The following is a 113,798-nucleotide window of genomic DNA, read 5'->3' on the forward strand; positions in this document are numbered from 1 at the left end:
GCCTCCAGCCAGTTTTTAACCCAGGGGAGAGTGTTCCCATCCAAGCCATGAGCAGCCAGTTTCTCCAGGAGGATACTATGGGAGACTGTATCAAAGGCCTTGCTAAAGTCCAGGTAAACAACATCCACAGCCTTTCCTTCATCCAGAATGCCAATATCAGAATGAGAGCAGCCTTAGCTTTAGAATGAATAATTAAATTAAATAATTATATAGACAAGAGGACTAAAGCAAAGGACAGACTTACAAGACCATAATTAAAGTCCTGCCTTTTAGGCAAGTTACAAAAGCACCATTTACATGGGACCTAAAAAGAATAAACAGAATGATGAAAAGACCAGATACTAGACTAGATTACTGCAATGGTCTGATGTAATATGGCAACTGCTAATTCTGCTTGCATGTGAGACACAGAAACGACACTGAACAGGCAGCACATTAATACCACGGCAGGCTGAAGCTGTCTTGGCATATTTTCATGTCGTTCACAAAAAACCTTCACATAATAGCTAAAAGCCATCTTCAAACATTACAGTAGAAGAAACTAAAGAGCTTCCCTCTGCAAAGGGAGAGGAAAAAATTCTGCAAATCAAGGTTTCTAGTCTACAGGGGTTGTTGTCACTCATTGATAGATTGAAAACAGCCACATAAAAAGGTCCTGCTAACTTTTTCCTGCGAGAATTTTGAAATTGAGATTGGCAAAGTGGAATTGTTAATTTTAATATGTATTTTAGAGAGTTATTGGAGTATGAAATCACATTAAAAACCCAACAGAAGCTTCTACCACAAATTAGTCATTTATTGGTACCTAAAATAATCCCAAGATCTCTTGGAAAAATACTTTTATGACAAAAATTGTAGTGGGGGCAGTTAAAATGACTATAGGAAATTTTTTTACATTCACAGTATTCATATTTTTAATAACTGAAGACAAATATATTTATAGGTGAAGAATACCTGTTAGTAAGGTAAATCCCAAAGATGGCCATTCAATTAAGCTTGATTTATGGGGCTTGAGTTTTTAAGTACTGTTCAAATCCGCATTTCCAATGTTTTTAGACTCCTCCTGAAGCTCAACATGTATTTTAAAATAATTATTTATAAAGCATGTTTTGAGAAAGAAGATTTCCTGGGGAAAAAGAATGGAAAAACTCCAAACAGAACACAATATGTAATTTAGAGGCATATATGCTTTGAATTGTATTTGAGCAAGTATGAGGGAGAAAAATAATTTATCTGCACTTGCTCCCTCATTGTAATATCAAGGATTGAAACAATCAACCATATACTTAGCACTGAAAAATTATTATTAGCTTTCCTTCTTTCAAACTGTAGTTTATTCATTTGTTCTTCAGAAACATATTTCCTAAAATTTTAATCCTTTGCAAATCATATACAGTACTTGGAGAAGTTATGAGTCTCAGCAATGCTTATGAAACCAATCCAGTACACAAAAGAAGAATGTAGAAAACCATAAAAGCGAAGTTTAGAAGTGGTTGAAATTTCCAAGGAAAGAAATTTGTCAAAATCATTTCATGAATCAACACTGATTCATATTTTCCAGCTTCTTGGTCTGGGGTTCTACAGAATAGTTCATAGGATCCAATTCAACTCATCCCTGTTTCCTGGCAGGCTTCTGGAGGTGTTGGAGCTGGAAATCTGCTCTCAAACGCAGCGAGTGTAACTGGGACACAGCTCCCAGCTCTCTACGGGAGAGGGATAAACGCACGCAAAGGGACACAGAAAGAAACCAATGCACAGAGTGACTGGAAAGGCTCCCAAAGAGCAGACTTCATTTCAGAAACTCTATGGGTCACTGTCTGAAAAATAAACAACATAAAAACAAGATCAGGGAAGTGTGGAAAGAAATGAAGAAGAACTAGGACGGTTGGTGGCAATTTTGGCTTAAAGAACAAACTCAATTTTTTTCCACACATTCTAATTTGTTTCTGGAATTAAAACAGGGTGCCAGACTGGATAGTCCCTCATTTATGCAATATGATTACTGATGCCAATAATTTTTGCCAACTAGATACAACTGAACTTGCTTCTTTCACGTTTTTGTCCTGTGTTTTCTTTTAAAAGAACATTTCCCACAAAGAGAGAAAACTTTAGTCCAACCTTTCTGCTTGTTAGTCATAAATAGCAGTACAGTTATATGCTAGACATAACTTCATTCTAAAAATCTGTGTCACTAAGATGTGCATACACCAGTGTTCATGGACAAAAGCAAACCAGGTTCCTTGTAAAAGAGTGGTTCCCCTCCCACCCCCCAATAGCTATTTACATTTTTGTTGTTTCTGTTGTGGGGTGGTGTCCAAATAAAAAAATCTTAAATATCTGATTGATGAAAACACCCCAAAGTAGTACCATAACTCAATACTATTCATTTATAGCAATAGAAGGTCTGATACTCTGAAGGACTATACAGAAGAAATGAGATTATTTTTAAATTCTTGTATAGCATCAGTTACTGTCATAGAATAAACATATTTTCTAGATGCAGTAGTTGCTTTGAATCCTGACAAAGCTGTAAGAAATATATGAGCTAATTACCCCAAATGCAAAATATAAGTAAATCCACAAAAGCAATTTCAACAGTCTGACTAGCAAATACATAAAATGAATTTATTAAGATAATATGATTGGCAAGTTTTGTGGAGCTTTTTACATGAGTAAAGCTTATGCTACTCAACATGTTGTTGTCTTTCAAAGGCAAGGCATGGCTGCAAGTGAATGGTAATTTTTAATTGAGAAAAAACAAATAACTACTAATAAAAACAATTCTTTAAAATAAATGCATGCAGATTAAATATGTGAAATGTATGTTTGAAGATGAGGTTATCATTAATATTCTCAAATCACGATATAATATAAAGATAGGAGGTAAAGATTAAATATGTTCACTTTTGGCAATTTTTAGAGAAACAGCAACATATTTTACTTCCTTAAGGGTAAGTCAGAATACTACAATTAATGACATGTTAAACCTACATTTGGTAAATAACAAAATAAATCATCTTTAAAGTAGAACAAATGCAATAAAACACTGTTAAGGACTGAATTCTCCAGAGTATAAAAGTTAGTATTAATATACTAGCATGAAAAAGTAACTGAGGTATTTAATGGAAAGTATGGACATTCCTTGTTTTTATTGAGACAGATGAGAAGGGGGTGGCCTGTGATGTATATATTGCTGTTATTGACAAAAGAAAAGGAGAAGCTTTCCTCTTAGACATTGAAAAAACTACAATGTAACATGTGCACATGCATTTCTGTCAAACACGATAGTACAATATGCAAAATACCAGAGATGTGCACATTCCCATTTCCTACATTGTTATCCTTCTCCATCCCCAAAACGTGCCAAGACAGTTCACATCTGCTCTTCACATTTCTCAAAGCATTTTCCTTTTTCGTTTTCTAAACACAGTTCTAGCAAAAGCTTTCAGGACAGAGCTCATTTTAGCTGTTCCTTGCCCTTCCCTGCTTTTCCTCTAATATGACCATCGTTCCCTCTGACAGAAATACTTCTAACTAATTTGTAGCCTTAACATTTTGGCATTGCATAAACCTGAGTAGTTCAGCAAACTTTCTAGCAGCAGCAACACATTTCACTGCCATTTAGGAGGTTTTGTAAGTATAAGCTCTATAAATAGGTTAGCACCAAAGTTTTACAAGTTGCAGAGCCAAATTTCACACAGTTATCTTTTATTGAATGCTGCTGGAGTACTGCAATCTACAAAAGCACCCTCAGGAGCAAAAGCCATAATCAAATGTGCATACATACATACACAAATTGGCAAAGTGATTCTTGTGCCCCAACCAAAAAAAAAAAAAAAAAGAAATTGTGGACGGTCCCTGCTTTGTATCCACTTCACAGAATTAACTTTTTTGACCTCAAAGGTTTTTCAATGAAGAGGGCAAACATCTGTTTTCAGAGGTCGTAAAAGTCCAGGGGATGCATACTGCAAACTGAAAAGCACTGTCCTGGAAGAATGCACCTACTTAAAACAAAGAAGCTAGAAAAGATTAACCAGGGGGGTTTATTTTGCAGCAGTTTTTTCGGACTGATCTTTCCTGGAGCGCAGGGTGGTGGTAACCCTACTGCAGTTGGGCTGTGGCTGTTCCAGGAGAGGGCTGGGTTTCTGCTCTGGGTTGAAGTGGCTGACAACCCAGGTGTAAAACCTTCAGGTGATCTTAAAGGAGTGCCAGGGTTCTGAGAGAAACAGCACTCTCTGCATCCTTAAAAAAATACTTGATGTAAATCTAGAAGTTATACCCCAAACAAAAAAAAAAAAAAAAAGGCAATTTCACATTTACTGTTTTCACAAGGCCATGAAGTCAGAAGCAGAGTAACAAATTGGTAATATTTAGATTCAGATCTTACTTTCATTTGGAAACAGGTTAGTTCGGTGACATTAAAATTGAAACAAAAAAAGTTGCAGCGTGGCATTCCTTTCCTTCCTTAGTATACTTGAAGAAAAAGATGGCCAGTTATTTAAGTCAATTATAGTTTTCATAATATGCAACACAAAAGCAAGACACACCAACAAGAAAGGACAGTAGAGGATCTATGTCCCTGAATTATATGCATACTGTGACAGGATACAAGTGTAGTAGTTTATATACTAGTGTATATATACACAAGTGTAGTATGTTTATATAAAAATATATTCAACATTTCATGAACTATACTCTGAACTCTCTAGGCCAACTTTGCAACAGAAGCTGTATTTTCTGTATGCATTAATTTTAACTTATTTCCACAGTAGCTTTTAGATATTTGTTTGTGGACTTTTTTTTTTTTTTTACTGCTAAAGAATATTACAAATTAATAATCCATTTCATCTACACTCACTCTTTACTTTCATCTTTATTTTTATTCTTTTGATCTATCATCCAGTTGCCAGGGATGCAAATCTCACTAGTCAGCATTTTATAATTCCATGTTAAGAAATATAATTATTTCAACGTGAGATAGTATTTTAATCACTTCACTTAAGTATTTGCTTGGGAATTAGTCCAGGAGATGAAGTCAACTTAATCCAATTTTACAACTTCCACTTGGAATAGAAAAGATGAAATGTAAATAGTTACTGAAATGTTGCCTTCATTCTGCGCAGGGTGTCCTGAATTTTTCGAGAATGTTTTTCTGTTGGTATCTGATGGAAGTTGGCACAGTTGTCAGCTGCCAAGGCAGAAATGTTTGCATCTTTATAATGAGTTATTCTTTGTCTGAGATAAGACTGCAGCTTGAAATCTGGTGTATATGTATAAGGATTCTCTTGAAATGCATGAACTTGGCTCACAACTTTCGCAATATTTCTTGAAAGAGAAAAAAAGATTAGTTTGTTTTGCTGATGATTAAAAAAAAAAACAAACCAAAAAAATAAACCACAAAAACACAAATACCAAACTGAAAGAAATTCAAAGGCATTGAGCATTCTCTTCTATAGTATATGTCCCTTTAGTTAGATGTCAAAATGACTGAAACTATTCTCATTATCCCATTAGACAATATTCTATTTTAAAAAGTTAGGTGACATACATAAATACATAATTAAAACAATTACCGAAGTTTAGTCCACTTGTGCGCTCCATTTGTCATTGTGAATCCTCCAGTTTCAAGTTGTTGGACATGCATTGCCAAAACATGGGCTGATGGAATTGTTGGAAGTGTTTTGAATCTTTTCCCTTCCATCAAGCACAAACTGTCACTTTTTAAAAACACCTAGTTTGAAAATGCACAGAGAGAAATCTAATGTTAAGTATTGGGGGAGGTTTTACCAAGTTCTCCATGTGTTTAGAACTACGTATTTATTTGTTATGAATTTTAACTTTTGGCACTGAAGTTGAAGACACTATGAATTAATGTGGTGGCAAACATTTTAAAGTACACAAATGAAAAAGTAACTTTAATCAAAAGATAGTTCATACATAATTTTAAGTCACAGCTGAAATTAAATTCTAGAACTTCACTCTACAATTTGCAGTTGTATAGATCAATAGGAGAAAGCTTGTGATAAAATAAACATTTAAGATTTTTCAAGACTACAGCCACAAAACTCCTCCAGAAATAATCAGAAAAAGTGTATCTAACATCCTAGCTTGCTTTGAAATTTCTTTCTTGATTTTTAGTCACACACAGGATACATTTTTGAGAAATACTGAGATGAAAATGAATGTAAACACTTAGCTTAAGAGTCAGAAGTCTTAAATTGTATTATGAAGGAGATTTTAATTCAAAGTAATAATTATGGCTTTCATCCTGCAGAGGCACCCATTTAAGCAGATCTTGCATCTTCTCCAGCCTCAAAGAAGCATTTTTATATTAAAGACTTTATACTATACCTCAACAGCCTTGAGTTCCTCCATTATTTCAGCTACTTTTGCAGGTAAAATTTTCCAGGCCTTACAACAAAACAAAATATAGTTTTGGTTTTCACATTAACGTCCATATTGGAACAACATTATGTTAAGCAAAATAGTTACAGAACAGAGTCCCAAACTTACTGGTAACTGTCGTACAATAAGATTTTCCAAGCCTGCTAGGATTTGCATCGCAGTAGCAAAATTTCTTTGTTCATAGCAGCATTTAGCTGTAAGAAGAAATTTTGATAACAAGCTCACCTGCAGCTGAAAAAAAAAAATTAAGATGTACTATAAATATATAAAAAATATACTAAATATATATATGGTAAATCTACATAATAAAATTAAATGAAGGAAGAAAAGATGTGTTTTCTTTTGGTATTTGTTACCAAAATTGTTGACTGTGCTAACAATTACAGTAAGACAAAGGTGTCTTTTCTGGCACCAAGGTGTCCTTGTTAAAGTCTGACATTTGTTCTCCTCAGGCAATGCATTTCTTAAGTTCTATTAGGTTTTGACACCTGCTAATACAAAACATCCAAGACTCTCCTTGTGACAACAAATCAAATTGTTAACTGTCCACTCACAGGTGTATTTCCGAGTATTTCTTGCATCTTTGCTACATTGCAACTCATATACAATAACAAATAAAGAATTGTTTCATAATTAATACTATGATAAAATAATGACAAACCTTAGCTGTGTGGCACGTTACAATTTCAGCAGCAATCCAGGTGCTAATATTGTCTGCATATCTTAATAATTGTAGAAGGTACTGGTCTTGTATGCACTTCGACAGAAACAGGTTACAGACTTTAAGTGAAACTGTCTCAGTAGAAACAGATCTATGGAGAAAATGAGAAAAAAAGGTAAAAATAATTCATGCTGATTTTGGATTTTCAAATAAAATTCTGATTTGCAAAGATGCCAACTTCTAACTGTTTAAAATAATTTTGCAGTGCTTGCAGTCTTGATTTTATAATCTTTTACAAAGTACACAGCAAGCTATGTTGCTTTTTCTTCATTATAATTACCAGATAATTATATGTGATTACAAGATAAGCATATGCAGTATACATTTCTGTACATAAAGACACCGTCACCACTCGTTACTGAACAAAACAAACCATCCAATCTGACACAAAATAACAGCAAGAAATCCAAACTTATTAATAACAGCAGCCACAGAAGAAATTAAGCCTGACGCCTCGTGGCACCAGTTTCCAAAGCCTGAACCTCAAACCAGTATTTACCAGCTGATTTAGCCTCTGCCATTTAACAGCCTGTAAAAGATGAGCAGCTTCAGGTTTTCATTCGCTATCCTTAAACAAAATAGTTTCTACCGGTAGTGCAATTAACAAGTACTAATTAGAAGCTAATTGAATCCACTGAAGATGTAAGAAGTAGACCACAAGCAAATATACTTAAATCCATGTGTCTAGATGAAAACATTAATTACCATTGAGCAAGTAATGTAAATAGGTCGGTAACCACTCTATTCTTATGTATCTGTGGATACTGATACTTCATCTACCTCACAGTACAAAATGAACATCCTACAGAGAGGTTTTGGAGTCTCCATCCACATTTGGAACCCAACTGCACATGATCCCAGGCAACCTGCTCTAGCTGACCTTGCCCAAGGCAGGGTTGTTGGACTACACAATCTTGAGAGGTCTTTTCCAACCTCATCTCGTCTATGATGGTCACTGAGATTTTATATACATACACACAAGTATCATCAATTTGCTTGTTTCAGAAACTGTTACAATTTTTTTTCTGACAAGAAGAGAAACTCCGAAGCAACCACACTAACACAAGTCTTCAGAAATAGCCTGACCCACTTTAGATTTCAAAGAAATCACATTACAAATGTGATCTACCACATATGTGTATGTGCATAAGTACATATTCATACACGTGTATAAAATTTCCTGAAATTCAAAACTTGATGTAAACAGACTATCTACTCTGTCTTTAAATAGCAAGTATTTAAAATGTTTCTCTCTTCCTGGATGTACTAAAGGTGTAACTCAGTAAATTATTATGCAACAACAGAAAGGCAGCTAAAATAAACAACTTACTTTTGAACAGCCGCACATTTGTCTTTAACACCAAGTGCTCTTGAATTTAGAAAGTGTACTGGATGACATTTATGAAATACTTCCTAAACAAAAAGAGCAAGATATACCTGTTGTTAGATCTAGTAGTTCCTCTAAAATGCTCAGGGATAAAAATGACAGAGGCTCCCCCTGCCTCCCCACCACCTTCAGCAAGTTTATCAGAGGGATCACAGTCTAAGAATACAATTAGCCATTCTAAATTTTTCTGTAGAGATTTCAAGAGAAAACCAGATTATTTTAATTAAAAATCTCATAGTATGAAATAAGCTTGAAACAGGGTTGGAAAATGGATTGTTGGAGAAAGGAGGCTGGGTGTAAAGAAAATAGATATTATTTGTACTTCCAAACAAACATAATCCTTTGTACCTGTTGCAATAATGTCAGCTGACAACAAAGCTGTTGTGCACTGTATTCTATTAAGAGATATGGTCCCACTTCATCTGCTTTAGCAAAAGAGACTGGGAATTCTTCTGTAAAACTGTTATAGGATGGCTTTGGCAAAACTGATGAAATTGTGTGCAGTTGCTCTCTCTGATACTGTGCAGTTGATTCCATACCTTTAGAAAGTTTCCAGTTAAAGTTCTGTAGAAAAAAATATATGTAAAGATAAAACTTCTCTAAAGCAAACATTATGTCTCCCTTTGATTTTACTTTCTGGAATGTTTTTTAGAGAAACACCTCTGTGGATGCAAAACTTAAAGGCTAGCCCAGACACTAATGGGTTCATTCAACATTGCTATTTTAAGCTAATAAAATAAGCAGAGTTGATGAGTCTGAGCAAGAGGCTACCAGACCTCAAGCAACAATCAAAAGTTCTCTGTATTCAAGCTTGCTGCCATAAAATAGTTTATATTCTGAAGTCATGTATTTTATGTTTTACTTTTCACTGTCTCATACTATTTCTTAGAATCTTTTTTCTTAGAATCAAACAGCCCTTTCCAAAGAAAAGCCCACAGTATGCTCCAGCTTCTGGAGTTACCTTCCACTAGCACAGTATATGCATGAATCAGTGAATACAGACAAAAGTTCAGACAAAGTTTTGCTACAAGCTTTGAAGTTCTAGCAGGAAACCCCTCATTCCCCACTGTTTTCCTATATTTATAGACTTAGCAATATATATCTGCCTAATAAAAAGTACTAATGTTTGACAATGGGGAAAATGTTTCCTAGTAATGAGTCACACTCTAGCATCAAGGATGAAGAGTTCAACTCTCAAAATTTTGGTTATTTGATCTATTATTACTGAAACAGCTGACAGGGTGGAATCAAGGCTTAAGATGACTTCCCCAGATATAGCACTGTTGAGGTTTTAGATACTTTCAAAAGAAAATTTAAAATTCAGGTACATCAATTTTACTAAATGAGGATCACAGAATGATATGTGGCTGGAAGGGACTTCTGGACCAACCCCCCTGCCAGAGGAGGGTCACCCAGAGCAGGTTGCACAGGAATGTGTCCAGGAGGGTTTGAATGTCTCCAGAGATCAAGACTCCACCACCTCCCTGGGCAGCCTCTGCCAGGGCTCTGCTACCCTCGAAGTAAAGAAGTTCCTCCTCATGTTTAGGTGGAACTTATGTTCAAGTTTGTGCCCATTGCCACTTGTCCTGTCTACACCCTGTCACCAGGATGTAGACCCTAAGTTGGATACTCCAGTTTTTGTCAGAAAATAATATATGTAAATGTGGTCTATAAACTGCAGTGTGAAGAAAATACATTCCTTTCTGGAAACATCTTCTGACAGCTTTTTACATAGAGAACGTAATGTTTTTCTGTCCTCCTCGCCGTTCTCTTCACATTTGTCCATGCTGGAGCACTGATGAGCACTGCCACTTTTCCTGGCAGAAGTGTCCTCAAGCAATGACAACAAGCGCTCACCGTAGCCATTTAATGGAGCAACCTGCAAATGCAAAGCAGGTTAACAGAATATCCAACTCAATTTCCCATAAATTGTAAGCAAGACACAATATAGTTCTAAGATTCATGTCTGTCCAAAACCAGACATATTGAACATAGCCATCAAAGACAGCATTATTTTTCTTTTACTTTAATTGTAATTAGAACAGTTTTTTCTAATAACAATCTTACATATTAATATAATATAACATAATATAACATAAATTGATTTTTTTTCTTAAAGTTCTTATGAAATTTTGACTTACCTTGGAAGAAATAAATTCTTTTAGGGTACGAAAAAGATGAGCATTTGTTGCAAAGTCTACACTGTAACAGTCTTCAATCCAAGCCTGCAGGATGTAGAAACTGCGGTTACATATTTTGGTAAGTGATGAGGAAGGATCCAGGCTTGCACTGGTGAGAAGAAAAAGGCACTTATTTTACCAAAATTGATATCCAATTCCAATTTAAAAATAAGTGGTGAAAAACTCACAAGTATTATTTGATATTTGCGGGAACAAAGGGCACGGACACTGCCAAGTGATGAAGCGAAGACCTTTAATGTTTCATTTTTACAGCATCTATAGTTTCTCTCTTTTGATCTCGCGCTGTGCTCTCTGCACAGGTAGGTTGCAAGTGGATGTCCACTACATTTAAGTGTCCACGCGCTTAAACTACCAAAACATTACTTTCTATTTTTCTACCTTGCTATCTGTTGTATACCTCGCTATCTATTATTTCTGCTGCCTTGCTAGATTTCACACCACATAGATAACACCATATAAAGACATTGTTTTACTGTTCTCAAGGCTTCCTTCCCATCAGTGCAAGAACACCTGCCGAGCTCTTGCTCAGCAGCGCGTCTCCACAATTCCTCACTCCCCACAGGTATTGACTGTACAATCTTAAATTCTTACATTTCATGTCTCTAGAATCCACGGCTCTATGGAAACAAAGTCGTAGTTGTACTTACAACCTATCACTGACAACTCAGATTCAGAAGAAAAAAGAAGTAAGCACATTGTCAAACATAGCACTTTAGTTTCATTCTTGCTTGCCAAGAGTCTTACAAAAACACCAAAATTCAGTTTAAGTAGTTCTTTTCAGAAACAGCTATTTGCCATTGCGGGGTAGAAGTCAATTGTGCTTTGATCAGATTTTTCACATGAAATTACTTTACCTGGATAAACTGCTGCTGATTCTATCAAGAAGAAACTGCAAAAATTCTTCTTGTGTGCAGAAATAGCGAAATGTGTAGAGAAACTGCTGTACATAACCTTCTAAAAACGCATTTCTGTGAAGCACAAGAAAAACTTCAGACAAGCAAGAACAAAATTTCTTCTTGCATTAAAGTACAGCAATACCAAAAAAAAGTCCTCAAAATATCAAGAATTAACAAGGATTTTAAATTCTCAAGCTCTGTATAAAACCTTGATTGCTTTTTATTTTATTTTTACTCATCAAATATTGTGATTGCCAACACTGAAAACATTTTTTTTTAAAAGAGGTTTCTCTACTTGCAATTTTGTGAGGAACCACTTTGACATTTCTATTATCAAAAGTTACATTCTAAATAGCATGGAAATATATATTTAATTTTCTTTTTTTCTAACATCTCACTTATGTTGTTTTAAAAGACTTTTATTATAACAGCAGCATAAAAAGTAGATACTCTAAGCAGGATCTACTTCCTGTAGTTCTAATTAGAGCACTAGTTGCTTTAACAACAGAATAAACTTATTATATACACATTAAAAATGAGTACATTTTAATTTTTTATCTATATGCACACACTCTCAAGGTCTTAATACAGGTAAATTTTCCTGGTTTCCTGATGGCTTACAGCTAACCATGAAAGTTTGGGTTTGATGAATATGGAAGCTCTGATTCCAAAACAATTTGTTCACTTTGTGCAAAATACTAACTACAAGGATAAGTGACAGTCAGGATAAGTAACTGGGTCTCAGAGACAGGATAAATTGGGATAAGTAGGTGGAAGTTGCTCCCTCTGCAGTGGCACAAGTCTGATGGAGCCACTCAGGTGGTTTCCGTCCTTCATACTATTAAGGTTCAGGTACCTTAAAACAACGCTGCCCTCATTCAAGTTGAAGGTTCAAGGACATCTTTTCCCCTATTTAAGCCCTAAAATAAGCCTGCACCTTGGTCAGTCCCAAGGACTGGGACAATAATCTGTAAAACAGAACCTATACATTTTCACATCCAGACACAATAAGAATTATATGTTCTGAAGAATTGTTATATTGTTGGCAGTAACATAAAGCCTTGATTCCATGACAACTATCAATCAGAGCAAAACCTCAAATAAGTAAAGTATAAAAAAAAGTTTAAAGTTATTACTTTTTGGTTTAGTATCAAATGTTTCAAGTTTTACTCAAATCCAAACTTAGCAGTTTGGCTTATTTGTTAAAGTCTGCCTTTTGGCATTTCTATGTCCATTTCTGTAAACAAGTGTTCATAGAAGTAAGACTAATCTTGATAGAGGAGAATTTATGCAATGTTGAGTAACTAGGAGTTATCACAGAGACTGTTTTTTCCTGAATTAGCAACTGTGCCTCAACCTGCTCCCAATTAAGGATGTGCAAAATATACTATACCTAGAATACAAATAAGCCATTAAACCAAGTGGTGTACCAGCCTGCAGAACTCGTATTCCATTTTGATTATTACATTGGTGTTTCTCTGTGCAATAGTAAAGAAGCAACGATGACTCATCCGTAGGTGCCCCGTCCACAGTGCCAGCTCTCCCATTGTGAATAACTGTTGGCAGCACCCAGGGTTCCACACCCCACTGCTCTGCATACATGATCTGCTCAAAGACACAAAGCCATGAAAAAATAAAATGTAGGAAAATAAAGACGAAAATTCACACAAAATGCAGTCAATGCAACTTAAAGCCAATTCACATTCCATACAATTGCTTTTGATTCCCCCTTTTTAAACAATATTAGTAGAAGTTACCTTTATTTTATTAATTCTTTTAGATCCTACTTAATTTGGCACTTTGACACAAAACTTTTCACGTTTCATATACCGACTTGATCAGCCACTACACTGATGCAGTACTGAAATGACAAACGAAACACAAGCCAAATAAAGTCTGACTTGCCTGAACGTATTTCTTCACCAGCTCAAGAAACTGTACTTTTGATTTCATCTCCTGTAGCTGTCCTCTCAATTTGGGCAACATATATTTAGTTTCAGGACCTTTAGATTTAAAAAACACAGCACAAGAACATCAATGATTCTGATGTACAGAAAAAAAAAAAAAAAATCCTTAAAAAAAATGGGCCAAGGCCAATGGGATGAGGTTCAACAATGCCAAGTGCCAGGTCCTGCACTTGGGTCCATGCAGCGCTACAGGCTGGGGACAGAGTGGCTGGATCTGCCTGACAGAAAAGGACCTGGGGGTGTTGGTCGACCAAAGCCAATGGTATCCTGGCCTGGATCAGGAACAGCGTGGTGATCGTCCCCGTGCTTGGCACTGGTGAGGCCCCAACTTGAGGGCTGGGTCCAGTTTTGGACCCCACACAACAAAAAAGACATCAAGGTGCTGGAGTGGGTCCAGAGGAGGGCAACGGAGCTCGTGAGGGGTCTGGAGAGTAGGTCTGATGAGGAGAGGCTGAGGGAGCTGGGGGGGTTCAGCCTGGAGAAAAGGAGGCTGAGGGGAGACCTTCTGGCTCTCTCCAACTCCCTGAAAGGAGGGTGTAGCCAGGGGGGGTCGGTCTCTGCTCCCAAGTCACAGGCCATGGGACAAGAGGGAACGGCCTCAAGTTGCACCAGGGGAGGTTCAGATTGGAGATGAGGAAAAACGTTTACACAGAAAGGGTTCTTCAGCATTGGAACGGGCTGCCCAGGGAAGGGGTTGAGGCACCATCCCTTGGAGGGATTTAAAAGATGGGTTGATAGTGCTTAGAGACATGGTTTAGTGATGTGGGGGTTTTTTTGGTGTGTGGTGGTGTGGGGGATTTTTGTTTTGTTTTGGGTTTGTTCTTTTTTTTTTTTTTAATCAGTTATGTTGACGGTTGACTAGATGATCTTAAAGTTCCCTTCCAGCCTAGACAATTCTATGAAAATGCACCCATATCATTACTGGAAAGTTGCTGTAATCTTACCTTTGCTGCTTCTTTCTTTCTGCAATAGTTTCTGGTAAAACTTTATGGTCTTTCTGTAATTTTTCGTCTCCATCATTAGCAATTGTTCTAGTTCCTATTTAAAGAGAAAAAGGATTCTAATCAGAATGGTACGTGCAAGGTTCTAGTAGGAAACCGGTTTAAAAGAGAATTATTTTGTATAAAAAAACAACATCCAAACAGAAAAGAACATGATATTAACCAGGAAAAACTACTTTTTACACCTGTGCTTACAGGCAAGTTTCAGCAGGCATCACCTGTCCCCAGAAAAGCACTAGTTATGCCACAGCTCTGCAAGCTAAAAAGTGGAGCTGGTTTGTGTATAGTGAGACCCCACTGAAGTCTGTCTGCATCCGTTTATATAAATTTGCTTTTAGTTATAGTTACACTTATCTGGTTGTTTTCAACACTCAGAAGTCATCTAGAATTAAAAATGATGTGTTCTAAAATCAAGGTGCAGACCCCAGAAATGCTCTGACCTATAAGCAGCTGACCTATATTTGCAGCAAGAACTGAATGCTTGACTGAAAGCAATGGCTTCCAAACAAGTATAATTACATTATATTATGCAACCAGGTCAGAAGCTAGACAGGAGAGCTGCTCAATAAATAAAGGTCATATTAATTTTGAAGTTCAAGTTACATATATTTATGCATTTTATATAATTGAAAAAATACACTAAATTTCTATGAAATATATAACTTAAGCAATGGATAGAAATGAAAGTATATTAGGCTTTTCACCATAATATCAAATTTAATGTAAACATGTATATTTGTTTGCATATCAAAGGTTTCATTATTTTCTCAACCAATGAAAATAGGCCATCCAACTTGGGTTCAGCTTCTGATTTATTATGAAACAAACGTGATGTGTGTTATGTTTTATAAAAGTAGTGGCTTTTGCACTTGAGTCCTAAGTTAACCACCAGTGACCCAGTTACATGAAACAGCATTTCAAATGGAATAAGTTCACCGAACGCAGCAGATCGAACTCCCACAAGCAGAGTGATCAGAAAACACACAGCTCAGAGCTACTGTATCAAACAACAGATTGGTAAATAGGTTAGCTTTAATGGGATGGACTTACTAGAAATTAATTTGAGAAAAACCTGTCACTGTTTTTCAGAAATGCTCAAAAGGCTTAACAACATAGTTCATTAGCAGCAAGTCACAAAAGCCCTGTGGATTTTTAAAAGACTTACCACTAAATAGGCGTCATAGAGAACAGTGAAAGCACAGAAAAGCCATTGTCCACATTCTGAATTGGAAACTGCTTGCTTTTACTTAAAGGTTTGTTTTTGTTTCATCAACTGAAGTGAAACTAAGTTGATAAAGAGAATATGTACACAGAAAGGGTGGCCATTTTCTGACATTTGGAATCTGATGGACAGAAGTGGTTTGTCCCCTGAATAATTTCAGGTGAGTAGCAATCAAGTCAGTAGCAAATTCTCAGCCTATTCTATGACATTTTAGGTAGGTGTAGAATATAAACATTTTTGTTGAAGCTGTATGTTCAATTCTTCTGATCCCTCTGAAGTACATCTGATTTGTCAGGGCACTTTTCTATAGATGATCCTTTACACTAGGGAACAAAGTAATGATAGAGTGACATTGCTTACTTGGGAAAATTGCAAATTTCAATCTGTCCTCAAAGCATAGGTTTTTTACATGCTGAAGGGTCGCTCCACCAAAGGATGCGGAATACTGACAGATGGGAAAGGAAAGGAGAAAATAAATGGGAAAGTGAAAACTGGCCAGAATATGTAAAACTTGCACTAGAAACCTCCTAGTCACAACTTGGGTGCACCAAAGTTTGGTGGAGACTCTCACAAGTAACTTATGAGGTCTGGGAGATAACTGACACCTGGTGTGCGCAAAGGCTGAGGGTGAAGGCTCTGAGCTGCAAGAGAACAGATGCCAGCTTACAGGACTTTAGAAAACAAGCTTTTCTCATTGTGAGGGCAGACTTAGACATTGCCCAGAGACATGGCAGGCTTGGTAACTGCTTTCCCTTGTTGCTCTGCTGCAAGGACTGCTTTGGTTTGCCTGGACGTGCTCTGTATGAGGGTGCAAAATTAGTGGCGCCTGCTCTAAAGGTGATGTGAGACAGGGGACATATACTTGCTTGAAGACTAACTTTTCTAAATTTAGAAAAATGTAGAAAAATTTTGCTAACTTTAAGAACCTTAATGAATTATCTGATAAGCACCTACACAGTAAAGCATTTGACATTTGACACCTTCATCCGTAAATATTTTTTTTTTTATGCTATCTATTTCATATTCCTTCCAAACATAAGAGTATGTCTTACCATTTTTTTCTGAACCATAGTAGCTTGATTAATCTTATCATTCATGTAATAAATGTTTCACTTTTTGCATCTTATTAAAGCACAACTTATCTAAAGACAATTTCCAACATGTTCCAGTAGAAAAATAGAAAAGTTAATTATTTTTATGATGGAATATTTAATTTTGTCATAAATAGATGTTTCTGGCACTCAGAGGTACTCCAATTCCACATGTTTTCAAACCTACTTAAAGGTAAATGAAAAAAAATATACTGAATTGCATTTAGTTTTAGAAGATGGGTAAATAAACATTTGAATCATATGAATATTTTCATTGGAGAGATATGTGTATTAGTGAGATGTATGTGTCTCCAAAACTCTAAGTTGTGTGGCTAGACTCCCCCTCAGGACTCAGTTCCAGTTGCAGACTAGACCTGAATGGACCAAGCAGACCTATCCCTATGAAAGGGTAGTGCCACTAAGTCAGGACAAACATAGTCAAGCTCCAATGTCAAAATATCTTTAAATAGTCACTCTTTGAAGTAGCAAGTCCTAAACACCGCTTTAGCATGCTTTACTGCAGAGCTATAGAATCAGCTCAATTTTACTGCTGATTCTGCCAGAGACCTGAGGCAAAAAGTAGACTGATATAATCCTTGCTAGACAATGAAGACTTGCTTATAGCTAATCAAGGAGCTGGTTTCTGAAATAAAACTGGTTAACAGATGACTTAAACAGGGAGGGATAGGGTGGAGACAAACAGAGACCCTGCAAGAGAGGCAGAACTTCCCTCCAGCAACTCAAATAACCTTCCTGCTCAAAACAGCCACTGACAAGCCTTTAGGCTTTGTACTCCTCCTGGACTGGGTATGAGACATGCATTTTCTCCCCTAGATTTTACAGTGTGAAGTTGACTACTAGAATAATTAACTTTTTTGAATTTCTACTTTGGCAGAAAACTCATGTTAATTTTCACGTTGAGTCTATTTTATTTTCTCACTATTTTGGTTTAGACAGTGCATCAAATGTGTGCAGCCCTTACTCATTGCTTACACATTAAGAGTGTTAACACTTCATAAATGACAATAATTAATACCACATTTATTTTCTAAACAACAGGTATGCAAAGTATAACACGCATAAACACTCATATTATCAACTAAAACTATCTGAGAACACTTTGCTGTACAAATACAGCTGTTGGCTACATCTGAGTTCAACAATACATGAGGACTTATAAATACTAAATCATTATAAATTCCCTATCAACAATACCAGCAACATCCATATTGATCAAAGTGAGACATAAACTGCTTTTTGTCAGTTGCTGGTATGGAGATTAAAATTATGCTGCACACTTTCACAGTTGATTCATACTGTTTGGTTTGATGAATCAGCTAGCAAAAAGACAGTAGAAAGAAGTTGGGTAGAGATGCTCATCATCTACATGTTGATAATTGACTGTCTTCCAGCTAAGAATCATTGTCTCCTGAATGCCACAACAGCAGAAAAAAACATTTCAGTTTCGTATTTTTTCCCTTTCTTATATATATTGACCAGTTAAAACTTGTAACAGCTCATCTTGTTTCAACAATATTGCTAATAGTTTGTTTCAGAAATTGTCATGACTGATGGAATTTGGAAAACCAGCAGAATTTTAGGAAAGTTTTCTTTGCTCAGGTTAAATGTTCAAGATTGCTGCAACTGGAGCATTATGATTCTGTAAGTTTTTATTTTAAATACATTTGGAAGACGCTGGGTTTCACAGAAAGTCGGTGTTTGTAATAATGCCAGCAGAAATATTAAAGTTGTTGATGCAATGGTAGTGAAAGTAATAAAAATAGTCACGAGACCAAAGAGTGGCTGATCAACTGTCCTCTGTTGAATTTGTAGTAACAAGACACCTAAAAAGCATTTTTAATAAAAAATATGAAAGAACATTAGGACAATATTATTAAAAATATTTTTAAGATTATGTACCTGACTATTCTAGTACCCTAAGACTTTTTATATAAACAGTACAACTTTTCTTTTGCAATGCATTCAAAACATTGCTCTGCTGTACAAGAGTACTTAATCTTCAGATAACCTTCTTTGCAGAAAATGGTGGAATACAAACTGAATTTGACTTCATAATCAAAGATGACAGTTCATAATTGTATTCCTTGTTACTTGGACGCAAAGAGATCTCACAAATTAGGAAGACCACATATAAAATACCATAATTTTATTGTCTGCAAATAATTATTTTATTCCTGTTTGTCCACCTGGCCTCATAAACAGTCCAGAACACAGACATTATTTCTGCATTACTGAGACAGAATAAGATTTGAGCCTAATTTTTGTCCAGCTTTTAAGATTTCACACTAATTTTAGATAGCACAAGAAAGTTTAGTTCCCCTATCCTCAGAGTAGTATGCACCTTCTTCAGCTATTGGAATGTGCATTCTCTTGCTCTCTAAATGTATTGTTTACTAATTGCTAAATTGAACAAATTGTGCTTTGTATCAATAGTAATCTTCTGCCAGTGGAATGTACTGGGCACAAATGCAATACAATTATCTACAGAGATACCTCATGACTATTTCACCCCCCAGCCACTTGTATGGTTGGTTGGTTAGCCAGGTTTTTATGCATTATGGCAAATAGCAGCAATGTATAATAGTATGCATTATTTTCATAAGCAAAATCCAAAGCAGACTGTAAGCACCATAAATCTTGCTTCATTTTTGTTGTACGCCTGTTAAATAGGGAAAACAATTGCCAATTACTTAGAGGTAATTAATCCTTTGAATCAAACTAAATTGCTGAGTAGACTGTAAAAATCTCAAAGTAAAAAACAGCCTGTTGAAACAGAAAAATCTAGATGCTTATGAAAACTCCTCACTTGTGAAAATCTGTTCTTCAGTCAAGAATTAGTCTTTCAAGTGAGATTATGCAAGCCAATTTTTCTCTAGCTGGCATGTTTACATAGGATTAAACAGCCCTATAAGATTAGAAACAGGAATTTTTGAGTATATGTAAATTTTTGAGAATGACAGTCCTGAAAACAATTTTAATTTTTTTTAATGCATTTTTTTTTACAAATCAATAGTAGCTGAGGTTTCTCATGCTATTTTCTCCTACAGACTTAAATCTGAACATTAAGAAGCAAAAAAACAAGTAGAATATCATCAATGATTCAGGCTTTAACTTGCTTAATAACAGAAAAATAGTTATGTTTTTTACTGAAAACTGAAGTGAGGTCATAGTGCTTCACAAAAAATGAATGTAAATAGATTCATTGGGAAATAAACTGGCTACCTGGAAACAAAAATGTCTAGACTGTGTTCTCAACTGTTCAGTTCTACTATGTCATGCTCACTTAAAGCAACAAATTCGACATAGTAAGGAAATCCAGAAGAGCAGTGCAACTCCCACTTCATCTTTATTAAACATATACTTGGCAGAATCAATAAGGATACACAAACTAGACAACTAACCATTCTCAGGGACACAAAGATTCCAGGTGTCCCTATACAAATAGGTATTAATAACCAGTATTAATAACCCATTTACTTCAATTTTTCCATTCCCTTCCCATGAATCAGTTCCAACTATATGGATTTCTACAGTTTCATATATTATTATTACTCTGTGACTTTCAACTTGAAGTATTTGCAAAAATATTTACAAACTGAAGCTTGTGAGACACACAAACATAAAAATTAAGCAAATGTGATCAATATGATCTTTAAGGGAATGGAAGACCTTGCAAATCTAAACCAACCCACCTCCCTACCCAAGTTCACTCTATACCCCCAGGATGCTTATAAGGCAGAAGGCTACACTCATTATGATGACCAGCCATCTCCAAGAGAAGATATGAGCAAGTAACTGCCATTCTGATGGCAAATGGTAAGAAACTATCAGGGAATTCACTGTGACCGAGGAAAGGGGCTCAGAGCACATGACAGGAAGGACCTCTTGAGAGCCTGTGACACACGCCAGCCATGGCCATTCTGAGCTCTTTTCTATAAGATTCCCACCGAGGGGCTGGCGCATGCGGCAGAGAGTACTTTTCTGGTCAATTTCAGCAAGAGAAGATGGGTTGCAATTCAGTGGTTATCAATTTCACATCAACGTTCTTTATTTTGGAAAGCTACTCTCACCTTGATTTATTGATAAGACATCACAAATTCTAAGGATTTAAAAACACTTAAGAGTCAGTACTTAAAAGAAGAAAGGGGATTTCAACTCACTATAACACGATAAATATTATCATACTTTTAACCAGCAAGTAAAGAGGTACTTTAATGATTTTAAATCAATGTACTTACCACTTTTTTAGCACCTACATTTTGTGACTCACTGGGTTTCTGCTCTCCAAGTTTCTTCATGTAACCATGAACTTCTGAATCAAAACATTCAGCTCCATAAAATGCACTGCTCCAACCAGGACTACAGCCATGAAATTCAGGTAGACTGGGAGACACAAGGTAGCTGTTTCCAGCTATCTTTATCACGGTCTCTTCCTCTGGCTCTATAGTTTCTTCTGCAAGGCCTGGACCAATACAACAGCCGTTGCCTTGTAAACATTGTCCCTCTTTCTCTATAGGGATAGCATTCCGCAGCCTCAATTCCTTTTTGAAATTATCCAAAGGTGACTCATCAAAATCCATTTCAGCTAATGATGCATTTATCATAGGCTCAGCCTTCCCACCAAAGGCTGCTTCCCCTTCTCCTAAAGAGGGTGTAGGGAGTGGGAAAGAAAGAATGGTCATTTGCTGCCATGCATGCTTTGTTGAACTTAAACACCACACATACAAAATGCAGTTATGAGAATACCCATGTGCTCTAACAATGGTGTTAGATGCTTATTTTGGCTCTGTGCTTCCTTTTTCTCAACTACACATTGTAAAATGATGAAGGTTGAAGACATTTCAGAACTATTAAGCAATAGTTCAGCAATACATTTCTGAAAATTACAAAATACTTTCTGCGCATACACAACACGCATTTAAACAAAGCAAGTACAGAAGCTTTCAAACAAAAGCTAAATGTCAGACCAGTGCATGCTTTAGTAAAAAGCTTAGCTCTTGAGGCTTTTTCCATCCGTAAGTCTTTAAGTCTTTATTCCATACATGGAGGGCAGGAATACTTGATACAGCCAAAGGAGACATACATCTTAAATGTTCTACTCCTGCAGGACTCACTCCCTTGAGCTATGACAGGACCTCGCTGCAGTTATAACGGCCACTACCAACCTTAAGGGACTGAGGCGACAGCCGAAGGTTGGTATGATACTGACAGGAGTTTTTACGCCTGCCAGAAGTCTCCCTTTTCACTTGAGCAATCCTTCAAGGCTTAGATGTGCTACCTTGGAGTCAGACAGACCTAAATTACTGGTGCAAAGAAATCACATACCCCATGGGACAGTCTGGCTCTACATCTGCAATAATTCTGAGCCAAAATGGAAAATTGTAACATAGAATGACAGCAGCCCAAGTGCAAACTTACAAATTTATGTTTTGCCATAAAAGTTAACAACGCAGAAACAGGGGTATGAGCTGTTCTGTAAAGACCACACAGTTTACCTTTGCTCAAACCACAGAAGTAACCATGTTTCAATGCTGAAACTTGGCTGAACTATCTATGAACTAACTATGAAAAGAAATTAAATACGGACACAAGAGCAACCAAATACAAGTTGTCCATAAATACACCAAGCCTAGAAAGGGTAATGGTTTTGTTATTATAACGGGATTTAACAGTCCCAGCTCAGTTTTGAGTTCCGTTACTGACTGACAGAATATTTTGTAAACTTTCAATCACAAAGTGTGCCAGGAAAAACACAAATCCCTCACTGAAGAAGTACATATAAGCAATCCACTAATATAACCTCAATGACTGTCCTGAAATGCTGTCCTGTAACCAAGTTTGTGATCAAAAGGCAAAACTATCCTGATAAAGAAATAATTTGATTCACTATTCATTTTGCTATCTTTCTTTAAAAGGCACTACAGAACAGGGAAGTGGACAAATTCCTAGGAGAGACGTAAAGACTATTATTTTCCACCTGTTTGTGAAAACCCTTTTGATGAATAGTTAAGGATGACCATTTAAATCCAAAAGCAATTAGTTTCTAGATTTCTGTACAATTCTCTTCCTCAGAATTTGTAAACAGTTTTATTGACAATACCATTTTTAAAATTTTAATGCCTTTTTATTTATTTTACTGCCTAGTTTTGTTTTAATTCTGGTAAGTGAAGAAAGAAGGACCAGATCTGTCGCACAGCCATCTTCAGTCCATCCTCAATTTCTTCCGTAACACTCAAGGAGTCATAAACATTTCCTAAAGCTCTTCTCTCTGCCTAGCTAAGCTTGTTGTGTTGTATGGAGCTGACTCAGTATGACTCTCCCCCTTCCCTCTCCCTACTTTAAAGCAGAATATCTACTGGATGAACAAAAGAGAACCACATGTAGCAGGTAGGATTTGGGAAATTTTTCAACAGACATATCTGTGTAAATAAAAGCAAGTAAAAGTGAAGCATCCCAGCTCAATGACATCTGTTCATATGTAAGCTTCATATAAAAGACAGCAGGTCCCCAAGGCTTTGACAATGTTCAGATTGACTGAGAACATTTGTAAGTGTTAGGGTGTTTTCCTGAAGATATACTCAATATGCTAATCTCTCAAAAATTGTGTCTGATAGATTCCTACCATACACAAAGATCTAGAAACATGAAGTCCTTTCTCACCCTCTCTCTGATCACTGCTTGCCAAAAAGCTATCAGATTTCTTCAGAGCTTGGAATACATTCCCATACTTTGAATCATCTGCCTCAGTTATACTGAAAATACAAGAAGATTAGGAAAAATTAATGTTTCATATACTTTTATGTTTACATCAGTAAAATGAGATCTTAGAAATGATTCTACCCTGTATGTGAAATGATAGAATTTATCTACCCCCTGAAATTTGCATGTTCAGTTTCAGTTGTTAAAATAACAAGAAAAAAATGTTCAAATGGATATTCAAGCATGCTGAGTAAGATACAGAGATTTTTCTTTACAGCATTTGACAAAATTGCAACAGAAGTATCAGAACACAGGAACAAAAGGTATAACTCCAGGCATAACTTAGTCTGCAAATTACTGTAATGGATTTTTCACTCATGATTCAACCTCTGGATAACAGTTTGACTCTAAGTCATCCCTAATAAGAATAATCATAATCTTAAATCAAAGAAGGTAACAATTAAGAACTGCTATATTCTTTGTCTAAAGAATATAAAGTAAGAAGTGTGTTAGAGATATCCTCAGGCAGTTCTTGCATGTGATCTAAAAGATAGACCTGCATTTTTATACTGGATAATAAATGATAATTTCCTTTTCACTCTCGCTTTCAAAACCTTTACTTTGTAACAAAAGTGCATATAAAGGATGACCTTTGGAACAGCTCAAGTTTCTATTGCCCTAACATTCAGCTCTGGGGATTTAAGAGCCTAACCTTCAACCAGTTTTCAATGGCTCCTTAAAAATCCCAGCCCAGATGGGAAATAGGCCAGCATGTCAGGTTCTGGTGTCTGGAGCTCATAGTCTATCCTCTCTGAAACTTGCTATAGGGATTACACACCTTTTAACACTGAAGTTTGTCTAGTTGGTATCTACCAAGATTCTTTGTCAAAACTTCCACTTTGTACTTTCAGATAATGAGAGAAAAAAAAATCATACATAACTTCCACATATAAACTGACTACTGTTTACAATAGCCTTCAGTAGGAGCTTTTGTAAGTATGCTACATTTGGAGGCTGCAACAAAACAAGAATGGCCTTTTTTAATTTTTCAGATAGGTATGTCATTGAAGTTGAAATAGTAAAAATGAGAAATACATTAAACTGGTCTTTTCTCATTTAACAGGCTACTTAAAAAAGACTGCCAGCTAAACTAATCTCGTTGTTCTTAGGTGTGAATAGAATAATGGGATGTATAAAGTATTAAACAGAATAAACAAACTGAGCAGTAAGAACAATATATTTCACTTCTGATTAAACAGCCTCTTTTAACAACACTACAAAGCTCTCCAATGGTTGAAATCAATATTGGTCAGAATTAGGTTCCCATTATTAAGCTATCCTAAGATGGAGTTACAGACAGCTTAGCAGAAAATGCTTAGCCATTAAGCACTATTTGCTATGGGGAAAGCCATGAAGTATCTAATAGACCATGAAATTAACAGTTGGCAGGAAACAAGTAAGGATACCTTAAGAGAAGCAGCACATCCTTTCCTGCTTCTAGCAAATAGGAAGAAAAGCATTAAATTGAACTGTAAGAAAGAAAAATCACACCTACCATAAACGTGAAGGTCTTTCTCCATTTACTACCTGATAGAGATTCTCCAGTAATTTTTCATCCCAGTAGAGGTCACAAAACTTCTCACGAATTTTATCAGAGAACATACCAAACTTAATTTCCTTTAAATTTAAAATGAAGTTACCTTGTTTAAAAAAAGAATAAAAGAAACAAAAGGAGAGAGGAAAAAAGACATTAATAACAATATTCTTACACATCAATAATAATAATATACAGGAAAAAAATTTACACACCCATATCAAAAACTTCAACTCCGTTTTCTAGATAGCCATCAAATGCAAACTCCTCTTGTATAAGATGAACCACTTCCCGTAGTAAAGCGTCACTTGTTATGTTCTGCTCAGGAAGGACTTCAGCATCAAAGAGATGAGAATTGTCTGGATTCACTGAGGTACACAGTGTGTGTCCTTGTTCAGTGCAATTACTGTCTACCTTGGTAGCAAACTCTGTTTCTTGGCAGTTGGTTTGAATAACTGGGTCACTTTTATCAAACGTGTTCTGTGTATTAGCAGTCTCACAGTTTTGCACTTTGTGAAGGGAAGCATCATCTTCTGTTTGTGTGCTCACTTTATTACTTGCAATAGTACTTGAAAGTAGCACTGGCAAACTATGAGAGCAATCATAAGCGATTCTTGAACGAATAGGTTTATTTGAAATTTGCTCTGATACAGCTAAATGTACTGGTACAAACGTCAAAACTCTTTTCTCTGAGTCCTGCTTGAGAATGATGTTATTTATATGAAGAAAACTAGGAGATGTAGGACAAGCTAAGGCGCTGGAAGAAACTTCAGATGAAGTGCTCTTTCGCTGTAGAATATGTGAGGAATCAGATGGTGATGGTAGCCTAACTATAGAAGTAAATGCATTGCCCGACTTTTGCTTGTCTGAAGATATCTGGGATGAGTGGTCTGGAACTTGTAAAGCACATACAGGTATTTCAGGCACAGTTTCAACAACATCTGTGTCCACTACGTGACTGTTTTTAGAGTCTTCTATATATCTTGATTTGTTGTGGTCCATATGTTTTTTCTTTCTTGTCTCTTTCTTTAATTGCTCAGAAACTGATGCGCGAACCTCTCTGAAAAGGAACCAAAATTTTTTTTTGAGGACAATTCAAGTACATTTAACAATGAAGTTTAGCTTGTTCCACTTTAGGACATACTAACTTTGCTTTATTTTCATTTTGTTCCAGAATAATAGGCTTAAAGTGAGTCGCAGGAGACGTGAATGCAACAGGTAATGTAGCTTTCTCACAATTCAGAGAAATATGGCGTGGTACTGGTCCTTTAACTGCTACAAGTTTACTTTCACTGGTAACAGGCACAAATCCTAAAAACAAAAACACAGTTAGAAAGATGAACAATACGTAAAGTATAAATGCAAGGTCAGTAACAATCAATTTAGATACAAAAAAATTGCGTACCTGACTAAGAAATTCTTACATGGAGAACTGATCTACAGTTCTAAATACTACATTTAGAATACCAAAACAAAGTAAACATGTCAGAGTTTAACTGCTTACCTAGACTTGACTCTGAAGGGTCCGTTTCATGTCTTTCATTTTTAATTTCAAAAGCAACATGATCTTGAGATGAGAATACTTCTTCCTCAACAGCCTAACAATAACAATTGAAATACAAACTTAATTTATTAGCATTTTTTTTTTCAAAGCACATTACTTCAAAAAAAAATCAAACACCCATACAAACTGAGAATGTTGCAAAGCAACAACCTAGTCATGCCAAGGTGGAGAATTAAAACAAATGACATACAAAACTTGACTAGTAGAACTATTTGGAAACCTTGAAAACCCTCTGTTTCAAATCAGAACATTTAGGGAATCAAAGTTTTGAACAATGTCAGGTCTATGAATTGACTGAATGATGTGTGCATTATATACATACATGTGAAACATAAACAGACCACAACAATTACATATTAATGTCTTCTGTTCTGATAAGAGGAGTGGTAAATGAAAGACACATTATGAAATTAAGTCACTGATTCTTCACCCATACATATTGAGGAGTCCAGGGAACAAAATCTGGTGACTGACCACTCCAACAGCAAAAAGCAGAAAAAAAGCTATTCTTTGACTACTTGAAAATAAATTTTAAAAAATAAAATAAGAAAACAAATCTAACCATACTTGCAGGGAACAAAATCTTACTGGAATACAATTTACAGAATTAATTGAAGAAACATAGAGAATTAAAAACGTGGTACTCTTACCTTAAAGACAGATTTATTCAACAATGCCAAAATATTTTTGCTATTTATACCTTGTTCAAGTAAATAATGATTGCATGTCTAAAAAAAGAATCACAATTTTAAGTCAGTAAATAAGTTTTCAACCAGGTGAATTATTTTTGGACAAGGACAAACGCAAGATAAGCAGTCCATTAGAAGTAATCTAAGATTAAGAAATCTTATGAACCTATTCTGAGTACCTTTACTGGCAACTTCAATATAAATTAGAAACACACCCCTCTGTGTCCCTAGGGAGATAACTTCAAAATCAACTCCAAAAATGATTCATTACGATTTAATTAGACATCAATTTATTACAAAAAAAAATTAATATTTTAATATTCAAATCACTAAAATGAGACTTTGACACAACTAGATTTCACATGGAATTGCTTAAATCTAGTAACCTTAATTGCATCAGCTAGAGAAGGTCTTTCTTCAGGGTTTTTTCTTGCCATATCCAGAAGAAGTTTTTTAAATTTTCTTGGCAATGCTAATTTGTGACTCGGTGGAAGACTATATTTTGCAGCCATCCACAGAACTGCAGCAACAGCATAAATGCAGACCTATTGGTATAATGTAAGAGACAGGAAAGATGTAAACAGATCAAAAAAAGCTTCCTCTTCAAAACCAATTCCAGCAAATAAACGAAAAATTCCCCTCATTCCCCACAAAAAAAAAACCAGTAACAAAACATTACTAGAGCTGCCAAGTACAAAACACATTTGGGCTTTGAAGATGCTGATGAAGATCCCAGGCCAATTAAAAAACTAGCTGTTATATATGCAGGGCCAATAACAGTAGCTAATTTTCTACTGTTGCAGCAAAAGACATAATTTGTCTTACCCTTTGTCTAGGAAAATTATTCAGGAAAAAAGTAGTTTCAGAACCATTGTGAAGAATTCCTTTCTCATACAAAAACTTAGCTTGCCGCAAGCCTAGAGTTCCACCATAAAACCCAGCAAGCTACAATTTACATAAAAGGTCTTTATAATTCAGCAAGTAAATGGCACATAGTAATTATAAGCTAGCCAGTCCGAATCCTGTTTTACGGAGAAGATTACACCTATCAGAAGGCTGAGGTACTGTATATTAATTTTAGCAATTATTGTGCTACCTGTAGCTAGATCAATGGAGGTTGCCATGATGAGGGACCTTGAAAAGTACTTGATTTTCACAAGCTTTCTTGTTTTATTTGAAGAATTATAATTTCAGACAGAGCCAGATTTAGTCTACTTAATGCTTAGTTTATCTATGTTAGCATGTATTACAAATCTTAAAAACTGGCTGGAGGCCGGGCCCAGAGAGTGGTGGGGAATGGAGTTAAATCCAGTTGGTGGCCGGTCACAAGTGGTGTCCCACAGGGCTGGGTACTGGGACCCGTTCTCTTTAACATCTTTATCAATGATCTCGATGAGGGGATCGCATGCACCCTCAGTAAGTTTGCAGGTGACACCAAGCTGGGTGGGAGTGTTGACCTGCTGGAGGGTAGAGAGGCTTTGCAGAAGGATCTGGACAGGCTGGATCAATGGGCCAAGGCCAATGGGATAAGATTCAAACAAGGCCAAGTGCCAGGTCCTGCCCTTGGGTCACACCAACCCCCTGCAGCGCTCCAGGCTGGGGGCAGAGTGGCTGGAGCTGCCTGGCAGAAAAGGACCTGGGGGTGTTGGTCGACTGTCGGCTGAACATGAGCCAGCAGTGTGCCCAGGTGGCCAAGAAGGCCAAAGGTATCCTGGCCTGTGTCAGGAACAGCGTGGGGAGTAGGGCTCAGGAGGTGATCATCCCCCTGTCCTGGGCACTGGTGAGGCTCCACCTTGAGGGCTGGGTCCAGTTTTGGACCCCACACAACAAAAAAGACATCAAGGTGCTGGAGCGGGTCCAGAGAAGGGCAACGGAGCTGGTGAGGGGTCTGGAGAAGAAGTCTGATGAGGAGAGGCTGAGGGAGCTGGGGGGGTTCAGCCTGGAGAAAAGGCGGCTGAGGGGCGACCTTCTCACTCTCTCCAACTCCCTGAAAGGAGGGTGTAGCCAGGTGGGAGTTGGTCTCTTCTCCCAAGTCACAGGACAAGAGGAAATGGCCTCAAGTTGCGATGGGGAGGTTTTATATTTGACATTAGGAAAAATGTTTACACAGAAAGGGTTATCCAGCATCAGAATAGGCTGCCCAGGGAAGTGGTTGAGGCACCATCCCTGGAGGCATTTAAAAGATTAAAAGATTCTTACATACCAGAAAGGTACCATAAATTCTGTTTTCCTTACTCTGAAGATCACTGTGGTAGTTTGCAATTCAGATGCAGTTGCACAATGGATGCATATACTCCCCTGCTATTTAGTAATGTTTTTATCATCTTTGATCTGAGAGGTCTTTATGACTTGTATCTATAGCAAAAAGCTCTAGAAAAACTGTATTGGTTAGAGACATAATCCCTAATGTTCTCATAGAAAAATATGCTGACAGTGGTATTCTTACCCAAACTTCCAAATGAGAATAATGTTTGGGCTTTAGCCTAGACAGTCTAAAATACTGATCTTAGTGTGACCTCCAGAACATGAAAACATGACCTTGAAGTCTGTCTTATTGCTAAAAAACTGAACATAATGAAGCCTTATGGAAAACTACTAATTAATAGATTTTTGGCAGTTACTCTAATAATTTTGGAAGGCAAAATTATTTTTCAGAAGCAACAAATTTTATGGAAGATCAATGCATAAAAAACCTACAGATAACCAATAAATACTGGGAGAAACGAGAAATATTTTATCAGAATCTTCTAAGAGTTTAGTCATATTACCTTCTCAGTATCCACATCCTCTTCTTCAATTTCAGGAGCTAAATAAAATATATCACAAGATTCTAAATGAGAAAAGAAATCAGAAAGAAAAGGTAAGACATTTGCTTTCTTCTTCGTTCCTTGACAAAAGAAGAATAAGCAGAGCACACAATGCTTATGCACAACTTTACCTTCAGATTTTGGAGAGGCAAAGAGCATACTTCCTTGGCAGTCAATCAGCACAGAGTCCAAACATAAGACCACTGTAAAACAAGCCACAAAAGGGCAAGACATGATAAATATCTGTTCTTCTAACTATTTGACACTACTAAAAATAAATTAATCATTCCAAAAATAGGGACCTTAAAGATCACCTAGTCCAACCGTCAACCTAACTCTGACAAAAAAATAAATAAGAAATAAGCGATAAAACAATCACTAAACCATACTCCTGAGGACCATGTCAACCTGTCTTTTGAACACCTCCAGGGATGGTGCCTCAACCACTTCCCTGGGCAGCCCATTCCAATGCTGGATAACCCTTTCCATGAAGAAATTGTTCCTAATATCCAATCTAAACATCCCCTGGCGCAACTTGAGGCCATTTCCCCTTGTCCTGTCTCCTGTGACTTGGTAGATGAGACCAACCCCCGCTTCTCTACACCCCCCCTTCAGATAGTTATATAGAGCGTGAGTAGGTCTCCCCTCAGCCTCCTCTTCTTCAGACTGAACCCCCCCAGCTCCCTCAGCCTCTCCTCATCAGACTTATTCTCCAGACCCCTCACCAGCTCCGTTGCCCTTCTCTGGACCCACTCCAGCACCTCAATGTCTTTTTTGTGGTGTGGGGCCCAAAACTGGATGTCCTGGGTGTCCTTCATGCGCTGCACTCAGGATGATCTGTTCCATGGCCTTCCCAGGCACTGAGGTCAGACTGACAGGCCTGGAGTTCCCCGAATCATCCTTCCCACCCTTCTTGTGGATGGGCGTCACATTTGCTAGACGCCAGTCAGCTGGGACCTCCCCAGCTTGCCAGGACTGCTGGTAAATGATGGAGAGTGGCTCCACAAGCACTTCCACCAGCTCCCTCAGTACCCTCGGGTGAATCCCATCTAGGCCCATAGACTTGTTTGTGCCTCGGTGCTGGAGCAGGTCCCTCACCGCTTCCCTTTGGATTACAGGGGCTTCATTCTGCTCCCTGCCCTCATCTACCAGCTCAGGGGTCTGGGTACTCAGGGGAAACCCTACTCCATTACTGAAGACTGAGGCAAAAAAGGCATTGAGTACCTCAGCCTTCTCCTCATCCTTTGTCACTACATTGCCTCCCATATCCAATAGTGGATGGAGGCTGTCCCGAGTCCTCCTCTTGCTACTAATATATTTATAGAATTTCTTTTTGTTGTTTTTAACATCCAAGGCCAGATTCAGTTCAAGCTGGGCTTTGGCCTTTCTAATCTTTTCCCTACATAACTTTGCTACACCTTTATAATCTTCCGGAGTGGCCTGCCCTTTTTTCCAAAGGCCATAAACTCTCTTTTTTTCCCTGAGCTGTGACCCTATCTCTTTTTTCAGCCAGGCCGGTCTTTTCCCTCGACGGCTCGCTTTACTGCGCAGAGGGACGGCCTGCGCCTGCGCTTTTAAGACTTCTTCCTTGAAAAACGTCCAGCCTTCCTGGACTGCTTTTCCCCTTCAGGGCTGCCTCCCAAGGGACTCTGTCGAGCAGACTCTTGAAAAGACCAAAGTCTGCCCTCCGGAAGTCCATGATGGCAGTCCTGCTGGTTCCTCTTCTTGCCTCCCTAAGAATTGAAAACTTTATCATTTTGTGGTCACTTTGCCCCAGACGGCCTCCAACTGTCACATCTCCCACAAGTCCTCCTCTCTTTACACACACCAGATCCAACAGCGCTCCTTCCCTAGTCGGCTCCCTCACCAGCTGTGTCAGGAAGTTATCCCCGACACACTCCAGGAACCTTCTAGACTGTTCCCTCTCTGCTGTATTGTGTTCCCAGCTGAGATCTGGGAGGTTGAAGTCTCCCACCAGGACAAGCGCAAGTGATCTTGAGACCTCTGCCAGCTGCTTACAGAACATTTCATCTACCTCTGCATCCTGGTTGGGTGGTCTGTAACAGACTCCCACCACAATATCAGCCTTACTGGTCCTCCCCCTGATTCTTACCCATAGGCACTCAACTCTACCATGGCCCTCAATAAGTTCTAGACATTCATAATCCTCCCTAACATACAGGGCCACCCCTCCTCCTCTTCTTCGTTGCCTGTCCCTCTGAAGAGCTTGTATCCATCCATTGCAGCACTCCAGTCATGTGATTCATCCCACCACGTTTCCGTGACAGCAACTACATCGTCGCTTTCCTGCTGCACAATGGCCTCCAGCTCCTCCTGTTTGTTGCCCATGCTGTGTGCATTTGTGTAGATGCACTTTAGCTGGGCTACTTGTCCTGCCACTTTTTTTGGGGACGAGCCCTATTTCCCACCCAACCGTGCTCCGTCCCCTCTGTAGCTGCCACCCTATTACTACTTCTTTAGTCTTTGCTACCATATGTATCACCATCCCCCACTGCCACTGAGAGAAAGGACTGCAAGGCTTTGCTAGCAGTAGTAGTAGGCTTTCCCCCCGCTGTCGCAAGCAGGCCTGGTATCCTGTAAATCAACCCAAATGAGAGAGCAAGAGTCATCACTACTCTCCCATCCCTCAAGCCCTGGCATGCATTATTTAAATGATGCTTTAAATAACACTAATGATTGAACAGACAACACCCAATAAAGAGACAGTAGATGCATAATCACCCAAAGCAATTCTTTCAGAACAAAGATGAGAAAGTAAACCAAAATGGGATCACAATAAATAAAATAAATAAAAATGGGATCAAAATAAATAAGAGGGTTTAGAATACTGAAAGCTTATTCTCTTTATACCCAGGAAGGGTATAAAGAGAAAGGAAGGCCACGAAAGGAACAAAACAAAAAAAGAAATACAACAAGCTAGATGTACTCTAGTCTTCTTGCAAGGTACCAATAAAAGATGGCCAATTTATCTTAAGCATTTAATCTCTCCTGTCTTCCCTCCACTAACCCCACCAAAATACAGGGTTATTATCTAGAGACAGCTGAGACATATGTGGCCAGATCCAGAACTCCCCTAGGTGGGACAGGATATGGAGTCCCGTTTTGCACCAATAGTTATAATCACACACATTCTCATACTGATGAAGTGTTACGGAGATTGGTATTTGCAATGCCATGAAATTTTCCATAGTTAGGAAAGAAATAGATGACTTCTAACTATTTTAAATGATCTGAGGTCTTCAGGATATTAAGGTAATGAAATCATGTTATATAAATTCAATGATGAAAAACTTTTGGTGAGACTGTGTCTGATATCTTCAAAGCACGCTATAATTTAGCATGTTTCAATATAATAAGCCAACTGGCTAGCAATGTAGTCATGCCTTTGTAGTTTACCATCAAATACGCTGGTTTCTTATTAAAACCAGAGTACTAGGAAAATAGTGTCTTACGTTAAATTAAATAAAAAGGTTAAAACATTAAATTTATTAATTATGAAATAAAATATTAAAGGGGCCTAAAACAAATATTAATTCATTATTAAATAATAAACTGAAGAGGTCTAACAGAGAAGAATAAAGGAAGCAGAAAAGGAAATAATCGTTTTGCTTTTGTAGTTACCCATACAAAACACATCTACAGCCATTAAATTGTTCACCATGCTTAATGTAAGAAAAGGCTTGCCTACCACCTTCAATAATATTTAAGCTGGACCTGGATTACATGTCTTGAAAAGCAAAGCTTTCCTGAATGGGAACCTTTACTACTTATTTCTGCAGAAGTAGCTCCCTTTAGAACTTCTCATGCTCACTGGCTTCACTTCTCAAGAGTTAATGCCTCTGGCCCTGAATCTGCACCACAGTTCACACAAACCACATCACGCCAGTTCAGTACCACATCAAGTTCTCACATGGGCTCCCTAGAGCACCTGTGAGCAACATGGAAGCCACATCCTCTGTTAAGAGGAGAGGAAATAAGTGAAGTGACAATGCAGGGTACGAACAACTTTTGTAGCAGGATTGAATTAAAAAAAAAACAAAAGCCCCCCAAAAAACCATGAAGAGGCTAGCTTGGGGCTATGTTTTCTTACCCAGATAATTCGTGCTTAGGATAATGAAAACAGTGTAATCAGGGAAGGATTTGGAGGAAAAGGCTGTCCAAATAAATAATTCAATTTATTCCACATTTCATATATTTATCCACGACTCACCAGCTGCCAACCTTACTCTACCAATAAGTCAAAGGATATTTTAAAAAACACTTTATATGATATCAGCTTCAGCTTTAATAAATTAATAATATTCAAAAGGAATGCTGAGAGAACCTTATGTGTTTATGTGTGTGGACACTGAAGGAGTAACACCAGTGTTACTCATTCCACAATGCACAAATACTCAGAACAGCTAGAGAATCCTCTAGCAGAAATATTCGGGATCTGAAAACAACATTCAAATTCAAGGTAGCTTTATCTGTCAAAAATGGAATTTTAAGTAAGGTGCCTTCCATTTAGTGGCTTGTATCATTATGTTCACTTTTACAGGCTATGTAAAGTTCAGATCACAACTCAGTCTTTAGTATTTTGAAGACTTATGCATTCTGGGTGCATGTAAGTACGGTAACAGAGGCTGGCTATGCATATTAAATTAGAATCTGAGTCATTATGTGCAGTTATTTGAAACTTTCATATACATTAGGAACATGCTATGAGGCTGAAATAATTCTTTTGTTGCAAGGGGTATCAAATATTTAGTTTTAAGGGTAACATTCCTTAAAGTGCTCAGAAATCTCCATTTATGGCCAACTTCCTTGTTAACAGTTCTATATCATAAAACCTAAAAATAACAGAAGCTGAAAACAAAAGAGATGCAGTAAGTTTTCTGTACCTTACTATCCAATTGTTTATATTCAGTCACAGACTTCAAACTCATCCCTGTCCAAACCCTCAGAAGCAGGCTTTTTTAATCAAGGAAAAGGAAAGGCAGGGTGATGGTGGTAGGAACCTTTGCTCTGTTTATCAGAACTGCTGCAGATTTATTATTAGTATAAGCTAAACCAACATTAGAATCATAGAATGGTTAGAGTTGGAAGGGACCTTAAAGATTGTTGAGTTCCACCCCCCCTGCCCTGGGCAGGGACACCTCCCACCAGACCAGGTTGCTCCAAGCCCCATCCAGCCTGGCCTTGAACCCCTCCAGGGATGGGGCAGCCACAGCTTCTCTGGGCAACCTGGGCCAGGCTCTCACCACCCTCACAGGAAAGAATTTCTTTCTAGTATCTAATCTAAATCTCTCCTCTTTCAATTTAAAACCATTACCCCCTGTCCTATCACTACATTTCCTGATAAAGAGTCTCTCCCCATCTCTCCTCTAAGGCCCCCATTAGGTACTGGAAGGCTGCTAAAAGGTCTCCCCAGAGTCTTCTCCAGGCTGAACAACCCGAACTCCCTCAGCATCTGTCTGCATAGAAGAGGTGCTCCAGCCCTCTGATCATTTTCATGCCCCTCCTCTGAACCTGTTCCAACAGGTCCATGTCCTTCCTGTGCTGAGGACTCCAGAGCTGGACACAGCACTCCAGGTGGGGTCTCACCAGAGCAGAGCAGAGGGGTAGAATCCCCTCCCTGGCCCTGTTGGCCACACCTCTTTGATGCAGCCCAGGATGGGGTGGGCTCTCTGGGCTGCCAGCGCGCACTGCCGGCTCATGGTAAGCCTCTCATCCACGAGCACTCCCAAATCCTTCTCCTCAGGGCTGCCCTCCAGTCAATACTCTGCCCAACCTGTATTTGTGCCTGGATGAGGCACAGAATGCCTATGGAAATTTAGGATGATCTTCTCCCAAGTCGCATACAACATATTCCAATTCTGTCAAAGGAGAGCTCCCCATTCGTCTCCCAGAAGTTGACTTCTGATAATCCTTTTATAAACTGAAGCACAGGGAATATGAAGTAGTAATGTCATGACAAGACCCTGTGTGCTTTAAAGTGACAAAGCCCTGTATGTTCAAAAATATGTCAGGAGTCAGTCATTTGTCATAAAGAAATCCAGGCAAGAGAGGAACCTCTACGTTCACATATATATAGAACTTATTTCCTCCTGCTCTCAAGATACTAGCCCCCAGTGCTTTTCTTAAAAGTCACAGTGGTTCCTCCATCCCCAGAACATCTAAACACAGAATTTGTTTCACTGCTTCAAGTAATAAAGATTTGTTTCCCCCGCAAAAGCCATCAAAACTCAGAATAAAGAGAAGAAATTCTTCTATATATGGAAGAAAACTCCCATTTGAGTAAAGATTCTAAGTCACAATTTAAGAGAGTGAAGTTAGAAATATTGCCTATTATTTTTTCTGCATGCAAAATGAAAGTCCAGATGTTTTGCATCAACAGAATAAAGAAAATATTAGTAACGTGAGCATAAATAACCAAATATTTTAAGATAATTAAGACTATACCTGGATAATCTATGCAGGTCTGCAGAGTACATAAACACTCGTGACACAATGCCCAGAGTTCATAGTCTTTCAGAGGTTTACCATACCATGACAACAGGAGTTTTAGAGAGATCCACTGAAAAAAAGAGTGAGTATGCAGGAAGTTATTAAGAATTATCACAAACCAAGAACTTTTACTGATGTAACAAAAAAGTAAATCCTAATATACAATGCACTCACCTAAAAAGCATTAAGAAGGGTATTTATTGCACTTGCCAGTAATGAAACCATAATAGTTCTTATTGAAAAAAAGCATTGCAGTTAGCTGTATAGATTAACCAGTAGTTTCTTAATTGCATAAGAAAAGCCTAATTCAAGTGAGATTTCAGCAAGAATAGAAGTGTTTCAGGAAAAGTGAGCTGTGTGGAAGCTCTTTTTTATCACACTAAGGAAATACTTTTTTACAATATCAAAGATGACACATAATTTCAGGGACACCACCTAGACTTAAAAACATAAAAATCCAAATGATCACCACCAACAAAAAGCCACCCACATCCAAATCCTGATTTACCCTGACAGTTGCATTACAGGGTCTTACCTTGAAGATTTCATCAACATTTCTTGCTCTTCTGTGAAAGACGTTAACAATATTGACAGGATTAATGACAGGTTTATTTGAAGTCCAAGCACATTCTGTTTTTAATCACCGGCTGCTCAATTTGTAGTAACAGCATTTGTTTTCCTGGCTATCAGTTTGATAGCGAGCGTAATACCTTAATGTGACAAAGATACTGCTCCATGGGAACTTACTGCTCTTCAGAGAATCCATGTTTTACATTTTGTGATTTTTTTGGGGGGGAGGTGTGAGGTGTGTGTGTGGGAGGGGTGAGGGTGGTGTGTGTGTGAATAATTGATGGTGCTGCACAGATATCTTCTTGATCAAGCTGTGCTAACGGAAGAGCTTATCACTACTAGTGGCTCTTGACATCAACTAGAATTTACAATCTCCATTCATCTACCAAAGGAACATTAAAGAATTCACCGTAGGCAGAAACCTCCAGGTTAGAACAGACACATCCAACTATTTCAAAAAAACAAGCACAGAACATTTTCACGTGCATATGAAGCCCTAAGATAGTAACTATCTCTAAATGCCAAATTCAGGCCACGTGGAGGAAAAGAACTACCAGAAGCAATTCAGGATGCTTGGGAAAAAAGGAAAACAAAACTGGAAGAGAGGAGACAGAAACAAAAATTAAAACCTCGGAACTGTTCTGCTGTTTTTACAGACACCTTTATATCCCAAACAGTATTAATAAAATCTAAATAGACTAAAGGGTGTCTCTCACACAATGGTAGCACATCATTAAGCTTGACAAATCAGTCTCTGCACTGTCATTTACTGCAGTGAATTTTTCATGATCCTGGGTACGAAACCTGCTTGGATTTTATCATAAAATATGTAATGAACAATCTACTGCATTAACTTTCATCAAGATCAACAAACAGAAGCAGCTTTCCTGCATTCTGTGGAAAGAAGAAAAAGAACTACATTAATTTCTGCAGCTTAAAATTTTGATAATTTAGTTTTTACTAGAAGACATTCTCAAGGAAGGTAATATCTTGGGCTCCTACTGTTTAAATACTCCTTGAAGGTGAACCAGATAAACTATTAATTTTTAACAGGATGTGCCATAAAACACACCTTTTGATTTACTTGTGTTTTATTTTCTGCCTACCTGCAACACGCATAAAAATGAATCTGGTGCTTTCATTCTCCTGCCCTCCATTGTGGCACATTGCACAAATTAGTAACTTCAGCACAGACAGATTTGAAGCCAGGTAATAAGGTTAAGCGTCATTCTCAAATTTTGCCATCACCAGCATCCTGGAGTGCAAAATTCTTTCATCAACGTGTCCCTTCATTATATCTAGAAAAGTAAGCTCTTGAACTGTCCGACTGAGAGACAAGGTCAGATAGTCAATGCATTAGTTTAGAGAACATTCAAGATAGATCTTCATACTGTTGATTGATTATTGTGCCTGATGAGTGCCGCACCCCCCCACGACAGCATCCTGGTCCTCGTGTACCTCAAGTGTCTTTGCTCACAGACACTTTACTATGGAAGAAGCAGTCAAATCTTTACAGTCACCCTGCACAGCTGACACGAGTGGAGAGAAATCAAAAGAGAAATTTCACAGACTGACTAGAACATTAAGAAGGTTTGGGGATTTGCAAATATTTTTGTAATAACTACACACCACTGCCACATGCTTCTCTGGCAAAGAATCCCTCCTTTTGAAGTTTACATCCCTAGAGAGTCTAAAAGCTGCAGGGGAGAAAGATGAACTTCCTCTATCACATACACAAATCACCTCTCGCTTCAGGAGAGGGTGATGAACTGCTAGCATGGGGAAGAAGAATCTCTCACTAAACTGTAGACTGAAGTTAGCAGAACTCATAACTTCTGGGATATCCAAGCTCTCTAGAGGAAGAAAGAAATGACAGAAAGATTTAAGCACAGCAGGAAAGTAGGAATAAACACTAAGAGCAGCAGCAAAAGTTTATCATAAAGAAAGAAGAAAGTGTCAATGACAGATAACAAAATAGAGGATGAAAAGGCACCAGAAACTGAAATTCTGTTTCAGAAGAAAGTAGGATGTAGGAAAATCAAATCTTAGCAGAAGTGAGAATCATTGCCGTCCCCACAGGATGGCCAAATTAACCTGAGTCAGGATAAAAAGGATGCAGTCTGGTTACAGATTGGTGAACTTTGTATTTAAGAGTATACCCTCATTGTTTCTCTCTGGCAAGCATCCTAAAGAAATATTAAACTTCCAGTATTAATATTGCTAGCTAGTATTACATGCTAGATGCCCTCCTGTGATGCTAACATTTGACTGCATCGCTAGTGTCTCTTACTGCAATTAAAATCTTTCCTCACTTTGAAAATTACCAAAAGATTATTTTTATTCCTGAAAAAAACACCCAGGAAGGTCGTTCTAGTGTCCTAATTATTCCAAATACTCATCTTCCCATACCAGAAAGAGAATTCTGGAAAACTTAATCTGAAGACTGAGGGTTCAAACCTGCTGGGGACTTGTCCTTCTAATTTCTTGTAAAAATTAAGCCAGGTAAGGTATCTGCTATAGCCAAGGTGCACGGTAAAACATGTTGCATCACACATTTACATCGGTGATGAAAAACACATGTAGTCTGGTTAAAACGGTTTCCAAAGGAAAACCAATACAATTCTCAACATAAGGTTATGAGGCAACTTTTACTTAAGCCTCAAAGCAGGAATTTAACGCAAAGCACTTTCAAATTCCGCTGAATCTTTTTATGTTTTGGTAAAGTGTAAAACTCCCTTATTTAGGCAGCTGTCTCAGGTTTGGTTGTTTTAACAGGCAAGCCTCGGATTCATGGCTATTTGCTACAACTTCAAAAAGTCCTGCTCAGCCACCAAGGAAAAAAAATAAAAATATCTGAAGTGCTGAAAAACGCATGATTAAAATTTTTAGTAAAACCACCTGTAGCATGTGTTGTTTACTATCTATTTAGACATTTTAGCAAAACACGCTCAAGACAACTGTTCAGCATCCATACAGCATCAAGTACACTTCATTTAAAACATTAACATTATTTTAATACTGATATGAAACATTTAGTCATAAATTATCACCAATGAAATTTTACCAAAGAAAATTATAATCCAATGCCTCTTCCTGAATTTTTTCTTCATGTTCTAAAACAGGCCCTTTCATAAACAGCAATCATGTAACTCAGTTTTTAAAATGAGAAAATGTTTTTCCCAGCACAGAAATTTTGACAGAAAATATGAAAAAGCCCAGGACTGATTATTGCCTACTGTCACCATACTGGTGACATTTTTTTCTGTGCAAAAAAGATTGCATTTTAAACCTCACTTGTTGAAAAAGTGGCGTTTTTTCTTCAGTGCTGCAAAGATTATTTAACAGATCTTTTATGTCATTGGTGGTACCAGAACTGTAAACCCAAACTTTTCAAAGCATTCAGATTATGCCAACATATTTGATTTTGTTAACATAATACTGGCATATTCTAACAGCCAAAGCAAGGAAGATTTAATTTTTTTTCTTAGTAAGTACTATTCTGGGAATTGACAGCTCTTCCTTCCTTCAAGCATTATTTCCCCAGTGTTCAAGTGTCATTCTCTAGCAACATGGCTTTTCACCTCTCTCACACTTGACTGGGTATGAATGACCAACAGAAAAGTGTGTATTTACCAGGTTCCCATTAACCCTTCCCATGTAAAGGCCATAGCATTTGAGTCAGAGAAACCTTTAAAGGCATTAGAGGTGAGACGCACCTGACTGGAATGAAAATGGTTAGAGAAATAAAAGATCCCCACTCAGACTTGAAGTGAAAAATATTTATTTATGGCATGCAAAACTATAAAAATTACTAGGAAAACCCTCACAAGATACATTGCAGTAGCCAGACAAAAGCAAGCAAGTATTTTTAGTAATGCTTAATGCAGTAAAGCACACAACATTAAGAAACAGTGTTGGAGTATTAGAAAAATACTGTCCACTGGAGAAGTATATTGACAGGCAAGAAAAACTGTCTGTTCTCCAGAGCACACAAGATTGATCTTCAACCGGATGGGACTGGTATTGCACTTTCCCTAAGAGCAAGAAATTTTTAAAGAGATGCCAGAGATACTATTCTAAAAGCTCTATTTGCTGCAATCACACTTATCTGATATAGAGAACTAGAGAGAGAGCAGTGCTGTAAATCTTCTGAGGTGGCTTCCATTTAGCCCAGAAGACAGAAATCACATCAGCTGAGGCTTTAACACTTTTTGTGCCTTTGTAATAAATGAACAAAAATCTCAGACTCAAGTTTTATTCTTAAAAAAAAAAACAAGAAAAAGAATCAAGCTTTTTAGGTATTTGGTAGAATTCTGGCACAGAAAAATGAAAGGGAACTTGAAAGTGTACAGACATCAGTTGTAATTTTTTCACATAAACAATAGCTCATTATGGCTTTATTTTTGCAGTTGTCAGGAGGCAAGACACAGACAGAAAATGCTATGTTTCAGAAGCCTAAGGGATAAAATCTGCTTTCCAGAAGAGGAAAAAGAAGCTGAAAACATTTAAAAAACCCAACCACGTCCTCTAAAAAGACTTATGATGGAGTCTGCCATACAATTCAATGACTACTGAAAATGAATGACCCTCCTTCAGAAAACAAACAAAGATTACCAGGCTAGAAGCTCAGTGGTTTATAGAACAGCCAGCCATTTCAGAAACCCAGGTGTTGTTCACACGTTGATATATTTAAACGCTTTTTTCTCCCTACAGCAGTAGGGTGTGTGTGTGGGGGGTGTTTGTTGGTGCCTTTTTTTTTTTGTAAGATCAACTTAGGATTTTAACAAGCAGAAACTGAACATTTGTTAGAATTGATTACTAAAAAAAAAAGTATAGAGCATGAGTCTATCAAACCTTTCTTCTACTGAAAGCACAGCTATAAAACTCTGATTGTCCTGTGAATTCAGTGGGAGCAAGGTAACTTCCCATCTACTAAGAACCTACTTATTTGGAAGAATGAAATTCTGTTCAGGCTGAAAGAACACTTTATTTAAATCGATGATGAAATATTTGAAGAAAATGAAGATTTCAGAATAGCAAAATAACCTGAAAACATATTTTGGTTTAATTTTCCATGTGCCAATGTCAATTGCTGCTAAAGGAAAAGCAAACAAGACATATGTTACAGCTTTTAAATCCTACAAGATTTTTGGGAAACTATCATTCTGAGGGACATTATTTTCTTAAAAGTATCTTCATGTACCCAGACTTAAACTGTTGTCCTGGTAATCCAGTAAGGACAGCATATGGTCTTGTTTCAACAGAATTTTTCCTCCTTAAAGAAGAAGCCCTATCAATAAACTCAATTTTTGTTCTGAAGTGATGGCAGCTTATTCACCACACCTCTCTAGTTAACACAGAGGCTTCAGTAAACCCACTTCCACCTCAAGGCAAGTAACGTAACTGTGGTACCTTTGTTTCTTGAAATGAAAAAAAAATGCCAACAACAAAATCACCCAACCCCCAAAAAAGCTAACAAACCAGCTGTAGTGGTTTTATAGTGGTCTCACAGCCTTATTTTAGCCCTCCTCTCCATGACAAATAAGCATGCAAATAAATTCCTACTCTGTTCAGAAAAAAGATTTGCACGTAAGATGAAAGACAGTTGTTTCTGTTGCTTGAGTACTAAGACATGTCTAGATTTCTGTATACTAACAAGCTTTCTCACAAGAAGTCAGTGACTGAAATTGTTACAATCCTTGCTAGAAATAGAAGCATATCTACCAAATGAAATAGGTTCATGTAAATCCAGAGTAACACATGACACAGCAAAAGCAGAACACCTCGGAACGATTACCAATCTGATTATTACATTGCGCTCTCCTCTGAGTAGTTAAGGCTGCACAGACCCGAGCAGGAAGGGGGGAAAGGGAGGGGCTGCAGGGGAAAAAAAAAAAGAAAAAGAAGATGTGTCTACAACAAATGGATCTTTTCCCAGAGTCTGAAGAATGCACCTGCAGGATTTAAAAACTAAATAAAGGACCCAATATGCATAGAATCTCCCTCAGAGAGCAAAACCATGCCATGTGCTACTTATCCATATTTACTATTCTCCTGCACTATGAATTTAATAAACACACATGCAATTAAGGTGAGAAGAGACTAGAAAGGGAAAAAAAAGCAGTTAGAATATTCAATGTTGCATTAATTTTTTTAGCTATGATGAATTGAAGGCTCTTTACACACTTGACATTCCTAGGTTACTATTCCAGTGGAGGCGTTGGGGCATAGTGAAAAGAGGGATGGATGCAGACTGAAAATAACCCTAAAAGCCAAGGCATGGGAGGGCTGGAAGACTGGCTATCAGGCAATGAGAACAAGGTTGAGTTATCAGTAGACAAGAAAAAGCCCAACATCTTCATCTAAGCATAATTTCTGGAAATTAAATGTGTGAAGTTTGTGCTGCTCATTTTTATCAAGTCACAGCAAGGCTGGAGAAATATCAGTCATCCTACATTTTTAGGCAGCAGCTCTCCTATCCCATGGATTGTTTACACCACTTTTGAATGTGGCACACAAGAAAACCATCTAGTCAGAGACCAAACTTGTCCACCCTGAGAATATGTAACTTGAGTAGAGACCATACTGCAATTACCTATCAACATATTCTAGTAGTCTAATAATCAGCTCTCCTCCTTATTTGCCCAATTATAATTCTTGACACAACATATCCATCATATTGTGCACATATTTGAATTCTATCATGAAATACAACAAACACGGAGGCAGTAATTTAAGAACACAGAATAGATACAGCATATGTACAATTTTCAAAATCGTAAATGCACACATAAGTTAAAACAGTGGAACCTTTTCACCTCCTGAAACAGATGGGATGTTGCCACTGATTTCAATGAGGTCAGGTTTACAGTCAGAAACACTGCAATTTTCTGAAGTACCTGGGAGGCCCACTGCAAGGTAGTGAGCTTTATGCACTGACAGTAACATAAAGAGTTAAAAGTCTACATATGCTTTGGTAGTGTTCTCTTACAAATGTAATCAACTATTAAGTATGCTGTTCTAACATACCAGTGAATAAACTACATTTGTAAAAAACCAAAATTTAAAATGACTGCTGACTTTGCAATAGCATAAATTTCACTGTAGCACTTTACTTTTAAAGAGGGAAAAAAAGGATCACCATGTTTCCAATATTAACTCAAAGTGTGCAGACTAGCAAAATTCAATCTTCCAGGATGCTAAAGAGGGTGAGGGGGGAAGCAATCACACAGTATTTAAGTCATTTCATCTCCACATAAGTGACTACAGCAACTATATAATGAAGACTTTATTTTTACTACCTGCTCATTACTTTTGATTTCTGACCCTCTGCCTCCACAAAGGTTATCTTCATTATTGTTTGTGCTCACTGCACCGTTGCTTAATTCTGGAGAACTAATTAGGTTTGATCCGTATCTGTTCCCACTGGGTTTTGTTGTTAACACTGAAGCAGTCTTGTTGAAATGTAGAATAGAATTTTCATTTGACCCTTGAAAAGTTTCAGAAAAGTCTTCCAATGCCATGTAATTGTCTAGCATTTTTGCTCCAGCAATTGATTGACTTGGGCCCTTTAGCATAACAGCTGTATTTGGCATTTCAGAGGTAGCATCAGAACAGTCGTCTTTGTGATCAGATGAAGCAAAACCTATCTTTTTACCATTAATAAGTGACATACGCTCTTCTAGATTCATGCCAGACACCTGTGTGCATACACACGTAGCTTCTACATGAAGATCATTAACCTGGTGATTCTTTGGTTCTATTTTTGGTGGACTACAAATAGCAAATGAACTAAGATTTCCCTTTGAAAAAGCAACCTCATTATTATTGTCTAGACGTAGTGATTCTTGTGTTAGCAAGTGATTCTGTCTAGCTAGTGGTCCACTGTTGGTTACAGGAGTAAAAAAGTTATTTGTATCTGCAGGTTCAAGTGGTAGCTTTGGAACGGTTTTAATTTTTCTCAAAGAACCTTTCTTAAAAATTCCATCTCTCTCGAGGTCAGTAACACATGATTTTATATCCAAAGCAACACTAGCACAATTGTCAGTATACACTGCGTGTTTGCCTTCTTCCTTGTTCTTTTTAGCTTGAGTTACAAGTTGAGAATGTTGAGTTTTCTCATTATCCAGATCAATTTGCGTATCCTTTAAACCACTTTCTCTGCCAGTCACCATAGTAACTGAAGAAGAGTCCTTATGACAGGTAGCTGTTACATCTTCTACTGCAGATGAATCACCTGCTATGTTGTTTCTCTCATCTGAATATAATCTAGATCCCAAACTTCTCTGACACATTCTTCCCTTCCACATGTTATCACAGACATCTAGATGCAAAAACAGATGCTTAGGTTAAATGTGTATTTAAACCTTCTAATCTTTCCTACTAAACCTTTATACTGCTTTTTCTGCCACTGCAGTTAGCTATCTTCAGTATGTTACACAAATTAATTACTTCTGGACAAGTCACTTTTAATCATAAAGGACAATCTAAATATATTAACCGTGTTCATTAAGGGTTGTATGCCCCCTGTTCCCCATCCCAAACCACCTAATATTTAATAATGACTTTTTTCTATCTAGAAAGGAACCTATAACAGGAAAGTACAGAAACATTAAATTTTAGAAGTCACTAGATACGTCAAGCAATCTAAAATTCTTGACTAAGTACATTTTAAGGTTACCTTGAGAAGCACCAAATGATTCAATTGAAAGAACCCTTCTTCCAACAGCAGACAGGCTTTGACAAATATTACTTGATGAAGCAATCTTCATTTTTTCTTCACATAATGACAAAATACTCTGGAGAAAATTAGTGTTAAATACTTACTTAATAATGAACAGATTTGTGAATTTTGACTAAAGTGAATCATGTTAATCGACATATTACATTTGAATTTATACAATGCTACACTGGAGGTTTTTCTTGCACTGTTCATTATACTGCATGTTTCTATTATGTTGCTGAATTAATTTCTCATTTTTACTATGAGCCATCATGAAATTACTTAATAGCATGAATTAGAGCATTAAGAACAACTGATAAAACTTAATCTTAAATGTTATCCTTTATGAAAAACATACTGAAAATTTAGAAAGTTAGAGCTTGGATTATTTGTAAACAGACAGTGGTTCACTCGAAACCAGTGACATAGGTAGGATGATAAATGTTTTTATTACTGGAATTATATTAAAAGTAAATCCTGGATATTAAAAAAATTTATTTTTACTTATTGTAAAAAATTATTCTCAATTAAAGAAAACAATTATTACCAGATCACAGTAAGAAACAGCACTACATATCTCTAATGAGCATTATTTGATGGCATTAGAACTGTTTCCTCAGGAACTGGTCCTAGGATAAACACTGATGAGAGCTTGTACAGCTCTGAGAAGCTGCTCTTCCTTCTCTAATGCTCAACTGTTCTTCTGCTATTGTGAATGGAAGGAAGAAAATAGCTCTGTTGGCTCCTATATCAGATTGAGGAAGGACAGGAAAAAGTGGAACATTTATCTAGCTGTGCTGGAGTCTAATGAAATGCCTAGGAAAGCCTATGGGTTTTCCCTCCACATAGCTCCCCCCAACTTCCTTCCATCCAAGAAAAGGCCCAATGAAAGAGAAATGGAAAAGAGAGTAGACAGTCCCAAAGCAACTGTCATGTATTACCCTAGACCAGCCTTGACCCACACTGTTTTGGGGGTTATGTAAAGTAGTCAACAATAGCTTTTGGGGACTACAGACCAATTGGAGATGGTAGGAGTCCTATATTATCCTTTGCTTGACTACGCTCAAAAGCAAATAGAAATACAGGAGTTGATCAAGCAGGCTCTATGTCAGGAATGGTCTCCTCCCTGGGTAGTCCTCAACCAGGGAGCCAATATTATTTGCTTTATAAAAATGAATCTATTAATTCTTCTGTTGCTGCTCTCTTTTTGCAAAGTAGTGATTATAGGTGCTATAGCATTTAAAATATACACTATGAGCTCAGGGAAAAAAAAAAAAAACAACCAAAAAACAGCAAAAAGAAAAGTAGACAGCATTATTCTGAAGCAGAACTGAATCCAAGAAGTGTCACATTGAGACAACTGTTATTCTATAACTACAGTCTCAAAGTGTGCACAAACAGTGCATTAAAGCCAAGCTTTCACTCACCAATGTCAAACAACACTGTATTAGGTAACCAACCTTTCAAATTTACATTCTTTGAAAACATTATCTTGAAAAATCCTATTCTAATCCTAAAATTAAAGGTAAAATAAGAGGCTAAATGGAATAAAATACAAAAGATACATTAAGATACCTACTCAAATACCATTAAACATCTTTATATTTAGAGAAAACTAGTTAGTAATAATTCTTTGGACAACACTGCTTTGACCATGCCAAGAAACAGTAGTTTCCAGGGGCACGGCTCCCTCTGTCCCCTTCTTAAATGCAGTGCAATCATCATCTGAGCCACCATACAAATTCCACAGCAAAATGCCTGTGCTCTTGCTTCTAATGACTCTGCCTCTGTAAACTAGATATCAAACAGGAATAAACAGTTAATGAGAAAATTTAGATCCACAAGTGCATTCACCCAATCTTCTGAAAAATCAAATAATCATAAAACATCTACGTCACCTTTTCAGGTTTTATCTCCACTAGAGTAGGAAGAAAGAAGAGTTTCTGCTGAGTTTGGGAAAGTCTCAGCTTTCTTGCAAAATCTGAGCATATTACATACGAAGATCATCTCTCAATTAATTGGCACACACACACAAATACTTTTGTCAATTTTTTTAAAACAGAAAAGTATGTAGGGCAGTTTTACCTCAATGTCTGGTCTATTTTCAGGATTCTCTTCTTGCATTTGTTCCAGTAGTGTATGCAGATCTTGCCCAAATTCTGATTCTGTCTCAGGTTCTACTATATATTCTATTGCTGCTTTCAGCGTTGCACCCAAAGAATAGATGTGTGCCTGCATGAAGTTCAAAAAAAGGCATTAAACATGCTACCAATTCTCCTCTCTAGCCAAAAAGAACACCAGGGATATAGCTTGCACTATTTTTAACTTTTTAGCTTACCGGAAAGGTGGTTTAATTAAAACAGAACAGGAGGAACAGTCCTGCTTTGGGGGATACGCTTGTTGAAAAAAACTCCCAAAACAAGAAAAAAACACTACCCTGTGGGGTCCAGCTAGAACCTTTTTTTCTTCCTCACCAGTAATCAGTATTATAGTTGTTCATCAGTTACAGTTAAATATAAAACTGTACATGTGCAAGTAATATTTAATTTAGAAATCAGGAGATTGAAGTGGCATTCCTCTTAGCAAGGAAAAAATTAGTTTAACAAAAACTTTATATATAGCAGTATTTTTAAGTGCTAACAAGCATAAAGAAAGCGAGCAGAAACAATACAGCACAGTAACACGTGTCTCTGAGGACACTTAAAAATTTTAAGAAATACTCCATGTTTGCCACCTCTGCTTCTCTTAAAGCCCACACCCTTGTGATGAGCTCCAGTAAAAATGGGGGCAAGCAACAACTTTCTTAAATCTAGCGCTAATGCATTAGATTTGCCATACAATACAGCTACCTCTGAATTTTAGATGTTTTCTGCTTCTTAAAAAAAAAAAGAAAAAAATACTTTTTCAGATCTGCTTTAGGAGTAATGGTAATTTATCCATGATGGCTTCTCTTTTTTTTACATTGCATTCAGAGAACACAATTCAGTAACATTTATAATCCAGATAAGTGCAAGTCTGTGTAAACACTCAGTGGCAGGAGCCCTACTGGGCTACCCAAATACACTGGGCACAGACTAGCTTTTTTTTTTTTCTCCTCAGATAAGTGAAACTATACAGGCAAAAGAATATAAAACTAAGAAGCCAGCCTGAGCAAAAAACCCACTGACAAGGTGATGGGAAAACAGTTATTTCATCACACTTCCTGAAGGTACCACTACCCCCACCCATATTAATATCAAATATTAAATACTCCATTTCAGTAAGCTGTGTCATTTGGCATTTCTCAATGGACATAACAGAAAATTGAACAAAGTTAAAAAAACCCAAGGAAACAAAACCAAACTCTTAAAAACATAATACAGCTCTATTTAAAGAACTTTTTGTATAAATGCAGTATTGTATTATGGTATTTTAATACACTCGATGTTAGTAAGTTATTCCCTGTATTTGATACAATCTACAAGTGACACCTCTGTCCACAAACTGACTTTATTAAACAAAGCAAGCTATCATGCCTCTAAGAACTGGAGGAAAAAATCATAATGTACAAGTTATAGATATACACTGGGCAGACCAAGCGATGCCAGAATACCAGGTGAAATAATGCCATGAAATGTGGGGACACCTGGGAATTCAGAAGCTACTTCTGAACGATTAACCAATTTCAGCCTCCCTATACTAATCCTAACATCAGGAATAGGTAGAAAAGTTGCTTTGATAGGAAAATGTGCTTTTAGACTATATCATCCACTATATAATTGACACCAAGCTTCACCGCTGATGATATTTTAAAGATTGCTTATGTGCTTTTACATCACGTGGCAAAAGTAAGCAATGCGTTACATTTGTACAGCAAATCCTGCACTTCTATTTATTCAGCAACGTTCTATTTATAGAAATGCTAGGGTTAACAAAAGCAGCAGCAAAAAAAAATAATTAATCTACTTACTGGGAAAAAGGGGGGTCAGGAAGAGAGAAAAAGCAACTAAGAAAAAGTAACACTCATATTGAATAAAGAAAGATTTTTTTTTTTCCCTGCACAGAAAATAGGGTTGAGATACTTCCTTTTCTCTGACATCCAGGAAAGCCAGTGTTGAAGTTAATTTCGATCACCATAGCTTGTAATGAATTTCTTATGTCAAAACATTTATTGGGAACTTCAGTGTCTTTTCCAACTTGCAACTTTAATGTAAATCCCCTTTTTACCTTTACTCTGTCCCAGCTCCCCAAACACCACCACCATCAACCCCACAAGAAAAAGCAGAAAGAAAATCCAGCTGTTTAACAAATTTCCTGAGCTGGCAGTAAACATGGTTAACAGTCCAACGTAACCTGAAGTCTCCCGTCTGAACCGGAGCAATGAGACCATGAGTGTGTGATTACCCACTAGGTGGGGCATTCCCCACGCTTATGTATCAAATCTGCTGTTTCGACTTACCACATCGCTTCAGTGACATTTCCTTCCTAAGCTTTCTGGGAAAGGAGAGCAGGACACTAAACACAATAAATAAAGCAAATTCCTAAGTATAAAATACCTAATGCTCACTAGAAGGGATTGCTCTCAATGAAAACAATCTCACAATTACGCTAAGATTTTTTTTATTGTGCTATAAGGAAAGTAACAAACAGGAAAGGGCAGTGAATAACTTTTTCTGGAAGACAAGCAAAAATTGATACTGTATTGGCAGTTAGGAATTTTCTTAACGAATTATGAGACTTTTTTTCCAGTGATGAATTTTCCTTAATTTCTGAAAAAAAAAAACCCAAACCAAAACCAATCCACCTGTTTTAAACCTAGCTAAGGAAAATAGTTTCTGAATTATAGGAACTGTTGCATTACAGGATAATAATATTTATAGCTGATAAATAGCATGCATTTCAAGGAAGATCCAAAAGAAAGAAAGAAACCACAACAAAACTCCCTCTTCACAACTCCTAAAGATACTTTTAAGTTAAAGACTAAATGTAACTTGTTAACAAAAATCCAGACTGTGCTGGCAAGACTGCTCTACAGTATCAGCTTTAAAGAGGATGGGGGCAAAGGAAGCAAGTTGCATTAGGAAACTAGCTCTCCAGATCTGCTCTTAGGGGGTACAACTAATCTTAGCCAAAATTTACCAAATGTAACAAGAATCGTAGGTAAAATCATAATTGTATGCATCACTGAGAAGGTCAGTATGGAAATAATGTGTCCTTTAAAAATAAAAATGGCAACACAAAAAAGAGATGTTTGATAAAAGTCACAAGTCTGAAGTCTTCCTTTCAGCAACAGGCTAAGGTAGTTCATGGTTCTCAGTAAAAAATTCGAAGGTTGTAGTCATACCAGTAGCTTCAAATCAAGATATCTTCTAAGACTAGAATGGTTTCCAATACACAAAGGCATAACCAGGCTCAAAAGTGAAAAGAAAAACAGACAAAAATTCAAAAGGTAAAGATACTACATATTTCTAGAACATTCAGGCTAAGTACTGGCAGCACTTGTGAAGTCTGAGGACAGCTTCTGCCATGATGTTAAAATTTTAGATCATGAGTGAAATATATTCAAACAGGCTTCTGTCAGTTCCAGTCAAAAGTTACTTGGCTTGTTGCATACCATTTTAAGACCATTGAACATTACAGGAAGTTAAATCACAGAATAGTAATGATCCACTCTGGATTTTAAAATCTGCAAATCAAAAGATGAGGAGAGGAAGTAAAAGCTCTGAGACTACACACAAAGCGCCACAGAGTCTCTGTTGTACTGCTGCTTGGCAGGGCTAATGAACTAAGCTTCTATAGGAACTAATAATTGCAAACACTACAGAAAAAAAGCTGACAAAAAAGCTTTTGAATAGTGACTGCAAAAGCATTTAGCATATTGCAATTATGAATAACGACCATTTACATTTTGTATTGAGATTTCACTGAGTTCAGAAATGTAGGTCTTTGGCAGAACTGGAAAAGACAGACCACAATAGAACTAATACTTCCTGTAAAATATTTCTGACTAAATGATAAGCTATGGGAATAGTGTAAGACAATTCTTGGGTTTGACATTCATCTGACCCTTATTTTTAGCTTGCAGTTTTTTCTTTTTTTTACTGAGACTGCTGTACACATAGATGTTTCCACCCTTTTACAATTCAAAGCACTTAAAGGTTCCATAAATGAAAGCTTCAGTGTTTTTTTAAAGTTTTATAAACTAATTCAAGCAAATGCTTGAGAAAATTATTGGGAGAAAACATTTAATATTTACTTATTTCTTTTTTCAAAGATGCACTAAACTAAAATGCACTATTTTTATGCAACAAAACCAGCAATACTCTTCAGCAACAAAATGAAAGGGAAGTAGACCTATTATTTTTAATACTTTCCTTCATTAGAAAGGGACTAAACACTTTTCCACATAACTGTAATTACTGGAAGGTGCTACATTAAATATTAGCTTTTTATTCATTTTGCACTTTGGATGTGTAGAAAATTAGTCTGCAGAATGTGCTAAAAGTGCTAAGCCATTGTAGAATAATTGCAAAACATACTCTAGCTTGAACTGGTAGCAAATGCTGAAAAAAACCCAAACATTTTAAACCAATGCCATACCTGCAGTTTGTCCCTTCTAACTACAGTTGCTACTTTGCTTTGCCTGAAAAAAATCTTCCCCAAAAGACTTCTAAAAAAAGTGGGCACAAAAATGTAGCTACAGATCAGATTTTCTCAAATAATCTGCTCACAGATGAAGTTCACAGGCATTTAAACTCTCAAATAGCCTTTAATTTACCTAACAACTAAGTGAAAGTTTCAACCTTTAGGTGAACATCAGGTGATGGGTTTACATCTCAAGGGTTCACAGATACAATCATCTAAAAAGCAGGGCTATTAACAACATAAGGAGCAAGGAACCAAGCAAAAACTCAACGCACTTGGAAAGAGCACATATCACATACACTGTGACTGAATGTGGTCTAGTCCCTACTTTTTACTAGCTTTTTGTTTCTTGGGACCTTTTTTTATATCATTCAGGTTGAATTGAGGAACTCTACTTAGCATATCACTTTAATCTCAGTGGTTTGTAGTTGTAAGCTTCTTGTCTGTAATGGTTCATGTCAACTGTTTTATCTCCATGAATATGTCTAAGCTTTATCCACACGTAACCTTTTGCATCTATGTTTTGCAGCAAGAATGTCCACAGTTTACTGCATAACAAAGAAGCATTTCCTCTCAGAATCGTCTAGGTTGGATAATCTAGTCCAACCATCAACCTAACTCTAACAAAAAAAATAAATAAGAAATAAGCAATAAAAAACCAAACCAAAACAAAACAACCAAAAAAACCACTAAACCATATTCCTGAGGATCATGTCAACCTGTCTTTTGAACACCTCCAGGGATGGTGCCTCAACCACTTCCCTGGGCAGCCCATTCCAATGCTGGATAACCCTTTCCCTGAAGAAATTTTTCCTAATCTCCAATCTAAACCTCCCCTGGAGCAACTTGAGGCCATTTCCCCTTGTCCTGTCTCCTGTGACTTGGGAGACAAGACCAACCCCCGCTTCTCTACACCCCCCTTCAGATAGTTATAGAGCACGAGAAGGTCTCCCCTCAGCCTCCTCTTCTTCAGACTGAACACCCCCAGCTCCCTCAGCCTCTCCTCTTGTTTGAGTCCACCTGCATTCATCTCATTGCTGCCACCCACTTCATTTAGGAGGGCTGGCAAATACGCCGTGGCTGCTGCCATGGAATGCTTCACAGATTTCTAGCATACCTTCTCCCTCAGGGCATTCTCTTCCAGACTAAAGAATATTACTCTAAGTAATTGCTTCTTTTATAAATGCTGTTTCACCATCTGGTCCTGGAAATTTTTGATAACTCCTGATAAAGAAGAGTTGCAATGTAAGAGTCTTCTAAAGGTCCTACAAGATGAAAATGGGTTAAAAAATTAAACAGTTTTTCTGTTACAGCTTTCTTTGAAAACCTCTTTTGTATTTTCTTCACCTGCAATCATTGCAGGCTTTGGGCAGCATCTCTGTGTTCTGACAGATTTGGAAAAAAATTTGATAGTTTTTCAGACTTTTGTAAGCTTTTTGCATATTTTCTGACTTCTAATGATCACCTTTGGCTGCTGTACACAAACCTCTTTTCAGGTTTTTTGAGATCTTCTTTGATAGGAGATACGCGTTTGTTTAAAAAAGAAATTATACAATACATTTACAGCAGTCTCCAGGCCACCTGCAAACAGCCTTATGTTTTGGCTTTCCATGTGGCTACGTAAAACACAGGTGACTGCTGTCCATACACTACATTACTAGCACCTATAGCAGTAATTAACTTGAAAAGCAGTGTTGCCGATCTAGAGCAACACACAAAGAGAAATAAATGAGTGAGAAAACACAAACATTTCAGCTGGACCTCAATATAATTTCAAGAAACCATTACCTGAACTACTGCAGCAAAGACTGAAATATTATCTTGAGCCACTGGAAGCCACCTTTGTAAACATCCGTTTCTCTTCAAGAAGTCAAACAATAATAAATATTCACAGAAGCTTGATCAAATTTAAACCATACTATGTGCATGAAATTACACATATGTTTGCAGGATGAAAACACAAATTAAAACAGGTTTATTACAGTTCCATCCCATTTTCAGGCTCCCTTAATGACGAAGATCAGCACACCAATTGACTCCTCTCCTGCAGGACTGCAGAAATATGATTATGACAAGTAAGGAAAAAATATCACAATAAAACTGCTAGAGACTTCATAAGCTAGTTAGCAAAAGTTAGACACATTTATCTCTAAAGCTTCTTGAACACTATGATTTTTTTTAAACTCCCTTTGAAATTGAGTTTCATATGTCACAAGTCTCCTTATGATTTATCAGCCATTAACCTCCCTACTTTTAAGTTACCTGCCATAGGTAATTCATTTATCACTTGATTTAACATAATTTATTCCCTGTAGGCACAGAAAAAACCTGGGACACAGTGATATACAAGCTCTATCTTCTCTCAACTGTATGAATACAAGATTTTTTTCATTGTATGGCAAATATGATGTTATACATAGTTGCTGATGTTATTTGTTTTAAATAAATATATTCTTTTTATTGTAAACCTAACAGGATGTGCCTACTGGTAATATTTGTTGCTGAACAGTAACCAGTTCACTCTTCTTGAAGTAATAATCTACGTAGGTTTTTTCTATTTTTTTACAAGGAACATATATATGCAAATATAAAAGGAGGCCAAACACTCCTGAACTTAGCCCACTGCTTAATGTCTTGCTAAGACTAGCAAGAGGGATTTGGACAATGCCCTTAACAACATGCTTTAACTTTTGGTCAGTCCTGAACTGGTCAGGCAGTTGGACTAGATCATCATTGTTGGTCCATTCCAACTGAAATAGACTATTCTACTCTAAAACCTGCTCCAGGGGTCACAGAATCACAGAATGATATGGGGTTGGAAGTGACCTCTGAAGATCATCTAATCCAAGCCCTGCTGCCAGAGCAGAGTTACAAAGAGCAGGTTGCACAGGAATGTCTCCAGGTGGGTTTTAGATATCTCCAGAGACAGAGACTCCACCACCTCTCAAAGCAGCCTGTTCCAGGGCTCTGCCACCCCCACAGGAAAGAAGTGGTGCTCCCCAGGGGTCAGTACTGGGTCCAGTCCTCTTCAATATTTTCATCCATGACCTGCATGAAGGGATGGAATGTACCCTCAGCAAGTTTTCTGATGATACAAAACTGGGAGGGGGTGGCTGACATGCCAGAAGGCTGTGCCACCATACAGCGAGACCTGGACAGGCTGGAGAGTTGGGCAGAGAGGAACCTGATGAAATTCAACAAGGACAAGTGTAGGGTGCTGCACCTGGGGAGGAATAACTCCCTGCACGAGTATGGGTTGGGGGCTGACCTGCTGGAGAGCAGCTCTGGGGAAAAAGACCTGGGAGACCTGGTGGACAACAGAGTGACCCTGAACCATCAATGTGCCCTTGTGGCCAATGGCATCCTGGGGTGCATCAGGGTAAGTGTGACCATCAAGTCAAGGGAGGTTATGCTTCCCTTGCCTGATTTCTTGCTCTTAGGGATGCACCGATCCTGAGCTTGGAGAAGGAGCTGGTTTGAACCAGATCTCTTGAGCCCCCCTACCATCCAGGGCCCTAACCCATGAGATTTCTCCAAGCAGTTTCTTGAAGAGGTCAAAGTTAGCTTTCTTGAAGTCCAAGGTTGCAATGCTACTTGCCATTTTGAGTATACTGCCCACGATCCTGAACTCTATCTTTTCATGATCATTATAGCCAAGGCTGCACCCAACCTTAATGTCCTTCACCAGTCACTCTTTGTTTGTCAGAAATAGGTCCAGTAGTACACCTCTCTTTATTGGCTTCTCCACTACCTGAGTCAAAAAGTTATCATTAATACACCAGAGGAACCTCCTGGACTGTACATGCCCAGCTGCGTAGCCTTCCCAGCAGATCTCACAGTGATTGAAGTCCTCCATGAGAACCAAGGCCTGTGACTGCAAGGCTACTTTCAGCTGTCTGTCAAAGGGCTCATCAACTCCCCCATCCTGATCAGGTGGCCTGTAATAAACACCCACAAGAGTGTCTCTCATATGGGCCTGCCCCTTAATTCTCACCCACAAGCTCTCAACTCTCTCTTCATCTGCCCCCAGGGAGAGCCCAATACAATCCAGTTGTTTTCTCACAGAAAGAGCAACTCCACCACCTGGCCTTTCCGGCCTGCCTTTCCTAAAAAGGACAGCATTCCAGTCGTGTGAGTTATCCCACCATGTCTCAGTAATTGCAATGAGGTCATGGCCCTCTGACCATACACAGATCTCCAGTTCTTCCTGTTGTTTCCCTACGCTGCATGCATTGGTGTGGAAGCATTTCAGAGAGAAAGTTGAGCATGTAGTTTCCACCCTTGGTAGGGGTAGGCCTTCTGGCTCTCAAAAATACCAGCCCGCTGTCCCACAAGTGCTGAGCTACTACACCCAGGCACCTTTCTAGCAAGCCCAGTTACATCCCCCATCCCCCTTTGAATCTAGTTTAAAGCTCTCTCAATGAACCCTGTTAACTCATCCTAGAACGCTTTTCCCCCTGCGAGATAAGCTATTCCCATCTGTTACCAGCAGGCCTGGTGTCTTGTAAATCAAGTTGTGATCAAAGAACCTTAAGTCCTGCTGGTAGCACCAGGCTTGGAGCCAGGCATTGGTCTGCTGGCTCCTCCTGTTGAGCCCTTCATCATTCCCCACACCTGGAGGGATAGAGGAGACTTGTGCTCCTGACCCCTTGACCAGTCGTCCCAAGGTCCTGAAACCTTTCTTCATTGCGCGTGGTCTTCTTTTCACTACTTGATCACTGATCATCTAAGAAAGCTTAAGTCACTTGCAATGCAGAAGACATGATCCTTAGCTTCAAAAGCATGTTCTCGATTGTTCTTTGAAGCTTTTTTGAAATGCGATAAATAAGGAGAATGATGCATGAGTGACTAGCATTTTGTCATAATCCTGAAGGCTCTATTGACTAAGTCTCAGGTAGCCTAATAAAATAACTCTACAACCATCTAATTCACAGTGAAAACTGAAGTACTTTCAAAGTTTTACCCAGAGATTAGGCAGTTGTCCAATCTGCCATCTGGTTTTATGGCAATGAGTTCCTGAACCTTTCAAAAATGAGGTGGTATTTATGAATGTTCTCATACACTGGTGAAATAGCTCTATTTTCAGTTCATGCAAATAGTAAAAATTAATTGTTAGTCCTTTTTGCAGGGAGTATAAAGTCTTCAGATCCAACCTAGCAATGAGGGTGTATCTTTTAGTGACCTGAATATCGATGTAAAACAGACATAAAATTAATGAATGAGAAATCTTTCGATATCAAGCAATGACAAGGAATAATTTTGCTGGAGGTCTTCATGCTGCCTTTCAGGGTTCAGGCTAACATATCAAAAGCATTTCTGAAAATTCTAAAGAATAAGTGTTGGAAATAAGTAGAGAAAGCAATAGCAAATTAAGTTCTGATGATGATCACCAAAGAAATGAGTTTGAATGAGTAGCATCAGAAACTGACAGATAATTCTGCTAGGACTAAGGAAGACAACTTTATCCATAGCTGAGAAAGTACACTCTCAGAGAGTTTATGTAGAAGAGACTGGAGATCAAGAACTGAACCAAAACATTTGTGCATCTTTAACATTATAAAGCCTAGAGTTTTATCATACTGCACAAGTATAACAGCACTCAGGCTTCTAAAAGCACTCGGGCTTCAACCACCACAAGAAGGAACTGTTTTAAGACAGAACACCAAGTTTCCTTTTTACTCTACTTTTTACCTCACAAAACCAAAAATCCTTGAATAATCCGATTTGAAAAATGCTTTTCTCCATCAGAAAATAATCTTCCTCAATCTTAAGGAAAATATACATTTTAGCTTTAATAATGCCTTCTTATAGAAACCTAATAGCAAGCAAAGCAAGGAAGAAACCTAAAATACTACATATTTTCATTAATCATGTTACCTCTATAGTCAGTCATTTATTTTCTGAGGACACTTTTCTACCTAAGAGACAGACTATTCCTGATAAAAATAGAAGTCAGTCTGTCAAAAGTTGTGTTTCAGACTTAGATGCAAAACTGCAAAACTGCTGGCAATATCCAGCTAGAGAAGACCAATATGACAACTTTGCAGGCCCAACTTCAGAACTAAGCAGCAAGCTGTAGGTTTTTGAAGTAATCAAATTATGAACTTTAGGATATTCTATAGATTAAAAAAAAAAAAAAGAAAAAAGACTGCTGTAAAAAAAATAATCCCATTGGCCTCATATCCTTCCTTTGGTTAGCTCTTTCTGTAAAGCAAATAAAGGGTGATACTTGCTCAGTACTAAGATTCCTGAATGGAAACTCAATTGGGCCAACAATGTAAAGCAAGAACAGGAGGATTCCATTTCCTTTTCTATAGCACAGTAGAGGCATAGGTAACCAAATAAAAGTAATTTATTTTTGTCACTGAAGAAAAAGACAGCTTTAAATAACACTCAGAAGATAGAATGGTTTAGACTAAATGAGGAGATAAGTCACCATTTGCCGATGACAAGCCTTGCTGCTGTTAGATAGAATTAGTCTCAAGAGGAGGCTATATGAAATTAAAGGAAACAGAGCTCAAGAAAGAAGACACCAGGTGTTTCAAAAGACTTATTTCCCCCATCAGATAAAAACAAAACCAAAGACCCACCTAGGAGAGCATGTAAAAAGTTTTCTTTTTTCCTCCTGCATGAAGAGCTAAAGAAAGAACAGAACAGTAGAAAGAATCTCACAGCATTCAAAGCTACTGCTTGAAAAGACCAGGTAAGTGGCAAAGGCAAGACTTCATTTATACCTTCTACTGTTTTGATTTGGGAGAAAGATGAAGGACCAACAGCTGAGACCTGAGCTGTAGCTCAGTAATGATCATATATTGAGAAATACTGCAGCACCCGACTGTCAGCTCAGTTTTCTTCAGTAGGACCAACACACACACACACACATATATATATCTACCCTGAACCTTTCTTTCTTTAATGATCACCTCTAACAGTAAGTTTCATTTGGCATTTCAACCCATGCATTTATATGCATATATAATATTTATATGTATAGGGTGTATATCAATCCAACTGCCTTGTCACTTTTCATAGGAATAAGCCACATGAATCTCAACTAGTTCTCAAAAACAATGCAATCTATTTTAGCTTGTCTTTTCTATTGGCACTAGTTATACCACTTTGTGTAGAATTGTTTATTTTTAAGGTTGTTGAAACACTTCAATTTTTTTTTAAAACTATAAAATAAATCAACTATAACCCGCTGAGAACTGCACGTTGACAGCTGTCACATTCTAGCAAAGGGACAGGCAGCGTTCAGCCTTTTCTGATTCTCTCCCAGGTGAGAGATCAGCATACCTCACTCCTGCCAGCAAAAACCAAGAACAAGTTCTAGCTTCACCTTCTTCGCATTCTCTTTCCCATATTTCCCCTGTCTCTTCAAGGTAGCATTCAACTCCATACAACTTTTTCAGGTCTTTTATTTCTGAAAGGTTTTAATCTTGCTGCATACTGAGGATTCTGACTACTGCATTTTATCACCTCTAAATAATGGAAGAAGTCATTAAACAGAAGTATTATCCAGTTTGCTTTAGATATAAAGAAAAAAATTAGGCAGACAAGACAGAAAATTCACTGATTTTTGTTACAGAAGTGCACTAGAACAAGCAAAACTGAATAGACACATTATTAAAAGATTATAAATGGAAGTTCACACATGGCAGACGTCAGTCCTCCATCTCACTGAAAGCTCATATCTTAGAAATGTTGGGTTCTATATCAATGAACCTCTGTGTCAGACTCAATGGCAGTTTTGTGATCCAGACAAATAGCTATTTGAAACTGGTTTGAGACAGCCAATGTTTTTAACCTGAGGCAAACTTGTATTGTAGTGATATAAAAAAGGCTATTAACAAACTCACCAACATTCAACTATTCCTGTTGGGCCTCCCATTGGTCAAATTTCACAAGTCTAACACTGTCCTACTGCCCAGGGCAAGAAAATGAAATAGGAACCATTTTCATTAGGAAAAGATTAAAGCTCTTACTATTTAGAGGCAGGAATTAAAACTCAGCATTATTTTATACTGAAGAATTGTTTGATAAGCCCAGTATAGCCAAGTTGGCAAATTTTAAAAGAAGCCTCACATCTGTATTTTTGCATCTCAGCCTCTTAATGTCTTTCTAGAAAAGAGAAAAATTCACATTCTATATGGGGTCCCTACAGTTGCATACTAGTAAAACATGAGAAAATTAGAGGCTAGGCTTTATGCTCAAGATACTTCTAACTGACTTTCAGCTCAAGATTCAATGAGAACAAAAAAAAGCGGTCAGTACTTGCTACAGCAAATACAGACACACCTTCCATCCTAAAGGAGAAACAGAAAGTGAGATCTTTCCCCCAAAGGAAGCATGTAACAGCTTCAGTCATCAGAAAGCTTTTAGTGTGCACAGCCACATCACATACCTGCATATAAATTAAGAATAAAAGTGAAAATGGTAAGTGTACTGCTTAGAAATTCACCTTTTCTTTGGATCGTATGTCTAAAGTTTCTCACCCTGTTTCCCTCCTTCTCTTTGCAGCACTGAATCTTAACAGTGCAGTTACTAGGGCACAATGGTAATAGAAGTCTCTCAGGAGATAGCAAAATTAGAGGAAAAAAATTAACATGAACAGATACTCAGGAGATTCCCTGTTTTAGCCCAACGCTGTCCTAGAGACCAACAGGAACTGCTTGGCTGCCTTTTTTGTCCTTGCACTGTGACAATGCTTACACCGGGAAGAGGAGGACATACTGGAACTACACAATTAAATGCTGCTCCAACCACTCAGCGGCACAGGCATTTCAAAGTCTCTTGAGACCCTGAGAAACTTGGTCCATTCCAACTGAAATAGACTATTCTACTCTAAAACCTGCTCCAGGGGTCACAGAATCACAGAATGATATGGGGTTGGAAGTGACCTCTGAAGATCATCTAATCCAAGCCCTGCTGCCAGAGCAGAGTTACAAAGAGCAGGTTGCACAGGAATGTCTCCAGGTGGGTTTTAGATATCTCCAGAGACAGAGACTCCACCACCTCTCAAAGCAGCCTGTTCCAGGGCTCTGCCACCCCCACAGGAAAGAAGTGGTGCTCCCCAGGGGTCAGTACTGGGTCCAGTCCTCTTCAATATTTTCATCCATGACCTGCATGAAGGGATGGAATGTACCCTCAGCAAGTTTTCTGATGATACAAAACTGGGAGGGGGTGGCTGACATGCCAGAAGGCTGTGCCACCATACAGCGAGACCTGGACAGGCTGGAGAGTTGGGCAGAGAGGAACCTGATGAAATTCAACAAGGACAAGTGTAGGGTGCTGCACCTGGGGAGGAATAACTCCCTGCACGAGTATGGGTTGGGGGCTGACCTGCTGGAGAGCAGCTCTGGGGAAAAAGACCTGGGAGACCTGGTGGACAACAGAGTGACCCTGAACCATCGATGTGCCCTTGTGGCCAATGGCATCCTGGGGTGCATCAGGGTAAGTGTGACCATCAAGTCAAGGGAGGTCATGCTTCCCTTGCCTGATTTCTTGCTCTTAGGGATGCACCGATCCTGAGCTTGGAGAAGGAGCTGGTTTGAACCAGATCTCTTGAGCCCCCCTACCATCCAGGGCCCTAACCCATGAGATTTCTCCAAGCAGTTTCTTGAAGAGGTCAAAGTTAGCTTTCTTGAAGTCCAAGGCTGCAATGCTACTTGCCGTTTTGAGTAATAGACTATTCTACTCTAAAACCTGCTCCAGGGGTCACAGAATCACAGAATGATATGGGGTTGGAAGTGACCTCTGAAGATCATCTAATCCAAGCCCTGCTGCCAGAGCAGAGTTACAAAGAGCAGGTTGCACAGGAATGTCTCCAGGTGGGTTTTAGATATCTCCAGAGACAGAGACTCCACCACCTCTCAAAGCAGCCTGTTCCAGGGCTCTGCCACCCCCACAGGAAAGAAGTGGTGCTCCCCAGGGGTCAGTACTGGGTCCAGTCCTCTTCAATATTTTCATCCATGACCTGCATGAAGGGATGGAATGTACCCTCAGCAAGTTTTCTGATGATACAAAACTGGGAGGGGGTGGCTGACATGCCAGAAGGCTGTGCCACCATACAGCGAGACCTGGACAGGCTGGAGAGTTGGGCAGAGAGGAACCTGATGAAATTCAACAAGGACAAGTGTAGGGTTGCTGCACCTGGGGAGGAATAACTCCCTGCACGAGTATGGGTTGGGGACTGACCTGCTGGAGAGCAGCTCTGAGGAAAAAGACCTGGGAGACCTGGTGGACAACAGAGTGACCCTGAACCATCGATGTGCCCTTGTGGCCAATGGCATCCTGGGGTGCATCAGGGTAAGTGTGACCATCAAGTCAAGGGAGGTCATGCTTCCCTTGCCTGATTTCTTGCTCTTAGGGATGCACCGATCCTGAGCTTGGAGAAGGAGCTGGTTTGAACCAGATCTCTTGAGCCCCCCTACCTTCCAGGGCCCTAACCCATGAGATTTCTCCAAGCAGTTTCTTGAAGAGGTCAAAGTTAGCTTTCTTGAAGTCCAAGGCTGCAATGCTACTTGCCGTTTTGAGTATACTGCCCATGATCCTGAACTCTATCTTTTCATGATCATTATAGCCAAGGCTGCACCCAACCTTAATGTCCTTCACCAGTCACTCTTTGTCAGAAATAGGTCCAGTAGTACACCTCTCTTTATTGGCTTCTCCACTACCTGAGTCAAAAAGTTATCATTAATACACCAGAGGAACCTCCTGGACTGTACATGCCCAGCTGCGTAGCCTTCCCAGCAGATCTCACAGTGATTGAAGTCCTCCATGAGAACCAAGGCCTGTGACTGCAAGGCTACTTTCAGCTGTCTGTCAAAGGGCTCATCAACTCCCCCATCCTGATCAGGTGGCCTGTAATAAACACCCACAAGAGTGTCTCTCATATGGGCCTGCCCCTTAATTCTCACCCACAAGCTCTCAACTCCCTCTTCATCTGCCCCCAGGGAGAGCCTGATACAATCCAGTTGTTTTCTCACAGAAAGAGCCAATACAATCCAGTTGTTTTCTCACAGAAAGAGCAACTCCACCACCTGGCCTTTCCGGCCTGCCTTTCCTAAAAAGGACAGCATTCCAGTCGTGTGAGTTATCCCACCATGTCTCAGTAATTGCAATGAGGTTGGCCTTTCTGGCCTGCCTTTCCTAAAAAGGACAGCGTTCCAGTCTTGTGAGCTATCCCACCATGTCTCTGTAATTGCAATGAGGTCATGGCCCTCTGACCATACACAGATCTCCAGTTCTTCCTGTTTGTTCCCCACGCTGCGTGCATTGGTGTGGAAGCATTTCAGAGAGAAAGTTGAGCATGTAGTTTCCACCCTTGGTAGGGGTAGGCCTTCTGGCTCTCAAAAATACCAGCCCGCTGTCCCACAAGTGCTGAGCTACTACACCCAGGCACCTTTCTAGCAAGCCCAGTTACATCCCCCATCCCCCTTTGAATCTAGTTTAAAGCTCTCTCAATGAACCCTGTTAACTCATCCTAGAACGCTTTTCCCCCTGTGAGATAAGCTATTCCCATCTGTTACCAGCAGGCCTGGTGTCTTGTAAATCAAGTTGTGATCAAAGAACCTTAAGTCCTGCTGGTAGCACCAGGCTTGGAGCCAGGCATTGGTCTGCTGGCTCCTCCTGTTGAGCCCTTCATCATTCCCCACACCTGGAGGGATAGAGGAGACTTGTGCTCCTGACCCCTTGACCAGTCGTCCCAAGGTCCTGAAACCTTTCTTCATTGCGCGTGGTCTTCTTTTCACTACTTGATCACTGATCATCTAAGAAAGCTTAAGTCACTTGCAATGCAGAAGACATGATCCTTAGCTTCAAAAGCATGTTCTCGATTGTTCTTTGAAGCTTTTTTGAAATGCGATAAATAAGGAGAATGATGCATGAGTGACTAGCATTTTGTCATAATCCTGAAGGCTCTATTGACTAAGTCTCAGGTAGCCTAATAAAATAACTCTACAACCATCTAATTCACAGTGAAAACTGAAGTACTTTCAAAGTTTTACCCAGAGATTAGGCAGTTGTCCAATCTGCCATCTGGTTTTATGGCAATGAGTTCCTGAACCTTTCAAAAATGAGGTGGTATTTATGAATGTTCTCATACACTGGTGAAATAGCTCTATTTTCAGTTCATGCAAATAGTAAAAATTAATTGTTAGTCCTTTTTGCAGGGAGTATAAAGTCTTCAGATCCAACCTAGCAATGAGGGTGTATCTTTTAGTGACCTGAATATCGATGTAAAACAGACATAAAATTAATGAATGAGAAATCTTTCGATATCAAGCAATGACAAGGAATAATTTTGCTGGAGGTCTTCATGCTGCCTTTCAGGGTTCAGGCTAACATATCAAAAGCATTTCTGAAAATTCTAAAGAATAAGTGTTGGAAATAAGTAGAGAAAGCAATAGCAAATTAAGTTCTGATGATGATCACCAAAGAAATGAGTTTGAATGAGTAGCATCAGAAACTGACAGATAATTCTGCTAGGACTAAGGAAGACAACTTTATCCATAGCTGAGAAAGTACACTCTCAGAGAGTTTATGTAGAAGAGACTGGAGATCAAGAACTGAACCAAAACATTTGTGCATCTTTAACATTATAAAGCCTAGAGTTTTATCATACTGCACAAGTATAACAGCACTCAGGCTTCTAAAAGCACTCGGGCTTCAACCACCACAAGAAGGAACTGTTTTAAGACAGAACACCAAGTTTCCTTTTTACTCTACTTTTTACCTCACAAAACCAAAAATCCTTGAATAATCCGATTTGAAAAATGCTTTTCTCCATCAGAAAATAATCTTCCTCAATCTTAAGGAAAATATACATTTTAGCTTTAATAATGCCTTCTTATAGAAACCTAATAGCAAGCAAAGCAAGGAAGAAACCTAAAATACTACATATTTTCATTAATCATGTTACCTCTATAGTCAGTCATTTATTTTCTGAGGACACTTTTCTACCTAAGAGACAGACTATTCCTGATAAAAATAGAAGTCAGTCTGTCAAAAGTTGTGTTTCAGACTTAGATGCAAAACTGCAAAACTGCTGGCAATATCCAGCTAGAGAAGACCAATATGACAACTTTGCAGGCCCAACTTCAGAACTAAGCAGCAAGCTGTAGGTTTTTGAAGTAATCAAATTATGAACTTTAGGATATTCTATAGATTAAAAAAAAAAAAAAGAAAAAAGACTGCTGTAAAAAAAATAATCACATTGGCCTCATATCCTTCCTTTGGTTAGCTCTTTCTGTAAAGCAAATAAAGGGTGATACTTGCTCAGTACTAAGATTCCTGAATGGAAACTCAATTGGGCCAACAATGTAAAGCAAGAACAGGAGGATTCCATTTCCTTTTCTATAGCACAGTAGAGGCATAGGTAACCAAATAAAAGTAATTTATTTTTGTCACTGAAGAAAAAGACAGCTTTAAATAACACTCAGAAGATAGAATGGTTTAGACTAAATGAGGAGATAAGTCACCATTTGCCGATGACAAGCCTTGCTGCTGTTAGATAGAATTAGTCTCAAGAGGAGGCTATATGAAATTAAAGGAAACAGAGCTCAAGAAAGAAGACACCAGGTGTTTCAAAAGACTTATTTCCCCCATCAGATAAAAACAAAACCAAAGACCCACCTAGGAGAGCATGTAAAAAGTTTTCTTTTTTCCTCCTGCATGAAGAGCTAAAGAAAGAACAGAACAGTAGAAAGAATCTCACAGCATTCAAAGCTACTGCTTGAAAAGACCAGGTAAGTGGCAAAGGCAAGACTTCATTTATACCTTCTACTGTTTTGATTTGGGAGAAAGATGAAGGACCAACAGCTGAGACCTGAGCTGTAGCTCAGTAATGATCATATATTGAGAAATACTGCAGCACCCGACTGTCAGCTCAGTTTTCTTCAGTAGGACCAACACACACACACACACATATATATATCTACCCTGAACCTTTCTTTATTTAATGATCACCTCTAACAGTAAGTTTCATTTGGCATTTCAACCCATGCATTTATATGCATATATAATATTTATATGTATAGGGTGTATATCAATCCAACTGCCTTGTCACTTTTCATAGGAATAAGCCACATGAATCTCAACTAGTTCTCAAAAACAATGCAATCTATTTTAGCTTGTCTTTTCTATTGGCACTAGTTATACCACTTTGTGTAGAATTGTTTATTTTTAAGGTTGTTGAAACACTTCAATTTTTTTTTAAAACTATAAAATAAATCAACTATAACCCGCTGAGAACTGCACGTTGACAGCTGTCACATTCTAGCAAAGGGACAGGCAGCGTTCAGCCTTTTCTGATTCTCTCCCAGGTGAGAGATCAGCATACCTCACTCCTGCCAGCAAAAACCAAGAACAAGTTCTAGCTTCACCTTCTTCGCATTCTCTTTCCCATATTTCCCCTGTCTCTTCAAGGTAGCATTCAACTCCATACAACTTTTTCAGGTCTTTTATTTCTGAAAGGTTTTAATCTTGCTGCATACTGAGGATTCTGACTACTGCATTTTATCACCTCTAAATAATGGAAGAAGTCATTAAACAGAAGTATTATCCAGTTTGCTTTAGATATAAAGAAAAAAATTAGGCAGACAAGACAGAAAATTCACTGATTTTTGTTACAGAAGTGCACTAGAACAAGCAAAACTGAATAGACACATTATTAAAAGATTATAAATGGAAGTTCACACATGGCAGACGTCAGTCCTCCATCTCACTGAAAGCTCATATCTTAGAAATGTTGGGTTCTATATCAATGAACCTCTGTGTCAGACTCAATGGCAGTTTTGTGATCCAGACAAATAGCTATTTGAAACTGGTTTGAGACAGCCAATGTTTTTAACCTGAGGCAAACTTGTATTGTAGTGATATAAAAAAGGCTATTAACAAACTCACCAACATTCAACTATTCCTGTTGGGCCTCCCATTGGTCAAATTTCACAAGTCTAACACTGTCCTACTGCCCAGGGCAAGAAAATGAAATAGGAACCATTTTCATTAGGAAAAGATTAAAGCTCTTACTATTTAGAGGCAGGAATTAAAACTCAGCATTATTTTATACTGAAGAATTGTTTGATAAGCCCAGTATAGCCAAGTTGGCAAATTTTAAAAGAAGCCTCACATCTGTATTTTTGCATCTCAGCCTCTTAATGTCTTTCTAGAAAAGAGAAAAATTCACATTCTATATGGGGTCCCTACAGTTGCATACTAGTAAAACATGAGAAAATTAGAGGCTAGGCTTTATGCTCAAGATACTTCTAACTGACTTTCAGCTCAAGATTCAATGAGAACAAAAAAAAGCGGTCAGTACTTGCTACAGCAAATACAGACACACCTTCCATCCTAAAGGAGAAACAGAAAGTGAGATCTTTCCCCCAAAGGAAGCATGTAACAGCTTCAGTCATCAGAAAGCTTTTAGTGTGCACAGCCACATCACATACCTGCATATAAATTAAGAATAAAAGTGAAAATGGTAAGTGTACTGCTTAGAAATTCACCTTTTCTTTGGATCGTATGTCTAAAGTTTCTCACCCTGTTTCCCTCCTTCTCTTTGCAGCACTGAATCTTAACAGTGCAGTTACTAGGGCACAATGGTAATAGAAGTCTCTCAGGAGATAGCAAAATTAGAGGAAAAAAATTAACATGAACAGATACTCAGGAGATTCCCTGTTTTAGCCCAACGCTGTCCTAGAGACCAACAGGAACTGCTTGGCTGCCTTTTTTGTCCTTGCACTGTGACAATGCTTACACCGGGAAGAGGAGGACATACTGGAACTACACAATTAAATGCTGCTCCAACCACTCAGCGGCACAGGCATTTCAAAGTCTCTTGAGACCCTGAGAAACTGCATTCCTTCCTACAACTCCCCAGGCTGGAACTGTGGCAGCACTAAAGAAGAGTTGGAAAGCTCAGCCACACTTCTTACTAGTATCAAAAGCCACTTTCACAGCTACTTCCTTCTCAACATCTTTCTCTCTAAAAAGTCTACTCTACACCCAACGCCAAAGCTGACAACTCCCTCAAGGGCTACTTTTTACCTTCCTATTCTCTACCGTAACTGAAGTTGGTGTTATTATTCCCAGTTTACAAATGGAGAGCAGGTCAGGAAGCAAGGCACAAGCCTAAAACAAGTCCTGTGCATTGTCATTTGGATTTAGATTTCTTGCTATTTGAAATTGCAACCAGAAACTGGATTTTTAGTCGTGTTGTTTCAGACACCAGGAGAGTAATGCATTTCAATTTGTTTCTTGTGTCTATTACCCTTGTGTACTTGTAAGTGCCAGCTAAGTTTAGTAACCAGACTGGAGTCTCAATTCCAATAGAGGTCTGCATCAGTAATTCACCAAGCAGGAAACAAAACATCTCTTGTTGAAGTAACTGTAGCTTTATTTGAGGAATTTTTAAAAAAGAAGCATTTAAAGAGGAAGAAGTTATCCAGTAGCTATATAAACCTCATTGTGTGCTTCCATTTTAGAAGCCACAAAATGGGTCACACTCAAATAAAGTGAAACTTCTGGCTGAGATTAGTATTTTAAATCAGCTGAGCTTTGGGAATGTAGTAACAGCTATCAAAGACCATCCTGAACATAATTTATAGTTCCAATACTATTTTTTTTCTATATACTGAAATTGGATATTTTCAATACAAACACTACTTTCCATTGTTCTCAACAAAGCATACTAAGCAGCTGCAAAAACACTCCTTCAACAAAGAACAACCAAGTAAGGTCATTACCAAGGAAGGAGCAAGGAGTAACACAAAAGATTTCATGCCCCTGAAAAGAGAACAGCTTACTGGTATAGTACAAAGAATCTTATAATACTGAGAAAGCACAAGGGCCTAGAGATTGCTCAGAGAGATGTATAAAAACCAGTGCTATTCTGCTCTTGCATAGTAGGGGGTCACTAGGGGTGAGGGGATAGACAAAAGTATCGTCGTCTTTGAAAAAGTGAAGAACTTGAAGTACTAGTACCAGGAAGGAAACAGCTAGCTTGAAAAGATTACAATATCATAAAACCCTCCTAACAAGTACATAACTGTAGGTCTTAGAAACTAGAAAAGCAAGCCAAGGGCAGCGTGGAATCCCTGGCAGAATTTGATCGGGTACTAAAGGACTTAAAATTCAACCAAACAGTAACAGGCAAAGCTTTGAAAGTTCCACAAATACTCAGAATCCCATAGCTGTCTGACAAAATGCAGACAAATCCCAGAGTAAAACAGTACACCTCTGCCTAAAAGAGGGGAAAGCCCTAGCTTTTCTGACTTGTGCATTGCCCTAGGATGGGGCACTGACATGGGAAACAGCTGAGGGAACAGTACACTCCTGTAGCACTGCTCTCCCTGCTGTGCAAGGCTCCCCAATGTGCTAAAGAAATAGGAGCAATAGACAGAAGTTAGTGAACCCTACCCCTCACCCCACTTCACAACAGACAAGGCAGAACATGTTGACTTCCTTCCACACAAATGTGTACTTCATGTATTGTCATCCAATTTTGAAAAAAAAAAAAAAAGTAAAAGTGTTCAGAGACACCCCTGACTCAAAGAGGTTTCCCTGACTGTATGATATTTCACTGCTGCTGCTTTCACTACAGCACTTGTTTGTGCTGTAGCTGGTACTAGGATTAACAGGCTTGTCAACATTGCTGAAAAATAAGAATTAAATAATAAACCTGTACACAGGTAAGATGTCTTACCCAAGAGGAATACAATGGCCTTGTATATCAGACAGAACTAAAATTTCAGGTCGCTTAGTATTCCCACAATCTTTCCAAATCCCTGTTTCACCTTGTCCCCTCCCCTTGGTCTTCAAACATCTTTCAGTGCATTGGTTTGCTATACACCTAAACGTTCAGCAACTCCTAGGGGAGGAGAAAGTATTGGAGGAAATGCAAGTTTGCCAGAGAAGCAAATAACTTCACAAATCTTAGAAGTGTTTCTGTGTCAAGTCTTGGAGGCTTGTTAAGGGGCAAGGGATAGAGAACATATTTATGTAAAATCTTAAGCCCAGCTTCATATGCACAACAAAAATTGAAACAAAAAATAGTCACCTTTGGGTGATTTTGGGACTTGCTTTAGTCAACCACATCTGAATATAAACACTACTACAGTTGCCAAGTTTAGATGCAACACTGGTCACCTCCTAACCACCCCTCACTCGTACTGGCCCCCTGCCCCCCAACAAAGACGACAAAGACTCCCCCAAAACCAGCCTGGGGGTCAGAGGAGAGACGGAGCACAAAATCACTAAAGCCCTGCTGGCCTATATAAGCACATTAACCAACCATAGCAACAGGGACAAGTGTTGCATCTCTAACTTTCAAAGACTGTACGACTTCATAGTCTACAACAGTACCCTTCCTGCCTTATCACTCGCATCTTTGTTGTGGTACTACACACTTCCAAGGTTCACTTATCCTTCCCACCTGCTCCCCCAAGAAATATATAAAACTATAAACACAACTATGAAGGCTATAAATACAAAACCAAAAGGTATTTGTATTGAAGTACAGAGAAACAAAATATTTTTTTAAATATCTTGAATAGCACATGTTGCTAATTAAAGTATTTGAATTATCGAAGAATGCATGCCAGAAAAAACCCACTGTATTAAAAAAAGGATATTAAGCATACAGGCACTCTGCAGCATGAAATGAGATGGTTGACTTGGGAGGCTAATGAATTAGTATAAACAATGTAAATCTAATTTAATTTAACAATGTAGAGCATTTTCGCATTGCAAACAACAGTCAGTCATTTGTTTCTTCATTAAATCAAAGGCAAAACTGCTAACTACCCTTCCATGAATTATTTTATTGAAGAGGATAGCAAACAAATTTTATATTTACTCATAAAAGTTCATGGCTAGTCCCCAAACAGGCAAGTGTAACCAGTGAAGGATACCAGTGAACATAATATAGATCACCTGAGGTTTAGAGCAACACATTATTCAGCCAAAATAGATTCTCACATTTTAACAGTTCGTGAACAAATGTTTATCCAGAAAATTAAGATAGCATTTTAAGTTTACTTTTGATTTTCATAAAATGTATCTAAACAGTACAATTTACTATTAACAATCTTTAAATGTGTTAAAATTATAGTTGAGAATGCTGGACATTTGGTACTGCCAGAAGTACTAAAATGATTAAAAAGCCCTCTATTTTACAAATAAATTTATGAACTTGCCTCAAAAGTGTTACCGGTGATATCAAATTCTGGTGGAACAAAGGCACCCTCTGGATCATCTTTGAAAGCAAAAGGAAATGTGTCAGATTAAAAATTAGTAGTCTTGCTCAAAAAACAAACCAATGTAATGATACACTCACATCTGATATGAAAGAAACTATGTATATAGCAGCATTTTGGTTCACTCATATCTGATGTACAAAGAACTTGTTACCCACAGTTCTAATACTGGAAGTAAAATAAAGTGCTGTTTTCAAACTTTCTGCAGAAGGATACCATATTTTTTCTGCTAAGAAACAAAACAGACAAACACCCCCAAAGAAATATATTTACCATGCCTAACCACTTCTTGCCTTCAGACATTTATGTCTGGACCAAGTTATCACAGAAGCTGGTGTGGCTCAGCTGTGGCTTCCAGGTTTGATTTGGGTAATGGGACATTTCCATTCCCTATTTTCCACTGCCGACCTGGGAGATAAGGGTTCAAGCAGCAAAACCAACCTGAACAGCAAATTGCCTCTTCATCTACAGGCTAGCTTAGGACTTTGACCTTTCTGCTTAGTTTGTTTTAATTATGATAAAAAAAACTGCTGCTGCATCTGAACATGCATGCAGTATCAGTGTACTGAAGTCACATCAACCCAGTAAAGAACACCAGGGGATTAAAAAAGTGTCTGACTAAAAACCTACTCTTCATGTACGCAATCAACTCACCAAGTCTATCCTTCTATAGAGCCAATGGATGCCTGAGATCATTTACAAGCAAAGACTAAGCTTCCCTATTCAACAGGGAGGGAAAAAAAAAAGTATGCTCACAGGCACAGCATGCTCATCACAGCTTTAGCTCTAATAGAACTTTTGTGCCTACATGTTAGAAGTGAAATGAAAACCCCTTTTATTGTAAAGACACCAAACTCAGTTATATCGCAGAGAAGACTTTTTCTACATGTTCATAACCTGGTATGGCTGACTACCCATGCCAGATGCCACTAACTGATTTACAGTTCCTCTCTATGTTCCCAATCCTACTTTCCCATTGAAAAATAGTAAACAACTAATTCTGCACTAATTCTGCATTCCCCACACACCAAATTTTTTCATTATTTCCACATTTCTTCCTAACAGACAGATGTTTTGTCATTCCCCTCCTCCCTCCAAGGCTACTGCTGGTTTTTACCTCCCCACTCTTTTCCCTTTCTTCCCATAAGACACTTTAAAGGCTGTACAAGCATATAGTTTTTTATCATTGCTAAGGCTCACTGTATTCTTTTAATAGAATGTTTACAATGGAAACGTGTCTGATTTGAAGAGACAAGAAGATATGAGAGCCCCTGGCAGAACATCCTATTGTATGTTTGCCACTTTAGCACCACAGGATCTGCAGGAAGCAGAACTCGCTGCTAAAGCGGAGGCAACATGCTGCTCATTTTCTCTCACTGGCCTAATCCAGGTTATAATTTTCTTCTGGAAGAACAAATCCAACAGCAACACCTATAGGGAAGTTAAAAGGACAACCTTCCCACGTGCCTATCTAACAAACTATATTTTAACCAAATAGCAATGTGATCTGAGGGAAAGGGGAAGAGGAGGAGTCAAAGCCACAGCGCAGAGTGTGCACGTGGGAAACAGAACACACACATCACTTTTTGCATTCCCAGGAAAAATGCAACTTTCTTTAAAGAGATCTAATGAAAAGTATCTTCCGCAGAGACTAACATAGCTTCAGGAAACAAAATCTTTGTGTATTTGCTTTGCACGGGAATTTGTTATCCCACATTTTAAGCACTTGAATACGGCAAATTCCTGGATCAATTGTTTGCCAGCTATTCAATTAGATGAAAACATTTAAGAAGAACTCTTTTTTTTCCCCAATTGCAAGCAAAGATCTTAGCTGAGGGGCATTTTTCATCCACTAAATTTATTCTCTTCAACAAGCCTTTCATATATTTTTACGAATACAAAGTCAGCTTTTTTCTTTTTTAAATTTCAAATTATGACAAGCTCCTCAAAGTAAAGGAAATTGATTCCACATTATCCTATTAACACAGAAGTTGTCTCACATACACTTGAGGAATTAAGCATAAAACAAATACGACAATTATGAAGATACATTTTTATCTTAATTAACTAAATTTTATAATGTTACCTGCTTATTTGAAATACTATCTTTAATTCTAAGGAAGGCAACAAACATTCATTTGTTCCACACTTACTTTACCCCATCTTTTCTAAATACTGTGATACAGATTTTGACTAAAAGAATAAACACTTACTCTGATACAGATTTCAAAATAAGTTAGATTAAAGAAAACATAGCTTGAATAGTGTGTACATGGACTAGAACGATTCTTCCAGTGCATATTGACATAATTTTAAAAGGGCTACAGAATAAGAGCTGGGGCTTATTTTTTGTTTTGTAATATCTCTAACAAGCTCAAGACAAAGATTCCTTAGGTGGGTCATGTGAAAAGGGAATAGCAACAATAGCACACTTTTTTGTCTGTGCTGAAATCAGAAGTATTTTTTTATGTTAAGCATCCTCCCATTCATCTGCTACGATACCTGAAGATCTTACATGCTACCACATACTGTTTTTTAGCATATTAAAATTCATTTCTCAGTCAGTCACCACACTTCCCGAGTATAAAAATCATGACTTAAAAGAAATAAAAAGTAATCCTTTATTCAAGAGCACATGCGCTAGAATTGCCCCAATCTCTATGGCCACAATCAAGATACATCGAATGTCAGACTTCTCTGAAATAGGACATAATCCATGAAATGAGAAGAACTGGAAGATACCAAGAACGTGCTTTACATATATAGAGACTTGTGCACACAGATACACAAATGCATAGCCTACATTCCCCTGGATCAGTCTTAAAATAACTAGGAAGAATCTTCTAAGCTTTGTTAATCAATTATAAAACTGAACATGTCATTTCATATGGACCTATGCTCACCCACTCTTAAATAAGTTTTTGTTTTCTCTTTATTTTAATTACAAGTCTGAATAATAGAATGCAATGCTTTACTACAGTCTCTACTATAAGTTTCCATAGTTCTAAAACAAACAGCCTGGAAACACAAATACTTACCACTGAGCTGTTCCATGAAGCATACATTGCCATTGGTGTTAAAAGCCAAAGTGTCAGGAGTGATGCAGAGTGTCTGGAAGATTGCAGAATGGGCAATGCTCTTCAGAGAATGGCAACACTCCAGGCAAATTGCCCAAATATCCTTCTCAGTAAGACAGCTATCCCGCAGTGACAAAATATCAGCAAGGGACACATTCTCCTGCCAAGATATGAATTCATAAATTACCCTGCATTTCACTACTTTGCGCATTATAGATTATATTTGACACAACTGGCTACAAATAACGTTTCCAGCAACTTCTCAGACTTTCTAGGACACTGATTAAGACCCCAAGAAACACCAAGTGCATAACTCAGCTCTTAACACAGAGTCTATTAAGAAGCACAGTTAACCTGAACAAAGGTATCACAGCATGTTAACATCAAAAAAAGACTTACTATGGGAGCTATGTAAGACACCTAAACACTGCATCAAAGTTGGGGAAACAGACCATTTGGAGGTAAAAGCAGAGAGACTAAGTTAAAACATTTTGTTTAACCCATGTCTCCCTTAAGCTCTCCAGGTGCCTCTGGATAAACTACTTAAACATTCTCTTCACAGCAGTTTTCCCAACCATCTGTGATCTGGGAAAAAGTACCCTCTAAATTAGCCTAAGAATGATGCTGTGGTGAAATTTAGTGGCATAAACTACTCAATAAACACTCAAAAGCCAAACTAGCCATTGGAAAAGTATTCTTATACTTTGAATTAAAACCAAACTCTTTGGTTATCCTAGGCCTCCCCATTAGACCCAGAGCTCTTAGTGATCAAAATAGTTTATGGACTTCATTTCTGAGGTACTACCCTAAAATATGTCAACCTCCTTTGATCCCATCATCACAGTAAGGCTATGAAGAGTCCGGTATAAAAAAATGCGGCTCTAACATGGCTTTTCTGATCAAGATGTTCAGATACGGTGCTTTGTTCAAAACAGCTAGACTTTTAATCTACATTTTTAGAATACATTCTAATACATTAGCCATAGCTACAGAAATACAAAGATTTCATGAACTTCAAGGCATGACAAAAAAACCCCATACAAACAAAACATCAATTCCATCTGTAAGGAAAAATAAGCTAACAGAAAAAATGAAGTATCTACAGAAGTTACTTTGCATCAAAGCTACACCACTATTAATTGCACATACTGATTTGTCATTTATATGTAGTAACTGTGATGAAAGACTATACTTTTGAGTTATATTAAATATACGATCAACTGAAGATGTAGCTGCATATTAGAATAAAGAAAAAAAAAAGTAGTATCTCATTGTCAGCAAAGCAGAATGTGAGGTATTTTAAAGCTCAGAGAACTGCAGTGGTTTAAACTTTTAATCCCTTGGAAAATACAGTTATAACTTAACACACTTAACTACTGGAGACCATAAATGATATTTGGATTACCATTAACAGAAAGGTTAAGAGTTTGTTAACATGTTTTTCAGAGAATTAAGTATTGTACTCATAATATCCTTCAAAAAAGGACCACTTTAGTCCTTATTTGAGTCACTATTATTTGAGAAAGTTAGCTTCTATTAGCTTCTATTTTCAATATTCTAGTTTTCATCAGCCTAGAAATGGATTGATTTACTAATGGCAGCATTATTACAATGCCTTCTAGCACAAATTATGGACCATGGCCTCATTGAGTTCAGTCCTACATAGTAATGAACAGCAGAAGCCCTTACAGTTCAGGTACATGAGACGAAAGATCTAATTTTTTCTGTGCTGTGCTCAGCACCATAGAGTAATGCTGCTACCAGATTTTGAGGGCAGATGAGGAAGTTTTGCAGATCTTTATGGGCAACTTCTAAGCATGAAGGGCAGAATAGAGGTTCCTGTATCTGGAAACATAAGCATATGATAAGGAGCTGGACCACAAACCATTAGGCTTTGAAGCTGAACGAACTAATAAGTAGGATGAGGGTAAGTTCGGAAAGGAAAGACTAACTGCTTATTTTATGGTCAACCAAAAGACGTTTCAAAAAGAAAAAAAAAAAAGTATGTTTCACTAATAAAGATGTAAAACTATGATAGTTTCATCTGTGCGTGTAGACAATAAAGGCTCAATTTAGACATTATGTGACATAAATAAAAACTGCAACTTTTAAGACAGTCTCAATTTCAAATTCCCGTTACAATCAGGACTTGATAGAATTTCTTTTGAGTCAAGCTTTGAGACTGAGCTCTACAGCAGATATCAATTGTCAGTAGCAGTATCTACAGTTTATACCTACAAAACTACCTTTATCATCTGGTTATTTCGGGACTAAACAAAAGATGATGATGATCCTGTATCAGACAAACTTATCTTCCTCCCAGCAGAAAGAAAAGTTAGATAATACAGGAAAAAAAAAAGGAAAAAAGAAAAAAGGCTTACGAATGTTCAGTGGCTTCCATCAGCAATGGATGGCTAGGTAAAGATAGAAAAAGCAAAGTAGAACACCACCACCACACACCAAACCTTCCTCTTTCCAATGCTCCAGGATGTGAAGTTATTTACTTCACAAAAATAATGTATTTCTCAAATGACCACACTATCTTCACCTTCATTATTAAAGCTGCCATGGCAGCAAAGCAAGGCCTTTCTAGAGAACAAAGCCTTGAAAACACCAAGATGTGCATTTGATTAGTCTGCATCCCCAAGGCAATACAGAAACAAAGTTTTCACTGTGGAGAAAAAAAAATTAAAAATAAGCCTTTTAAGACTATAACAGAGAAGCTTCTGGCACTTGGGATGCATTAAAAAGACCGTGGCCAGCAGGTCAAGGGAGGTCATCCTCCTCTGCCCTTGTGAGACCAAACTGGAGTAATGTGTCCAGTTCTGGGCCCCCCAGTTCAAGAAGGACAGGGAACTACTGAAAAGAGTCCAGCGGAGGGCTACCAAGATGATCAAGGGAATGGAGCACCTCTCTTATGAGTAAAGGCTGACTTGGGTCTGTTTGGCCTGGATGAGAGAAGACTGAGAGGGGATCTTATCCATGCTTAGAAATATCTAAAGGGCGGGTATCCAGAGAACGGGTCAGGCTCCTCTCAGCGGCACCCGGCAACAAGACAAAGGGCAAGAGACACAAGCTTGAACACAGGAAGTTCCATCTCAATATGAGGAAAAACTTCTTTCCTGTGAGGGTGGCAGAGCACTGGAACCGGCTGCCCAAAGAGGTGGTGGAGTCTCCTCTGGAGATATTCTAAACCTGCCTGGCCACATTGCTGTCCAGCCTGCTCTTGGGGAACCTGCTTTGGCAGGGGGGGTGGACTAGATGATCTCTGAAAGTCCCTTCCAACACCTACAATTCTGTGATTCAGTGCTTTGGACCACTGAAAGCTGGTTCACTCAAATTACAGGAAAACTCGAGCGTGTTATCTAACAGAGATCCTGATGCCTTTTCTCTATTGTCTCATTATCAGTAAAAGACACTTGTAAAATCAATTACCGTTGAATAACTACAAGAAGTGAACTGGTCAGACAACCATGCTTTGATTATTCACTTTAGTTCTCAATTTTCCCTTATATTTTCTTCAGCAAGTATGAAACAGCTCAGTAGCATATGTAATTAAGCAGAGGAAGAGAAAACAAATTAATTTGGCACAGACAACTTCTTAAAAAAATTTAAATTAAATATTAAGGAGTGTGAGATGAAGAAAGTCCTAATAAAGTCATTTGAAATACACCCTCACCCTGAGTATTTCCTATTCTTCAGCTTCAGCAGCTTCTTGCTTCACATGTAGGTTTCTGTAAAACCCATATATCACACACCAACCTCATTCTTTATACCATGTACAGTGATGTACAGGCTCCACTAAATGACTAAGCTGTTGAGAGTTCAGTACATCAACATTCACAGTGCTATGGCACCTAAGTCTTTTTGCCAAGATAATTCACACAAACTTCAAAACAATCTATTTCAGAATCATGGGAAACATGGCAGACATCATTCACTACACTCACTGGATTTGAAGAAAAACACTGGGTTGCCTGGAAAAGCTCACTGAGTACTCTTCAAAGCAGCCCTTTATTATTAACTTCTCTAATCACCAGGTGATAGGTCATGCTCATTCTCTCAAAAAGACTATTGAAAATATTAATACACCTGGAATGACTAAATAAAAGGCACTGGTGGGAATCCACAATTAAAGTATATATTGACCATGTGAGAAAAATGGGCTTGAGTCTTCCTTACACAGAAGAGTTGATCCTCAGCCTTCCCCCATCCTGAAGAAATACTCCAAATATTTAAGCTAATGTGTAAAACGGAGGACACTACCTCCTCTCCCTCCTGTATTTTGCATGGGCCAGTCTGAGAGGGCCTACTACAATGATGGGAGAGTCAAACTGCTAAGCCATTAGATAACTTATGGAAGCTGGAAGGGACTTTTCATTTTCAAACTCACTTCTAAATCCTGAGTCAGCTCAGGTTCTTGATACAGCAAATAAGAAAGCGTGCATGATCTGGCTTGGGGAACAAGTGGTTCACATACAGTTCACCAAATTTTTACTTAAAAAAAAAAGAATAAAACCCCAAACATTTTGCCCAAACATCCACTAGGGAGTAAGGAACACACCTCATGGGGAAAGATACAAATAAAGATGAGCAAGAGCAATAAAGAGTGCAAAATCAAGTACAAATCCAGACAAACGCGATGGCAGAGCTAGGTTTAGCCACAGATTATTTAGCAATAACAACTGAACAAAGAGATTACCGTTTGGGTTGGTTTGGTTGGTTGGTTTTTTTTTATTTCCCAGTTACAAAGGCCTTTTTACACAGGTCACAAGAAATTCCCAGTGACAAAGGCCTTTTTACACAGGTCACAAGAAATGGTTGTACCAAAATCTGGTTGGTAGGTACTGGAAACTTTTGCCAGTAAATTTCCCTTTCTCAGGTGTGACAAGGACACGTACTTCCCGACTGCAGCATTAACCCCTGGCTGCCGCAGGAGCTCGGCCGCGCTGGAGGGCCGTGACTGCGCTGTTGCGTGGAGAAGGCGCACGGGGATGGTCTCAGCCCAGCTCGGCAGCTGGGATCACCGGGCAGGAGAGAACCAGGAGCCCGCGGGGAACAAACGGAAAGGGAACGGTTATGCCGAGGCAGCGGCGGGGCGGGTGAGCCCCCGAGCCGCGGCCAGGGTCAGCCCCACAGGGCAGGCAGGAGGGGACGCCGCGGGGGTCCCGCGGGCTGCCCCTGCGACCGCCTTGCCACAGGTGAGCGCAGGGGCGGCGGCTCCGTCCCTGCACCCGCCTCACTCACCTCATCCTCCAGCAGCGTCGGCAGAGGCTGAAAGTCGTAGCAGTTCGCCTCGTCCTCCTCCTCATAAAACACGTCCTCTGTGGCGCTCACAGCCTCCATTCCGCCCGGCAAGGGAGCACAGGCTTCACCTCCGCAGGCTGCCCTACGCGCCCGAAGCACGGCCCTCAGCCCCCGCCGCGGCTCATCCCCACGCCCGCCTGCAGGCGACCCCCCACGGCGCCGGGCCCGCTCGCCGACCCTGCTTTAACCCTTTCCTCTCCCGACGGGGCCCAGCCGCCGAGCACCCCTCGCCTGTCCCGGGGCCCCGCCTCCGCCAACTTAAGGCCTAGGCTGGGGCAGCGTTGCCATGGAAACGCGGCCCGCCGCCGCCTCGCCCGCGCAGCGCGGCCTCACTGCGGCGGCTCCCACCCTCCTGCGGCGGCGCCCGCTCCCGCCGCCCGCCTCGCCCTGGAGGGTCACCGGGGGCCGGTGGCGAATCTCGGAGCACCCCCGCTCCCCTCCTCCCCGGTCACGGCGAACCTGCTGGCAAGAAGGCGGCGGGCCCTGAGGGTCGCGCCCGCCGCACTGCCAGCTGCGGCCGCCGCTCTCCGGGCGAATGGGATCGGCTGGAGGGAGGGCTAGTGCGGGGCGAGTGGCCGGGCCGGCGGCGTTGCCCGGCGCCCAAGATACTAACAGTCGGTGCAGGCAGACAGCTGCTCCCGCCGCCCAGCGGTTTCCGCCGTGAGAGGCACCGCGGCCTGGCCCAAACCCCACCCTGCCTGGCTGGGCACCGCCTGTGTCACCATCGGCTCTCCAAATCCTTGGATTTACTGGATAAATCCCGGCGTTTAAAATTAGGCAGGTGACCAAGTTATTTTGCATGATCATGGCCATAATTCCTGAGGCAGTTCAAACCATAAGAAGCGCAAACAAAACCAATCTGGTATTACCAACTTTCTTTTCCTGAGCCCTAGCCCATTTTTACTCTCCACAGGGCTTAGGTTACCTGGAATAACTTCATTAAGACTCTCTTTGAAATTGAAGGTTCAAGATCAAGGATTCCCAGAGTCACAGAATCATAGAATCGTCTAGGTTGGAAGGGACCTTAAAGATCATCTAGTCCAACCATCAACCTGACAAAAAAATAAATAAGAAATAAGCAATGAAAAATCACTAAACCATATTTCTGAGGACCATGTCAACCCGTCTTTTGAACACCTCCAGGGATGGTGCCTCAACCACTTCCCTGGGCAGCCTATTCCAATGCTGCATAACCCTTTCCCTGAAGAAATCTTTCCTAATCTCCAATCTTTACCTCCCCTGGCACAACTTGAGGCCATTTCCCCTTGTCCTGTCTCCTGTGACTTGGGAGATGAGACCAACCCCCACTTCTCTACTCCCTCCCTTCAGATAGTTATAGAGCACGAGAAGGTCTCCCCTCAGCCTCCTCTTCTTCAGACTGAACCCCCCCAGCTCCCTCAGCCTCTCCTCATAAGACTTACTCTCCAGACCCCTCACCAACTTCGTTGCCCTTCTCTGGACCCACTCCAGCACCTCAATGTCTTTTTTGTGGTAAGGGGCCCAAAACTGGACACAGCCCTCAAGGTGGGGCCTCACCAGTGCCCAGTACAGGGGGATGATCACCTCTCGGGTCCTACTCCCCACACTGTTCCTGATCCAGGCCAGGATACCCTTGGCCTTCTTGGCCACCTGGGCACACTGCTGGCTCCTGTTCAGCCGACAGTCGACCAACACCCCCAGGTCCTTTTCTGCCAGGCAGCTCCAGCCATTCTTCCCCAGGCTGTAGCACTGCAGCGGGTTGGTGTGACCTAAGTGCAGGACCTGGCACTTGGCCCTATTGAAACTCATCCTGTTGGTCTCAGCCCATCGATCCAGCCTGTCTAGATCCCTCTGCAAAGCCTCCCTACCCTCCAGCAGGTCGACACTGCCACCCAGCTTGGTGTCATCTGTGAACTTACTGAGGGTGCACTTGATCCCCTCGTCCAGATCATTGATAAAGATGTTAAAGAGAACGGGTGGCAGTACCGAGCCCTGTGGGACACCACTTGTGACCAGCTGCCAACTGGATTTAACTCCATTCCCCACCACTCTCTGGGCCTGGCCCTCCAGCCAGTTTTTAACTCAGTGGAGAGTATACTAATCTAAGCCATGAGCAGCCAGTTTCTCCAGGAGGATCCTGCGGGAGACTGTATCAAAGGTCTTGCTAAAGTCCAGGTAAACAACATCCACAGCCTTTCCTTCATCCAGCAAGCGGGTCACTTTGTCATAGAAGGAGATCAAGTTTGTCAAGCAGGACCTGCCCCTCGTGAACCTGTGCTGGCTGGGCCTGATTGCCTGGGTGTCCTTCATGTACTGCATAATGGCACTCAGGATGATCTGTTCCATGACCTTCCCAGGCACTGAGGTCAGACTGACAGGCCTGGAGTTCCCCGGATCATCCTTCCCACCCTTCTTGTGGATGGGCGTCACATTTGCTAGACGCCAGTCAGCTGGGACCTCCCCAGTTTGCCAGGACTGCTGGTAAATGATGGAGAGTGGCTCCACAAGCACTTCCACCAGCTCCCTCAGTACCGTTGGGTGAATCCCATCTGGGCCCATAGACTTGTTTGTGCCTCGGTGCTGGAGCAGGTCCCTCACCGCTTCCCTTTGGATTACAGGGGCTTCATTCTGCTCCCTGCCCTCATCTACCAGCTCAGGGGTCTGGGTACTCAGGGGACACCCTACTCCATTCCTGAAGACTGAGGCAAAAAAGGCATTGAGTACCTCAGCCTTCTCCTCATCCTTTGTCACTACATTGCCTCCCATATCCAATAGTGGCTGGAGGCTGTCCTGAGTCCTCCTCTTGCTACTAATATATTTATAGAATTTCTTTTTGTTGTTTTTAACATCCAAGGCCAGATTCAGTTCAAGCTGGGCTTTGGCCTTTCTATTCTTTTCCCTACATAACTTTGCTACACCTTTATAATCTTCCGGAGTGGCCTGCCCTTTTTTCCAAAGGCCATAAACTCTCTTTTTTTCCCTGAGCTGTGACCCTATCTCTTTTTTCAGCCAGGCCGGTCTTTTCCCTCGACGGCTCGCTTTACTGCGCAGAGGGACGGCCTGCGCCTGCGCTTTTAAGACTTCTTCCTTGAAAAACGTCCAGCCTTCCTGGACTGCTTTTCCCCTTCAGGGCTGCCTCCCAAGGGACTCTGTCGAGCAGACTCTTGAAAAGACCAAAGTCTGCCCTCCGGAAGTCCATGATGGCAGTCCTGCTGGTTCCTCTTCTCGCCTCCCTAAGAATCGAAAACTTTATCATTTCGTGGTCACTTTGCCCCAGATGGCCTCCAACCGTCACATCTCCCACAAGTCCTCCTCTCTTTACACACACCAGATCCAACAGCGCTCCTTCCCTAGTCGGCTTCCTCACCAGCTGTGTCAGGAAGTTATCCCCGACACACTCCAGGAACCTTCTAGACTGTTCCCTCTCTGCTGTATTGTGTTCCCAGCTGAGATCTGGGAGGTTGAAGTCTCCCACCAGGACAAGCGCAAGTGATCTTGAGACCTCTGCCAGCTGCTTACAGAACATTTCATCTACCTCTGCATCCTGGTTGGGTGGTCTGTAACAGACTCCCACCACAATATCAGCCTTACTGGTCCTCCCCCTGATTCTTACCCATAGGCACTCAACTCTACCATGGCCCTCAATAAGTTCTAGACATTCATAATCCTCCCTAACATACAGGGCCACCCCTCCTCCTCTTCTTCGTTGCCTGTCCCTTCTGAAGAGCTTGTATCCATCCATTGCAGCACTCCAGTCATGTGATTCATCCCACCACGTTTCCGTGACAGCAACTACATCGTCGCTTTCCTGCTGCACAATGGCCTCCAGCTCCTCCTGTTTGTTGCCCATGCTGTGTGCATTTGTGTAGATGTACTTTAGCTGGGCTACTTGTCCTGCCACTTTTTTTGGGGACGAGCCCTATTTCCCACCCAACCGTGCTCCGTCCCCTCTGTAGCTGCCACCCTATTACTACTTCTTTAGTCTTTGCTACCATATGTATCACCATCCCCCACTGCCACTGAGAGAAAGGACTGCAAGGCTTTGCTAGCAGTAGTAGTAGGCTTTCCCCCCGCTGTCGCAAGCAGGCCTGGTATCCTGTAAATCAACCCAAATGAGAGAGCAAGAGTCATCACTACTCTCCCATCCCTCAAGCCCTGGCATGCATTATTTAAATGATGCTTTAAATAACACTAATGATTGAACAGACAACACCCAATAAAGAGACAGTAGATGCATAATCACCCAAAGCAATTCTTTCAGAACAAAGATGAGAAAGTAAACCAAAATGGGATCACAATAAATAAAATAAATAAAAATGGGATCAAAATAAATAAGAGGGTTTAGAATACTGAAAGCTTATTCTCTTTATACCCAGGAAGGGTATAAAGAGAAAGGAAGGCCACGAAAGGAACAAAACAAAAAAAGAAATACAACAAGCTAGATGTACTCTAGTCTTCTTGCAAGGTACCAATAAAAGATGGCCAATTTATCTTAAGCATTTAATCTCTCCTGTCTTCCCTCCACTAACCCCACCAAAATACAGGGTTATTATCTAGAGACAGCTGAGACATATGTGGCCAGATCCAGAACTCCCCTAGGTGGGACAGGATATGGAGTCCCGTTTTGCACCAATAGTTATAATCACACACATTCTCATACTGATGAAGTGTTACGGAGATTGGTATTTGCAATGCCATGAAATTTTCCGTTATCTTCCCCTCCCCCCTCATATCTAGTTTAAAGCCATGTCGATGAGCCCTGCTAACTCCTGCCCACAAATTCTTTTCCCCTTCTGGGACAGCCGCCTCCCACCTGCCACCAGTAGGCCAGGTGTCTCATACAGCAGCCTATGATTGAAAAACCCAAAGCCCTGCCGAGAGCACCAGTCCTGGAGCCACAAATTGACCTGGTGCCTCTTCCTGTATGTTTCCTCATTCATCATTGCTATTCCTTCAAAAGTACCACCATGTACTTTTGTTTCAAGTAAACCGCATTGGAAGCTGCTGTGCCCTGCAAATTGGCCGTCACCACTCCCCTTCTGCTCTGCCTGGGAAGGGCGGTGGGCGCTCAGGAGCAGGCATTCGGTGCCTGTGCCCCCTGTGCCCACCCCTGGGCAGGAGTCTCCTGATTTAGCTTTAAGTACATGTGCAGCCACATCAAAACCTTCACATCTCTGTGGTGGATGGAGAGAACAGACTTGTTTTCTCCTGTAATTAAATTTCACAACTACAGGTGCTTGGAAAATAGTAGTGCCATTTTCATTATTCTGCTTTCCTGTATTCCTGTAATTCTATGTCAAAATGGAGTATCTTAATGAATTAATGTGTGCACAGTACATCAAGCAAGGCAAGAGTTTTACATAGTACTCTTTGGAAAAGATTAATGCTGCATTAAAATATACATTAACAAGGACTGTGAAGCAAACAAAGATACTTTGATTAATTGCCCCATAAAAGTCATCCTGCAGCAGTTCTCCCAATTTCTGCTAATTAAACATGACTTGGATACATTCCACAGTTACGGCATGCTACTGAGAAAAAATCCAAGCCCAGACAGATTGGAATCTTTCATATATATGCTGTCTTCTTACTAACATTTTGAAGTAAATTGGTGTGAATAAAATGTTCATGATTACAAATGTTTATAATCTATATATACTTTTCATTTGGTAACTCAGGCTTTTAATTGTGAACAAATTAAAGCATGGGAAACAGTGAGTGCCTGGTGCTTCTGAAAATAAAGTCCAAAGTAACTCCAGTAACAGCACTGTTTTGTTTATGAAATGTTTCTTAAAATGTATTTCACCAACATATTTGACAAAATGTTTTCCTCAGGCAGCACAATATACCCAAGAAGAGCCCTAAATTCTGGACCCTCATGGGTTAGACTCACGACTGCACTGTAAAGAAAAAGACACAATATCTCTAGTGTGTAAACTGGGCTAAGATCTGCACTCATCCATAAATATATTTTAAATAAGCACTCCATTGCAATCACCATGTTAGCATTCATAAACATTTCTGTAAAATGATAGTTTAAGTCAAACCTATGGGTGCTGCATGGAAATTCACATGCTGGTTTTGAAAGGAACAATATTTTTTGTTGTGTAAGAGAAATTCACTTGCTGAAAGCAATCAGTAATGAAGCGATAGGGCATTTCCCTGTAAGGTTATCAGGCTCAGGCTCAGACACCTACCCTGCTTTATTTGGACCTTGAATCTAGGCTTGGGTAGATTTGGCCAGAGTCAGTGACTGTATCCAGGTGCTTCGAGATGCTGAAGGCCTATCTCTCAGTCACTCTGCTTAACTCAGTTGCTCTACTGAAGATCTACAAAATGAAATTAACACAGGATTCCTTGGTAAACGAAAACTTGTAGCAGACTTATCACAAGTGCCTTGATAAGCAGGACAGAACAGTCACTGGAACTGATACGGTTTGTTAGATTTTTCCAGAAAAATTGCTATACTAAGCCTCTGCTCCCATCAGTAATTCTGTTGTTTTGCTTTCCTTGTTGGTCTCATGGTTGAGGAAACTGTCAGAAAAGGCACTGTAACTTGTTTTATACATGCATGTAGCAATTCTCACACTAGAGTATTCATTCTTATTAAATCTGCAATTAATCTTGGCCCATGGAAGTTGTTGGAGGACATGCAGCACTACACAGTTCAGCATTAGAAAAAAACCCACATGTAGATGATGCTGTCAGTTTGCCTGCAGTCGTATTTTCTGTTGTTTCTTTTTCACAATATTGCTTAAGAAAGTAAAAGTTCTTAAGAGGATTTTATACAGTATTGGTAGGCATTTTTGAAAGACATTTTGATGGAATGTCTGTGGAAATTATCTTCTGGGTCTGAGGATGACTGAACATGCAAGTGAATATAATATTAAAACCAGAAATATATAGAACAACAATCAGGTTCTCAAAGGTGATTGTTCTCAAAAGGCAGAAATAAAAACATTATATTGCACTAATAATATTCTATAGCCTGAAAAGAAATAAGAAATCTTAGCCTAGGTTAAAGGAAAATACTGTGACTGAAATTGTTTTGGTAAAGGATATTCGAAACAGATTTCAGTATGGAAGTACCAAAGAGATTTAATTCCCTGTGATCAGATTTTGAATATGAACTGAGATCTTAGTAACAATTACACCAGGAATCACAATTATTAGAGATTTTTACTTCTTAATTGTAGATCAGAGATCAAAAACCACTAAGCAAAGGTAAACTCCAGGTATAGTGTAGATATACAAGAGAAACCTCTTGACCAAAACATTATGGAATCAACATGGAGTTCTATGTCTTAGACTTGGTGTATCATTGCAATACAGAGGGACTGGATCAAATACATCTGATTTCAGTTTTCTCACAATTTTAGCATGCTCCCCTTAAGCTGTAGCTAATATCTAGTAAATGCCTTGGAGTTAGGGCAGTTTGCAGTTTTCACATGAGCAGTGTTTGCAGCAAAATAGCTGACGATTTCTGTCTCTGACAGCGGTCGATAGCAGATGTCTAGAGAAGAGTACAGGAACAAGGTAGTTATGGATTGTGCTCTTCCAGTGCAGTCTCATACCCTCCACAGAGTCACAGTTCAGATATTCCCTAAGGTAGTCTATTAGTATAAGAGAAACTGGAATATTTTTTTCTTCAATGAAGTTGTTCATTCATTCTTTTAGTCTGAATAGTTTTACTGTCCACCACATCCTATTGCAAAATTCCTCACCTGACCCGCACATTGCATAAAGTAAACTGTTTTCTTTTTTCATTTTAGGCCCTTAATTTCTTGTATTTGAAAAAGTGGTGGATAGATCCCCTATTTGTCATTTTTCTATCATTTGTGATACTACAGAGTTATCATATCTTGCCTAGTTTCATTTTTTCAGGTTGAAAGGTCCTGGTCTAGTTGCTCATTTGCAGATTAGAAATTATTCCATGACTTTGATCATGCTTTAGTACTTTACAGTACTTTTTCTAATTGTCACTATGGAATTAAAAATTGTGAAAGAGAAGGTTGAAAAGGAAGGAAGGAAGGAAGGGAGGGAGGGAGGGAGGAGGAATTTATAGACTCTCAAGAGATTTTTGAAAATAATATATTAATGACCTACAAACTTGAAGGAAGTACTTCCCTTAGCCATGATTTACTGATTTAGTTATGAGCCTCATGCTTTTTATTTCCAGATATCTGGATTCATGTGATATTGTAAAAAAAGAATTCAGTGGGCTCTAGCCACAGAGAATGCATTCATGGGAATTCAGGGAGTGACTGGCAGTGTCTGTGCCTCTGCAACATAATCTACATACAAGCTGCAGAAGAAAGGAAATCGTGTGGCATAATACTGTTACGCCACTTTGTGCCACTGGAGATGTCTTTCACATTCTTTTGTAGGTTTTCCCTTTTATATTCTCTGGTTATTCTTTTTAATAGACTATATAATCATAATTGAATATTAAAATTTTTGAGTACCAGCCTTGTAGATGAAAGGTACACATTTGTTACACTATAATTAGATTGTACATTCTCCTTTTAAGAGTTTTCATATAATGGCAGTTTGCCTGAAGGTTCTCATTTTAATTTAGTTTGGGTGAACTGAGGGAACTGAAGGATTGCAGTATAAAGAATTGGGTTTTATGTGTGTATGACATAACCTTTTCAATTGTTTGGGTTTTGTTAATCAGAGATTGCTTTAATGCCATGGGCTATAATACTTTTACACTTTATGAAATGACTGTTCTTCCTTTAGCAGTTATATATTTCAAAACAGAGAAAAGCTTTCTGACAATTGCCAACTGCTGCTGCCTTTGTGGCAGAGAAAGCATTGTAATAAAAAAGCAAATTATGTGTTTCTGCTACTGAAAAGCCTGAAAGAATTCAAAGGTAAAGATACTGCAATTTTGAAATCAGCCCCATTGCTGCTATGAATCATATATGAGCATAAATCTGCTTGCCCTAAGTAGCAGGTTAGTTTGTATTCCAAGTACTTCAGAATCTTACAAAGCAATAGGGGTGTGTTAGCTTTGTATTTCTAAACAGGATCAGAAAACTCTATGTATGGACGTTATTGTATTGTATTTCTAAACAGGATCAGAAAACTCTATGTATGGACTGCTTATTGTATAGCAAAAACCATATAAAGGCATTCCCTTTTCATGGGGTTGAACGGTAGAAATGTAAACTTCAGAATCATCAAGCACACTCTTCCATCATTATAGGCACCTGTTGTATCATTCTTTTCATAGAAATATCAAACTCCACCTGTTCCTACATATTAGGAATCTTCTGATTTCCAGCATCTACTTAGTCACTTTTACCGCACCATTGCTTTTTCTCTTTTAATCTCAGTTCCTATTTCTTTACAGATTACCGTATTACGCATACATCTGTTCTGTTGCCTTTGACTTTGTTTTCATCTTTTCCAAACAGTGTTTTTTCTTAAACCTGTGTTCTAGTCATGATTGCTTTTCTACTACACTACACTTTTGTTGTCTTTATAATACTGATAAACCTGAAGTTCATAATTTCCTCAGGTGCTTAGGAGATCTGATCTTTTCAATAGTATCCTCTTCCATCTACCTCCTTGGTGTATTTCTTTGTAGAGGTGTGTGCTTTTTTAAATCTTCATAATCTTCTCACATGTCTATTATCTAAAGACTTTGATTTCATAAGGCTGTGAGAGCTGGGCCTTTTTATCCTGGAAAAGAGAAGGCTGAGGGGAGACCTTATTAATGCTTAAAAATATCTAAAGGGGGGGTTGAAGGATGATGGAGCCAGACTCTTTTCAGTGGTTCCCAGTGACAGGACAAGGGGCAACGGGCACAAGCTGGAACATGGGAAGGTCCATTCAAATATGAGGAGAAATTCTTTCCAGTGATGGTGCCAGATCCCTGGAACAGGCTGCCCAGGGAGGGTGTGGAGTCCCCTTCTCTGGAGATTTTCAAAACCTGCCTTGATGCAGTCCTGAGTGATGTGCTCTGGGCAATCCTGCTTTGGCAGTGGAGCTGGACTAGATGTTCTCTAGAGGTGCCTTCCAACTCTGACAATTCCGTGATTCTTTGAAAAGTAGTTTCATTTGTCCTCATATGAAAAACTATCAAAGGGTTCTTCACTGTCCTCCTTAGGACATCTTTCAATCATCTAATACATTTTCTTCAGAACCACAGCTGCATCTCAAATTCCCATATTCTTTCTACATGAACTCTACTAGGTGGCACTCCAGGCATAGATAGCTCCCATCAGTAGCTACTTTAGGGTAATGTGCTTTGCATCTAGGCATCTCCACTTTCTTTGTTGTTCTTTAAATAACCTATGCTGTTGCAAATGGATATTACCTTCCTGTACCAGCTGAAATGCAGGGAAAGATAGCGGAAGTAATGATATAATTTGGCCTGAACTGAAGTCAATAGCAAAACTGTCATGGCATCATTTCTTTTGAGAAGAGCTCATTGAGATGCAAGAAGACCATAATTGTTTGTATTTGTATACAAGTGGGAAAATAACTTAGTAAAGATCCAATATGCAAACACATGGCTTTCTTTTCAACACTGGAATATTAGGACTAGAAAAGATATGAGTCCAAAATCAGTCCAATGCTATGTCTGGTATTTGGGAATTTCTCAGTCATTGTCTCATTAGTTCAAGTAGCTTATTAGGTTTGCTACTGGCAGTATTTATCCAGAAATGTATATTCACACATATATACACACAAAGAGACTGATAATGGGATCCTTTCTATTACTATCAGTCTGGAGTGTTATGTGACTTCCTTTACTTCAGTGTCTTTTTACATCCCAGGTATTCCAACAATAGGCTTATATTGCAAGGTGGAGACCGCTTTGCTTGTTTCACATGGTAAAATGAGGCACCATGAAAATAAATCACTTCCAATATTACTGAGGAGGCTTATATCAACTGGAAATTTAAGCCATAAGCCTGGAGAGGCAAATTTACACCATAATTGGAAAGCATCCTCGAATTGATTCTAAACTGCTTTAGTGTTGACATTATAACATTGTCTTGACATTATAATATTGTCTTTATAGTACCTATTGGTCCCATTGCTCTTTTAATTCAGTTTAGTGGTGTTCATCTGGAAACACTAGACAAAGTTGTGCAGAAGATCATTTTAAAAGATAATGTGTGTAGTAAAGTCTAACATGGTGCCTATGGCGGTTTCACACTGGAAAATGAGCTGCAGGGTAGTACTAGCCATCTTTCAGAGAAACACCTCATAATAATTAACTAAACCCTAAATTCATGTTAAAGGAACATAAAAATTAACTATGTGCAGGCAGAATTCTAAGCCTGAGATTGCTTATATTTCTGACATTTGGCTATTTCCTTAGGCTTTCCGTTTCAGAGATTCATGAGATCACTATGAGCTGTTCATAATGGAAAGAGAAACACCGACAAGACAAAGTATTCTCCCACCCGTGGGCCAGGGAATCAAACTGCATTGTTTAAATCCTTCTCGAAATTAATGAATCAGCAGGAAGAGTCCACCCTGAAGACCTAATGTCTCCAAAGCAATCACCTAGTGTCCCCAACAGCTGATACGAAATCTGTTAGTGTCTTTGTAGTTCTATTCCTTTTCCCAGAGACATGACCATGGTTATCCTGGGAACATTTCTCAATAGAACATAAACTAGAACATAGATTACATATATATTACCTAGCAACAGAGGTAATATACAATATTTACAATTTAATCTTTTTGATTTACTGTGACTTGTGACTTTTGGTGGCCAATTAGGATTTAGCTACTCTGTTTCATACTTGGGTCACTGCAGTTCTTCCTGACACTGAACTGAAAAGGTGTTCACAAATTCCAGCTGTGCAAGACAAAACAACCCAAATCTCCTGGGAGCATACTCTGTATTCCTTACAGGCCTTCCAAAATAAAAACATTGCTAATCCAGCAACCTGTTCTCCATTCTTACCCTAGGAAAACAAGTGCTCTCCATGGAAGCCCAAGGGCTGCAGCAGTCCACTGTGAAGCTCTCAGTAGCTGAGATCAGGCTGTTCTTGGCAGAGGGCCCTATATTGGTACTTTGTGCCGGAGCTGATTAAAGTAAGTCTGATCACAAGCAATTTCAGATCACAACCCTGAACTCAGTCTTTCTGCCAAGCCCTTCAATCAGTAACAAAGATAGTTGAAAGAACTTCCAAAGGTACAGATCATCCAATGAAGTCACTTGACCTTGCAAGAGGTGAAGAGCAGAGGTGTCTTTATGTACAAACTGAGGCAAATTTCATACATGGGTATCAGAAAATATTTGTTGAAAAACACAGCGGGAGCCATACTGAAGCTATTAAAAATGCAGATTTAATTTCCAAAATAGTTCCAGAGAGATTTGTATTTTTCACATGATAGTCACAAGTATAGAGGAAAAGGTTGCTTGCTAAGGTTGACCTCTGCTATGATAGCTAGAAAATGCTGTGAGTAGGCTGCTTTTCTGGCAGATGGAAGAAGTAGTCCTTTATGCAGGCACACTTTGAGTCTGAACCCTGGTGTGACACACAGCTGAGTGCCCTCTCTGAGAAAACTCCTCAACACTTCTATTTCCAGTCACCCTGAATTAAGATTCATTTCCAACTTCGCATTTCAGCTACTGCAGTGAAAAAAATCAATTATTTGCACTACCCAAGTCTCAATTTTGTAATTGCTGTCTAGATAATTTGCTGATGGATGCATTTGTAATATCTATTTATTGTGCCACTGGGACTCCTGTATACTGGGAAATGCTCTTTTGAACAGTCAATACCCAGAATCTAGCCATAAAACTTATAAATACAACTGGAAGACTTAGTCAAGACTGAATCTTGTACCCTGCACATGCAGACCAGCAGGAGGAGAGAAAAGTCTTACCAAAAGAACTCATCAGGAGAAGGGAGAAAATAACCCCTCATACGGGGTGGGGGTTGCAACAATACAGGGTCTGAAGAATTGAGCTGCTGTCTGGTTACAGGACTGCAGGTTTTTAGACTTCCCTGTCTTTTTTTATAACTAATTTTGGGGAAAAGGTAACTGATTTGCAAATGACTCCTAAAGACATGGTCATTAGCTGTATGTTAGTGGAGCTCAAAATAGTGTTTAATGAGCCAGGAGGAGAGAAATTGCTGAGTTCAGCACAAAGTCTACAGCAGCTACAGCAAGTATGTGTTTGAAACATTTGTCATTAATTAGGCATCATCAGTTACCTCCTGGATGAAGCCAGAACCATCTTGGGTATCAGAAAATCCAGGAACTGCAGTATATGTCTACAGAATTTGATAATCCAAATGAAACAACTGGGCAAAACTCTCTTCCAACCTCTTAGAGCTATTAATTCATCTGACTCTATAATATGTTATTAAATTTTCATTCTTAGTAAAGACAGTTGATTTATACTAAAAATTTTAAAAAGTGGAAAGATTTGCTGTAGCAAGCAGTTAGGTACATGGATATGCTGTAAAGAAACTCTCATAGCACATAGAGAGAAGCAAAAGAGAGCAAAAAAGAGAGTAAATAAGAGTGAAAAAAGAGGGAGCGCAAAAGAGAGTGCTAATGCCTCTATCCAATATTGAATAGGATTCCACTGATTTCTCGAAAGTTTTGGTCTCTGAATTGTTGTCTCCATGGACACCCCTGTCAGGAGGCAGGGAGAAGTCAGCTATTCATATCTGGGAGGCACTACAACCCAATTTTAATCTGCCTGACAAAGATAGGTAAATTATTTCAGTTCAGCTTCTTGAAATAAAACATTATTATTTATAGGAGCATAGCCAGGAAAAATGGTTAAAACAAACATTAAAAAGAAAGCACCTGCATCCAAGCTTTCATAATTAGACTTCCCTAATCTTGGGCATTCCTTACTACCGCATGGAATAAGGGGGAAACTCTATCATGATTTATCTCAGAATAACCCCACAAGGCCTCTTCTTTTTATGGCCACTTGGGCCATAAAAATGCAAGACCAGATTCACTTACACTGAATACCTCCAATGGTTCTGCTGCACCTGGTACCTCCCAGGTTCCCCAGTTGTAAGTACTTCTCCACGTGGCACAGGACCAGTGGAACGGCTTCTGTTCCTCCTTGGGACTGCTCTGACCAGTGTGAAGCCAAACTGCTGGACATTTGTTTGGTATGAATAAGAGCCTTCAGGTGCTACAGAACCAGCACAGGAACATCCGACCCATGAAGTACTCATATGGCTTATTCTGCCCTAGGCTTGGGGCAGAACAAAGCCAAGCCCAGCAGCAGTCTGGTTTGCCAGTTCCCCAGGGCTGTGCCAGGCACACCTCTGCTGTAGCCGACAGCCTGGCACTCGGGCTCAATTAATCAAGAGAGGTTATATAACAAGCAGAGAATTTCAGCCAGGAAAATTCAAATGTAGCTGCACACAAAACCCTCATTGCCCAGTCCAGTCACTTCTATTCTGCACCAGCTGCTTCTGTGAACAATTTTTCAGCTTATTCTCAAACAGTATCTGTCCTTGATCATTTAATCAGTATTTAAAGCTGTGTCTGTGATGTTATTGATCTCACTTGTGCCTCTAGTGTGTGTTTCAGATGGAAAATCCAGCACAGAGGCAAAGTGCATAACACTTTCTCAGCATCTGCAAGAAGGAAAAGATACCTTTTTCTCCTTTCTGATTTTATGGTTTGTTGTATAATAGCAATAATCTCTATTGCTTTCATATACTTGCAATAAATGGCTTTTGAGATTGATTAAATGTCTGAGCTTCACTTTGGCTATTAATCATTCTCAGTAGCCATTTATTGCTTTGTGTATTACAAATAACAGAAGTTATTTCTTAGATCTACCCAAATAGCTGAGGACTGCAAATTTCAAACCAAACTGAGAGACAGATTCACTGATAGCAATCCCTGTGTTGTCTTTTTTACAGTAAGTAATAATAACAGCACTGTGCCTTCCACCTGCAGATTTCAAACCCCACTATCCAATGCATTAAGGAAAAATGAACCTTGCTTCTGTAGCTGAAGGAGAGGAGAAGGTGAGGATATGGGTAAGAAATATCCGTGAAGATCCCTCCCTAGGTTTTTTCTCATTATCTAAGAAATCAATATTTGTAACCTGACAGAATTTGTAATACCTGCCCTTGGTGCCAACCTGCCAGCAAAGCTCCCTGGGACTCAATCCGTTTGCTGCCAGCAGAGGAACAGGCACTGACTGCCCTGGGAGAGACTGTCTTGCTGTTCCTGGCAAGCGTCAGCAAGACTGGTGTGAAACAAATGTTCACTCAGGAAACTTGCTCCACCTATTTCCTAACCTGACTGCTCTTCAGTCCCTCTCTCGGCTCCCCACCCTCCTTCTGCCTAGGGGCTAATAATTTTTTTGGGGCAATTATAAAATAAAAATAGGCAGTGACATCAAAGGAGAGAAGTCCCCTATAAGTCTGGATTGGGAAAGCATGTTCTAACCCTGAGAATAATAGTGTCAGTCGTTCACACAGAATGAACTACCATGAACTTGAGCATAGGGTGCTATTTTTCTTGTATTAAAGGCTTCTGCTTTGACATATATCTGCCTCTTAGATGCCTCTGCTTTGATCATCCATCATCCTTTATTCTAGTAAAAATACAGAACTTATTTCTCAGTTCAGTGGAATTCAATATTTCTTTACAAAGGTGATAACACCTGTATACTTTCTTTGCCTACACATGGGATTTACCACATCTGGGAAGAAACTATCCTGACTCTAGTGGCTGTGACCACTTTGAATGCAAGTGGTCATTTTCTAAGGAGCAACCGGGGTGTTCTGAAGACACGACACAAAACATCTTACTGTTGCCATAGGCAGCCTTAATTCAGTGTGAGGTCACTCCATGCATGAATCGATGCTGTTGGTAGCTGTTGTGGTTTTGCCTCAGATGGCAACAAAGGACCACACAGCCAGTCCCGTGATGCTTCCCCCCCAGCCATGAGGGGACAATTGGAAGAAAAAGGCAAAACTTGTGGGTTGGGGCAAAGGCAGTTTAACAGAACAGCAAAGGGAACACGAAAACAACAACAATAACACTGAGAGAGGAATATGCAAGCACGATTATGACCCAGGACCCCCCAGCCCTCTTCCAAGCTGTGACTTCCTGCTCTCTCCCCGTGCCAGCTCCTGGGGGGAGCTGGCCCAGCAGTTAATTGGAAACTGTAAGATCTGGGTATGGCTCACTTGGTATGGAATACCTGTGTCCCTGCTAGATCCTGGGGAGAATTAACCCTATCCCTGCTGGAACCAGGACATTATCCACCCCTTATTCTATACCATCTATGTCATGCCCAGATCTTACAGTTTCCAATTAACTGCCACCACTTTCCCCTGTCTTATATATATACATATGTACTTATATATCCATACAGATATAATGTCCTTAGTCTATGGTCCATTCCTCTAAAATGTCCATCGAGTTAATTTAATCCATGACTTTGGGCTCCATCCATTAGAACAGTCTCTCAGGGAACACAAGATGGTGTGTGGGGCTGGACTGTCGCATGCTGTATTTTCAGGGCTTGTGGCTGATGTATCTGGTGCAGCTCATGTCCATGGTCCCTGGGTTGAAGATGTCAATCGCAGTGAAGTTACTGGGTGCCAGCTGCTGAGGTCAGTTCTGATCCCTTCACTGCTGCATTTCACTTGGTTTTTCATCAAACCCTTTCTGTCATTAGTTTGGGTGATTCTTACTATAGTACAACCAATAGCAGTTACAGAGATGAGGATGTACAGTGGCAGGGTCATTTAGCAATTAATATAATACAATTTGATTCATTGGCTATTCTCGCCCAAAATCAGGTTCCTATCATGTACACATCGAACTTCCCCATCCTTCTGCATCACCCACCAAGTGCACCCAGGTCCTTGAGCAAAAGCAATCCCACAGATGGGATTTGCCTGATGCAGGACTAACCCAGATGGTCTTCACTAGCGTATTCTTCATGTGCACTACAGGGACTTTATCTCCTTCCACAGTACGTGGAAGTTTTGACTGGGCAGGGCCAGCTCGGTTGGTTAGATCCCTTGGTGTTAACTAGCCAGGTAGCCTTTACTAAATGCATATCCCAATGTTTTAAGGTCCCACCACCCATTGCTCTCAGTGCAGTTTTTAACAGTCCATTGGATCGTTCTGTCTTCCCAGAGGCTGGTGCATGATGGGGAATGTGATAGACCCACTCAATACCATCCTCTTTGGCCCAGGTGTCAATGAGGCTGTTGTGGAAATGAGTCCCGTTGTCCAACTCACTTCTCTCTGGGTTGCCATGTCGCTGCAGGACTTGCTTTTCAAGGCCCAGCATGCTGTTCTGGCTGTGGTGTGGGGCACAAGGTATGTTTCCAGTGGTTGCTTCCACCATTGTGAGCACATGACTCTTGCCTTGACAGGTTTGTGAGAGTGTGGTATAACCTATCTGCCAGCCCTCCCTGTATTTATGTTTCAGCCATTGTCCTCCATACCAAGCTTTAATCACTTGGCTTGCTTGATTGCAAGCACGTCTCACATTCATGGATAACCTGTGCAATAGGTTAAAAACATGGTCAGATCCACCGCTCGGTCACGAGCCCATCCATATGTGGCCTGAGGAGTCATGGGCCCATCGAGCTATGAATAATTCACCCTTATGTTGCCAGTCAAGATCCACCCAAGCCACTTCAATCTTAGCAGCCTGATCCACCTGCTAGTTGTTCTGATGTTCCTCAGTGGCTCGGCTCTTGGGTGCATGGGCATCTACATGACATACTGTCACAACCAAATTCTCAATCCAGGCAGCAATATCTTGCCACAGTTCAGCAGCCCAGATGGGTTTGCCTCTGTGCTGCCAGTTGCTCTGCTTCCACTGCTGTAACCACCCCCACAGAGCATTTGCCACCATCCATGAATCGGTGTTGAGATAAAGTACTGGCCATTTTTCTTGCCCGGCAGTGTCTAAAGCCAGCTGAATTGCTTTCACCTCCACAAACTGGCTTGATTCACCTTGTCCTTCAGCGGCTTCAGCAACTTGTGTAGGTCTCCACACAGCAGCTTTCCACTTTGAGTGTTTTTCCACAATCCAGTTGGACCCATCAGTGAAGAGGGCATATCTCTTCTCATTTCCTGGTAGTTTTTTATATGGTGGAGCCTCTTCTGCACGCATCACCTCCTCTGCTGGTGACATTCCAAAATCCTTGCCTTCTGGCCAGTCCATAATCACCTCTAGAATTCCTGGGGGACTGGGGTTTCCCATTTGAGTTTGCTGCGTGATCAGTGCAGTCCACTTACTCCATGTAGCATCCGTTGCATGTTGTGTGGCAGGGACCCTTTCTTTGAACATCCAGCCCAGCCCCAGCAGCCAAAGTGCTAAGCGGAGTTGTGCTTCTGTACCAACCACTTCTGAAGCAGCTTGAACCCCTTCATATGCTGCCAGTATCTCCTTTTCTGCTGGAGTATAGTTGGCTTTGGATCCTCTGTATCCCTGACTCCAAAACCCTAGGGGTCGACCGCATGTCTCCCCTGGGGCTTTCTGCCACAGGCTCCAGGTAGGACCTGTCTATGGTTTTCCCCAGCTGTGGTGTAGAACACATTTTTAACATCTTGTCCTGCGCAGGCTGGCCCCAGAGCTAATGCATGGACTATTTCCTGTTTAATTTGTTCAAAAGCTTGTCGTTGCTCAGGACCCCATTTAAAACCATTCTTCTTCTCGGTCACTTGATACAGAGGGCTCACAATCAGACTGTAATCTGGGATATGCATCCTCCAAAAACCCACAATGCCCAAGAAAGTTTGAGCTTCCTTTTTACTAGTTGGTGGAGACATAGCTTCTATTTCTCTGATCCATTGGGATCTGACAGCATCCATCTTGCCATTTTATTCCTAAAAACTGGATCTCCTGTGCAGGTTCCTTGACCTTACTTCATTTTATGGCAAAACCATCCTTCAGAAGGATTCGAACTATTTTATACTTCTTCTTCAAAACTTCTTCTGCTGTGTTGCCCCATGTGATGATGTCATCAATGTACTGCAGGTGTTCTGGAACTTCACCCTGTTCCAGTGCAGTCTGGATCAGTCCATGGCAAGTGGTGGGGCTGTGTTTCCACCCCCGGGGCAATCAATTCCAGGTGCACTGGACACCCGTTTCAAGTGAAAGCAAACTGGGGCCTGCACTCTGCTGCCAGAGGGATTGAGAGGAATGCATTAGCAATGTCAGTTGTGGCACATCACTTGGCTGCCTTGGACTCCAGTTCATATTGAAGTTCTAACACACCTGACACGACAGCGCTCAACAGTGAGGTGACTTCATCCAGGCCATGATAGTCCACAGTTAGCCTCCACTCTCACTTAGATTTCCGCACCGGCCGTATGGGACTGTTAAAGGGTGAACAAGACTTGCTGATCACCCACAGTCACACAGGTAGAACCACAGGGTGCCTCATGATGTGTCCTGTCTGTATTCTCTCTCTTGAGTGGAGAAACACCTGCTCCTAACAGCTGAAATACTGGCTCATACAGGAATGACCTTCTGGGACAGTTTCTCCACAGCTGGGACAAGAGGGGAAGTGATACTTTCTTTATATTGCCGGAGTCGGACAGCCACCTCATCCACTGTTGATCCCTCTTTGCCTTTCTGTTCCATCACTGCCAATGAGTTGGCATATGACAATGGTGCTCTCTGTAAACTTCCGCCTCATGGGCCTTGTACATTGAACCTCATCAGGGTCTGTGGGTAACTATGCATTGTTCAGGTCATAATAAATCATCTCACACATGCCTAATTCTCTCAGGTACTGGATACCGCTTTCCATGGTGGTTCACTTGCTTGGATGGCATACAACATCTTCACTGAAGGGGTACCTTTCCTTCACACCTGACAGGAGTAGGCTCCAGAGGTGACATCTTGTCCCTCCTCCTGCTGGTACAGACAGGGCATGGCTCACATGGTATGTAATACCTGTGTCCCTGCCAGATCCTGGGGAGAATTAACCCTATTCCCACCAGAACCAGGACAGTAGCTCAGAGAAGGAACACCAATGTCTCTTCCATACAGGTTACATTATGTCAGGGTAAGGACAGATGGTCAGAATGCCAGGTCCACCAGCAACACTGACAGTAAGCACGTACTGTGGTGTGTACAATAGTATCAGTTTGACAGCACTGCAAATATATACCTCATTATCCTAAAGATTTGCATTCAGATAGTATGAAAATGGGGTGTTTTCTTACCTACTTTTCTTTTCTCCAAGAATCAGATAGTCAAAGTGAAACTGGACTGGGATATCACAAGTATTTTGTTTGGGCAGTGTTAAGAAACAAAGGGAAAAAGCAGCTTTAATGGTTGGAAAGAACTTTGATAGTAGGCCCAGGATCTTCTCCCAAGTCTAGCCAAAGCACTCTACTCTCAAATGTTACATTATCTGTAACCTTGCTTCATGGTTTAAAAACTCTTTATCCAGATTAGCCACCTCAATTCCCAGAGTTTATTTTAACATTTTCTGCAATTTTATAATGACCCATCCTGCTGAGTCTACTTCTGCATGTAAAATAGGTCTGTACTATTAGCAATTTTGTGTTTTTGCAGTCCACAGTTGCAACAGGCACTGTGTGAAAAGAAGATCTGAAAAAAAGTCTGCTTTAAAACTTCCCTGGTTTTCAACAAAACCTTTGTCATGCTGAATTTCCATTAGGCTTACATAAGACATGGGATGCACCCGCAAGTGCTGAGGGAACTGGCAGAAGTCATTGCTGGGCCACTCTCCACCATCTTTGAAAGGTCCTGGAGAACAGGCGATGTGCCCAAGGAGGAGGAAAGCCAATGTCACTCCAGTCTTCAAAAAGGGCAAGAAGGAGGACCCAGGAAACTACAGGCCAATCAGCCTCACCTCCATCCCTGGAAAGATGATCGAACGCCTCAGTTTGGGCATCATCTCAAAGCATGTGGAGGAAAAGAAAGCTATCAGAAGTAGTCAACACGGATTCACCAAAGGGAAATAATGTCTGACTAACCTGATAGCCTTCTACGAGGGCATGACTGGATGGATAGATGAGGGGAGGGCAGTGGATATTGTCTGTCTTGACTTCAGCAAGGCTTTTGACACAGTCTCCCACAGCATCCTCATAGGTAAGTTTAGGAAGCCTGGGTTAGATGAATGGGCACTGAAATGGATTGAAAACTGGCTGAAGGACAGAGCTCAGAGGATCATGATCAGTGGCACAGAGTCCAGTTGGAGGTCTGTAACAAGTGGGTTCCCCCAGGGGTCAGTACTGGGTCCAGTCCTGTTCAATATACTCATCAATGACCTGGATGAAGGGATGGAGTGTATCCTCAGCAAGTTCACTGATGACACAAAACTGGGAGGGGTGGCTGACACACCAGAAGGCTGTGCCACTACACAGCGAGACCTGGACAGGCTGGAGAGCTGGGCAGAGAGGAACCTGATGAAATTCAACAAGGACAAGTGCAGGGTGCTGCACCTGGGGAGGAATAACTCTCTGCACCAGTACGGGTTGGGGGCTGACCTGCTGGAGAGCAGCTCTGAGGAAAAAGACCTGGGAGACCTGGTGGACAACAGGGTGACCATGAGCCAGCAATGGGCCCTTGTGGCCTGGGATGCATCAGGAAGAGTGTGACCATCAGGTGGAGGGACGTCATCCTCCCCTCTACTCTGCCCTGATGAGGTCCCATCTGGAGTCCTGTGTCCCGTTCTGGGCTCCCCAGTTGAAGAAGGACAGGCAACTGCTGGAAAAGGTGCAGCAGAGGACCACAAAGATGATGAGGGACCTGGAGCATCTCTCTTACAAGGAAAGGCTGAGGGACTTGGGTCTTTTTAGTCTGGAGAAGACTGAGGGGGGATCTGATCAACACTTATAAATACTTAAAGGGTGGGTGTCAAGAGGACGGGGCTAGTCTGTTTTCAGTGGTGCCCAGTGACGGGACTATTTCTACATTTCCACTCTAATCTAAATTACATTTGTGTAATTCTAGAGGATGGCAGAAGAGATGCAGGACTGAAACTGAGGGAACTCTCATAACTTCCTCTTGGAAGTTTCAAAAAGTACTACTGACCACCTCCCCGATCCTCCCTTACTCTCTTACCCAACTTTTCCCAAAGCTATTTGTTAGGGATGTCTGAGGTTGCTGTTCATACAGCTCAACAAGGTCTTGCCAGCCCTATTCTGAACTGTGTGAAAAGCAGATCATCCATATATCCAGTGAATGCATATTAGTCAAATAATTTTACCTCTAGCTACTTGAGGAGGAATATAAGCTCTCTTGCCTTGTTATTCTGCCTCTGCTACTGCCCAGTAACATACGCTTAAGTAAGACAATAAGAACATGGCATATAGAGAATGATCCCTTCCCACTTTTAGAAATCAGCATTTTACTGTGATTACAAAAAGACCCTTGTTATCGAGTGAACAGCGCACAGGAGCCTGGAAAGATTTCTCTAAATGGCTCTTCCTTTGGATTGCTTTGTGCCCTCAGGCAATGCACAAAGGTTGTGACAAAGGTTGTGACCAAGTCGGTGTGAAAATACTCATCAGGCTTTGCAAGTTGGTAAAGACTTGATGCCCTTATAAAGTTGTGTGTCACTGCAGCATCGCTTGTGATACAATAGTAATAAAGTCTGCTATTGCCAATAAGGGAGAAATGTGCCATGAAAAGCTGCTTAGAGATGCTTTCACATCTTGAAAACCAAACAGACAAATGAGGTTGTAATTTTATGACACAGGGAAATTTGTACACAATAAAAATGGCAAAGACAAGTTAGAACTATGGGGTTGTATTAAAGTAACGTTTTTTGTTTGCTTATATTTTAGTAAAAATAATGAAAGAGCTAATGAGCAGACCACAACAGCATAAGTTGCAGAGAACAATAGCGTAAGACCCTTTCAAACTAATGTTCAATGAAAATTAGCACTGACGTGATCTTGCAGCCCCAAAACAGAGAGAAGGAAACTAGTTTTGTATTGATTTGAAACACAAAGGTTTTCCTGTGACTTGTTATGTCCAAAATTCTCTACTGCATCTAATGGAAATATGCTATAAATTCTTTCTTCTTATGAAAATTATAAGATTGATGAGTTTCTCTTTACTTGTAAATTTATTTCAGAAACCTCTAAGGTATTCCATGGTTATGTTTTGGAGACATTATTTACCATGTTTCTATTTTGAAGATGCTATTCTGAGTCCTTCAGGATGCCCACTTGTTTCACAGTTGTCTCCCATCATATTTTTATATCAGTTTTTACATAATTACATCAGTGACCAATTTTCAAAATCTAGAAAATAGAAACATAACTCCACAGAAAAAAAAATCGCTCATGTTATGCCTCTTAATTTCTATTAGTTATTCTATCTAATAGAAAAATAATAAGAAAAATGAAGAAAACTAATTTACTCAGTGAATTGTATAGATAAGTGGAAAAATATGCATGAGCTTCCTCGCTATATCCCGACAAATTGCTTATTATCCGTCAATAATATCATCCAGTCATGTGGAATATTAAATAATAGGTTGACTGCTTTCCATGAATTTCATCAAATATGCCTTTTGTACTTAAAAAGATCTTTCAACTTCAGTGAGAAAAAGGTCAATCAGAAAAGTTCAATCATATTCTTCACTATGTCAGATATAGCAGAGATTTTAGATGTTTGACATAATAGAGTTCTGTCTTGCTTCATTTGATAGGCTGTCCTCTTCTGTGCTGGATCGTACTTGATATGGTGATAAATTTTCCTCTAAAAACCTCCAAGTATCTTCCAGGTTATGAAAAATGTATTGTGTTCTTTACAAAACTATAATTTATCTAGTGTCAAATTGTCACATAACCCTTAATACATGTGTAGGCTAGTATTTATCTCTTGTTCTTTCATGTCATGATCAAAGCTTATATCCACTGCATTCAATTTTGCTCAGAAAATATAAGAATGAGTGGTAGAAATTTTATTTTTAAAAGGTTCCCCTTCAACATCACCTGCCATAAAAAAGGCATAAGCAGGTGTGGGTTTGTTTTTTTTTTTATTTGCAAAATGTTGCTTGAGTTGTTTTTTTTTTTTATTTGCAAAATGTTGCTTGATCAGCAGCAGTGAAATTGCTTCCTATCGAAGTTCTGAATGTTACTATATGGCAATATTCTCAGCAGATTGACTTGCCTGTACAGAAAAGCTGACCAGAACAGTTCTTTTTCAAAATATGTTGTTCTTAAAAAGCTATTTTTCAAAGTAATAAGTTTACTTTTTGAGTGGAGGAATGATGTATCAGAGGGAATGCATTCCACTCAATTTCCTTGCATCAAAATCTCTGTGAAGAACTGGAGATGAAATCTGCTCTTTGCCTCAGTCTTTTAAGAGCAGCATGAAAGCCATTAAATAACATGACTGTGATCACACACATTTGTGGTATGTGATCTGCCTCCATCCAGAGTAAATCATCAAGTCATCATATTGCATTGCAAACTCATTCATAACATATACTTCCCAGAATGTTCTTTCTCAGATCAATGGAATGATATTGCTTCCGTTCTATAGTAGGCACTAGGGAATTCCACCTAAAGATTCATTCCTCTAAGTATAATTTAATTATAATTTGCTTTTTGCAAGGGAAATAGCAGGCAAGTTAAAGAGAAGGATACTCTATCCTCATGGTTGTCAACAAAGTGGTCCAGACCACGAGTAACCAGACTCAGAAAAGAATCTCAAATCAGCCAAATTCTTTTCATACTGGGTCTCTAAAAGCCCTAAAGATGAGAATATGGCAGAAGTATGCTCTAACAGGACATCAGCAGAACTGGAGAAAATCTAGGAGGATATAACAAGAAGGTATGACATTTTATAACTGCATTAGTTCAGAGTGGTTGCCAGCTGTTTCATAGCAAAGTATGGAAGTCTGGACTAATGGTGGACTATCAATACCATTCTTTTAAAAAAAAAAAAAAACAACACTTGAATTAATTTTTAAAATTTGTATTTCATGGACTCAAACCTATCTTCCCAGAGATATGAATTTACGCAGAGTATGAATACACCTAGGCAAACTGGAGAGAGGACTTTTTTCTAATTTATGATTATGCCAACAACTATCCCTCTTTGTTCCAATTGGTGGAAAAAGATTAGGAATGCCTACTCAGCATTCCTACAGCACTCAGAGAGGTATAAAAGCCAAATATATATTACACTTAATTTTGATTAATGTTCAAAAAATAAGTCCCATATTATTGCGCATTGCTGACCCATAGTATGACTGTTCTTCTGCCCAGGTCTCTGTATCTGGGAGGAGACTGAGCATTATGGGCCCTTTGGTTGAGTTGTGTCAGAAAGTGCTATATTATATATTGCATTTCTCCATGCTATGTATGTCAACAGTATTTAAACATTGCTTTCATTAACATCTAACTAAATTAATTGCAATGGGTTCTATCCCCTGCTGTCATGGATTGGATAATCATACCGTGGTCAGTGAAACGGAGTTATTCAGCAAAAATAAGGGTACCAGCCTCCTTAGATACCCAGTGGAGTTGAGCTTCTTGATGTTGTTCAGGTGTTTTAAAGAGTGAAATGAATAAGTAGCTCATCAAAAACAGTGTGTGCTGCATACTGACTGTTGCCTTCACCTTTATGGAGCAACAACAATCAGTGTCACAGCCTTCTGTAAGAAAACATGCCACCTCTCAAGGCACAAGATTTTGACAAACTTTTTACTTCTTAAGACAAAACATATTCCCATTAATAGGTAAAATACTACCTTTAGGTCAGGTTTCACTGTTATTGAGAACATCACAAGTGAGGAATTGCAGGACAACAGAAGAGAATTTGCAAAAAAAAAAAAGTAATTATTTCAGAATAAATCCCTTCCAGAAGGAAAAAAATAATAACATCTTGGTCCCGATGAAACAGAAGTCCCGGATAACACCCAGCAGCCAAACCCGAGCAGAAAAGCTGCAGCTTAATAACTTGGCTAAAAGGGAAGGCGTTTTTCATGGTGTCTGCCCTCCCCCGCCGGTAACCCCCTGCAGGCGCGCTGCCTCCATCCATGCAGCAGAGGGCGCTATTTCACACATCATCGCCAATCCCTTCCAGAAGGAAAAAAATAATAACATCTTGGTCCCGATGAAACAGAAGTCCCGGATAACACCCAGCAGCCAAACCCGAGCAGAAAAGCTGCAGCTTAATAACTTGGCTAAAAGGGAAGGCGTTTGTCATGGTGTCTCCCCCCCCCCGCCGTAACCCCGGGCAGGCGCGCTGCCTCCATCCATGCAGCAGAGGGCGCTATTTCACACATCATCGCCTCCCCAGCGGTGTGGGGGGGCGGCTCAGCCCCCGCCGTCCTCCAGCTACAAGAGAGGGCTGCATTGACTTGGGGATTGAGTGCCAAGGATGAAATATGATCAAGACAAAATTAAGTAATATAAACCACCGCAATAATAAAAGGATAAAATAAAATTTGTGTGGCAAAGGTGTGTGAGCGTAGTGCTTGACCTGAGTTGTGCTGTGCGTGAAACACCATGAAACTCCCGTCCTCTTCCTCCTGTTGGCATTTACCTGCCCACCACAGCTGGGACTGCGAAAATAAGCAAACTGCCACTCATTCCTCATCAAATCTCTGCGTTCAGACTTCTTCATGTTCTGAACCCAGAAGGCACAGCTGTGCTCTGAATTTCCTAGAACGTAATCTGATGATTCTGAGTACAGGCAAGACACAGATGCATGAAAATCTAGGGGGAAAATGCAATTATTTAGGGCAACGAATGCAATTATTTAGGGCAACGAAGCTGGTGAGGGGGCTGGAAAACAAACCGTATGAGGAGCAGCTGAGGGAGTTGGGGCTGTTTAGTTTGAGGAAGAGGAGGCTGAGGGGAGACCTCATCACTCTCTACAACTACTTGAAAGGACACTGTAGAGAGGTTGGTGCTGGTCTCTTCTCACAGGTCATTAGTGACAGAACGAGAGGGAACGGCTTCAAGGTCCAACAGGGGAGGTTTAGACTGGACATTAGGAAGGAATTTTTCACCAAAAGAGTGGTCGGGCATTGGAACAGGCTGCCCAGGGAGGGGGTGGAGTCCCCATCCCTGGATGTGTTTAAGGGCCGTTTAGATGCAGTGCTGAGGGACATGGTGTAGGGGAGGACTTTGTAGAGTAGGGGAGATGGTTGGACTCGATGATCCCAAGGGTCTCTTCCAACCTAGACGATTCTATGATTCTATGATAAAGGTTTTTTAATTATTTGTTTCATTCTAGTTCCAACGCTTAACTTAGCACATCGAGTTTTCTTTGAAGGATCCCAACTATTAGCATGTTATAACAGGATTGGGAAATAGAACTATATTCTCAGTTGAGAGCTTAATATAAATATGCAATACTGACCTGCCTGCCTCCAAGTAGGAAGCTGATTATAATTGTTTTTACAAAAAAAAATCATCAGCATAAAAATTATGGAGAATTAGGAATTAAGATATTTTTAACAAATTATTCTCATGACCCACTTTTAAACCAGTAGGTCATTATATGGAGCTTTCATATAAATTTTGTTAGGAAACATCATTCATATTATACCTTTGGTGCTGTCATGTTTATTTATTAAGAACAGTCAGAAAGTCATGTTTTCTGGAACAGGATAGTAATTAAATGACTGAAGACAAAATGTGGGATTTTCCCCTTCCAATTCCAAGATACTTTCTGGCAACACCAAAACTTCCTCTCTTTAGTTTTCTTTAAAGTAATGCTATATGAGCATTTTCTACTCTGTCTTGGACTCTTCTGTGTTTTCTCTCTGCTTCTCTTCATATTTGGCTGCTTCTTTTCACAAAGTCACTGCTTGACAAAAAGACTAGACAGAGCTGATGTTCACAGACAAAACTGGCTATGAAATACCATGGTATTACTTATTTGTATTGTTTTGTGTAGAAACCACAAGGACACATCAAGGTTCTGTTGTGCAAGGAACAGTGCAACCACACCAGGAAAAAAAATGTCTATTTGCGTAGAGTTCAATGAAATAACATCACCACCAAGTTGCGTCCCTATGTCATTAAGACTTTTTATTAAACTGAAATTTGATTTTTCAGTAAAAGTAGCTAGATATTTTTTTACGGTTGTTGCAGTGGTAAACAAGTGCTGTGGGCATAAATTTTAAGTAGAACAGGGTCTCAGGTCTCTATAGTCTCTATAGTATCACAGAATTTGTGGATAATTCAGGTTGGAAGGGACTTCACGAGGTGTCTAGTCCAACCTCATGCTTAAATTAGGTTCAGCATTGAATTCAGACCAAGTTTCCCAGGGCTTTGACCTTGAAATTCTCTCATCTTGAAATTCTCCAAGGATGGATATTCTACAGACTCTCTCAACCCTGTTCCAATAATTAATTATTGTCACAGAGAACATTTTTACCTAATATATATTCAGAACCTCCTATTTCAAATTATAGCCGCTGTCTCTCATTTTCTTGTTGTAAAGAGCCTGTGTCCATCTCAGTAACTTCCTGATAGATATTGGAAAACTACTGTGGTTGATTTTTTTTATTTTATTCCGGATATGCCTTCTCTTCTTCCCAATTCTTCTCAAACGACATGTGCTCCAGCTGCCTGGCCATTATCGTGGCCCTAGACTAGCACTTCATTTCTTTCTGTCTGCCTAATGTTTTGGGCAAGTTCTGCAAGGGTGATGGGTGTATCTGCATGTATTCTAAAGGAAAATGTGACACACTTTTATAACAATTAACTGCAGAATTAAAAGAGATATTTCATATCACTGTCATAGATTGGAACCTCATAAGCCAGTGACCACCTTGAGGCAGAAATAAAGACCCAGTAACTTGACCACAGACCTTATGAAATCTTCATGGTTTGAGTTGGACAGCACTTACCTAAGGCTTTGGTCAGCATGACAGCAAACTCCCTTAATTGTGTTAACATCCAGGTTGCCTTAGAGAAATCTTCACTGCTTGCGGTTGTTGTGTTAAAGGGTAAAGGAATTTGGCAGAAAATAAACCTCCTTGTGTTCCAGCTTGTCCTCAGGTATCAGAGGTGCTGGGGGCATCTGGGCATAGATTCTGGGTGACGCCCAATTTGGCACTACAGGTCTGGTCAGGTTCATTGTATTGAACTAGCACGATTATAGATGCACAATAGCATGATGGACTTTCAGTCTAGTTGTGTTCAATGAACTAGCATGGACAGATTTTTAAAGTTTGGTTGCATTTAATGAGAACTCCCACAGATTAATGAATAGTAGAGTTTATTGAAGCAACAGAATTGCAGATTCTTTTGGATTGCTGGTGATAATACACTGTCTGCAAAACACATGCACATAATATAGCAACATAAAACATCTTGAGTAATATAGTAGTATAAACCAACTCTATATAGAGATTTCCAAGTTTTCTGGGGAAGTACTGGGTATAGCTGTGTGTACTTATGGGGAGGAAGCGAGGCTCTCAGCCCATTGACTGGCCCCAGGAGTCAGTGATGATTCATGATGGTGTTTTCCTCATTTGTCTGTGATGGTATCTTCTCTAATATCTTGCCATTCTTAAGCCATCTTTGTACTATTTTTTACCATTCAGGTGGAGTGGGAATGACTCTAGTCATATATACCTTCATTATGATTGCTGCAAAATTTCCATAGGCCAAGTTTCCAGAGGTGTGAGAGGAATGTGGGAGGAGTGCTCACTAATGGTCTTTGTGTGAAAAATCTAAAGAAGTCTTTCTACAGGGAAAAAAAAAATAAAGAAAACATATTTCCATGAAAAACAATCCTATGGAATTCAGTTCTTTAAGTAGCTCTCAGAAGTTTCAGACAGTGTTTCTTGAATTACTAGAATTCTGGACATGATTTCTTGCTTTTGAAGGGTTTATACCTTACAGAAATAAGATAAAGTTGCATCCTTGCTTTTACTAAAGGCACAGCGGCATGTTTCACAGCAAAGTGCATTAAGGCAGAAGAGAAGTATCTTTCCTTTTGTCTTGCAGCATGTCAGGCACGCTCCAGGCATGCAACAAATAATAAATAAAAGAACAGTGTTAGCGTAGCTGGGATTAGAATATTATTACCATACTCTGGAGTCACTGTCATGCTCTTTCATCTCATTCTTGGCAATGCACTTGCCAGTTCACATCATAGTTTGAGAAAGATATGCCAGGATATCAGCTGCACATAAGAACAAGAAACTCAGGATATATCTTTTATTAACTTGCTCTCTGCATGGGTATATCTCAACAAGACCTTTGAATATAGCTTGTGAGTACCAACCAGCAGAGAAAGAGTGCAATTTCTAACAGTCCTTTCCAATGAATTCTTAATTTGTCTTCTGGAAAAGCTGGATGATATCAAGGCAAAATACACATTCTTGAGTTTTTCCTGCCAGTTCTCTCCTCTAATACTTTATTTGCATATAACTATATTGCATACGTTAGAAAAGTCTGGTAAGGAGGTCTCTCTCTAGTAACAAATATCTAGGTTGTAGCAATTTGGTACATAGAGGAACAGGAGTGTAAACTGTATAATGTGTCCTGGAGCTCACCCTGGCATGGCACCAACGGAGTTAAACAGAGCCCCAGCTGCTGTGATTGCTCCACCTTTATATTTTATCTGACAGTTCTCTTTCTCTCCCTGGATTGACATGTAGCCCTTTTGCTCTGTCTGTTCACATTTCACAGTAGCTCCTCTGGTGTCTCTTTCAATTTTTTCCATATAAATGCATTCCCTGTGATACATTAAAATTTGTGCACAGAAGACTTTTCCTTAAACTTACTGTTGCTTTGGCACACTTACCTTTACGCATAAGTAATTAATATTAATAATATAGATCAATAAATAAATCCCAGGCCAAAATAGGAGAAGCTTCTACAAAATTTCATTTTCACAATATATGTCTTGTATGACTGCCAGCATAAAATTTCCCCTGTGGAGGACTTCCAAATTCACTGGTTTCAGTGTTTGTATTGGCAAGTGGAGGAACGTCCAGTACCATAAGCTGATGGTGACAAAAGCTTTGATAAGGAAATAGATTGAGATTTGTGAGAAAAGATCGAACCTGTCTTCAGGCAGGGACAGACTAAAAAAACTTTATGGCCCCTAGTACTACAAGTTATATTACTCCAAAAATAAGGACTTGGGGCATGCTTTAGTTTCAAAGGAGAATTGGCAGGTAACATTCAATATGAAGGTGTTCAAGTTTTGCAACTGAGAAGTTAAAATCTCCTTGAATAACTCTTTAGTGCTCCTTCTCTTTCCCCAGATGACTTTGGATGTGATTTGAGCTGACACCCACAGTTGTGTGTTTGAATAGCTCTATTCAGTCCTACGGTACAGTTTACACGTCAGCTTCCCTGACCTGAAAAACATGACACTCTTGATTATGTTTGTCAGCCCATCCTGAGATTTTACTTCATTATGAAATTTATTGGAAAAGAAACATTGAGTACTTGATTTCCCTCTTTTGAATCTCTTTTAAATGTTACAGAAAAACTTACCGAATAATATAAATTCCCCCCAAAGGATTTGTATCTCTCAATAATAGCTTATAAAACTGAAAAGTCTTCTTTAAGAACTTTGCACAACTCAGTTCTCTCTTGTTAATATACAGTTTTGGCCTCTTTGATTTTAAAATATATAAATCCAATATAAAGTAAAATACATGTAAAAAGAATTATATGATTTATATACTTTTCACTGAAAATGTAAACATTTAAAATGAATGAATTCTGAAAGGAACAGCTTTGAGTGTTATTGACTGAAAAAGCAGATGGTGCAAGAATACATTAGTGTCACAGAGCATTACCTTCATCCTTAGGAGAAGAGATGGCATCTCCATGATGCACTGGGCTTTTTCATTGCTTTCTACATGGTTCAAGTCATAAAACATGAAAACCTCCTGTTTCTTACTGAAGCTGTGTACCGTAGAAATTAATGTATCTCTGATTTACTCTTTGCATATAGTTTGCTTCTCTGAGGGGAAAATTCAGCTTGAGGCTGATAAGTCATTTAAGTCTCACCTAAGACCTTAAAAAAAGTGTAAGTATGACTTAAATTACACATGAACCTTGAGCTAACCTTTGCAGAAGGGTAAACTCAGTTTCTTTAACCCTCACGCATTAGATTTAACTTGTTTTCCACTATAAGGAGGATGAAGGCTTAGCACATGAAGACACCTATTTGTCTTTTTCAATTTCCTCTCTTTCCAGAGGTCCAAATCTTCTTCCATCATATAACCATGTGAAACACGCTTGCAAAAGTATTTCTAAGTTTTTTAATGAGAAGATTGTCAATTATCCAAGTCCTATTGTAACATATTATGGAAATTTGTGCCAGCCCCAGAGTGAATTCTGCTAAGACTTGCCCCAGGCTCTGCCATGCTTCCAGAGGTTCCCCAACCCAGAAAGCAGCAGCCAGGCAACGAGGCAGCTGCTTTCTGTCCCACTCAGCCAGGTTTTTTACCAGGAAAATTCATGATCAAACCAATAAAAGGGATCCTATTCATCACAGAAATATGTATGATAAAAACAAAATTATTTTTATTAGGCACATTATTTTCAGTTCACTTTAAAACGGTGTTAGGACAAGATATTTTGCCAGAGACACTGCAGGAATATTAATATTTCTGGCTTCACTCTGAGGTCACCCCTGCTTCTTATACCATTACCCATCTTCTCAAACACACAGGAACAGACAAGCCTGTTCAGGGCCTCCCTGTGCAAAGTGTGACATACCCAAAAAGTGTTCCCACTCCAGTATGACATTTTAATCTCCATTAATTTTCACCTACTTTAAAAGAGGCTCCTCTGGACAACGTTGAGCACTGAAAGTCTGTGTAAGCATTCCCTGGGGTTTTCTATTTAGCCAGACATAGAACATGTGTCTGGATGACACCTCACGGAGAACAGCTGTAGGTCAGCTGGAAGAAGGAGCTAGGCAACCTCACAAGACTTTTGCTGGTCTAACTGCTGCTTTTTGATCAAAGGTAAGTTAATTTATACTCAACTGCTATCTGAGACTTGGGCTTGGTCCAAGCATGCACACAAGTCCACAGTATCCTTTTGCTAAAGAAGATGCTGAGAGTGCAGGGAGTTGTCCTTGGTGTAGAGAAATAGTCCATGTTCCTGCCCTACCGCTAAATTTCTCCTGGCTTTCAGAAGAGAAGGTGACATGAAAACATGCCTGTGGCAGCACAATTGGCTTTGGAGCTGGGATGCACCTATGTCAGGAACCCCCTGACCAGACCTCAGAAAAGACAAACAGCCTCGCTGTCTCATAGACATAAAGATTCTGGAGACCTCTGCAGACTGTCCAGTCATGCTCTGCCTTGCGCCTCTTATGTTCCTGTGCTAATTAGGAACCAATCACAGAGGAACTTCCACAAGACTTTGGGGGAGAATCGCTTTTTCCTGCGTATCTGTCATACCAGTCTTTTGTATCACAATTGTGGGAACATACAGGAGCAATAGGAAAGATACCTTTAAACTGGGACACTATTTAAAAAAAAAAAAACCACAAAACTTTACTTGCTTTAGCTCCAGGAATGTGCTAAGCTATAATT

General features: G+C 39.5%; 2 protein-coding genes across 5 annotated transcripts in view; both read right to left on the minus strand.

Annotated features, from left to right (window-relative positions):
* Positions 1-4,760: 4,760 nt before the first annotated feature.
* Positions 4,761-80,571, minus strand: KNDC1 (kinase non-catalytic C-lobe domain (KIND) containing 1). Of its 4 annotated transcripts, none has more exons than XM_014959760.1 (30): positions 80,272-80,571; positions 74,986-75,184; positions 71,888-71,946; positions 48,153-48,299; positions 46,026-46,143; positions 44,647-45,668; positions 36,731-36,845; positions 30,397-30,468; positions 30,227-30,288; positions 27,845-28,003; positions 27,420-27,497; positions 26,710-26,803; positions 26,354-26,516; positions 25,421-26,265; positions 25,167-25,311; positions 23,573-23,664; positions 21,169-21,554; positions 14,522-14,615; positions 13,516-13,613; positions 13,004-13,215; positions 11,569-11,682; positions 10,655-10,802; positions 10,213-10,392; positions 8,862-9,077; positions 8,457-8,539; positions 7,067-7,217; positions 6,514-6,636; positions 6,352-6,411; positions 5,574-5,731; positions 4,761-5,325 (listed from the first exon to the last, which is right to left on the minus strand). In XM_014959760.1, the coding sequence occupies exons 1-30, from the start codon at positions 80,368-80,370 to the stop codon at positions 5,094-5,096; spliced, it is 5,724 nt and encodes a 1,907-aa protein (XP_014815246.1). In that variant the 5' UTR covers positions 80,371-80,571; the 3' UTR covers positions 4,761-5,093. The 4 variants fall into 4 exon arrangements, with proteins under 4 accessions (XP_014815246.1, XP_014815239.1, XP_014815262.1 ...); XM_014959753.1 differs by having other exon boundaries at positions 21,151-21,554; XM_014959776.1 differs by lacking the exon at positions 11,569-11,682 and having other exon boundaries at positions 21,151-21,554.
* Positions 80,572-109,522: 28,951 nt separating this feature from the next.
* The window catches only part of ADGRA1 (adhesion G protein-coupled receptor A1), a 286,732-nt gene continuing 282,456 nt past the window's right edge, over positions 109,523-113,798 (minus strand). Inside the window, exon 19 of the mRNA XM_014959599.1 lies at positions 109,523-109,969. The gene's annotated coding sequence lies outside the window, so the exon portion shown is untranslated. The remainder of the gene's footprint in view (positions 109,970-113,798) is intronic.

The sequence above is a fragment of the Calidris pugnax genome, unplaced genomic scaffold (assembly GCF_001431845.1).
Source record: "Calidris pugnax isolate Ruff unplaced genomic scaffold, ASM143184v1 scaffold4, whole genome shotgun sequence".
In the NCBI taxonomy this organism is placed as follows: Eukaryota; Metazoa; Chordata; class Aves; order Charadriiformes; family Scolopacidae; genus Calidris; species Calidris pugnax.

What these genes read in the sequence shown, in the direction of transcription:
- KNDC1 (XM_014959753.1), bottom strand. Translation starts at nt 80,370, where the DNA reads ATGGAGGCTGTGAGCGCCACAGAGGACGTGTTTTATGAGGAGGAGGAC. An exon ending in CCCTTCAGAGTCAAGTCTAG is followed by an intron (nt 26,517 to 26,709) that starts GTAAGCAGTTAA and finishes TTTTGTTTTTAG; the next exon opens with GATTTGTGCCTGTTACCAGT. An exon ending in ATCAGCAGCAGTTTATCCAG is followed by an intron (nt 10,803 to 11,568) that starts GTAAAGTAATTT and finishes TCTTCTCACCAG; the next exon opens with TGCAAGCCTGGATCCTTCCT.